At 38.6% G+C, this 141701-nt stretch overlaps 17 protein-coding genes across 19 annotated transcripts; 10 read left to right on the top strand and 7 right to left on the bottom strand.

The window, feature by feature from the left end:
- The first annotated feature begins 21389 nt into the window (after positions 1-21389).
- On the top strand, positions 21390-23010 carry LOC108360390 (probable cytochrome P450 6a14). Its single transcript, XM_017612650.1, has 2 exons — positions 21390-22560; positions 22622-23010. Exons 1-2 carry the CDS (start codon positions 21480-21482, stop codon positions 23008-23010), a joined length of 1470 nt encoding a protein of 489 aa, XP_017468139.1. The 5' UTR covers positions 21390-21479.
- An 11321-nt stretch (positions 23011-34331) lies between these two features.
- LOC108360384 (cytochrome P450 6a22-like) lies at positions 34332-36586 on the top strand. The gene is made up of 3 exons (XM_017612644.1): positions 34332-34401; positions 34537-35963; positions 36035-36586. Exons 2-3 carry the CDS (start codon positions 34889-34891, stop codon positions 36448-36450), a joined length of 1491 nt encoding a protein of 496 aa, XP_017468133.1. The 5' UTR covers positions 34332-34401; positions 34537-34888; the 3' UTR covers positions 36451-36586.
- Positions 36587-40429: 3843 nt separating this feature from the next.
- On the top strand, positions 40430-42219 carry LOC108360391 (probable cytochrome P450 6a14). Its single transcript, XM_017612651.1, has 2 exons — positions 40430-41562; positions 41625-42219. Exons 1-2 carry the CDS (start codon positions 40452-40454, stop codon positions 42050-42052), a joined length of 1539 nt encoding a protein of 512 aa, XP_017468140.1. The 5' UTR covers positions 40430-40451; the 3' UTR covers positions 42053-42219.
- Positions 42220-44034: 1815 nt separating this feature from the next.
- On the top strand, positions 44035-46016 carry LOC108360383 (probable cytochrome P450 6a13). Its single transcript, XM_017612643.1, has 2 exons — positions 44035-45325; positions 45382-46016. Exons 1-2 carry the CDS (start codon positions 44218-44220, stop codon positions 45807-45809), a joined length of 1536 nt encoding a protein of 511 aa, XP_017468132.1. The 5' UTR covers positions 44035-44217; the 3' UTR covers positions 45810-46016.
- Positions 46017-48596: 2580 nt separating this feature from the next.
- On the top strand, positions 48597-50417 carry LOC108360382 (cytochrome P450 6a22-like). The gene is made up of 2 exons (XM_017612642.1): positions 48597-49764; positions 49833-50417. The coding sequence occupies exons 1-2, from the start codon at positions 48690-48692 to the stop codon at positions 50246-50248; spliced, it is 1491 nt and encodes a 496-aa protein (XP_017468131.1). The 5' UTR covers positions 48597-48689; the 3' UTR covers positions 50249-50417.
- Positions 50418-54549: 4132 nt separating this feature from the next.
- Positions 54550-56151, top strand: LOC108360389 (probable cytochrome P450 6a23). Its single transcript, XM_017612649.1, has 2 exons — positions 54550-55639; positions 55709-56151. The coding sequence occupies exons 1-2, from the start codon at positions 54550-54552 to the stop codon at positions 56149-56151; spliced, it is 1533 nt and encodes a 510-aa protein (XP_017468138.1).
- A 1383-nt stretch (positions 56152-57534) lies between these two features.
- On the top strand, positions 57535-59202 carry LOC108360387 (cytochrome P450 6a22-like). The gene is made up of 2 exons (XM_017612647.1): positions 57535-58708; positions 58778-59202. Exons 1-2 carry the CDS (start codon positions 57622-57624, stop codon positions 59200-59202), a joined length of 1512 nt encoding a protein of 503 aa, XP_017468136.1. The 5' UTR covers positions 57535-57621.
- Positions 59203-59981: 779 nt separating this feature from the next.
- LOC108360381 (cytochrome P450 6a9-like) lies at positions 59982-61785 on the bottom strand. Its single transcript, XM_017612641.1, has 2 exons — positions 60520-61785; positions 59982-60433 (listed from the first exon to the last, which is right to left on the bottom strand). The coding sequence occupies exons 1-2, from the start codon at positions 61613-61615 to the stop codon at positions 60012-60014; spliced, it is 1518 nt and encodes a 505-aa protein (XP_017468130.1). The 5' UTR covers positions 61616-61785; the 3' UTR covers positions 59982-60011.
- Positions 61786-66641: 4856 nt separating this feature from the next.
- On the bottom strand, positions 66642-68507 carry LOC108360380 (probable cytochrome P450 6a21). The gene is made up of 2 exons (XM_017612639.1): positions 67285-68507; positions 66642-67201 (listed from the first exon to the last, which is right to left on the bottom strand). The coding sequence occupies exons 1-2, from the start codon at positions 68369-68371 to the stop codon at positions 66783-66785; spliced, it is 1506 nt and encodes a 501-aa protein (XP_017468128.1). The 5' UTR covers positions 68372-68507; the 3' UTR covers positions 66642-66782.
- A 556-nt stretch (positions 68508-69063) lies between these two features.
- Positions 69064-70947, bottom strand: LOC108360379 (probable cytochrome P450 6a21). The gene is made up of 2 exons (XM_017612638.1): positions 69665-70947; positions 69064-69600 (listed from the first exon to the last, which is right to left on the bottom strand). The coding sequence occupies exons 1-2, from the start codon at positions 70761-70763 to the stop codon at positions 69182-69184; spliced, it is 1518 nt and encodes a 505-aa protein (XP_017468127.1). The 5' UTR covers positions 70764-70947; the 3' UTR covers positions 69064-69181.
- A 5540-nt stretch (positions 70948-76487) lies between these two features.
- On the bottom strand, positions 76488-82143 carry LOC108360386 (uncharacterized). Its single transcript, XM_017612646.1, has 4 exons — positions 81002-82143; positions 80513-80928; positions 77136-78285; positions 76488-77062 (listed from the first exon to the last, which is right to left on the bottom strand). The coding sequence occupies exons 1-4, from the start codon at positions 82095-82097 to the stop codon at positions 76638-76640; spliced, it is 3087 nt and encodes a 1028-aa protein (XP_017468135.1). The 5' UTR covers positions 82098-82143; the 3' UTR covers positions 76488-76637.
- A 4121-nt stretch (positions 82144-86264) lies between these two features.
- Positions 86265-88772, bottom strand: LOC108360378 (cytochrome P450 6a2-like). Its single transcript, XM_017612637.1, has 2 exons — positions 87121-88772; positions 86265-87063 (listed from the first exon to the last, which is right to left on the bottom strand). Exons 1-2 carry the CDS (start codon positions 88217-88219, stop codon positions 86669-86671), a joined length of 1494 nt encoding a protein of 497 aa, XP_017468126.1. The 5' UTR covers positions 88220-88772; the 3' UTR covers positions 86265-86668.
- Positions 88773-91615: 2843 nt separating this feature from the next.
- Positions 91616-94034, bottom strand: LOC108360376 (cytochrome P450 6a9-like). Its single transcript, XM_017612636.1, has 2 exons — positions 92442-94034; positions 91616-92377 (listed from the first exon to the last, which is right to left on the bottom strand). Exons 1-2 carry the CDS (start codon positions 93538-93540, stop codon positions 91962-91964), a joined length of 1515 nt encoding a protein of 504 aa, XP_017468125.1. The 5' UTR covers positions 93541-94034; the 3' UTR covers positions 91616-91961.
- Positions 94035-96625: 2591 nt separating this feature from the next.
- Positions 96626-99605, top strand: Cyp317a1 (Cytochrome P450 317a1). The gene is made up of 2 exons (XM_017612635.1): positions 96626-98560; positions 98624-99605. Exons 1-2 carry the CDS (start codon positions 97408-97410, stop codon positions 99049-99051), a joined length of 1581 nt encoding a protein of 526 aa, XP_017468124.1. The 5' UTR covers positions 96626-97407; the 3' UTR covers positions 99052-99605.
- Positions 99606-103279: 3674 nt separating this feature from the next.
- On the top strand, positions 103280-105410 carry LOC108360373 (maltase A3-like). The gene is made up of 5 exons (XM_017612631.1): positions 103280-103512; positions 103569-104032; positions 104101-104553; positions 104634-105085; positions 105161-105410. Exons 1-5 carry the CDS (start codon positions 103356-103358, stop codon positions 105306-105308), a joined length of 1674 nt encoding a protein of 557 aa, XP_017468120.1. The 5' UTR covers positions 103280-103355; the 3' UTR covers positions 105309-105410.
- Positions 105411-111017: 5607 nt separating this feature from the next.
- LOC108360374 (probable cytochrome P450 6a13) lies at positions 111018-117229 on the top strand. Of its 3 annotated transcripts, none has more exons than XM_017612632.1 (3): positions 111018-111069; positions 113787-115145; positions 116605-117229. In XM_017612632.1, exons 2-3 carry the CDS (start codon positions 114083-114085, stop codon positions 117135-117137), a joined length of 1596 nt encoding a protein of 531 aa, XP_017468121.1. In that variant the 5' UTR covers positions 111018-111069; positions 113787-114082; the 3' UTR covers positions 117138-117229. The 3 variants fall into 3 exon arrangements, with proteins under 3 accessions (XP_017468121.1, XP_017468123.1, XP_017468122.1); XM_017612634.1 differs by lacking the exon at positions 111018-111069 and adding an exon at positions 113587-113681; XM_017612633.1 differs by lacking the exon at positions 111018-111069 and having other exon boundaries at positions 113587-115145.
- A 2614-nt stretch (positions 117230-119843) lies between these two features.
- LOC108360385 (uncharacterized) lies at positions 119844-138865 on the bottom strand. Its single transcript, XM_017612645.1, is given in 15 exon segments — positions 119844-120833; positions 120902-121102; positions 121304-121516; positions 121647-121663; positions 121666-121892; positions 121952-122223; positions 122225-122325; positions 122328-122384; positions 122387-122509; positions 122512-122624; positions 123712-125237; positions 125296-125771; positions 132980-133607; positions 135449-135720; positions 138763-138865. Coding segments are annotated over 15 exon segments (4491 nt in total). The 3' UTR covers positions 119844-120671.
- Positions 138866-141701: the final 2836 nt, after the last annotated feature.

Genomic DNA, 141701 nt, shown 5'->3' with positions numbered 1-141701 from the left:
GTGCGTTTCTCAAATGCTTATGGTGGGATTGCTGGTAAAAGCGCTTGCTAAAGATTTCTTCGGGACTTACAGGATAGTAGCAGTACTTTTGCAAAGAACAGTGGCAAATAAAAATGCGCATTGGACTGTTTCGATACTCATAAAAAAGGTTACGCTACTGCCTAACTTGTTTTGAGAAGAGTTTAGCGTTACAAACAAGTATGCCGTCTTCACCTTCACTACTACTGTTGTGTCTGCTGTGCTACAATCAGAGCACTGGAAAGCTCTTGTGCCTATTTCGATAAGAATACATGCATGCAGTTCACCAACCTCGCTCTTTTAGAAGTGATTTTAATTGACTTGCGTTCTTCCCGATTCAGAGTCTTATAAATTTTTGAGTGTATTTTGTATGTTGCTGATTTAATTTTACAACTTTAGTGGCCAGATTCAATGATAAGCTTCTTTTCTTTCTGAAGCCCAACAACCACTTCGATGCCTGGATTTTTTCTACTGGACTAAGTTAACCAAGAAAGACTCTTACTTTTGTTTTTCTAATTCGAAATCATTCCTTTGTAGTCAGTTTTATAGGCAAGGATATTCAAGGAATCGGCACAAATTTTGAGCAGTATTGGCCAATTGGTTGGCTTTGTTTACTACTTAACCTCCATGAGCTCCTACTCATCTTTTTTCTGGTAGCCACCCTTTGAACAATTTTCTGAGTGCTCAGAGTTTATGAGTCTAAAATGAGTCTCTCTTTCGTTATAAATATGTATGATTTTAAGGCCAGTCAACAAGACTGACTCATTTCGGACTATTTTGGTGTCATAAATTCTGAGTTGGAAAAAAGTAACAAACACGTGGAAGTAAAAGCTTTTTAGTTATCAGAATTATAAAAAAATATTTGTTTTTAAGACTAAGAAAGCGTCATATTTCAGACCTTAATATGACTCTTTAACTTGGACTCATATTGAAGTGTCCTTCTAAGAAGCGAAATATGCTCTTTTCTAACTCTTTTTTGAGCTCATAAAGAGGGTTACAACTCAGAATTCTGAGACTTTTTTGACTATAAAATGACTCCGAATGTTTATAGGGCAGGCCCGTCTAGAAGGGAGGGGGTCAGCGGTGTTTCCCCCGGGGCCGAATTTTCGAAGGGGCCCGGATATTTCCACAAATTATGTTGGAAAATAAAAATTATAATATTTTCCTAAGTTGATAAATTTTACACATACATACATACCCCCAGGTGTTCTCTCGGCGGCCCTGCTGGAGGCTATTTATATTTTATAATTACGAATCGCATCATGTCCTTGTCGGTTATGAGCTTCAGTTTTAAGACCTCGAATACGTCACTGATCACACCCTTCGAGGAAGTAAAAGAATAACTAATCCGCCTGCTTAACAGCCGGTTGCTCCTTTAGAGATGCCAATGAATCAAACTTTTCAAGGGAAATTTTGAGATATCTCGATAACCGCACTTTAACCCGCACCATCCATGAATTCCTTTCCACTTTTTATACGCTTTCCATATTTTACAAGTGCCAATCGTTTCACTTTTGCAATTTCTTTCGATTTGATGCTTGTAGTATCCAATAATATGAAAGATAAATAATTACAAAGGTAAATAAAAACACGCGCGCACAAACATGCCGATATTGCCACTTGTGCGTATATGCGTGTGGCATGCAACATGCGCACCAACATACGGTCACGATATTCAATTTATTTAACCGAAACGAATGCAAAATCTATTTTTCACAACACTGAAGGCCGATGACGAGCAACCGCAGACGAATATTTGACACAGGATAATGTGGCTTGTCATGTTCTTCGAATTCGCTCAATCCCCATTCCGCGCTAGATCAAAGTGAAAGAAAGGCGAGTGTTGAAAATATGTGATAAATTGACAGCCCAAGCAGCAGAAATCAAGCTGCGTGACTAGCCAGAAATTTTGCAGGCGTGTCATGTCAACAGCTATTACTACCGTGACGGGCGATTGAAATACTGCAAAGCAATGATTCCGACATTTTTTTCTGTAAATGGTGTGACTAGTGTCGAGTAGTGAGTGAATAAATTTTATTTAACAGTTTGGTATCAGCTGCTGGCACGCACATCCCACATCCCACATGCCACATGCCACAAGCTGGCACTTGAGCTAATGACTTACTTGCCTGACAGCCCGTAAGCGATGTGCCAGCAGCGGCACTAACAACATCGCAAGCGATTGACAATTCGAATAAAATAAATATTAGCACAGCAGAACGGCACACCCACGGCCGTTAGCAATAATTGACAGGGTTTTTGCAATTTGAATGAACAGCGTTCAAATGCCGTGACTTGCCGGAAGCTGTCGATGCAGAAAGTAAAAGTTTGACGGACAGGCGTTTTGACACGGCAAAAACGCTCATGACGAAGGAGTTTTAGTTGCTCTCGTTCCTCTGTTCGTGTGGAAAAAAACGTGCAAATTCGTTGCTAATTTTTGCGCTCGGATTGATTTGTGTTTTTTTTTTTTTGGTTACCAACCAAATTACCCCTGTTAGGTGCAGCCAATTTCTATAGATTTCCCTTTTTTCTTGGCGCAAATTATCTCGTCAACCCTAATCACAATATTATTGTAATAACAATTTGCTCATATGTGTCCAGTAATTGCCCTAGTGAAGGCAATAATATTTGTTGTTGCACACGCACAGCCGTTCGCTTGTGCCCCAGGCTGAAGCTGGATTTTTTGCTCAGCTGCCACAATCCGCATTCATTAGTGGCGCATTTCTTATTTCTTCCAACTAACTAGCGACTTTTTCCCCAAGAGTTTAAGCAGAGCATATCGTCGGCGTACTGCAAAACGTCATATGTCAATTATTTCCTCTGGTGCTTAAATGATCTGCCACTTGTATCTGATCACTTCTGTTAATCGTGCCTTTTCATCGGCCAAAGGCAGCTAGCTTTGTCTAATTTTTATGAGAGTGTAACGATTTACAGATGCATCCCGGTGCAAGTAAGTGAGCGTCTAAGTGCCAAGAGTACTAATTGACATAGACCGTTTTGCAGTTTCACCGACGATAACATAGTAGGCATAATTACTTAGCTTTGTATAGCATTTAATTTCATTCAGAATTATTTACTTTATTGTTGGCATTTCTTTGGACATTATATTCTTTTTTGCAATCCCAGATATTTGATTTTGCTTCAGATTTCATATTTTTATGAATATTTATTTTCGTGGCGTGCAAATCTACCTCAAAGATATAAATTAACCTCTTATCACCACAAAAATCTTAAATTTTTCGCCTAGTTCTTTGACTCAGACTTGAGACCATACCTTGTTTAACCCTAGGGCTCTCCGAGGCCTATTTTGACTTCGAATAGCCAACATATTGTTTCATTTGCTCTGAGCGCTGTAGCTAATATTTGCCAAACATGACGACACCAGCTTTAAGTTAAAGGTTAAAGGCAGAAAAAAAACTGTTTATGTACATATAAAGTTGGAAAGTGTATCATTGGCCCTCAAGGGGCCGCCATTAAATGCATGACAAATGTAAATAATCTGCTAAACAGTTCATAACAGAACACGATCGATCACGTTCGGCAACTGTATTCCACTTTACATGTATGTACATATGTAAATATTTCTCTCTATGATGCTCAAAAGCTCGCTTCTTACGAGCTTTTAGTTACAAGTTGTAGACGTGCAGCTTTCGCTTGGTAGTGATCCGAGTTAATATAGTTTGTCGGGCATTTTAAATTTTTTTCCTAGGGTCTTCGGTTTTCTTACTTTTTAACCTTAAAAGATTCGATAATAAATGTCCAGCAAAGGGACGGAGGTAGATAGTTCAGTTCCATCCACAGTTCGAGATTCTTTAACAGCATAAAGACAAATTGCGGGAGCAGGTTAACGTACCATTATTTGGCACTTTGCAGTCATGCCTGATCCTTCATCTTCTTTTCTCCGCTACTCTTACCATTTGTTTGTGCAGTACCTTGACTGAAATAGGAATAGTGTGCCACAACACATGGGTTATCGTCTATCCTTGCCCACATTGATTAGAGCTGCTTGCTGGGAGACTTTAACAGTATACGACTCCAGAAAGAAGAAGACCCATGGTGGTGCCAGCTTACTTAGATGACAGTTCGTCCGTCTTCCCATCCAATTATATACTTTCCCTGGTAGGGTTTTCCTTAAAATATCAGCATCTAAATGTTATACTGGCATTCCTCTACTTTCTTCTAAATACGTATAAAATAAGGACATCCACGAAAATTTCATAACTTCCCTATAAACATTTTGGCGAACGTTTGAAAATGACCTTCGATATCCAATATGCATATCGAACTAAAAACGAACTCATAACCAACCGTAGGTTTCCAATGTTCATAGTATATTGGTAATACACTTGTGATGGGTTCGAGAAAAAAAAATTAAAATCATAGAAACAAGAGAGAAAAATCACTCTCTCTCATTAAAATTTCAATTCGATAATGGGCTGGATTTCGAATTCTTAACAAAAGAAAAATACAAATACGGTTCCGTTTTTCTGGAGAAAACATTAGTTATGGAAGTGAGACTGGAAAAAAAGATTTGTTTTTCAATCATTTTCGAATTATTGTATATTGGGTTAGATTTTAAAAATTTTAATTTTAAATATATTTAAGGCGCTACAAAGGTTTGAAAACATAAAATTTTTTTTATCGACAAAATTACTACTTCAAATCTGAAAAGTTTGACATATTTTTGAAACTTATTCAAATAAATAAATTTGAATTTTTGGGAATTAAAAAAACAAAACTTTTTCAAACCCTGGTAGCGACTCCTACAATTTTTTTTTTTTAAGTTTTGAATTTTTTCGGGATCTCTTTAATCTGTAGATTGAAGAAACTAAACTCGTGCACCATGATGTTGATATTTTAAAGATCACTCTACGCCGAGGGCATTGTCAATGCGCCGTCACCATAAACCAACTCCTTTCTCAGTATATCGTCACCTGAAATGTAAAATAACGTAACAACATCGTCACTGAAATGGTAAAAGTCGAACCAAATTTTTTTTTTTTTTTTTTTTTTTTTTAAAGTGCGGTGGGGTAATTCGATGAAATCCATCATAGCAATCAAAAAGTGAAGTTTTAAGTTTTTATAAGTTGCGAATTTTGCATTTCAGTGACTATGTTGTTACGTTATTTTGCATTTCAGGTGACGATATGTAGAACGTCGGTAGAGTTCTGCCTTTATCAAAAATTTTTATTATCTCTTCACATAACCTAAAAATAATGACTGCCAAAAATATTTCTCTAAAAAAAATAAAATGTAAGTTGTAGCATATTTTCGGAGGTTATAACTAGAAACAAAAATGTTTCAATTACAATACAAAAGTTGTAATAGCAACAGCTGCTTAACAAAATAATAGCCACAACCTTTATATGCCAAGCAGAAGAAAATAACTTAAAAAATACACAGCAAAAACAGAGTTTCCATTTGCAGTAATACAAACAAGCGATGAACAACAAAAACAATTGTAAATTTTTGCATGTAAACAGGAGCGTAAGTAACAAAAATATACCACTTTTAATGTAGATATGTCTGCAAGGAAAATGCGGGACTTTTTCTCCACGCATAACAATGCCTGCGAAGTTCCCAAAGATGCGGTCAAAATCAACTGCATGTTTCTGTAGTTGCAGATGTGTAAATGCAAATTTATCCAGTAGGCCGCCAGGTAGATAGTTCAAATTATTAATAATTTCCATCTCACCTACAACAGTGCGATGGCCGCCATCGCATGAATGAATTTTTGTAGTAGGAAAAGCAATAAGAGTGAAATCGTTCGCATTCGATCGTGCGTCTATCCTAACACACATGCTTTTTTCATATGATCGTTCATCTGATCTGATACACAGCAGCTTCAACTTATTTAAGATGCTGAGTACGCAGCTGCTCACTACATAACTTTGTTATCTACTCTCTTCGTATCAATTTATTACTTCGGTTTCTCCTACTTGCAATAAATGAGGTATTCGATTATTTGAAAATAGATTTTATTTTAGATAGTACTCCGTATTTTGAAATTGTTGAAATTATCGATGGTGAAAATTTTAAAAATTAAGAGAAATATGGATCTATTTTTAATTTACCCGATAAAAAATCCCAACAAGCCTAGTTCGACAATAGATTATTATATACCATTTTAGAGGTCTGTATATCCTCTTCTCAGACCATATTCGATCTCTGAAATCGAATCAAAAATAGTCATTCAAAAACCCATAAATCTACAAAATGATATTTCTGACCTAAATCGACAGATCGCGACCTCTAAATTACCTTTAAAAAATCTATAAAAATAGGCAATAATATTTCTCATAAAAACGAATAAAATTGCGGGGTAGAGTCTTAAACTTTCCAAAAAGAATGCATTTTCTATGGGCACCCTAATGTACATTAGGACGGGCCATTTTTTTTACTATGCACGTATAGCATATGAGGACTCTGCGTGTAATTCTAAGCACATTTGCGGAATAAACCATGGACCTTTAATCAATTTGGAGTTCGCCAAATTGCGAAAATAGGTTTCAAAGAAAATGTGAAAATTCTCACTGGTGCGCAAGTTTTGAGAAAAATAGAAATGAATTTCTCATACCAAAAACTCCTTTATAGCATGTTTTTATACAAAATTTAAGAACGTCTTTATCATCAAAATGATAAGAAACTTATTTCTGCAATTTGGCAAACTCCAACTTGATTTTAGACCCAAGGTTTCTTTGCTAAATTTGCTTAGAATTATATGTAGAATCCTTCTGTGCCATACGCGCATAGTCGAAAAAATCTCCCATACAAATTGACCCGCCCTAATGTACATGCTGTATGTTCAAGTGCAGCAACTCCATACAAGCCTATCAAACGCATGTTTCTTTCTTAATTAGATTTCAATCCACTGTTGCATACAAAATTAATGCTCTGCTTTGGCTTCCAGCTTTGAAGCGCAAGTAGAAATAATAACTTCGATTTACATAAGAATGCCGGACACCGTCTTCAAAAGAGTCACAACTCAAAATTTGGCATTTTTGAGATAATGCGATCAAAATGTACATGGAGCTTTTATTTACCTTTCAGCAAAAGCTGGAGCAAATTTTTGTTACAATTTGTTTAAAAAAAAATTGCATCTGCCTAAATGGACTAGCTTTAGACTTTAACACCCACGCAGCTTATAGGTATGTATGTACCAAAATCCCCCATCATTAAATTTTTTTTTTGTAAGATTCGCTTGTAGAGTTATTTTTTTAATTTATCTACTTTTTTCTCTCACCGTACACACAATATTTTCTTCATTATAATACATATTTTTTTTTTTTTATCTGTTCATACGGATATTCATTTGGGTTTTCATTCGAATGCATAATGAGCTCAAGCAAACAGCAATAAAAAGAGCAGGAGAAGCACCACCAGCAGCCCAGCAGCACTTGCCAGTGGCACAATTATGTCATGGCCAGGTGACGTGGCGGGAATAAAATTAATGTTTCACATAGCAGACCATGACAGCTGACAACCACTTAAAAGGTTGCTGCAATAATAAGCATACAAATCAACCAACAACCGCCAACCACAAACCGTCAACCGCCATGTGTGTAGCGGTGGTAACACTTTTTCCGCTTCCATGTGTCCACGCCGTTGCTATTTATAGCCGGAAGTGGGGCCAAAAGCTCGAAAAATGCATATGCGAATTGTAAGAGCGCTCATGAATATATGTAGTGCATATCTCTTTATTCACATAAAAATCATATTTATGACAAATTAAGGCAATTAACATTTGAATGGGAGCCGAAATCGTTAAGAGTTTTTCATGCAGTGCGAATGAGGGAGTTCTTTAAGTGTTTAAAGAGCGCCTGAGTACGCTGAGTGTAGCTGGCCACATCAGGCCTACAGAGAAAGTTCAACCATTATCAGTGAGGGCAATAAAAGTTATGTATTGTTGAGCGATTTTCCGTCATCCCTTGTAAAATTTGGTTTGGAGACAATCAAAGAAAATAGAGAGGATTTTTTGTTTTTTTTTTGCTCGCGCTGGTAAAATAGTCACAATGGGCGGCAAAGTAAAAAGTCGGCGTGTTCTTCAAAATATTCGTTGCGCGAATCCTCGGTCATCGGAAGACTAGAGGTATGAAGAAATAATCGCTTACTCTTACATACTTTTAGGCAGTCGATTTGAGTTCACCGTGGAAAAGGCGACCGAAATAAATATTTGCATGCTCTTGACTTCTCAGTTATTTTTGAAATATGTGAAAAGGCAGAAACCACTGAGGATAAAGTTAATTTTGAAATGTTATTAATAAAGCTGTATTTGAAGAAAATATTTAAAAGGTGAACACACCAAAACTGCGATACTTTGGGAAGCTTATAACTTACCCAAAACGAATTCAATATTTTGAAATTCAAATACCATAAGTTGACCATGACCTTAGTTGAACGAAGAAGAAATTTCATTTGACTTTGATTCCTAGTTGAGTTAAAAATGGCACCCGAGCTAGAAACGAGACAAACCATTTTGCACGAGTTTATAAATGATCCGGCCTTAAGTACACGTAAAATTGCTAAAAAATTAAAGAGTGCACTATTCGACAGTTTGCAGGGTTTTAATCGGTACAAATAAGGCCTGACAGTCACGAGAAAACCAGGGAGCGGGGGTTAGCATGGTCAATGTGATAAAAACAGTGCTCGGAAGGTCCTCAGTGCGTTTTCGCGAGATCCGAAGATTTTGTCGCGTTATGTTGCAAAATCCGTACGGAGATCGCAGTTTTTCGTACAAAAGGTAAAGCGGAAAGCTTCATTGAGATGTTCTACAGCTCAAACAGCGCCAGACCGAGGCGCAAAGTAGAATGTTACAGCGAAATCCCGCATTCGGAAGTTGTATGAATTCTAAATTAAAAAATACAACTGCATTGTTATGGACTGCGAAACCTACTGCTATAAAAATTCAAAATATATTGCAGGTCAAGATTTTTATACTGCTGCAAGTCGTCAAGATGCCCCTGAAAGTTGTAAGCTGAAAATGAAGTCCAAATTTCCAAAAACCACATGGTTTGGCAAGCTATTTGTTCCTGCGGCCGTAAGAGCAGCCCTTTTTTCCCATCCGGGACAATGAATGATCAAATGAATGAAAGGCGTCTTCTGTCATTTATCAACAGATAAGGAGTAGGCCGTCGTTCTAGGCGGACATGGCAACCACTATGCCACTTGCCACTATGCCAAGGACACATTGCCGTGGTATAATGCAAATAACATCAATTTTGTACCTCACGACTGCAATCCACCCAATAGCCCAGAGCCACGTCCTATTGGGGAATATTGGTCAATTGTCAAAGGAATCTTGAAGAAAACAGGTGAAAGAGTGAAAATTATTGAAGAGTGCAAAACAAAGTAGTTATGCGCATCGCGTAATGTCGATGATGCAGTCGTGCAGAACATGATGGCGCGTGTGCGATGAAAATACCGATCACTTGCATATGGAGCAAATAATAACTAATATTTTAACATTTTAATAACATCTAAACTTCCAAGTTATATAATACAAAAAAAAATAATTTCAAAGCCTTCTAGTTTGTTTCTGGTAGTAATTTCTAAGTTTCGCAGTTTTGGTGTGTTCACCCTTTAGTACAGTTATGTTTTTGGCCGAAAAGTAGATAGGCTTACAGCCTGTGACAAATGCATTCTTCTCATCCGAGCCTGAATTGAACCTAATCAATAAATAAAAAGTATTGGCAGAAGAAAAACTAGAAGACACGATAAGCGATAAACATATATGTAGCTGCCCTGGAAACTGACGAATATAGTTTTCTTTATACGGAAAGTTGCTAAGTTCTGTCCACTCTTAGAAATACAAAATTAAAAAAAAGAAAATCAGAAATTTAACAACGATTCGTATGAATAAAATTATTTTCCGTCAGTTTCCGGGGAAGTTAAAAAAATGCTTATAATTTGCGTCACGAAATTGATATTGATTGTAAGCCGACTCCGAATGGTTATTGTATTTTTACACTCGGAGGTTTAAATAAAGTAATCGCGTTTTATAAATTTTTGAACAGCTCTAAATAAATATGCACAACAATGTATATTACCTTGCTTATACCGACACATAAAGCAGTGGATCCAAACATATGCATAAACCAAATTTCAATGCGGTTTAAAATTCAAAAGTGTATTGACTAGTGTGACCAGGTAAGCCTTTTTGAGCCTAGATTTAGCATTTAATTTTAAACCATAGCCTCAGAATTTTCGGTCTGGCTTCGTGGCTTTTTTCTGAGCTTTTTTAATTAAAATATTCATAGTAAAATTCGAATCGGAACTTATAAAAATAACTACTATACTAAAAATACTTAACATTTCAAAAACTACTGTTTACCGTTCAAATTTTCTAAAACAGAGCAAAGTACTAGCTCCTTAAGAACAGACTTTCTTAGCTTTTTACTTAGGTTAAAAATAAATAAAATGTACTACGAAATTTTACTTAAATATTTTTATGTATTTTTGAAACAATTGGTTTATTGGCGTATAACTAGTGCACTCTGATGTAGCAAACAATCATATTTATATTCGAAATTTTTTTTTTTTGGTTTTTCGTATCCTAAATATCATAAGATAACATCAACAGTCTATACGACGTAAAGCAGTTTTCTAAGTCATCAGAAGATGGATACTTTTTTTTGCTATTTTTTTCAGAATATAAAAATATTTTGCACTCTGTTGTTAGTGGCCATGAAACTACTTTAAATACAGGTACGTAATCCACCAAAAACTAAAAATCGAAAAAATTTTACATAGCGCACTTTGCAAGTGGACTACTCATTTCTCCCATCGGTTAGAAAACACGTATAAACGCATCGTTCATTTAACGCGAAGTCAAAATGGGTTTGTTTTCTTAATACAGCCCGTTTTTAATTTGAATTATTATTATAAAAAATTTGAATTATTGTTCGCTCCCATATCGGTCAATCGCGCAAAATAGTTCTAGTGCGCTATAAAGAAATATGTGTTGAGTCAAATTGGGTTTTTGTTAATGCGCTTCTTGCGTAGGTATACAATGAAGTAAAGCTATGTTGCACACCCGAAGGACGAGACCTTTCATGTGACACCTCATTTTTGAAAATCGAACGAATGATACGGATTTTATGACTTGGTGTTAAATATTTAACGCAACCATATCCGAACTCGTGTAAGCAGTTTCACTTGAAAAAGGTTGGGAAACACTGATTTAGAGCATCCTTAACTTTACTACGCACTTTTCTTCTTAGTTGCTTTGCTTTTTCATTCCTTAGTTTATTTCCCCTATTTACAATTGTTGCCTAACAATTAATTTTATTTCAGCACTCTCACTTACATACATACACGTGTACATATATACTACACAAACATTTAGTAGTTAGAATCCTACGACATTTCAAACGCCTACACAGTAAAAAAGTAGGCAAAAGAGAGGACACGCCAAAGTCGTTATTGTGTCAAAATATTTCAACATTAATCCATTCAACAGGCTTTCACTTGTCACAGGCTTAAAAAATTTATACAATTGTCATTCACAGCAAATCCAACTTGACACGCGTGGGTAGTAAATGGCAATATATACATACATACATATGTGTTTAGTAGTGAGTAGAAGAAGACACTTTAAAGTGACCAAAAATAAAATTACATAATTGAAAATTCAAAACACAATTGGAGCGCAACGGCTTAAAATTTGAGCTTTGACCTCTTTCTAATCTTTCTGCAATGCTTTTTTATCGGTTTTTGTAATTTGTATCCCCTTTTACATCATTATGAGAGCAAATTCTGACAGCGTTAAGCATTGATGCATTAGGCAAGTTACGAACGTGTAAAATCATTGGCAGGAATGGGGACTAACGACAGCCTTTTGTTTTCGACGCAAAGCTAATTTCACAGATAAACAAACAAACAATCAATCTTATGGGTAAACAAACAAAGCTATCACAGATTAAAGCAAAATAGAAGAGTAAAAAGTGCTGAGTGAAGATAAATGCACATGTTTGCAATTACATATGTATGTATGTTTATACCTTTTTGTATTTTCTTGAATTCACGTATGAATGTAGATTAAACGTTCTTGGTCAAAAGGAAAATGAAGTCTGGCCTACGCATACACCTACATACATATGTACATATGGGGCATTCCAAAGTGGCGGGTGGAACATTTTAACTCTTTTTTGCTCAAACTTTTACTAAATTCTCTTTAACCATTGATTTGGCAAGTGTCAAACTGTTAGCACTTGAAGTCAGATCTCAGTTTAATACGAAACTGATAAAATATAAAATTGAATTATAAAATTTACACAGAAATCTAACGTTTTTCAAGCATGACGGGCGGGACAACGATGACACCTGCTTCTCTGAGTTGTTGGATTCATTTCCCAATTTTAGACAATTTATAAATATTTCGCTCATAGCGGCTTTCTCTAATGTAAATAGTAGAATGTTAAGTACCATTTTAGGCTTTAATGGCATTATTATATTTTAAAACAAAAAAAACCTTATTTTTGCTTGTAACCCGTGGGACGAGTCACCTTTCGGGGCACATAGTTCGTGAGTAAAATGAATACTGCTGATTTTATGTGAAAATTTATTATATTTTTAAATAATAGGAAACTTAAGAATTTGTATCCCAACAAGCAAAATAAACTTAAAGAAAGTTTTTTTTAAGTTTTCAATTATAAACATTAAGCTTACAAAACGTTGATTTTTTGGTTATGAAACGCTTGAAAGTAAGCGTAATATAATCGAAAAGGAACATTGGTTATAAGCGTAGAAATATAAACTTGTAATAAATATTAAAAAGAAAGCTTTTTATAAGCGTAAAAGTGTTTACTTATTATAATAAAGCTCAAAACAAGGTTTTTATATGCGTATGAATAAAAACTTACTAAAAATTTTCAAAAGAAAGCTTTTTATAAACATTTTTATAACCCTTTATTTAAAGATATTTCATTAAAAACTCATACATAGATTGCTTAACATCTAGAAACTAAAAGAAATGCGAATTTTCGGCGGACTCATCTACAGTCGCGAAAATATAAATAGAGAATAGACGTTTTAGCATACAAATTCACGATAGCACACAAAAATTAAGCATNTATTTTAATATCTATTGCAAAATTTTATTCAGACAGGACTAAAAAGTAGAAAATAAATAATATAAAAAAAACTTTTTAATATACAACGCTTTTATAAATGGACTAAAAAGTAGAAAATAATACTTCTCAGTCCCATAGAATTTGTTTTGATAACTTTTGATTTTGAAATTTTAGCAAAAGTCATTATAAACAATCTATGAAATTGAAAATGAAAAACGTGGAGCGCATGCAATACAAAGCATTCGATTTAATTGACAGTAGTCAAACTACATAACGTAGACCTAAAATTTCTACAGCGAAAGTAGAACTTTGAAATCGATTTCAAGCGGTCGTTAGCGTTATACCCACATACATACATTCATATATTACTTTTCATATCAATTCAAGTGTATTACATGCGCCCCACGCTTTTCATTTTCAATTTCATAAATTGTTTATAATGACTTTTGCTAAAATTTCAAAATCAAAAGTTATCAAAACAAATTCTATGGGACTGAGAAGTATTATTTTCTACTTTTTAGTCCATTTATAAAAGCGTTGTATATTAAAAAGTTTTTTTTATATTATTTATTTTCTACTTTTTAGTCCTGTCTGAATAAAATTTTGCAATAGATATTAAAATAATTCAACGATATTAATAGAAAGGTGCACACACATGCATTTACATATGTATGTACATACAAACGAGCACCAATTAATTTTATTTAAAGAATGGCGTCTCGTCTATTTCCGGTGTAGCAAACGTATTACAAGGGCGACATCTAGATGTCATCTACCTCGCCCTATTCACTATGCTTTTTTAAAGGAGCTTTTCAAAGCTTTGCTTTGGTGTCGGAACACTACATTGAAAGTTTCGGGATCCACAACATTGAAAGTTTCTGGAACACAACATTGCAAGTTGATAAAAGCGTTGTAAAAAATTCTAGAGCTTCTGAGAAAAAAGATTGAAATTTAAGGGAAAGTTTGTTGCGCTTTTTTGCGGAANAGCTATATATTCCGCTTCATCGCCGCCATTCTCATTTATGAACTTTTCTGAAAAAAATTTAATACATTTTTAATTGAATGTTAAACTAAGAAAGGATAAGGAGAACTCATCATTTGAAGACTCGAATGCTCCACCGATTAGCGCAGCGGGTCCTGGATTGGATTTTTTTACCGCATCGGTTTTATTTAATTTTTTCTTTTAATAATATATTTTAAAAAACGTAAACACGTCACTTACGATTGAAAAAATGTTATATTTACTACTTCATGTCGTTGGCATTTGCATTTCATTTATAAGTTTAAGTTATTTATAAACATTCGCTCTCAAAACTTATTAAAGGTTTATTTCAAAAAACTTTTAATAAGCTTAGTATTAAAAATGCTTATTTAACGCTTATTATAGCAAACTTACTTTAAGTTATTTTTAAAAACATTTACTGAAACGCTTGTTGGGATGTTACGTAAAAAATACATATACATTTTGCTGTGACGGGTGGGACATCCAATAAGCATTGTTTTGAACGCTTATAACTTCTCGCCATAAATGTGTTTTTCTAATAACTTACAACCATTGTAAAGCTTATGAATTGTTATTTCTCTTTGGGTAATTATTTTTTGCATTGCCACCTTTAGTATAGTGAGGAATGCCTTGAAAACTTTATGCAAACATATTACAGTACATATATTATAAATGCATTTATAACAATAAAATAGAAAAAATAGTGAAAAATAAATTGATAGAAATCTAATTCTAGATATTTATTCTACCTGCTTTACTGTTTTACAGATTTAAATACAATTTATATAATTTTTTTTATTCAGAGGTGTCGTCTTCGCTGGAATGGCTCATATACACACATACATACGTACATAACCGACATTTTGTATCCGTGTATTTGCGTGCTTCTGTTTTTACAAGCAAAAGAATCCTAAATCAATTTACCAAATGCATACATAGATATGTATGGATGTACATACACATACGTTTCTGCCACCAATCCAACATACCCTGCTGGAAAAATTAGAAGTAAGAAATTATACTATATAACTGCATTGAAATTGAAATGGTCTGCAAGTAGCTAGCTTTTTATTCAAGAGCATACGTAAACATTTATATATGTACATATGTTTGTATGTACGTGTAGCAAGGAGTAAAGTGTTAAAATTGTGATTTTTTACAAACGATTAAATATTTTTAATGTTAAATTTTTTTTGTAAATTTCTGATAAAAATAACCTAAATCATTTAAATCGGAGTTTTAAACATCAAACGAAAAATAGAAAAATTCTTCAAATATCATCAAGTTTTCAAACATTTTGTTCATAATTTCTCAAACATTTCTGGGTATGCAATTATATAACACATGCAATTTTTGTATAATAAAATATTTATATTTAAATTGAAAATAAAATCGCAGAGACTAAAGGCAAAAAAAAATCTTATGCTCAGATATGTTATAGAAATTCATAGCAGAAAGTTGGAAAATTTTATGAAAATTTGTAGATATTTTTCGGTTTTGTTTTTGAAGCGGTTTATACTTTAGCACGGCCAATATTTTTTATCAAAAATCAGCAAAAAATTTTTTTAAATCAAAAACGTTTTTAAAAATAAAAAATTCACCACTTTGACATTTTTGCTCCTCACTGTATATGCATGCCCCGCAATAAGGGGGTAACCACATGCGAAGCTATTTGGAGAAGTTTAACCTTTTCGGGACCACGTGAGAGAAAAATTATTATTTATTTTTGCCTAATTTCCTACAGGTTACATACCTCATCCTACTTTCGATTTTTATACACCGATATATCCAAAATGTGTGTCTAAAATGCTTACATACAATCGTATATGTACGCCAATCAAAAGGAGGCCAACAAAGCATCCAGCTGATAATGACTGTCTGCCGACTATGACCTGAGAGAATAAATTAAATGAGCAAGACAGACGAAACCCCACAGGCAATAGGATAATTATCATTTTTATTTACGACTTCCCACACAACAATGCTAATTACCTTAAACTAAAAAAAACACCTCCTTTTATGCTATAAAATTGCAAAGCGAAGACGAATATGCGATGAGAAACTGCAATACACAAACAAAATTTTAATCACAACATATAAGGTTCGAAAATAAGTTTTAGGGAAAACCGACTTTGAAGTTAGCAAGTGAATTAGATTTGTACATTTGGGATATTCACAACGCTGTAGTATTGTTGTATGTCGTAAAATTTAAACGGCTTAAAATATATTTAGGAGATCCGCAAGATATCATAAAAGTCATATTATGAATTTTCACACTGTTAAAAAGTAGTTGGTTGTGTTTTCAAGTTTTCGAACCTTTTTAACCTTTTAAAATTCACTACATACGACAATACGACACTTACGAAAGCGTTGTGAATACCCTAATTGTTTTTTTTTTGCAATGAAACGAATTTGTGAAAAAAAAACAAATGAAGCTAGAAAGATGAAGTTATTTGCATTGAAAGGGTCTTAGCATCTGGTATAAAAATCGCCAAAATTGATTTATTCGATCATTCAACTTACCCTGTTTCATATGTTATGTATTATTTTATTACAATTTCTTTATCTAAATTTAAAGTGTGTTTTCAATACCCACAAAAACCAAGTTTATGTACAAAAATACTCAAATAATTTATGAATTTTCTTTAAAACTTTTTTTATTTCAAATGTTTTCCAAAAATGCAAAAATTACGTTTTCTTTTTATAACAATACATTTATACATATGTATGTAAAAAAAAACTTGTTCTTAATTAACAAATATATTTAAACAGTCTTTAAATTTTTTTTTATTAACTCTAGAAGGCATTTCTTATTTTTTTAAGCCCATGTTCGTTGATCTGATTTGATCTGTTGTGCTTCCGATATATAATAATTTTTTTTATACCTTTTTTAGTTGATTTTTTTTTACATATTTTGTAACATATATGTAAATGGAATAAACAAATAAACTCCTTTTTTATTCAACTTGAGTATAGTGCTATTATGGATCACTAAAAAAGTAACTAAAATCTCTTAATTAATATTAATAAAACTATAGAACGAAATTACATTATTTGCAACAAGAGGCACACGCGTCACCTCCATGTTCACAACATATGCTTACCACTGCAGTAATTTTCATAAAAACAAAATGATATTTTTCCCCCCTTTGCGCACAGTTCATATTTTTAACGTTTCTCTATACATTTCTGCTGAAGCAGACAAGTAAGACAAAGGCTTCCATTAAAATAGAATTTTCTTCGTCTACATTTGGCAAGGAGTCAAAGAAAAAAGGAAAAAAACAACAAAAACTTCAGCGAAACCGAAAACTTTAACGAAAACAAAAGTCTGTTAACTTATTTAAGGACCATCTATGTACATATGTATGTATGTATATCCGCACATTCACACGAACACACATACTTACTTCCTGCATTAAATGAGCAGCAAAAAGAGCAAGTGAAAAATTGAGCGTGGGCTTGAACAGGTGGATGTGTGATTTCCTCAAAAATTTCGACATACAGGCATTATCACAAATATCTGCAGACATACATACACAAGTATGTACATACATATTTAAGTAAGTACATACTTACTCTGCAAAAATCGTTGGACCATGTGGTCTATTAGTGCTGCATTAGACTACTTACAAAGTGCTCCTCTGTAATGCGGTAGCAGTCCGACTCGTGCCTCTATACCAGCTTATTGTTATCTGATCAATGCTCGTGATTTAACTATCGTAATGCTTACACAATGTTTATTGGGCTGTATAGCCAAGAGTTAGATATTCCATGGTCCTGCCCTAGGACATCGCAATGTAAATTGGATCACATTTTTGATATGAATTGTGATTGGTTTTGGAGTACTCCTTGATCCTTAGGGAGTACTCTTTACATGTGTCCATGGAGTTGTTGCGATATTTGCAGGGTATGACCACCTATTTGTGCTTTATAAACTGTCTAATTGCTGAAGTCTGCACAATTACGCTTTGCCATGTAGTAGATTTGTTTTTGTTATTCTACAAACTGCCGTACTCATTGTCTCATTGCCTACACGTAGCAAACAGCACTTCAATGGAAATTTAAGAGCCACTCGAGCATTAGCGCACACAAGGGGTGGGTTTTGGGGTTTAAACCCCCCCCCTAAAGCTAATAACCTCAAATACAAACTGTATCTTAAAGCTAAGAATCCAGCTCTCAAGGAAATCATAAGAAATATTTATTATAATTTCTGTTGCTTGATAAAAGCGCTTTGCTTTTGCTGTAAATTTTCATGAGAAAATAAATATACGACCATTTTTTTCTTGAGAGCTGCAAACTGGTTTAAGAAATTTTGGTAGAAGAAAATTTCCTTTCCATTTCTTGTCCGTCGTTTTATATGAATTTTTCGTTTTTCTTAAGAGTTCAGATAATTTTTTCGGTATTCGAAATATTAAAAAAAAAATGTGGCAATCGTGAAAAATCACCATCTCTATCGAAAACCAGTAGCTCGTTTCTGTAACAATTCTCTACCAAGGCGAATAGAGATATGAATTCGCCGCCCTGTTCTCTACTGCTAATGAGTAGTAGGGAATGACGTATATTCTCTACTAGTAGAGAAATAATCGGTAGAGAAGAGTTACAGAAACGAGCTACAGAAACCAGAAATCGAAAAAATTAACATAAAAGTGTAAAAATTTCTTGGAATCAATAAATGTATTTTTACTGACTCTTTTTTAAAATTTTTTATTAGGTACTTTTGAAAGTTGAGCTCATCTTGAGTTTATAGAACTTTTTATTAAACAAGTAGTTTTTAAGGAAAGAACACAACCGACTTCAATTCTCATATACAAATTTAGGTGTACCGTTAATTTCTTCATGATCCAATCATCGGATCTAAACCAAATTACGGGACGACCCTTGAGGTGTCATCTTTCCAATAAAAAAAGAATTATTGAAATCGGTTCACGTGGTCCAAAGTTATGTATTCCGACGAATTGATAACCTCCCCTTTTTTTGAATCGGTTAATCTTATGTAAATAAAGTGCAGTTTATGAATTTTAAACCGTTTATTTATTTATTACATACTGTACATAAAACTTGCATACATGTATTTCAAAGAGCGTATTATCTGAAGCGAATTTTCAGTATATTCCGGTGATATATCTTCAGAAATATAAAACCCCCCCTAAAATATATTCCTGGGTGCGCCCCTGCACTCGAGCACTAAGTACTTCCGTTGGGGGTTTTGCACAAAGGAAACGCCAACAAAAACGATACTTTTTGTGGCAACACATGTGCCACAGCCGAGTTACACATACATACATATTTGTTGTTTGTGAGTGAGTTGTACTAACTTGAAATTTAGTGGAAACTCAAAGCACTGCACATTGTAATTTGTTAATTGCCGAAAAATTTTCAGGGCGCCAGAAAATAACGCGGATGCGCTTGGAAAGTGACACTTTGCGGCAAAGGGAAAGTAAGCCGAGCATGCAGCAGCGCATTTAGTGCTCTCAAAGGGGTATTTAGCGTACAGTACAGTTGAAAAAGGCAGCATATTATCACATACTCATGAGCTTTCATTTGCACATTCACTCGAAACTTTTCACGTTTGACATTTTTTTTTTTTGCTTTTACATATCTTCGCCTTTGCTTTTTCATTTCTCAGAAAGTCTTAAGCTTTTGCTCATTACATCCGCATTGCAGCTGAGCCACATACAATCGATATTTGTTAGTGTGTGCAATTACGAAATTGTGCATTAAGCTTTTCAACGAAATACGCCATGAATTATGCAGCAATAATTGACATTTCATATACACATATGTATGTACATGTACATACATACATTTAATATGGTGGCAAGTGTGGGCGAAACGATTCAACAGTAACCGCAGGCGGCACAGATAATTGCGCCTCGAGCTTTCAATCTTTAAAATGTCATTAAGGATAAATTTTACGCGTAAGTAAGACATTATTAAAATTTTTACGCAAAAATTAAAAAATCTTCATAATGGCCTTTTTAACAGATAGGAATTCCTTAGTGATTGTTTTCAGTTTTTCAACCAAAGTCAGTGCTTAGTTATGAAAACTTTCCAAATTTTAAGTAAGTACATAAATAAATACTTAGGTACATATGTTTACAGCAGAGCTTTGCGGAATTTTCTTGCTGTTTCAGGGTTTGTCAAAACTTTTCAAGGTCTTTTGGGAGTTTTGCGTGATTTCGGGGCATATAGAAATTTTGTATCGGATTTTTGAAATGCTACAAAAATTGTTTCGCAGCTTTTCCGAGCTTATGCACTTTTCTGGTTGCTAGAGCTCTTTTGGGGTTACTGGAGACCTTTAAAAATGTTTATATTTTGTTTTGGTATTGTAACGGTTTTTTTCGAGACCTCTGAAGATTTTTCGCCCTTTTTTCGGTGCCTATGATTAACTTTTCGACGTTTTTTCGGTACTTTACTTGAGACTGATATCGGTACTTTTCGGACTTTTTGCCTTTTTTCGAATCATCAACGGTAGACTTTAATCCGTTGGTGGTTGGTTGGATGGTTGGTTAGTTGGTTGGTTGGTTGGAAGAAGTGCCGCCTGTGGTATACCTGTGGTCCTGTGGCTTTGCCTATTCCAACAAACTCTTAGCTCTTCTAAAATAGCTTCAAAGAACTAAGAGGTCCGAGTTTTCAAATACTTAAGTTTTTTCAATTCCGAATTTAGTCATAGCAGAGGCCTACAATTGGTCAACACTGATTGGTCAACTGATTGGAGGCTTGTCACCTACTTCAATCCGCCTGCGAGGCAGCCTGCTCATCGGCAGAGAGGCGCCTCCATAATAAAATCTCCTAGGAAGCAGTTTTTGAATTCATAGCGAGCAAAAAATTAATTTTCGGAAGTACATAAACCCGTCAACTGTTTAATCCCTATATTACCACTTTTATCTGTTTTATAGTTTTAGTTTAGTTAGTCAATCGAGATTTTTGTAGAAAGAACTGAATTAAACCTCACAGACAAAACAATTTACTTTCACCGTTTTGCGAATAACTTATCAAATCGGTAACCAAATGCTTGTACGTTAATACGAAAACCCATCCATCATATGTACATATGTATGTGCATGCTCTATCAATATCTCTTTCTTCTACACTCTTTACTTAGAAGAGTACATGTAACTACTCGAGCTTTTTTTAGGCTCTTAAATTTACCTTTACTCTCACAAGCACTCACTAATCCAGTCTATGAGATCAGCAAAACAGCGAAAGTCGTAAACAAATTTTAAAATAGCGAAGATTTCTTATAGAATAGCTGCATTCTTAGCAAACAAGTCAAGTTAGTTGACATTTAGTTCTTTTCGTGAAAGTGGGTTTAAACGGTCTAAAAAAAAATCGTAATTTCTTCCACCAGTAATTCATTTTTTATTAAGTTGTGCTACTAAACTAAAATGGCTTGGCACTTGGCGATAACCATTTCCGGGCTACTCATACCCATCTCACTGATCTACTCATATTACCGCTACAAATTGAGCTACTTTGAGCGTCGCGGCATACCACATTTGCCACCTGATATCCTACGCCGACAGCGTGATACAATGGAGCTACTGCGCAGCGCCTACAAGCGCTTCAAAGGAAACACGCCTATCGCGGGAATATTTCTACAAACCACACCTGCAGTTATTATACTCGACTTGGAGCTGATCAAACGCGTGTTGATCGATGATTTTTCAAGTTTCGCTGATCGTACGGACAATCAATCCAGCAACAAAGAATTGCTATATGCACTCGAGAACGCTGAATGGCAGACGATGCGACGCAAACTCACGCCTTGCTTCTGGTCAGCTAAGATGAGTGAAATATTTCCAGCAGTAATTAGAGCAGCTAAGAGCTTGGTTAGCAATTCCGAAATAGTTGACCAAAGTGATGATGGAACACTTGATATACAAGGGCTTTGCACACGCTATGCCAGCGATGCATTCGTCAGCTGTGTTTTTGGTGTTGAGCTCAGCGGCGCAAATGACTCAACACAGACGTTACGCTTGCGCATGCAGGAGCTGGTAGCGCGGGAGTGTCAAACACGATTCACAACTAATTGTATGATGACGCGAGAGCATTGTGCGCGTTGTACACACGCACAAACATCAGAAGTGCCACTTAACTTGAGTGCGCAACTTGAGTGTATGGTGCGTGAAGCAATAAAATTGCAAAGGGAGGGCGAAGTGAAGCAAACCTGCATTCTACGAATACTTTATGAGCTGCTTACGATTGAGGAAGGTGAGTGCACTGCAGCTGCTAGAAAAGATTGCGAGCAACGGGCAGTGCAATTACTCACACAATCGCTTGCCACTCTCCTCACCGGTTTTGCTAATTCGGCTAAAATATTGATTAACTGTTTGAAAGAACTCGCATGCAACTTACAGATACAACGACAATTGCGTCAGAATATAGTTAGCGTAATGCACACGTACGAGCATGAGTTCAGCTATGAAGCAATGGGTCATATGCACTATCTCGATCAGGTGGTGGCAGGTGGGTCACTTTGATAGTAAAATGGCTCTTCTTTGAAATAACCTAAATGTTTTCGTTGCAGAAACTTTGCGTAAACACCCCACCACGGAGGTGCTTATTCGTCACGCACTCAGCGACTACCGCATCGCGAACACGCCGCTAACTATTGAGCGCGGCACTTGTGTATTGGTGCCTGTGAAAGACATACACCATGATCCGGCGGTTTATCCAGCGCCAGAACGTTTCGATCCCGCGCGCTTTGATGCCGTGGCAGTGATGGCGCGTCACGCATGCGCATACTTGCCTTACGACGATGGACCACGCAATTGCCTCGGCAAACGTTTGAGCAAAATGTTGATTAAAGTGGCTGTGGTAGCGCTGCTCCGTATTTATCAAATAGAGTGCGGTGAAGGCGTCGAAGACAATGTGGTTATTCAAGATGAAATTCGCCTCCAAATTTGTAAAATTTAGTTGTCAGAAACGAATTGCTAAAACTTATACGAAGAAAGTTAGTCAGATTACAAGAATTCTAAGTATTTTAATAGAATAATTAAATTTATTTCTTCATAAAAAAAGTCGTTAGCTTTGTCCAAAAATCTTTTTGTTGTTGATATAAACTTAAGGCATTAATTAAGTTCGTATGGTTTCATTGGTTCCTCGTTTGAAATTTAAAATGCAGCAAGCGTCTCAAAATGCGTGCAACCTTTTGGTCTGATTATGCATACTTCGCGTAACTTCGCGCAACTTCGCATAAACTTCAAACTGTAATTTCGTATGTACTTTGTATGTATTTTGTATGTATTACATTACCCAGAAATTAGCAGAACTTTTAAAAACTTAGCGATCTGTTGAATTTAGATTTTGCTTCACATTTCCTTAAGTTACACTTTTAGTGCACTGGTACAAATGGTTGTGCGAAGTTATGCGAAGTATGCATAATCAGACCCTTAACTGTCTACTACTAGTACTAGTGCTCTACTTTGACATGTGTGAATGAAGGCTTTTCTCTTAAGCCTTCTCTTTAAACCAGCGCTGGGCAGAGACATCATTTACTAAGCACGTGACTATACAAAATGTATAGAAAGCTTGAAAGAGCTTTTACACAATACTGCTCTTAAATCTAAAAAATTAAAAAGGCCTCAAAACCCACCATGTGAGCTTATAATTACGATTTCACAATTGAACTATAGTCTATAGCGGCGAATTCTTGCAAAGAGTGTAAAAACTCGTTCGTAAGACAAGTGAAAGAGAGATAGTAATATAGTTTGAAAGAATATTGTTATTCTAGTACAAAAGTCTTAGAAAAATAAAAATTTATCATTCCCCGCTCATGGTGAAAAGCTATTTTGAGAGAAAGCACTTATATGTCATTTAGCTCGCGTCGCCCCAACAGTCGCAATGGCCGTGTGAGCAAAGCCCTGTGGTGCCTTTAGAATGGTGCTGGACACCGCCTTGCCCGTGGGCAAATCTCTAGTAAGCTATCTGTACTTTTTATATAGGCGCGTGCAGAGTAAATCTCTCTCTGCCCATCGCTGCTTTAAAGCTCATTCAAGTTTTCAATACTAAATTTAAACAAAGCTTGAAAAAGTTTTGCCCGCATGAGGGCCGGTTCCCACCACCACTTTAGAGAGATCCGGTTTAAAAACCTCGTGCAGCGAATTTGTTTTTACTATAGGTCTTTTCCCTTTTAATTTGGTTTTAATTTAATTATTATTTTAAAAAAACGAAAGATTTATATTTTTAGTTTTGTTTAATTTTAAAAATCTTATTTAAGTTATTTTTTATTATTATTTAAGACATTATTTTGTCAAAAAGTAAATATATAGTTTTTTACTTTCTATAAAATGAAATGTTATGCTATCAGCATACAATGTGCCACTGTTAGCTTACACCCAATGCACTCTATATATGTACATGAATATTAAGATGTGTTGGTACAAAGAAGTGCTCGACCATTGTTTAAATTACAGTTTACTTAGTGACGCTTACAGAAAACTTGTAAGTGTTAAAAAATTTTAAAAAATTTACGAGCTTCCTACGCAAAGTAATTCAAATAAATTTTACCGTGTGCAAATCTGAAAAGTTTTGGTTAAAGCAAGAAAAGGGATTACATTTTTTACTTTGTTATTTCGACGCCATTAACTTTACCTGGGAATACGAAAATATATTTGATATACATATGTACATATGTATGTATGTGTTCCGGCGAAAAGATAAATCTTTAAAAGGCTTCTATGCCTGTAACCAACAAAATTAATGTTGCCTATTTTTATTGCTTTCAAAATCCATTTTTCAATGCTTCTTATTTATATGAAAATTTCATGTAACTACCGTAGTAAATTTTAACTTCGTCCCATTGCCAGCAGCCAATGCTTCCGTATTCCAATAGAATTGAATTGCCACAGCTAGCAGTGCAAATACAAATATGTATGTATGTACTTATACATGTATATACTTGCACATAAATAAGCTCATCAGCCAATAATAAATGCGTCACAGCACCTCAATTTACCATAAATTCAAGCGAAGCACTTTTTTCATATTTTAATTTTTTTCCTTTTCAATTTTGAATACATAGTATGAAAAATTTAGTTTGATCTTATCACGAAATTTAGCAATTTTTAAGGGTTAACTTGCCACACGTAAGTGAAAAAGTGAAAAGGACTCTGAGAATTCGCCACATAATATATGTATACATATATGTATATCAACCACACACCCGCACGCTACTTTTAAGCGTTGAAGGAGAATATTTTTCGTAATTCTTGCGAAACTCAACAGCATTGCGTGAATGTAAACACCAAAAGACATTTATTTTCGCCCCAAACAGGTGTACTGAAGCGTTGATGCGTGAATTACTGCTGTCAAATTGCTACACACGATTCACTTTATATACATACATATGTATGTATATATAGAAATGCGACTACAATGAGCAGCGCATGCAAATACTCAAGTCGTATAAAATCCGATGAGACCAAGAGCTCTTTCCGACACGCTTAACTAGCGAAAATAGGTGCGTTCGTTTAAAATCTCCAACAGAAACCAACCAACTGCTAAATTCCGGCGAAATGTCATCTGTTCTCTCACAAGAGAGAAATATCCAAAATAGTACGCGAATAGAAAATTTGCAGAAACTTGCAAGTTAGACGAACAGCTGATATAATTTTTGTTTACATTCAAAAGTGTAAAATTTAAAACGTACGAAAACTCATTACAACGTGGTATCCTGACACAGTTTATTGATTAAACAAATAACTACTAACTTCTTACAAGTTTAATTAGTCGCATTTTGTAATTTTTAACTTCCAAACCATCAAATTCAATTTTGTGATTTGCGTAAATGCCCACCAGCTGTTTTTGATCAGCTGTTTTCCTGTTGGCAAATTGCTGTTGGCAAAAATTTTTCCAGCAGAAACCAGCAGCTTCCCCTCAAAATGAAATGTCACTTTGCTCTCTCAATTTCCCCTACTTTGCAAGCTTTTTGCGTACGCGAACGCAAAAACTTGTAGGTTTTGGTTAAACATGAACAATTAACAGCTACGCGAACGAACCTAATATCAGCAACGACTGTGTAGTGGTGGCAAACTATCGATGGCACTATCGATACTATCGATGGTTTTGGTCTTTTTTCTTATCGATAGTTTTTCAAAACTATCAAGTATTTTCACTATCGAAAACTTTCCAAACTTAAGACACAAAAATATTGAATGTGCATTGTATAAATCGGCAATACTTTTATATAAAAGAATATATGGCAAATGTTGGCCTAACGTTATCAGTAGAATCTGAACGAATGTACAGTAAAGCAGCTTTAATAGTAAACGAAAAGAGATCACAACTAAAACCTAACTACTTTGACATGCAATGTTTCGTAAATAAAAACAATTGGCTTTAGAAAGCAGAATATGTAAATATGTTTAATTTTTTAAATCATAATTTCATTGTTAAGGTAGGTATGGTCTTTAAAACCATATTTAAGGAAAAGTTACCGTTAGCTTTTGACATCATTTTGGATGGGTTTTTAACTGTCAATAAAGTTGCAACCAACTTTAAGTACCAACTTAATTTTTACTATAAATACGCCGCAATTAGATTTTTATCTTTTTCAAAATAGGCGACTATCGATATACTATCGATAGTTTAAAAAAAATCGATAGACGGGACTATGGATAGTTTGCCACCACTATCACCGTGTTGGCGCGCGCTGACAAATGGTTGCAGCTACGAGTAGTACACACAAATTCGTATTGATTAATGATGGCGCTGATTTCTAAGAACCCACCACGTGCACTGCCGCCACCGCTGGTAAGCTTTTTATTTAAAGTGAGAAGGTGGAGGGGCCGCGACAAAAATATCGTTGACAAGCGAAATCAAACTGTTGCGATTTAAGAAGGAACAGCAATAAAATAAATAAAGTATGCACATGATGCATGTAGCGGTAAATGTATTAAGAAACTAACTGTATCTTTTAATGTCAGAAAAATTCAGGGGCGCAATGCTTTGGTGTGAATGTATGTATGTGTTAAATAACGCTCGAAATTTCCTCCTCGTTTGTGTGTATGATATTTTCACTCAGGTTAAGGGACCGCTACATTATCCCTTTTGTAGGAAATCGATATTGCTATCGATTAGGATTTAATAGATTTATCAATAGTTTTTATCGATCTAGTTAAGTGTGGGTTTATCAAAATATTTTCGATGTACTCATATACTTTTTAGCTTTGTTCTACTTAATTTATCGATAATTTTACCTTTATATATCGATATGGTTATCAATATTCTCGACATGTCGCGAAATGTGTTTGAAGTCCTGCCACATATTTGTATAGAAATATTATGTTCTATCGTTATCGATATCATTTCAAAATCTTAGTTTATCGATATCGAAGCAGTTTGACAGTAAAAAGGGTTATTCACAGCTTACAGCCCAGATGATTCAAGTCGATTTCTATGAAGTTTATATCCACTCCAGATAGGTCCAGAAAGGTATTAGGAACTACGAATTCAAATACTAGGTTCAACAAACGAAGGCAAACCAACAGAAGAAATAAGAGGAGATTATCTCCTCATAGTTCTCCAAATAGCAGCGCTGCTCAGAAATTAAAATAGAGCTCGGCTTGATTGACTCTAGAGACTCCATACAATGTTTTCTTCTTGCTTTCAGCCAGACGAAGGTCCGTCTTAATTTCGTCCTTCATTCATTGACGTAAAATTAAAAAATAGGAGCGACTAGTGGGAGGGATATTCATTAAATGCGTTGTCCGTTAAATTCTTTGCAAGGATTCTATAGAGGAAGTCAAAGGGGCACGTATAACTACCAACTTCTTGTCAATGAACCCAACAGTAGGACGGCGAGTCAATTCTGGGCTAACTTCTACGAAATCTTGCGTTTGATTAAGTGAATAAGGTGATTTTATTTTAGGTGTACAAACGAGAGTGTAAATGATATAACAACCTACACAGCGGGTCCTAATCCGCCCAGTCCATGAACCTATTAATGAACTTAAATTCGTCTGTTTATCAGCATACATTTTAAGCTCACATATGTGCATACTATGCATATCTCAAATCAAACTCATTCAATCATAACTTAGCCCACATATGCATTCTCACAAAATAAAATCACTACCACTCATACATACATGCATTCATATCCCAGCAAGACGAGGCTGACTAAAACTACAACAATCGGTGGAAAAAATGTATTCTTTACTAACACATTCTCAAAATTGTTTGGCAAATCAAGAGAGTGAGAAGGATAGAGGGATCACATGTGTATTGATGAGAGTAACAGATGATGGTCATTTTTTGCCTGCGATCCTTATAAAAATGACTACATCGATCTACTAACGAATAAGTCCACATTCTGTTAGAAGTGTCTGTTTTAAATCCAATCAATTGTCTGGTACTTTTCTTGCTGGAATAATCCCCAGCCCTACTCTACTGAGGATATAACAAAATAATAATAAAGGGGACTAAGTATTTTCATAAATTAAATAATTCCATATCGTACATGTGCATTCCTGCGCTTCATGCCAACTCACTCGCTGACTAAGTGGTAAAAATATGCTAACATGGAATCACTGGTCAATGTTTGCGGAATAAGTAGCTGCAATATTGAAAATATTTCAACCATTTTATTGCACCAAAAACCACAGAGGTTAATAAAACTTCATTCCCGTGTGTTGAATCGCCCATAGATCCCCTCTCGACCCTTATTTTTGCAAATTACTTCATTAAAATTTACGAGGATAAGTACTTGCATATGTACGTACATATTTATGCATATACCAATGTATGTATTTACATATTTAATTTGTGTGTGATACCTGCATGCCACCCACCCACACACCCACGCCGCCGAAATACAACGAATAATAAATAAATTGAAAATTCAATCAACACCGACCAAGGGAAATGTCGATATTTTAGATTATTTTGCAATCTCAATTCCAATGAAATGTAAAACCACTATACCAATAGCAGAGAGTAATTGAATGATGTGATACTTGGTAGTTGGCCAATTGGAAAATTACACAGAGCGTGCTCTAGCCGNTCGATATTTTAGATTATTTTGCAATCTCAATTCCAATGAAATGTAAAACCGCTATACCAATAGCAGAGAGTAATTGAATGATGTGATACTTGGTAGTTGGCCAATTGGAAAATTACACAGAGCGTGCTCTAGCAGTAGATGGGAGAACTGTAAAGTGTGCACCGCCATCAATGTATCACAAACAGTGTAACTCATTGCTCATTTAAATGCTTTTATTTGGTAAATTATTAGCAAATGATTAATGGAAGAAATTATTTGGGGTTACAAATGAAATTCGGTTGCAAAATTAACAGTGAAGCGTTAAAATAAGGTCTAAATAAGTTGGTTAGTGTATGTTCAATGTTTCAAAATGGAATAACTGAGATTTGTTCAACGAAAAAATTTGATTTAGGGTAACAAAAAAAAAACACTTAGGTAACGATATTGACAAATTTATCAATAGCGATATCGATAAATTTTGTAAAATATTCATATTTAGGTATATAAAACGTCAATGATATCGAAAGCTGAATTACCGATTTCAAAGATTATATCGATAATTTGAAAATCGATAATAGTCGATTTAATGTTCAAATTGTATAGTTCAAATTTCTGATATGAAAAAATCAGTTTTATTGTAAAGATATTAATTCTTCCCTGGCTATGGTGGGTGCCAAATGAATTAGATAAATTTGTAAATAAAAACATGTATCGATAAATATTTCAAAAGGTATCGATAACAATATCGGAGCAAATGCACAAAAATATTATTAATTATATCGATAACTTACTGATATATTTACAACGGCACTAATAGATAAATATTTAAAAGGCATCGATAACAATATCAATACAGAAATATCCATAAAAATATCATTAAATTGTCGATAATTTACTGATAAATTTACAATGGTACCGTTAAAAAATATCGATAAAGGTAACGATAAATTCATCAGCAAGTATATCGATAAATTTAAAAAATTTTACCAGTAACAATATTGATAAAAATCGATAAAACGATTTAAAAATCAATTTATATTATTGCAGGTATAACTGCTCAGTAGAGTTAGCGATCGGTTTGGCAATGAATAGAAAGTCAACGATATCGAAGGCTGTAANAAGAGCGAAATACACCACACAAGCGGTTTGACAAACCAAGCGAAATTTCCCTTTGCTTCAAGCCATTTGTGCTGTGTATGGGGGTGTTTGAAGGTTTGACAAACCGCCGTCAAACCTTCAAACACCCCCATACACAGCACAAATGGCTTGAAGCAAAGGGAAATTTCGCTTGGTTTGTCAAACCGCTTGTGTGGTGTATTTCGCTCTTTAGTCGCGCCTTTCGTTATCCTGCCCTCAGGTCAGTGGCTTTCGCTTGCGCTCGCTGGTGCATTTAAGCTTTCACATATACATTTGCCTATACTCTTACATATGTATATATGTATGTTTCGATATACGATGTATATGTATGTGTATCTGTACTCAGACTGATACAGCTACAAGCGTTTGAGGGAAATAGTTTTTTTTTGTGGCTTTTTAGCTGTTGTGGCTTTTCGGCGGGAGGATAATAGTAACAGCATCATACTTTTTAATATATGTATACATATACATATGCGCATATGTATGAACAGAAAAGTACTGGTGGTATTTAGCCACCGAGTGAGGCAGCGTTCCACATCCAAGAAAGAACTTTAAATTAAAATTTGCATTTAACTAGCCCAGACCAAACAAATACATTGGAGTAAATTAAGTTTGTTTTACCTTTTGCCCTTTAGCCAATCTTTAGGTGTTTGTATTAAATTTTTCCCGTAGCAAAAATGAAATATTTTTTTTTTTTTATGTGTGTTTCTCTATGCTGGCTTCTTCATGGAAATCCGTAAACATTCATGTACATAGGTAGGTGGAACTTATTAAGGGGCAGCACGGCGTATGCGTAACATGTGAGTGAATGCAAAGGGAAGTACATATACGTATAGATGTATGTATAAACATATGCCCATACGTACACATGTTTGTTAAACAAAATTAACGGAAATTAAGATTTGTTCAGCAAATTTAATTACAAAAATAATTTTTAAAGTTTCCACGGCTGCAAAAGGCTTAGAACTGTATATGGAGCATATGATAGCAAGCATTTTAGCCAACCCCGAAAAATGGAAAAACTTGCAGGAAATGTGCAACGATAACGAATTAGGCGGCTGTGAAGCCCTTTGTCCAGTACTTAGTAGGCCTCGGCTTAGTGTCCTACGGGTGGTTTTACTACCGAATTCAGTAATAGCCACCAAAAGAAGGTAAAACAAATTAATCTAGTTATAGAGTTGGCAGATAGGTGGCGGAATATATTACCTACTTATTGCTTAAGTATCACTGCTGAAGCTAGAGAATAATTTTCGTATAATAGCACTGTCTTCTAATGCTTTTAATGCCTTTAAAATAAAATAATTCTCAGATATAAATAATTTTACAAGCTAAAGTCTTTCCTTTCTAGAATAAATAGCTTTATCGATATCTTTGTGGATATTTATGTACTCGTATGTTCACCACGCAAAGGAAAACTGTCAATCGAAGAACTTTAATCATTGCTATCTCCTTTACACAGTTTCGAGCATTCAGCACTCTCACACACAGCACAACTTCAAAGAAAAATTGCACTCACTTTGTCGTTAAGAATTCGACCGAGCTTCTTCGGCTGCGTAAAGTCTTATTGTTGTCATACAAATATAATCGCTTTACGCTACCTTCGAATTGAAAGTGATTTTTCATGAACAACTCTTTGGCATTGCTTGTCGAAGGGCGAACGCTGTTTGCAAAAAAAAAACTTTCTCCATAAATTTTATGTAACTACGCACCTTTTACCACTCGGCTATGGCGGCTATGTGCTCGTACATATTTCCATATATGTTTGTATGTAGACTAGGGTGTTCCAAAAACGCATGTGAAAAATTAAGGCCGGAATTTCAATGTTATCACCCCTACATCGAAAAAGACTTTACCCGTGTTTTTTTTTTATTTTGAAATAAAGAAATATTTAGAGGTCGCTCAAAGCGCTTAAAGTTTCTAATGTATTTTATATGGCGAAAAACATGTTTTCTTAGAAAAGGTATAGAATTCTGGAAAATTGCAGAATACTTCCAATAACCATACCCAATTATTTATTTAAGCATTATCTATTATAAACTATTTATCTAGAACCCCTAAAAACCTAAAAAATGCAACTGGGGACCCATTTGAGGTTTTAGGGGCCCTATAAAAAATAGTTAATAATAGATAATGGTTAAATAAATAATTGGTTTTGGTTATTGGAACTCTTCTGAAGAGAAACAAAGTTTTCCGATCGAAAAATATTGATTTCAAGAATTCCATACCATTTCTACGAAAACTTGTTTTTCCCCCATATAAAATGCATGGAATATTTTGAGCGCTTTGAGCGACCTCTAAATATCTTTTGATTTCAAAATAAAAAGATAGGGGTATAGTTTTTTCGGTATAGAACAATCCTAGGAGGTGAGAGCATTAAAATTCCCACTTTACTTTTTTTTGGACCACCCTAATGTACATATAATACACACTACTCCAATTTCTTGTCTAACGAAAGCTATGCTCTTTGGTGAAGCACTTGCCATAAAAATTCCCTCGTATGCAAGTTTGATAATTCTACATTGGAGGTGACCACATGTGCTTATGTACATATGTATATGTGAACGCTTTTTTATTGAGTGATTCATACACACAACTGCTTACATATGTATGTTTGTTTGTACGTAAACTCGTATGTATAATACGTAAGTCTCTTAACAGTTATAAATCGTTTTTATTTATCTCTTACTCATTACTAATTGCCAAAATAGAGACAAATACACATACATACCTAGTATTTACAAGCGTACAGATGTATGCAAACAAAATAAAGGTTCTGCGCAATAAAATCAAAATAGAAGCTACAAATCTAAACAAATATTTACCATATGGCTAGTAAACAATATGAATGTGTATTAAGGTGGTGCAAAATTTTCGCATCATAATTTCATTGTTGGAAGATTTCTGAAGGCAAAACATTTATTTTTAAAGATTTTGTAGCATTTCTACGAAGAAAAAAATGTATGTATATCATCGCCTGAGTGAAAAATCGCCCTATCTCTGCTGCCGGTTCGAAAACGACCTATCACAGCAAATAGTTGTAGAACGCCCTATCTCAGAATTTGGTTCAAAAATGACCTATATCAGCTGTCGCTTTGAAAACGCTAAAAACCCAAATTGTACATAAAAATAGAATTAAGATATATAATCATTAAAACTATTTTTTTAAGTTTAAATAAATTTATAAACTATTATTATATTTAATTACTTGCTAAATAGGAATGTTCATACAATAAACTCTGTATGAGCATTCTTTTAAAAAAGGAGGTGTAGTGTAACTGAAAGTCGACCATGCTTAGCGTTTATAATTATTTAATTTATTCATAACAACAAGGGTTTCATATTTCATTTGCACTACACTATCTCAATATAAATTCAAGCTGCTGAGTTAGGGCATTTTCAAACAGGCAGCCGAAATAGGACAGGCAGTCCTCCACTCAGCCGTCGATATGCAAAACTTGAAAGCACTTTCCTTTTTCCATTTTCTATAATTCTCGGCAAGACCACCGACCACCCTAAACTACGTTTTAGCTCATGAAAGAAGTAACACAGGTTTTGAAAAATATAACTCATACTTTAGTACTTTGACAAGGCCAAGTAGTTTGTTGCTTATCATTTTATCGTTTTATAATTTTAATTTGGGGCATGCGCATATGTATGTTATCGATACTATCTTTTTTTAAATATCTATAGATTTTTATGTAAAAAGTGTTTCGATAAATTTATCAAAGTATTTATCGATAATTTCATTGAGGTGGTCAATGATTTAAGTATAACTATAATAGTTAAGCAACCTTATCGATGAATGTATCGATTAATTAATCGACATTATTTTTTAAATTTTTATCGATACTGGTATAAACATTTGTATGTGTATTTTTGTTGTTATTTTCAAGCGATATATTTGGAACAAATTTTGGTCCTCAATTCTCAATTAAGGTTTTGGAGACAAAACATAAAAAATTGTCAAACCAATACCCAGTTGGAAGCAGCAATAACCAAAAATTTAAATTCATTAAATTTTTACTACTTTGCAAGCGGCATAACATTTCGGATGCAAAACTAATCGTTTTTTTCCCCACTGTAGTAGGTACAGCGTCAACCGGATAGCACTTCCAAAAATAAGAACTAGCTGAATGGGATTTTCTGGCCTTAAAATTATCTACTCAAATCATTCCATGCACTCGTAGGTATTTATATACTAATTTATTATAATTTTATTATTGTTTTTTTTTATTGATGATAACAATTACCACCATATTTTTGCAAAATGTTCAACAAATTGCTGAATCATTTAAATACTATGAATGTGCGTGAATATCTAGCATAGAAAACAACAGATAACGGTACAACAAAGACATTTAAAATATACAAAAACAAATCAACTAGACCAGTCCCGCCGTCAAATGGCCACATAAAAATGTTTTCAGTATTGCGGAAGAGAGCCCATGCCCATCAAACAGGTGTGTTTGTGTGTTTGGGTGTGTCTACCAACTACTCTCCATAACTTCCACTTAAAGAGCGTCTATATGAACGATAAGAAAACTGCTTCAATGAAAGCTCACAAATCGTCGAATTTAAATCTATTTAGCCCGCAAAATTTTGTTCAGTTCTTACTTAAATGTTCACTTGTTCAGTTCGCTTCGAGTCCTAGACAGTTTTACAAAATACATCGAAATGGGTGTGTTTCTCGCTTTGTTTATACTCACCGTTACACTGGGTTTTCTCGTCCTCAAGTACCGTCATGGCTACTGGGCACGCCGTCACGTGCCACACAATGAGCCTAGCTTCCCGATGGGCGATTTCAAAAACTGGCAGAAAACACAAACGTTTGTCGAAGTTTTTTTGCCAGTCTATAATAAATTCAAAGGCAGGGCTCCCTTCGCCGGCATGTTTTTGATGTTTCGCCCCATCGCACTAATTTTGGACATTGATTTAGTGAAAAATATCCTTATCAAAGACTTCAACAACTTTCACGATCGCGGTGTCTTCCACAACGAGAGGGACGATCCGCTCACCGGCCACTTATTCGCTTTGGATGGGCAAAAGTGGCGCGCACTGCGTCAAAAACTATCACCGACCTTCACATCCGGTAAAATGAAGTTTATGTATCCCACCATCACCAAGGTGGCTGAGGAGTTCGTACGAGTTATGCAAGAAAAGCAAGCGACGTCTGCTGGTGGCATCATAGAAATGGGCGATTTAGTATCCCGCTTCACCTCCGATGTGATTGGTACCTGCGCTTTTGGCATCGAATGCAATGGCCTACGCAATCCGACCGCAGAATTTGTGGTGATGGGACAGAAGGCGGTCAGCGAAAGGCGACATAATAAATTCGTAGATGCTCTGCTCGAGTCAGCGCCTAAGTTGGCGCGTGCACTACGAATGCGGCAAATATCACATCAAGTGCATGACTTCTACATGGGCATAGTCCGTGAGACTGTCTCCTTCAGGGAGAAGAACCAAGTGACCCGCAGAGATCTGATGCAAATTCTGATTGAATTGAAAACGAAAGATGGCAAGGATGGCGGTCTCACAATGGATCAAATTGCCGCACAGGCTTTTGTTTTCCTCTTGGCCGGCTTTGAGACCTCGTCCACTACAATGGGCTTCGCACTGTACGAATTGGCTAAGCATGAGGATATACAGGAGCGGCTACGCAAAGAAATTGTGGAAGTGCTTGAGCGGCATAATGGCGAATTCACCTACGAAGCAATGATGGATATGCATTATATGGAGCAGGTGTTTTCGGGTGAGTAGTGGTTTTGAAAATAAGTATATCACTGGCTTATTCCTATACGAAATTGTCGCATATAATTCCAGAGACCTTAAGGAAATACCCAGTACTGCCACATCTGACACGCGAGGCTAACGCGGATTATAAAACCGCAGACTCACGCTACACTATCGAAAAGGGCACTATGATAGTTATATCCGTAGATTCCATACACTATGACCCCAAATACTACCCCAATCCAGAACAGTTCGACCCCGAACGTTTCACGGAGGCGGAAATCAAGAAGCGGCCCGCATGCACGTGGCTACCGTTCGGCGATGGGCCACGCAATTGTATCGGCTTGCGTTTTGGCAAAATGCAAGCAGTAGTTGGACTGACATATTTGCTGCGAAATTTCAGATTCTCACTTTGTGAACAAACCAATGTCAGCAAGCACGGCATGAAGGGTAGAATCTTGCTGCATTCGGTTGATGGAATTAAATTGCGTGTGGAGCCTGTGTAGATAAATTAATTTTCGGGTATAAGCTGAAATAAATTTGACTGCTAATTTTATTTTAAAAAAAGATGTGAATATGTATATGTATGTAAGTATATAATATAGTATAAATGAGTTAATAAAACATATTGTTTCTAATTTAAAAAAAAAAAAATGTCGTATAATCGACAGTCGAGGTACTTAGCCATTCCAATTACTTAGTCATGCATTGCTTGCTAATTTATCAGTTTCTGAGTCATTTGGCGCTGAGTGGAAGTCCTATAAGATAATATTTAGTTTTCAATCATTTAAAAAAAAACAGATATAAGTACTATATCGCTGTGTTGTAGTGGCTAGCAGTGCGCGCTACCATTCCATAGCGTCTGTGTTCAACCCGACATCAAAAAATTCAAAAAAAAAAATTAAAATTCTAATAGCGGTCGCCCCTCGGCAGGCATGGACAAACCTCCGACGTGGGATCAACATGAACTGAACCGATTTGAAAGTAATTTAAAAAATCGTATTATTTTGACTACCTCGACAAATTTTTGAAACATCTTAATGAATATTTCTACGCTTAAAATTTAATTAAATTTATTTACGAAAAAGCAATGCTTGCATGTAGTTTTAAATCATTTCAATTCAGGTAAATCTTTATATTTTTAAGAAATATTTTGGCGAAGGTCTCAAAATATAATAAGTTTTAGAATACCCATGAAAAAACAGTACCGAGTTTTTTTGTTTTTTTATGGAGACTGATTCACCCTAATGTGCATACGTAAATATCCCTTTAGTTATACCAGAGTTTTGCGTTAGTAAAAACTGTTTGAACAAATTCGCATAATTTTCATATTTTCTACACTTCATTACATTCATTGCCCATATGTATGTATGTGTGGAGGTACATATATCTAAAATTTACAAAATCCCAATATCTCGCCTTTACGCCAAATGCCAGCATAAGCTCTCATTTCTTAAGGACCATTACTTGTTTTTGTTTGCTTTGATTTAAAAATTGTTCCAAGTAAAATGGCAATCTCATTTGCATGTAGAAAATTTGCTATCCATGGATAACTACAGCCTTACATATAGCAAGGTGCAAACACTGTATATGAAAGATTTCTTAAACTTCCCCTAGGACCTCTGCTGTGTACCCTTTTGGCGGATCACAAAAATGCTGTGGACCACATAAGCTCCGTTGGAGCCCACGTTATGCGAGAGCATCAGCTCTTTCGTTACCATCAAAACGACATATCCAGGTGACACTGTTATGAGTGCTTAATTGCAGTTGCTCACACACTCATATGTAGTTTTGAAAGAGTACAGTGCATTTGATAAAGAGGACACTACTGGCAGACTATTTCCGTGTAGTTTAATCCGTATTTTTCGTTTTCATAAACCTCAATAAATATCCCTTTTGCTATGCCATAGATATCCACTTAAAACAATTAGAGTGGTTTCTTATCAAAAGTGCTGATAACTTACTTTATGATCCATTACTACTGGCTCTTTTGTGATAAATTATTTGTAAACTAATTTCATTTACAATACATGCATTACATTTTAAAGTCTCTACTCGATTTTTCTTGCTAAAAAGCTGTTAATATTAATTTATTTAGCTTCAAGTGCAATATTTTTCTTATTTTAGTTGTTGATGCGTGCAAGAAAATTACCAAAGAGAGAGAAAAAAAATTACCAAAAAGGAAGAGAGAAACTAAGAATGTAAGTGCACTACAGTTTTTCTATTTTATTTTTACCTTTTTCTCATTTTTCTCAATTACCACCTTACACTCATTTGCTTAACAAAAACCGACGTAGGCGAGCTTCGCAGCAACAAGCACTGCCACCATTGCCAATGGTGGTGTATAGAAGCACATTGTTCCCGAGGTGGGTTATTTCTCAGCTTTTGTGTCTTCTCTTTTTATGCGTCCGTCTCAACGGAGCTACTAAGTAAGCAAAATAATAAAAAAAAAAACGTTTCAGTAATTCATAGTAAATGCTTTNTTTTATGCGTCCGTCTCAACGGAGCTACTAAGTAAGCAAAATAATAAAAATTCATAGTAAATGCATAGTTTATGCATCTAGCAGCTTTGGTTGTTTATTGAGTAGAGAAGAGTTAGCTGGTAGAGGACTATAATATTTGCATAAAATCACCGTATTTATATCTACACGCATATAGTACAGATTTGCATGATCGTAGTTAATGAAACACTGCTTTTCAAATTAGCAATCTTTAAAGTGATTATTTGTTTGGGATTAAACTTTCGAAGTCAGGCAATGAAACAGCCCCTGAGGCTCCACATACTCTATACCGGCGATGGGCACCACCTTGCTCGCGGGCAAAGTTCTTTTGGGCTCTATACATTTTGTATATGCGCGCGCAGAGTAAAAGCTCTCTCTGGCCATCGCTGTTCTTTACCAGCTGTGCTTTACCAGCGATGGGCAGATACGAGGTTTTACTCTGCACAGGCCTATACAAAATCTATAGAAATCTTAAAAGAGCTTTGACCGCGGGCAAGGCGGTCCCCATCACCGCGACCAAAACATATGCTAAGAAACATGCTTTTTAAAGCCTTCTATAGGTTTTATATCAGTAATGAGTACAGAGGGCTTTCACCCCATTCGTAGTCATAAAAATTCAAAAAAGGCTTGAAAGAGCTCTGCACGCAACCAAGTTGCTGCCCATGACCGTTTTATATGGACGTGCAGAGTCTAAAAGCTGTCTGTGATCATCTCAGTAATGCTCAGAGAGAGCTTTTGATCTGTGCACGTCCATATACAATCTACAGAGAGCTTTGAAGAGTTCCGCGAATGGGCGCCGGTTTGAGCATCACTGCATCATCTCGACTCTATAAATACATACAGCATCCAGAGAGAGCTTTTGCACTACGCGCTCCCATATAAAATATATGGAAAGCTTTGATAAACCTTTCCCATGTAATATAATTTATTCGCGACTGGTATATGTATGTACATGAGTGAGGCTCAGAGAGAGCTTTTACTCTGTGCGCGTTCATACAAAACCTACAGAGAGCTTTGAAGAGCATCAGTAATGTACATAAGTTATACTTCATATTTTGTTCAGCATAGGCACCAGTTGTAAACTTTTAAAAGCTCCTGTTACAATTTATATACGCCTGGCAAAAACTAAGAGCTCTATCTGGGCACTATTGCATTAAGTTGAATGCACACAATGCATACGCTCTCAATGTCCTAATCACTCTCTGCCATTGCTTGTTAGATAGCTGACATTCATGTTCGCAAGATTCATAAAAATAAAATAATATATGTATATGGCGGATGTTTTTTGTTTTAAAGAAATTATATAATTTCTTATTTACGAACCCCTAACTGTGTCACCCATTATTTCTTTATTATCATCAATTGAGAGTGAGTACTTAAGAAAAGCTCTCCCTGTTATTTCACCACTTTATGCAAGCCCAAACACACATTAGTTCTCTAAATAAACTTGTCTAAAAACCAAAACGCATTGCTTGTTTACAAGTAACAATATCATAACACGAGTTATTCAAATTTTAAATATAACAGTAGCGACATATAATACTTAAAATTGGGTGGCCCAAAACATACTAGATCTGACGAATTTAATAATTCTGCTTACTCTTGTGTATGGAATCCAAAGCAGAATTATAATAAGAAGTAGACTGAAACCAAAACTCCCCACAACGCTCAAAACTGCGAGATCTACTTAGCCATTTTCTATGCACAAAGCTATACCGGCAAATGCCACGCGCTTAAGCGCAGTGAAAAGTTTGAGCACTTGCGAGTTGTTGTACGCTGTTTGTTTTATTTATAAATGTTTATTTGCTTCTATACTTGCCCTGCTGGTCGGCATAAACAAAAAAAAATACTATTTAATATGCCCGTCTGCTGTTGTCACTTCAATCAGTAATAGTAAAGCATTGAGACGAGCGGTATTTCGCTTAAAATTTTGTTAAATAGCCAAAATTTTATTTAAATGCTAAAATTTTTACCTTAACTACTTAAATGAAATAAAAACCAAAAGAATGTTTCTACTATTAACTCTCATCATCATCGCATTGGCGCTCGTGGTGTTCGCGCTCGAGCGGCATTACACCTATTGGCAGCGACGTGGGGTGCCACAGGTTGCGCCCCGTTATGTGGTTGGCAACATCCAGCGCACACCTGGCGGTCAAGTGCAGCTACGCCACTTCAACAAGCTACTCTACGAGGAGTACAAGAAGCGTCGACCTTTTGTGGGCATGTATATCTTCTTCACGCGCGCCGCACTCATACTTGATTTGGATGTCATCAAAGACATCTGCATTAGTAAGTTTTCGAACTTCCAAGATCGCGGTGTTTTCTCGAATCCACGCGATGATCCACTCACCGGTCATCTGTTTCGCTTGGAGGGCGAGCAATGGCGCGCCATGCGCCAGAAACTCACGCCCGTCTTCTCTTCAGGCAATATGAAATACATGTTCCCCACCGTGCTGAAAGTGGGCAATGAACTGACGCAAGCATGCCACGCGGCGATCGCGGACAGCACACATAAGGGTGAGCTGGAAATGAAGGAGCTGTGCGCGCGCTACACTACCGATGTAATTGGCACTTGCGCTTTTGGCATTGAGTGCAATAGCCTACGCGATCCGCAGGCTGAGTTCAGAAGTCGCGGCCATGCCGTCTTCTCCGAACAACGGCACTCACAACTCGTGCAGACATTCATGCTGATGAATCCAGATTTGGCACGTCGTTTGCGTTTGAAGTTCTTTCCCGACCACATAATACAGTTCTATGTGGATGTAGTGCGTCAAACTGTGGAGCTGCGACAGCGCGACAGAGGCAAACGCAACGATTTTATGGATTTGATGATCGCCTTGAAGGCGGAAGACGAGCGTTTGTCGGCGAAAAGTGATGGCATCGACCTTTCGCAAGGTCTTACGCTGCTGCAAATAGTGTCGCAAGCGTTTGTCTTCTTTGTGGCCGGTTTTGATACGTCTTCGACGACCATGTCGCTGTGTCTATACGAGCTCGCATTGAATCCGGCGATACAGGAGAAGGCGCGCAATGAGATCGAACATGTGCTGAAAGCGCATAACGAACAGCTCACATACGAGGCGCTAAATGAAATGCAGTATCTTGATCAAGCAGTGGATGGTGAGTGAAAGTGCGCGATATCTTCAAACATTACAGCTTTTACCTCCTCTTCTATTTTCTAGAAACACTGCGCAAATACCCCGTTGTGCCGTATCTGGTGCGCAAAGCTAAGGAGGACTACTTGGTGCCCAACACCAATGAGGTCATCGAAAGCGGGTCTCTTGTAGTGTTGCCTGTGCACGCCATTCAACACGACTCTGAGCTATACCCGGAGCCGGATAAGTTTGATCCCGAACGTTTTAACACCGAAGAGCATAGTGATCGTCATGCTGCTGCGTACATGCCATTTGGCAAAGGACCTCGCGCCTGTATTGGCTTGCGTTTTGGCAAAATGCAGGCCAAGGTAGGGTTGGTTAATTTGCTGCGTCATTTCCAGTTCAGCAGATCCGCACGAACTCAAGTGCCACTCGATTTTATTGAACGCATTTTCCAAATCACACCAGCCAGCGGCATACATTTAAATGTGGAGCCTTTGAAAGTCGCGCGATAGGACAACAAATAGTTTTTTATGGCAATGAAATGAGTTTTGAAATAGACTTTTTAATTTATAGTTGAAATGTTGTGTCATTAAGTTATTAATAAGTCTCCACGTAAAATAAAATCTCGGGAATTTTTCCTTGAAAGGTGCGTATTCGTTATTAGAAAAACCTGCTTGATAAGACTGCTCAATCTGAAACTTTTACTTGAAATTATATGCTCAAGCAGATTTTGGCTCTAAGAAGTGAAACCCGATTCTACAGGAAATCCTAACTCGGCATTGGGGACAGCCTAGAAAGAGGGTTACCCCATCTCAGTTCCTGAAAAATAGACAGGGTAAATTAAAATAGAGCGTAGTGACCATTTGGGTACGCTTCAACAATCATAAAAATGTTATCGTATCCATTCGGCCATATGCCGATTGTTAAATAAAACCGCTATATAGCAAACCCACGTCTGGTCCTTAATGGCCCACCCACATCTGTCGTTCCTATTTAGTTGCCTCCGCTCCTTCATATCACAACGGTCTGCCCTGTCTCGTTCAGTCTCACGGTTCGCCGTAAACCTGTCACATCGCACCCAATGTGCCCGTTCGTCCATCCATCCATTCATTTGTTCATTCGGATAGCTTCTTACTGAGCTATCCAGACTAAATCACTGATTTGACAGAATTCACCGTCTAGAGCTTTACTATGAATGAACCGTGCTATAGATCGTTCTGTCCGTTCTGTACAGCAGTAGTCTTTCCATTATTTTGTTATTCTTCCTAACCGTCGACTTAACTAAATTAATCGCAGTTTTTGCTCTCTTCTCCTTTAACCAAAAATTTCTTCTTAATTTTGATAATTTTTGTACACTTTCCTTCAAAATTTATTCTCCAAAGTATGGTCTACCTACGCCTCCTGTATGCGGAAAGTGGGCGGTTTCGAATCTCTATTTGGGTTGTTATCTAAAAATTAACCATATTTTGCTTCCCAATGCACCTATAGAAAACATTCGCACCAGATGGCGGGAGTACAGAATTTCGTGTGCATATAATAAACTAGATTTGTGATCGGGAGCATTTCAACCGTTTCCATGGAGTAATCAGTGACTTCGCTGCAAATGACTTACGGTGCCAAAAAATCGCATACAGAAAGCAAGGAATTCTTCCTATCGTCAACCCCTACGGAACTTAGAGTCTTACGTGTGCCTTCCCGGTGAATTACCGCCTGCTGGTCTAGTCGAAGATGACCACTACACAGAATCTACTGCCAATGGGAATCAGCAAGAAAACTACTAGTCACTAAAGGTTTCGCTGCCAAAATTTCTACAGAAATTAAGCACCTCCTCCCTAAATATGCACGAAGTTTGCATTTATTGGACCTTTTTAGAAAGATAATAGCTTAGCTCGCATACTATCGTTAACTGACTTGTAAGCTTACCTAGAAATTTTTTAGGATCTAGGATTCATAAACTGAATGCCCAGTACGTAGCTAAGGAATGGTAGCGGCCATGTGGTTATAAATAGCAGTCGTAATCCGAATATCAGACGTTTTAGTAAAAAAAAACCGGTTAAGAATTCGCTAGCGGGGAATTATTAGAGCGAATGTGTCATTGCTCAATGTGGCTGATGCAAGTTTTGCTAAAACACAGTGGTAGCGAAAACTATTCCAACAAAAATCATATAGGTAAATATTTATTTTTTTGTTATTTTTTGAATTTGTGCTTAACCTAAAATTTTCTTGCAAAACTTTAAAAATTACCAGGCTGTTGAAATAACCAAACAATAAACGCTTTCATTTCGAGAAAGAACAATGCGTGTGTCTCACAGCAAAAGAACACATAGTTTCTTGATACGAAAACCGCGAAATTTGCATTCTTTTTCGTGATAAGCTTTTAAAACTTATACGCATATATATGTATATATATGTATGTATGTACCCCAGAAGCGTTTATAATTTACGAGAGCGCACTGCACTAAGCGAACGGCAAAGTAAACTAAGTGAACCTCTCAGCAGCGGTTGCAGTTGCAGTTGGCCAGTCGAACAGAATAGTTGGTGCCTGATATTTCATTCTTAAAGCTCGCATACCTACTAAAAAGTTATCATATATTAAAGCATTGATTATATACGCACATAGAAAAAATTTTGCTACGGAATTATCATTATTTTTAATAAGAATCACCTACCTACGAACATGTCTGCTGCGGTATTCTGCGCGCTGCTAGCCACCGTCCTAGCCATACTCTATATACAGCTGCGCCGCCACTATAGCTATTGGGCGCGCCGCGGTGTTCCACACGAGCCACCGAAATTCTTCGTCGGCAATATGAGCGGCATTGGTACACTTTATCACTGGAAGGATATCAACGCGCGCATTTATAATCGTTTCAAGGCCCAAGCGAACATTATTGGCGCGTATACATTCTTTAAGCGCGTCGTCTTCATCATCGAACCCGAACTCATCAAGCGCATCTTAATAAAAGACTTTAACTATTTCGCAGATCGCGGACTCTTTCACAATGTGCGCGATGATCCGCTCACCGGCAATCTGCTGTTCTTGGATGGCGAACAATGGCGCGTGCTGCGTCACAAGCTATCGCCCGCCTTCACCACTGGCAAGATACGCTTCATGTTCCCCACTATGGTGGCGGTAGGTGAGCGGCTTGTCGGCGCTTGTCAGCGTCTTATTAATATTGGCGGCACTGTTGAGCTGAAGGAGCTCTGTGCGCGCTACACTACCGATGTGATTGGTGAAGTCGCCTTTGGCATAGAGTGCAACAGCCTGAACGACCCGTATGCCATATTTAGACGCATGGATCGCACTATTTTTGAAAAACCACGTCATTCGCTACTCGTGCAAGCTTTCATGTTTACCGATCCAAATATGGCACGCAGACTGCGGCTGAAAAGCTTTCCCGATGATGTGAGCGACTTTTTTATGGGTGCAGTGCGTGAAACTGTGGGGTACAGAGAGAAGAACGGCGTGCAACGCAATGATTTTATGGATATGATGTTGGAGATGAAGGCGCAGCGTGATCGTTTGGAGCACACTGATATCAGGGAGGACGATTTAACGAACGGTTTGAGCATCGAACAGGTGGCCGCACAGGCGATGGTCTTCTACTTGGCGGGCTTTGAGACCTCATCAACGGTAATGTCTTTCTGCATTTACGAATTGGCATTGCAACCAGTGCTGCAGGAGCGACTGCGTGAGGAAATTTTCGGGGTTTTACAAAAAACTGAAGGAAAGGTGACCTATGAGGCAATCAAGGAGATGACTTACCTTAAGAAAGTGATACAAGGTAAGCATGCATTTTTGTTTTAATTAGCTACATTCAAACTACAATTTTTTTTACAGAAACGCTACGTAAACATCCCGTCATACCGCACCTGGTGCGCTTAACCACCGCTGACTACAGCATTCCAAACAGCAACATTACACTGGAGCGCGACATGCGCATTTTCATACCCGTCGACGCGATTCATCACGATCCAGATATCTATCCCGAACCAGAGAAGTTCGATCCTGAACGCTTCTCGCCAGAGGAAATCGAAAAGCGTCATCCTTTCACTTATTTACCCTTCGGTGAGGGACCCAGAAATTGCATTGGCATGCGTTTTGGTGAGTTGCAGACCTCCATCGGAGTCATACAACTGCTGCGTAGCTTCCGATTCAAGCCATCAGCGCGTACACAGGTGCCCATAGTCTATGCGAAGAAGAATTTTCTTATCGCCGCAGACGGTGGCATACATTTGGCTGTGGAGAAGTTGGAGGAAACTATTTGAAAATTGAGCAAAAGAAATTTTACTAAATATATGAACAAAAATTTTGTACTTCCATTTGCGGTTTTTTATTGTCTGTCGATTAACTGAGCTACCTACATAGATAAATATGTATGTATAAGTACTTATGTAAAGCGCAAGTTTAAGTACTTAGGTATATGATAATTTGTTTAACAAATGCCTTTGTGTATCTTATCGACACTTGAACGCTGTCTTAAGTTTTTTTATTCACTACACTTTTATATAAAAAATTGAGTATATTTACATACATATAATGAACACATTGTAATTCACAATCAGTAATAACAGTGCCTCATCCAAGTTTTCTATAAGGTGTTCTATGTATACAAGCAAATTATTAATTGTCCGTAAAAATAAACCACTCCTAAATAAACAAATCAAATACGTTTGTATGGGAAGAATTGCGAATATTTCATATTTAAAGTCTTTAAGTACATATATTTGTTTACAGTAGGGTGGTACAAAAATGCATGTGAAAAAGTAAAGTCGGAATTTTTATGCTCTGACCCCTTAGGATTGTTCTATACCAAAAAATACACCCTTATTTTTTTGTTTTGAAATCAGAAAATATTTAGAGGTCGCTCAAAGCGCCCAAAATTTTCCATGTATTTTATATGGGAAAAAAAACTTTTCGTAGAAATGGTATAGAATTCTTAAGAATCAATATTTTTCTACCGGAAAACTCTGTTTATCTGCAGGAGAGATTCCTAATTGATTATTTAACAATTTTTTCATTGCAACTATAGCTTATAGGTTCGCCAAAAACCCACAAAAACCCCGAAAAAAAAATTGTTAGTATTAAAAAATAGTTAAATAAACAATTGGGTTTTATTATTGAAAGCCTCCTGAAGAGAACCAGAGTTTTCCGATCGAAAAATATTGACTATCAAGAATTCTATACCACTTCTACGAAAAAATTTAAATTTTCCCATATAAAAATACATGGAAAACTTTGAGCGCTTTGAGCGACTTCTAAATATTTTTTTGATTTCAAAATAAAAAATAGGGCTATACTTTGTTTCATAACAATTGCGACTTTACTGTTTTTGGGCCACCCTAGTATACATACATATGTATACACAAAAGTATGTATGTATGAAAATAATTTGTATAAATTAAAAGCTCCAGCACTCTCTAATATCTGGCTTCATTTGCATCGCTTTTATTTTGCTCACAGTCAAGAATTTTTAATTGCATTAATCAATTTTTTATGAAAGCTTTCAAATGCTCTTGAGCGTATGTACTATGTACATATGTGCGTGTGTATGTTTGCATTCTTTGCAAAATGAATATTTTTTATACACTTGTTAGTGGCTAATGGCATGTATGCACACGCGTATACTAAGTATATGAATCTGTGTGGGTGTATGAGATACTACGAATGATGTTAGCAAAACAAAATGAGCACAAAAACACAACTTAAGTGGGGTTAGATAGAAGTTCGCTTAGTTGTTATACTTAGTGTTGTTGCGAAATTTTTTTAAGGTGGAAAAAGTCCGACGATCGGAGACGCGGGTGAATATTTTGCTGATCTTCAAGATTTCTTTAAAAATAATTACAATAAAGAGCAGTTTTTGAAATTTTAAATTTCGCGCAAATGCATGATATTGATCTAGCTAAAATCGATTGCCAACGAATTATTGAAATATTCAGATTTTTTTCACTTTTAAAACTTTTTCACACATTTTTAAGATTTTATACAATTTTCTCAAAATTTTTTCACCAATTTTCGCGATTTTTCTTAATTTTCAGTATTTCCGAGATTTCTTAGGACTTTTTGAAATGTTAAAAAACTTTTGCAAGTCTTCTGTGTGTTTTTTATTTTTGGTCAATTTCGAAATACGAGTATTCAGTTCTTTGCATAGTTTTTTGGTCTTTACGGGAGGTTTTAGGACTTCCCTTTGCTTTTTGTCGACCTTTTTAAACTTTTCGAGATTTTTTCAGTTTTTTTTTTTTTTTGAAACTCAAACGTGTTGGTGCTTTTTTGTGAGTATTAGTTATTTTTCTTCTCTTTTTGGGATTGACAGTACTTTTTTAGGACTTCTCTGGTTTTGTTTAGAATTTTGAGGCTTTCCACACTCATAAAAAAGTTATAGATTTTTTTGGTGCTTTTGGTATAAGGAGTTTTTTTACCATCATTTTTCAGGTTGCAGTGTGTCTCCTTTTTCTGTTTTTTTTTCAGGGTTTTGCCTGTAGAACTTTGAAGATTTTTAAAAATTTCAGTCTTTTTCGATAATTTTCCGGGACTTGAGTGTGCTTTTAGAAGTCTTACTAATTTTGTTTCTTTGTGAGTATCGGTAGCTGTCTTATGACTTTTTCAGAGCTTTTATTTTATTTATTATATGNCAGTCTTTTTCGATAATTTTCCGGGACTTGAGTGTGCTTTTAGAAGTCTTCCTAATTTTGTTTCTTTGTGAGTATCGGTAGCTGTCTTATGACTTTTTCAGAGCTTTTATTTTATTTATTATATGTGAATTTATTTTCCTTTCCCATTACCTTATCACATGGGTTTTTTTTTTTTGTTAATTCTAATTCTATCCATCGTCTGCCGCCAACGCCAACGCCCCAGCCATTGGCATAGAACGGCCTTCAACTTGAGCGGCTTTGGGTGTAAATAAATAAATGAAACAGAGTTTGATTTCTCGTGAAGCTTAAAGCTCTTTGCCAACACACACACCCACACACAAACACATAATGCGCGTCTTCATGCACTTGCTTGTATGGAGGAGATTATTTTCTAAAATTCCACATTCAGTGCATCAACAGCATTTGCCGCGCAAGCACATCGAAAAATAGCAAAAATAACTTTAAAATATAAAACTTTTCCTCCCTGTGTCTGTCTAATCGATACATTGGCGCAACATGAGCATCTTTATTGCATTGCTGGCGATTGTAATCGCGCTGATCTTCTACTTTCTCAAATATCAACAGTCCTACTGGCGGCGGCGTGGTGTACCCCACGATGAGCCCAGCTTTCCTATGGGCGCTCTCAAGGAGTGGCGTCATACGAAATCGTTTTACGAGGTACTCGCGCCGGTCTATGAAAAATTTAAAGGCACCGGTCCTTTTTGCGGCATTTACTTTCTGATACAACCCGTTGTCTTCGTGCTCGACTTAGAACTCATCAAAAAGATACTCATCAAGGACTTTAGCAATTTTCAAGAACGCGGTGTTTTTCACAATGAATTCGAAGATCCGCTGACCGGCAATCTCTTCCAGCTGGACGGCCCGAAATGGAATGTGCTGCGTAAAAAGCTTTCGCCCACCTTTACCTCCGGCAAAATGAAATTTATGTTCCCAACCGTCGTCGCAGTGGCTCAGGAGTTCGTCAAGGTGATGGGCGAGAAATCCAAAGACGCGCCTGATAATATCTTGGAGATCACTGATCTGCAAGCGCGCTATACCGCCGATGTTATTGGCTCCTGCGCGTTCGGCATCGAATGCAATAGTCTGCGCAACCCGAATGCTGAATTTGTGAAAATGGGTCGCAAGGCGTTGATCGAGCGCAGACACGGTAAGCTGGTCGACACGTTCATGGAGAGTTATCCACGGCTCGCGCGGAAGTTGAATTTGTGCTCGCTGACTAAGGATGTACACGACTTCTACATGGGCATTGTGCGTGAAACGGTTGAGTATCGCGAGCGAAATGAGGTGAAGCGCAATGATTTCATGAACATTCTGTTGGAGATGAAGAACAAGAATGGCGAAGGTGATGGATTGACGGTGGAGGAAATTGCAGCGCAAGCATTCATATTTTTCCTGGCTGGGTTTGAAACCTCTTCCACTACAATGGGTTTTGCTCTGTACGAACTGGCCAGACAGCCAGAGATACAGGATAGACTACGACGGGAAATAAACGAGGTGCTGGAGCGACACAATAACGCATGTACCTATGAGGCCATACACGATATGAAATATCTCGAACAAGTTGTCTCAGGTAAATTTAATGAAAAGGACATAACAGTTTTCGTTTTTTTCACCATTTTTTCTTTTTACTTCACTTAGAAACTCTTCGCAAGTATCCAGTACTGCCGTGGGTGGAACGCATCGCCAAGGCTGACTATGATACCGGCGACTCGCGTTATCTGATCGAGAAGAATATGCCTATCGTTATACTCACCTATGGCATACATCACGATCCCGAGTACTATCCCGAGCCCGATAGTTTTGATCCCGAACGATTCACTGAAGAGGAAATTAATAAACGGCCATCATGCACTTGGCTGCCATTCGGTGATGGACCTCGCAACTGTATCGGTTTGCGTTTTGGCAAAATGCAGGCATTCGTTGGGCTCGCATTGCTGTTGAAGAACTTCAAATTTTCTTTCGCCCCTCAAACGCAAACTAAGTTGACCTACAATAAGGAAAATGTATTGTTATCGGCAGAGCACGGCATTCATCTGAGGGTTGAGGCTTTATAGCGTAAGAACACAGTTGGAAAGAGAAGAAAATACGGGGCAAATTTGAAAGTAATTTTAAAATAAATTTTAAGTAAATAAAAGTGAAAACCGATTTTAAAATAAAGTTAAGAATTTTTTTTTACACGTGGAAACACTTTTTGTGCCTCAAATTTTCTAGCAACGTAAACTAAGAATTAAGAGGACAAGTAAATATGTACATCCGAATTCATTTAAGGCACGCCTTGTTTTCGCCATTATTTTTCTTGGTTATTATTATTATTACTATTATTATTTTATTTTTGTAAGTAAAAATCCCGTCCCCTATGTATGTGTGTATGTCCAGAAAAAAAGTTCGCCGTGCACCTGCGAATCTATACGGAAAGCAACCTAAGAATATTTCAAATTTAAATTATCTAAAAAAAATCACAAGCTTCAGTTGTCATGGCAACAGTAGTAGTTTTATAAAAATCCCCAATATTTTTGCCACTTTCACAGCGATCCAGTAGCGCAATTTCAACTTCATTGAGCACCCTGTATTGGTTACAGTGGAAAATAGAAAGTTGGTATGGATATTACAAATATCAAAATGAAAAACGTAAGGGTGTGTCCAGTTTGGTAGGATGAAATTTTTTCCCCCATAGAAAAATTGGACCACTCTAATGTACATATATATATTACACCGTATCCCCCTACAAGCAAACAAAAAAGATCGCTGTTTACATTCGGATCTCAAATATTTTTGCATGGCAATTTCGAAAAACAAAAATTGTTGGTATTTTTACGTCATGCCTTCGGCACTTTCATTCGGATCTTAAAGTATGATATATCGATATTCTTATCTCGAGGATAATTTTTTTTGTTCTGAAGTTCATTGAACTCAAGTACCCCTTTCTTGCCAACCAGAGCTCAGTTCTTATCACCCTAATATACCACCCTAATGTCAGTGAATTAAAAAATCATTAAACTTTTGCTAAAGACGTATTTCGATTGTTCCAGTAGAAATTTTTAAGAAAAATTCGTTTATTGCCGAATGTATGTATCGCTGAAAAATTGTTATAAGACCACCCCTATGGTTGGCCAATAAAAAAATTTCGAAATTGCTTTGCGAAAAATATTTTAGATTCGAAGGTGGACAGCGATCTTTTTTTGGTTACTTGTAAGGTGGTACGTCTAATGTACACACATATTTACTTACTTAGCTGCTTTCCGAAAATGTGCCAATGATGTCGAGAATAATTTCATGGGGTAAATATTAAACAGAACAAAATATCATTTTTGATCATTCGCTTAGACGCGCATGCAAGTAATCACGCGAGCTTTTTAAATATCTAATCAAATATGGCTATTTTTTTATTGGTGGTTATATAGCGAATTGGCTTGCATATTAAAATTGTTGATCTGCTTTTTGAACAAGTACAAGCATTTTAATCTTTGAAATTAAAGTACATATATTGTTTAATAAAATTGTAGATATACAATAAGACTTTATTTAACTACTTTTTCGAGTACAAGGAGGGTATGAAAAGTAAACATATTTGAATTCATCCCACTGAATATAGACTGAAACAAGAACGAATATATTAGTCATAAACCTCAATGAATTTTTAAATGCTTCTAGAGAAATATTGGCCAAAATGAGCTTTTACACTGTGATCGACAATACAAATGTGACTTCCTCCTTTTGATTGGAGGCAGAACCGTCTAAGAGTTTTTGGTGTAAGTCCAATAAAGCAGTCCAGTCGATCCTTGTCGCAAATGCCGACAATAAGAAAGATGAACTGAAGATAAATATATCTCTACTTAATCTGCCTTTCTCATCTTCTACCTCCTCGAATACTTTCAGAGCTGGAGTATTTGCATCCATTCGTGCGACATGGCCTAGCTAGCGTCAATGTTGCTGTAAGCATCCCGGGTAATTTTCATCACAAACACGTAGAAGGCCTTAAATAGTTCGTTCAATCTTCATCTCAAACACTCCAAGAGCCACCTCATCAGAAAATTCAGATGCGCTTGCTTTCCAGCGTCAATTTGAAGAAGTTTCACGAGATTGGGTCGCTTTTTCTAAAACCTCGTTGGGTTTCAAACGGAGCGGAGGGATCCTTTTCAATTTTGACGTCACTTTTTCGAGAGTTTTTGCAAAATGTGACGAACTGTAGAAATCTGTTCAATGGTGGGTTTGAAGCCACACTGATAAGGCTTATTCAGTTCGTTGACGGTGGGCTTCAGTCTTTCACACAATACGCTGACAACGTGGTAGTTGAAGCGAATGGCGGGGTCGTCGGGCATGCGTTTGTCTGACCATATCCTGCACAAGATTATTTAGCTCAGCTGGTAGGCTGTCAGCTCCAGCAGCTTTGTTGTTTTTCAAGCACGCTATTGCTATTCGTACCTCGTCATAGTCAGGTGGTGGCACATCGACTCCGTCATCATCGACTGGGGCCCGGGTTCGTCTTCTCCACAGCTTTCAGTGCTGCTACTTTCCATTCAATAAGGTGGAAAAGTGTTCCCTCCATAATTTAAGTACGTTCTGTACATCGGTAACTAGGTCGCCATTGTTGTTCTTACACGAGTACGACCTTGTCTTGAAACCTTCCGTAAGTCGCCTAACTCTCTGGTAAAATTTTCGGTCATTCTTCCCGTCTGCCAGTATTTGAAGCTCTTCACATTCACGTATTTCGGCCTCTCTCTTCTTAATGCGGCAAATACGTCTCGCTTCCCTCTTCAATTCTCTATAGCGGTCCCACACAGCTAGCGTTTCGCCCGATCGTAACACGGCCCTGTATGTGGCATTTTTTTTCTCAGCAGCTTCTTGACACTCCTCATCGTACCAGCTGTTCTTTCGGGCTTGCTGAAATCCAACTACTTCTTCGGCGGTGGCGTCGTAATGTGCGGTGGTTCACTTCTCGCATAGATCGTTGTGTTGAAGAGTGATTTTACTCCTAGGCGCTCATAAAAACGATCGTTGGTCTTATCGTAATTATAATCCGTTGCTACTGTTGTTGAGTTCACCTGTTACGTGGATTGTGGAAATTCGCTCACTGTTAGAACCTGGGGAACCTGTGTACAAGTTGTCGAAGTCTCGAAGCTCTGCACCCTATCCTGGCAGCTATATGCATAAGATATCGCTTTCTTCCCGTCAACCTCGTTTTCTCCACTGCTTTGATATCCACCTTGTATTTTTGAAGGGCATCCAGCCATTGGATAGAGCCGCCACCTCGTAAATCGTATTCCCTATACCAGGGATGGGCAGATTTTTGGCTCTTAAAGCAGTCAATGAGCCAGCAAGAGCTACGCAAGGGGTAAGTCAGTTCTCAGGCTAAAGGGAATGCAAAAAAATACATTAAAAGCATTATTTATATAAGAGATGAGAGTTGGAGTACAAGAAACTTTAATACATACTTCTTCCACCTTCATGCTGGCTTTTGATGTTACCCCTCATCTAGCACCTAAATGTGCCAAGCCGGCTCCTATGCGCAAAAGGCTGGGAGCCACTTCGCCCGTTTCTGCCCCATACTATCACGTGATAATTTTGCACACCAAGTCAGCTTCTTGCCACTGTGATTGTGTGGTTAGAGGTGCGTACTTCCACTCCATAGGGCCTGAGTTCGATCCCTGGTCCGAAAAATTAGAAAAATATTATTCTAACAACGGTCGCATCTCGGCAGGCATTGTCAAATCTCCGAATGTATTTCTGCCATGAAAAGCTTCTCATAAAGGCCCATCAAGGCACACCCTCAATTTGAAGGAGAAGCTCGGCCAAACACTTAGCAAAATTTTAAACGCCAAAATATTTCTTATTATTTCATTTATTGCAAAAAACATTAGTACAATAAGATCTGCGATTATCATTAAGATCAGCTTCCCTTCATCAATATATTTCTTACACACGAACTAAGGTGCATCTTTTATGGCACACTCACCAGCAACTTGTGGACCTGTTTGCTCCAAAATAAACGTAAACATATGTATGTACATATGCGCATATGTACATGCAAAGTCTGCATTGCGTGCAGCTGCACCTAAAGACATTACCGTCGTACTACAAGCCAAACCGCATTACGCCTTCACATTCTTTTTCTAACTTATGCACATCAATGACAAGCCAAATGTCCCACACGCGCTGTTACATCTGCGCACTCTGCTTTCACCGCCTGCTCCATTTATGCCGTAAAAATCCGGAAATTATAATTTTTATATTGATTCCTATTTTCGTCTTCGTTCTCAACTCAAAACTCTGGCGTAAATGTACCAACTATTTATGCTATTTAAGGCGCGCGGCACTCGCGTACCTGTTTCCACTGGCACAATTGCAAGAACCATCGATGGACGTGCAAGTCTTTATCGGCCTGCTTATTGGCCTGGCGACGATGATTGTTATTTGGTTCCTGCGTCAGCAAAGCTACTGGCGCCGTCGCGGCATACCGCACAGCAAGCCGATGATGCTGGCATCGTTGACGACAAAACATTTCACGCAGATATTGCGCGAGACGTACCAGCAATTTAAGGGCACCGGACCTTTTTTTGGATTCTTCCTACTCGCCACCAATACGGCGCTCGTAACCGACTTGGAATTGGTGAAGAAAGTGCTTGTTAAGGACTTTAACCACTTTTCTGATCGCGGGCTTTACAACAATGCTCACGATGATCCCCTCTCAGCGAATATGTTTTTCGCAGAAACTGAGCAATGGAAGCGTTTGCGCACAAAAGTGACACCGACCTTCACATCGGGTAAAATGAAGAATATGTTTCATATGGTGACTGCGGTGGGGGAGCGGCTTATGTCTACAGTGAGTGCATGGATTGGGGACGGTGATCCGCAAGGGCTGGGAAAACTGATGGATGTAACGGATTTGAGTGGACGCTACACCACCGATGCAATCGGCACTTGTGCCTTTGGACTAGAGTGCAACAGTTTGAGTGCCGAAACTCCAGAATTCGTGTTGGTCACGAACAGTTTCACCCATCACCGTCGTCACAACAAAGTGGTTGAAGGTCTAATTTTCAGTTTTCCGAAAGTCGCACGCTTTCTGCGTATGCGCATTATGCCACAGCACGTGCATGACTTCTACATAAAACTGGTGCAGGACACGCTTGAGTACCGCAAACGTACGGCCTTGCGACGAAACGACTTTCTGGACTTACTTATCGATATGATGGAGCGCGAGGATGCAGACGGCAATCGCATTGAGGGTCTGAGTGTGAACGAAATCGCGGCGCAGACTTTCGTCGTATTTCTAGCCGGTTTTGAGACCTCGGCAATTACAATGAGCTTTGCGCTATACCTGCTGGCACAGCACGTGGACGTGCAAGAGCATTTGAGACAGGAGATCAATGAGGTGCTCGCGTCAAACGACGATCGAATCACTTACGACGTCATTAACCAAATGGGCTATCTACAGCAAGTAATATTTGGTAAGCATTTCGGAGAGTTTTGCCTATTATGTTCTGTTTCACTTTCTATCATACCCTATTTGCCTTTAGAAACGCTTCGTATGTACCCCATCGTGCCAAATCTTATGCGAAAGGCACAGTCGCACTACGACACCGGCGACCCAAAATACTACATTGAGAAGGGCACAATGATCATTATACCCACAATTGCCATACACTACGACCCCGAATATTACCCAGATCCTGAACGTTTCGACCCAGCTCGCTTTACAGCCGAAGAAATACAACGAAGACCTACATGCAGTTGGCTGCCCTTCGGCGAAGGTCCACGCAATTGTATTGGCATGCGATTCGGCAGAATGCAAACCAGCATTGGACTTATTTATCTTATACGCAATTTTAGATTTAGCACTGCCGCCGAGACGGAAATACCATGCCCGATGGAGAAGTCATCTTTTGTCGTTTCACCACAGAATGGTATAAAATTGAGAGTGGACAGGGTAGAGGACGCCAAGCCGATCGAGCGGCTGTGAGGGTCGAATAACACTGAGTTGATAGTAAATATATTTTTATTTTTAGGTTTTCTTTTTTATTAAATAAATTTAAGATTTTAGTTTCTAACTCCAACCATTTTAATTAGCGCAAAGGTAATAATCATGAGGTTTGATTATATATGACATACGAACATATATGCATTCTATTTCCAGGGATGTGAACCGGATTAACCACCTTTTTTCTACTTAAATGTTTGATACGAGCCGAAAAGCGATCCAATTTCATAAACGTGTAATATTCGCTTCGAACAATTTTTAATAGACCGATTGCAGTTATTATTTTGTATTAGAAAGGTGTAGTCTCAAAGTTAGTCCGATATGAATTTGGGCCAGTTCTGATAATTTCGTCATTTTACAAAATTATGGAACTGTTTGATTTCTGACCATTTCGATGAAGCCGAAATTGTCTGTTAGTACATATATTTAATCTTCCAATCCAATCCAATTTAGATATTCTGACAAAATTATTATTATTTTATATTTTATTTTTTTCCTAACAACTATCCTCTTGCCACTATTCCTTCAACTCACTATAAGTTAGAAGCTTTCGCTTTCATTACGTAGCCAAATGTTATTATCTAATAAGCTCATAGATATGTAGATTTTATATTTTATCAAGCCACCCGACCAGTATGACCAGGTTAGCCTTTTTGAGGCTAGATTTAGCATATAATATAATAATTGTATGCCATAGCCTCAGAAATTAAAGTGGAACATCGTGGCTCTTTTCTGCGCTTTTCTTACATAAAATATTCATTATAAAATTCGGACCGAAACTATAAAATTAAGTACCTAAGCTTACTAAAAAGCTTTAGTATTTCTAAAGCAACTATTCACAGTGGAAATATTATAATAACAGTGCAAAGGTCCATTTCTTTGAGAACAGACGTTCTTAGCTTTTTAAAAAATGATACTAAGAAATTCGCTTTCAACCATATTTTTACAATTCGATTTGTTGGCGTACTAATTGTGTACTCTGATTTCGAAAATATTCAAATATTTGAATTTTTCTTATACTAAACTAAACTTTTTGCTGTGTTTTGATGAGAATGATTTAAAAAGGTTGTTTACAAAAAATCGGTTTTGCGGAACTTATTGAGTTTTTATATAATGAATATACTGACTTCTTTTTAACTTCAAATTTTCATAGCGCGTAACTTTTTCTAACCATTTTTAAAAACGAATTTAGCTTCGCTCTTGCGATCATCTGGTCACACTGCTCCCGACCACTCTCTGCCCACTCTCTGCCAACTCTTATCAACACTCCATCACAAACAATAGCAATACCCCACATCGCCGCTGAGCTATCGAAACTGGTGAGCTCTTACCTACTCCCAAATTCAGTTACTTACCGGCCTTCGTACAAGCCGGTTAAACGGTCTGTCTATTGCTCAAATCTAAAAATCATATTCTGGCACGCACACACACACACACACACACACAGCCGCTATGTTGGCTTACTATTTGATAATAGCGCTCTATGCGATCTTAACGCTATTCATGATGGTTGTTGGTATGCTACGTTCGCGTATGCTCTATTGGCGCCGGCGCGGTATACCACACGATCAGCCGGCTTTTATAATTGGAAATCTGAAAGGTTTTACGATCACGCGCCAACTCGCCGAAATATTACTTGAAACATACAATAAGTATAAAGGCGGTGAGGGTCCCTTTTGTGGCTTTTATTTGCTCGTCAAACCCATCGCACTTGTGACGGATTTGGACTTGGCACGTAATGTGCTCATACGAGATTTTCATAAGTTCGACGATCGCGGTTTATTCCACAACAAACGAGATGACGCAATTTCGGAGAATCTTTGGAACTTGGAACCAGCAGAGTGGCGCGCATTACGCAAAAAACTTTCACCCATCTTTGCAAGCGGCAAGATGCAGCTCATCTTCCCAATCGTAGCGAATGTAGGCGAGCAGCTAACGCGAACTTTTTCCGACCTGCAAAACGTTGACGCCGAACAAGATATGTACGAGTTGTTTCAGCGTTATACAACGGACGCCATTGCCAGCTGCATATTTGGAGTGGAGTGTAATAGTCTCAGTAGTCCGGATACGGAGTTCCGTGCGTTTAGGTCACACGTGTCTTCGAAATCTCGCCACAATAACTTTGTGCATGCGCTGATGCAGTGTTTTCCCAGACAAGCACAACGATGGCGAATGAGACAGACGACGGACGAAGTGCACAACTTTTACTCCCACTGGGTAGGCAAGACGATTCTGCAACGCGAGGAGCAGAACATTAAGCGCAATGACCTCATGCAGGCGCTTATAGAGTTGAAGAATGCGAAACAAGAGGAAAATCGGCTTAGCATCACGGAAATTGTTGCGAATTCCGCATTATTCTTCAGCGCCAGTTATGAGACCACTTCTGTGACAATGACCTTCGCGCTTTACGAGTTGGCCGCCAATCAGCATGTGCAAACCAAGTTGAGAAAGGAAATTGAGGAGGTGTTAACGATACATGGCAATGAGGTGAGCTATGAATCACTGGCCGAAATGAAGTACCTGGATATGGTAATCGCAGGTAGGGAATAAGCGAAACCGTGAAATTTGGACTCAATCGAGTTAACTATTTCTTTTATTATTTTTACAGAAACTCTGCGGAAATATCCAATCTATCCGTATCTCGAACGCGTTGCAAACGAGGATTATGAAACCGGAAAACCAGGATTTATAATATACAGCGGCACTAAAGTTCTCATACCGGTCGATGCTATACAACATGATCCGGCTATATACCCGCAACCGGCGAAATTCATGCCGGAGCGTTTCGATACGGAAAACCTACGTCAACAGCATCCGGTTGCTTGGCTGCCCTTCGGCGAGGGACCACGTAACTGTATTGGCATGCGTCTTGGTCAGTTGCTCATCCGTATTGGGCTCGTGGCACTGCTCAAAACGCACAAATTTTCGACATGCTCTCGTACTGCCTCAACGTTGGTCTACGAAGGAGCAAGTCTGCTACTGAAGCCCAAGGGCGATGTGTACTTACGCGCAGAGAAGCAAAGAATATTGTAGTTAAATTATTTCAGATAACGATAAAAAAAAGTTCAACTTAGGTTTTAAAAATAGTTTTAATTCAACAAAAGTTACCAGTTTGTTATTGTATATATATGTATGTATGTATATTTCCTTCTCTTAAAAAAAAGAAAGAAATCATTTTGAAAGTATTAAACCATGAAACAGTAAATTTTATACACAAGCGAATCAATGTACTCGCGAAACTAGGTACCAAATATAGTAAAACTGCGTTTTTAGTTTTTATATATGACGTCAGGATTTTTTTTTAAAGACATGGATATCAAATAAAAGAGAAAATTCTGCACAGTTTTCGTTTGAGAATATTCTTTTCGAACTTTATCCTTGAATATCCTAAAAATTTCAAGTATTTATTTATGAAAAATTTAAATATCGTACGCCGCCACATCCTCGAATTTCGTCCTTCTAACTTTAAATGGTTTAAGATAAAAACATTTACAAAAAGGCAATTTTCAAAAACTATCGTTCTTGGGAAACAAAAAATAAAATTTTTGTTATTTCTTCATAATTTTTTTAAACAATCAATCATGTTCTTAAAATTTCAAAGTCCTTAAACAACTCTGACGGCAGCGATAAAAAAATAAATTTCACTGTATTTGGCCCCTGGTTGATTTTTTCATGTATTTGAATTTATTTGGTTTTTTCGCACGGTGTAACACAAGCCGTGGAAATTACTGAAGGCTAATGTCGTTTGTATACTTATATTTACTCACCACCTAAATATACATATTTGCTTTGTAAAATAAAAAGACATCTTCAACCTCTGCCAAAGCATAATTTTGCCAATTTTATTTCACTTCCTCCACTCTCAGGTAGATACCGTTAAGCGTACTGATTAAAAACGATTTCACGTTCATCTTCAAAGGTATCTCAGTTTTGTCGCACACACTAAAGCGATATTTGCACAGCAAATGCGCTAAGCCGACGCGAATCTGCATGCCACCAAAACGCTTACCAATACAATTACGAGGTCCATCGCCGAACGGCAGCCACTCAACGCTTTCACGCTGATCCCGCTGCTCCTGCGTGAAACGTTCTGGATCCCATTGCTCAGGATTTGGATAGATATTCGGATCGTAGTGTATACCCACAGTTGGTATAATCACTGACATACCCTTTTTGATGACAAAGTTTGGATGGCCCGGCACTGCGTAGTCGGACAAAGCTTTACGGTTAAGAATTGGCACAACGCTGTATTTGCGGAGCGTTTCTAAAAGCAGCAGTTCGAAAAAAAAGTATAGAAAATAACGATGTTAAACGAAGTAAATTTGTTAGTGAATAGCTCTTCCAACTCACCCAACACCACCTGATCCATATACTTCATATCCTGCAGGCATTCGAAAGTGAATTCGTTATTGTGCTTAGCTATTGTCCCCAAAACCTCGCGTCTCAAACGCTCTTGCAGCGATGGCTTTTGTGCCAACTCGTACAAGGCGAACGCCATTGTAGTCGAAGACGTCTCAAAACCAGCTATGAAGAATACAAATGTCTGTGCTGCCATCTCCTCGATCGTTAGACACTTTTCTTCGCCGTTATCGCCACGCAGCTTTTTGTCGTTTCGCAAATCGATGAGAAGGCTCATGAAATCGTTGCATTTGATGTTGTTTTTCTCACGGTACTCGACAGTTTCTCGCACAATTCGCATAAAGAATTCAATTACATCGTCGTTTATCGCGCGCATGCGCAGCCAACGCGCCAAATCGGGAAAACTGTGCATTAAACCACCAACAACTTGTCCATGACGCGATTCGCTGAATGAACGTCGTCCCATGATGCGAAACTCCGCTTCGGAATCACGCAACGAATTGCAAACGATGCCGAAGGCCACTTTGCCGATGATATCCGTGGTGTAGCGTGCCAGAATCTCCTTCAGCTCGACAACATTGTCTTCCAGCAGCTGCTCACCCATCACTTCCACCAAATTCTGCGTCACCTCAATCATCATAGGCAACATCAGCTTCATCTTGCCCGAGGTAAACGTGGACGAGAGCTTTGTACGCAGACTGCGCCACTTGTGGCCATCCAGCAGGAATAGATGCCCCGACAGCGGATCGTCGCGTTCATTATTGAACATACCGCGATCGGCGAAATTTGCAAAGTCCCTAATGAGCACATTTTTTATCAGCTCAATATCCAGCAACACCACTGCCGGGCATTGAAAGAAATAGAAGCCGCAAAATGGTCCTGTGCCTTTATACTTCAAATAGACGTTGCGGCTAATGTCGGCAAAGCTGAGGGTGCGCTGAGCGCCCACCAAATTGCCGAGCAGCCAGCTTGGCTTGTCGTGTGCTATGCCCAGCCTGCGCCAATAATTGAAGCGACGATGGAAGAAAATATACAGCGTTGCGAGCAAGATGACAATGAGCGTCAGCAGCAGCGCGGTCATTGACATTGTGAATTGCGAAGTGGGTGCGTTTACTGGCTGGGTGTGTCTTGCGGCTAATTTTATTTTGGGTGTCACTCTTCCGTCGGTTGGTTTTGCTTTTGTTTTCCCACTCAATGCGGCATTTCATTGCTTCTTCGATTGTCACCGCCGCTTAACAACTGAGCGCTGCACATTCTGGCAGCCCAATTTATAAACTTTTGCAACCGTTTTCTGAGTTGTAATCATTGCATAATTTTGAAATTAAAAGAAAATATAAAATGCTAAAAATAAAAACAACAGTACGTCTTAATGGCGGAAAGAAAGTTGAAGAGTTGTAGGCAAGGAAGAATTGGTGTAATATTAATTCATCCAAATTGAAATGCACTGGGCAGAAAACGAAGCGTTAACTTAAATATTGGTACAACAAAGCTCTGCTGCGTTATTGAAATTATTTTTAAGGCATATCTTCTAACCGCTGTAAACTTAAAATACATAAGCAATATTATCGTAGTCATGTTAGTCGGTAAGATCGCTGATATTTTATATGCAAATAGGAAAACAAATACAATTGCGTTAACGATAACGATAAATGTATCGATAGTAGTAGCGATAGATGTGTTGGTAAGCACATATGCATGTACATATATCGAAATTAACTTACGAAATAGGAAAGCAAATACGAATACGGACTCGAATATGAGTATGAATGTGTTACCGATAAATGTAATAAATTCAATATAACCATATGTATCCGTAACGATAAAAACAAATATATGTATCGAAAACATTTCGACAAAGTATCTAAATATATCGACAAAAATATAAGAATTTATTTATCGAAAATTATATTGACCAGGAAATCGATACATGTATTTCAGTATATCGATGTTAGTAAGATAAAGTTATCGATAAATATAGTCCATGCAACACAACAAAATATAACCATTACGATAGAGGTAAATAAATCTATTGGTGAAATCTCGATAAATAGACATAAATATTAATCGATAAATTATGACACGAATACATACGTAGGTTAAAAGTTTCGATAGATATGACCATATATATGTCGGCCGATAAGTGTATTTAGAGTATATACATACACATGCGTATGTATGTAGGTCAATAAATATATCGACACAAATTTGAACAAATTGAATAATACTAAATTGACAACCAACGTCATATCGAAGCCTCCATTTTTCAAGTTTTCGTTTTTTTTCTCAAGTACTCATTTTGGCCGCAGTTTTCGGCTGTAAATGGGTATGTTTTTTCTTCATTCAATACATTTGTATAATGCATTCACTTTCCTGCTGGTTTATTTTGCTAAGTAAACGCTTGAGACACTCTTATCGTTGCTATTTATATACTGGACAATCTGAATACGCGCTCCGCTCGCGAAAATATACTACATACATACATACATATGTGCTTGCTAGGGATGTTGCGAGTGTGGAATTTTATATATCCGTGGATGCGAATGACTTAGGCAAGTGAATTAGGTAACTTAAATAAATGAAAAAATGGAAAAATTAGTAAATTAGAAATTTAAAATGTGGAGCATTATATTTTTAAAAAGTAACGTTGCTGCCTTTTCGGGTTCCAGCGCGTTTCTTAAAGGGTCGTAAATCAAACCTGCTCCACTAAACAACTGCTCGGTTGGCGAAAAAATTGTCCTCCACTGAACCCTCACCGAGGATGCCGACTGGCAATGGATACTCCAGTATGTTCTGTGCATTATCAGGACGGTATCTAGATAAGATCAGGGAGAATCGCAGGTAGGCTCGCTGCTTATCAATAGCAGTGTTCTTTGACTGTATTTCTGGGGTGCCGCACTGACACCGAGTCGCCTCAGTGAGTAACGGTCACCCTACCATGGCATGGGGCGCTTCCATGGCGGACGGTTTTTTGCCTCTTTTTACTCGCTAGGTCACTGCATCGGACCGTCTCCTTCTGGGTATAGCCCGCACTGTTTCCTGGTTTCTTGAATGTCGGACTTCCAATTATCGTCCAGAGTTTGACAATTATCTCATAAATTAAATAAATCTGTTTGTTTCCGAGCTGTAAATATACATATATACTTTTTATCCGCATTGAGTATAGAATGTTACAATGCGAATGCGAATATTCGCGATAACCCTGCTACATGCACATATGTACGTAGGTATACATAAGAAAGTGGCTTTAGATACCTTAAACCAAAAATTTATCATACTGCCGATATGAAATTGCAGTTGTACTTACATACATACACACATATTTACAAACATAAGCTGTTCCAGCAAAAAAAAGTATCAGTTGAAAAATATAACCCACTTGTAATTAGCATTTTTGCGGCATTTCGATAAAATTAACCTGGTTGAAAGGTAAAGGAGTCATGCAGCCCTAATCGGGAGTTTGTTTTCTTTAAACAAGTTTATATCCAAATATCCAGATACAAAATTTTACTTTGAATACACTTTTTTTCTGAACTTCACAAATACTTTTTTCTAATTCAGAATTATGTCTGACGAAATCCGGATATAGGACCACCTACAGCAGAATATTTAAAGAAATTAAAAAAATTAGCAAAATGTATTTATTGATATTTTATGTCCAAAATTAGTTAGTTACAAGTTAGTTTACATGTAATGCAGAGGTAACCAGGTCTGACTTTTTCCCGGCCATCGCCCCACAAGAGTAGTTAGCTTTTTTCGAACATAATATACAGTTAANGTTACAAGTTAGTTTACATGTAATGCAGAGGTAACCAGGTCTGACTTTTTTCCGGCCATCGCCCCACAAGAGTAGTTAGCTTTTTTCGAACATAATATACAGTTAATAGCACTGGTCGACGGCCANATAGTTAGCACTAGTGTTCACGGAAACATACTAAAATTTTGTATAAGCTAACGTCACTCCCTGCAGGATAGTAAATAATTAAACAAACAAACATTTTTATATATTGTTCTTCTTATAGTTAGTTACAAATAAAACTATATGTAGTCAGCTTACCTCAAAGAAAATATACAGATAATAGTGCCCTTTAGTTCCTTCCCAATCAACTTCAAGTTAACTTATTGTTAGATATATTTCCTGCAGGGGTGTAGCAAAAACACATACATATTTGGTAAATATGTTTGTGTTTATAATACACATATGTGCATATGTATACAAATATAAATAGAGATAAAACTGCGTTAAGCACCTGTAGATAAAAAGCAAATGCATGCAAAAGTGAGAACTCATTTGTATACTAGGGTGGTTCTATTTGTAGCGGCTTGCTTAGATGTCGATCGACTGGAAAGTTAATGAAATTAGTATCGCCTTCAAAGCGTAAAATTTTAACCCTCTCAGATGTTTTAATGTATCTTCAAACTGTAGTTTTGTTAAGTTTTCGATATACAGTAACTATGTCGTCCCGTTTCTGCGTTAACCCGTATATACATTTCTATTACAGTTACGAGGTTAACGTAGAAACGGGACGATATGTAGATAAGTATGTATATAAGACCGCCTCTTCGAACCCAGAGAGTTCGCTACTCTACGCATTAGAAACTGCTGAGAAAGTTACTTTTGGAAAAACTTGTTCAAGAAATCCTATTCAGCGTCCATATATTTATGCACAAAAGGTTTAGTAGGACTGGTCTGTTCGAGTGGTATCTAAAACCATTGGGAAGCGAGAAGCTAAATGATGAAACAAACCTAGAGTAAATAAATTTGTTATTCATACAAATTTTCGATTTATAAAGCTTTTAAAGTGTTCTTAATTTTTACAAATTTGGATGGGATGGGATAATCTTTTGAATATTTCAGAGATTTTTTTAAAAGCACTTAATAAAAGTGAAATTTTTTGTTAGCATTGCCTGTGTCTAAATATGTGCATACATATGTGTAGGTATAAATTAGTGTGTCTAGTTAAAAAAAGGCCTTTAGGGGCATCCGTTCCATAAAACATTCTTATGAGTCAGCGGTCTTACAAGCATGCAATCTAACTGGGGAATATGAATATCTTTGACTTCATAAAACAATAGTACTACACGCGCATATACTTATATGTATACATTTATCGCATTAAGAGCCACTTGTTGCTTCTTGAAAATATGCAGATAAGCTATGTCTGATCTTAATGATCGTCGAAAAAAAAATTTCAATTGTAATTATGTGATTTTCAAAAAAGTACAAATATTTTTATTTAACGCTCACACCTGTCCACATCATAGTCATAGCTGATAAGTGAGATAAATATTGGAAATTCCTCTAGCCTTTTTTTTTTTTGGAGGGCGTATGGAGAGCGAACTTCACCACCTGAGTCACCATTCAAAAGCAATGTGAAATGATCCCTCTGTACCTCATATTTTTTCTGGCCATCTGTCAGCTGACTTCTATTTTCATCACTGCAGGAAATAGCCCCGTTCTTGGAATCCTGTTGACTGCTGCCTAAGTATTCGCTAAGTATTTCGTAACTCATGCTGCACCCTAAAAAGATCTATTGTGCTAAGCTCTATGTAGAATCCCTCTAACCTTAGGCTACTTAAAAAATTAAGAGTCTTTTGGAGTTCCTCCTGGAAGGCGTCATGAATTTCTTTCATTGTCTCACACCCTTTGAATTTCGACAGTGTGTACCAATCTGAGATTCCTCCCAGCTCCTAAGTTGTACTGCAATGCGTTTTTGGGCTCCACGTTTTGGAAAGCAGCCAGCCTTTCGTTGCCCACAAACACTTAATGCCCACAGACGCACCGCAGCATTACTTTTTGTGGGCTCCTGGGTGGGAGTTTTACAACTGCCCGCAAGCCTTGATGCCGTTCAAAATGAGTCTAGGACATTTAGTGCCGCCTGGCTAAGCAATAAATATAAAGTTAAAGACAACGCCCAAAAATATGGGTAGACATCGTGAAGGACGTCGGTAAGACCTACAAACAATTAACACGCCGCACCAGCATACTTTTCGACCCTAGAAAAATTATTTTTTAAGAGCGTACATATTCAAATACCATTTCTATTATCATACATATATATCTGTGAAAGTAAAAAGTCCCGTAATTAATAAACCAAACTTAGTCTGCCTTTATTTAAGTGTTTAAATTTGTGTAAATATACAGTTTTATCCTAAATAAGTTTTCAATAACTGTTTTATGCCACAACGTATGTGTGTTTTGCAATACACATTGATAGCAATTTCAACAAAAAATATAACAAACTCGCCTAGCCATATCACAACTTATCCACTTGCAGGTAAATGCCATCTTGAGAGCTCACTAGGAAGCTGCTCTTATTGAGCACCATCGGTATTGGCGTCTTGTCACACACAATAAACTTGAAATTGCTCAGCAGACATGCTAAACCGACACGCGCCTGCATCTGGCCAAACCGCATCCCAATGCAATTGCGTGGCCCTTCACCGAAGGGTAAAAACTCAATGACATCGCGTTGCGCTACCTTTTCCGGCGAAAAATGTTCGGGATCGAATTTATCCGGGTTGGTATATAGATCGGGATCGCGATGCATAGCGCCAGCGGGTATCAACACGCGCATATTCCGCTTAATGACATACTTCGGAAAGCCAGGCACAGGATAGTCTTCCAGGCATTGGCGATTCAATATTGGCAGCACAGTGTATAAACGTAAAGTCTCTGCAATTTATAATACAATTAAAAGTAAAAATTATAATGGGGTTCTTGCCTTCAGCTAAACAGAATAAAAATCTAAGGCCTACCTGATATTATCTGGTTCAAATAGACCATTTCGCTCATACACTCGTAGGTCAGTTTGTCGCCGTGACGAGCCATCACCTCCAAAATTTCGTCTCGCGCCCTCTGTTGTACGTCTTCGTGCTGTGCCAGCTCGTACAGTGCGAAGCTCAGTGTCGTCGACGACGTCTCAAAACCGGCTATCAAGAACAAATACGCCTGCGCCGCCAGTTCCCCAACAGTAATACTCACCTCCTCACCATCTTCTGACTTCAGCAACTTTTTATTCTTCAGATCCAGCAACATATCGAAGAAATCATTGCGTCTAATGCCATTCTTCTCACGGTATTCGATATTTTCGCGCACGATACCCATGTAGAATTTGGAAATGTGGTCGGGTATAGTTTTTATGCCCAAAAATCTTGCCACGTTCGGGAAGGTGTTGATGAAAGCGCGCGTTCGCGGCCCTAGTCGCTGATCCGTCACTGCCTTGCGACCCATCACACGGAACTCCGAATTGGGATCCTTCAAACTATTACACTCCACGCCAAAAGCACAGGTTCCAATCACATCGGTGGTAAAGCGTGCCATCAAATCTTTCATTTCGATTACAGCGTCCTGCTTTTGCACATCAGCTAGTAAATTTGTAAGCTCTTCAGCGATTTTGACAATAGTCGGAAACATCATCTTCATTTTGCCGGAGGTGAATGCAGGCGACAGCTTATTTCGCATACTCCGCCATTTGTGGCCATCCAACATGAACAGCTGGCCCGAGAGGGGATCGTGCTTTGGGTTGTGGTAAAATCCGCGATCCGTGAATTTGTTAAAATCTTTAATCAGCACCAGTTTAGCTAAATCTGGTGTCAATACAAAAGCAGCTGGGCCTGCACCCCAATAGAAGCCACAAAAGGGGCCAGTGCCTTTGAACTTTCTATATGTATCCAGCCATATGTCAACAAAGGAGCGTTGCTTGCCCAAACCGCGCATGGAGGTGTCTAGTCCCTCGCCAGGAATACCATGTCGCTGCCAGTAGGTCCTTATTTGGCGAAAACGGTACCAGAAGTAGACCAGCAGGCACAGCACAATGCTTACCAGAACTTGTGTTAGCAACATTTCAGTAGCGTGAAGAAATTTGAAAATTCTTAGACTTTATTTTTAATTTGTTCACAAACAATAAAATTAAATGCAGCTGCAACAAGCAGCGAGTGAACTACTAAGTACGATAAGGCACAAGCAGCTATTTAAAACAGTCTGATGAAGCTTTTTAACGCTTGAGCAGATAGTAAGAGCGAGCGAACAGTTAATATTATCTAAAATACTACATAAAAGAGTGGGGATATTTCTGTTGTCGTTTTTTTTTTTAAATAAAAATAAGTGCATGTATTTCAATTTTTATAAGGATGGCAGTAAGTTCCTATAAGTATGCAAACCCTGTCGGCTATTAATATTGAGGTTTATTGGTTACCTTTTGCTTTTCTCGGTCTGGTTGACTTTTAGTAAAAACAAGTAATTTTTAAGCAAAAAACAAAGCCGACTTCAATTGTCGTATAAAAATTGACGAGTACCGTTAGTTTCTTCCAATGGTCGGACTATATACGGAAAAGGTATTCTCCAAAACCTCTGGTATAGCCAACTTATGTGGTCTGTGTACAATCCCCTGGCGTTGCAAGGTTAGTAGCGGTTCTTACTCGGCATTAGCCGGTTGGCAATCACGCCAGAAGGCTGAGTGTAGTCTACAATAAATTCTGTAGAAGCTGCAGTAATAAAAATGAACAGTAAAGAGTCCAGCTTTTATGAGGATAAGAAATGCCAAAGTAGGAGCATGACAAGAAACATATACTTTATTTAAAATCTAATTTTGGTTTCTAAAAAAAAATCATGAATCAAATAACGACGTATATTTTAAAGCTCATAAAATCCCGCTCAAATTTTCTCAACATATAAACAAATTCCATGCTCGGATTGTACTAAGAAGTTGACTTTGTCGTAGGTCATCGGAATCGGAGTTTTTCCGTCCACGGAAAATTTAAAGTTCTTCAACAACAAAGCTAACCCAATACGTGCTTGCATTTGTCCAAAACGCATGCCAATGCAATTGCGTGGCCCCTCGCCAAACGGCAACCACTCAACACCGTCGCGGTGAGCCACCTTTTCGGGAGAGAAGTTGTCCGGGTCGAAAGAATTCGGGTTGGGATACAGCTCTGGGTCACGATGATATGCAGCGGCCGGTATAACCACCTGCATGCCCTTTGCGATGACATATTTTGGGTTGCCAGGCACCGCATACTCCTCCATGCACTCACGGTTCAGCACAGGTAGCACAGTGTACAGGCGAAGCGTCTCTGCATGAGCAATTCAAGAAATTATGATTAAAAATATTTCGACTCCGGCTATTAGTCGACTTACCCGAAATCACCTGGTTTAAGTATGTCATTTCCCTCATGCAATCGTAGGTGAACTCACCATTGTGACGCTCCAAAGCCGCTGTAATCTCATCGCGCACGCGCTGTTGTATGTCCTCGTGTTGGGCCAACTCGTACAGCGCGAAGCTCATTGTTGTCGACGAGGTCTCAAAACCGGCCACCAAGAAAACGAATGCTTGCGCAGTTATCTCCTCAACGGTTATATTCGTCATCATCTGACCGTCTTCCGTTTTAAGCATCTTGTTGTTCTTCAAATCCAACAACATATCGAAGAAATCATTGCGCCTGATATTATTTTTCTCGCGGTATTCAATATTTTCGCGCACGAGGCCCATGTAGAAGTCGGTTATGTGGTCAGGGGTACTCTTGATATGCAATCTTTGGCACATTTTAGGGAAGCTTTGGATTAAAGCCAGACCAATGCGCCCGTAACGGAGATCAGTGAATACGCGTTTACCCATTACACGAAACTCATCACTGGGATTTTTTAAACTATTCACCTCAATGCCGAAGGCGCAAGTGCCTATGACGTCAGTAGTGAAACGCGCCAAGTAGTCTCGTATCTCCAGCACCGCATCCTTCTCTATGTCTGCGGCCACAACACGCACAAACTCTTCGCCCACTCGCAACACAGTTGGAAACATGTACTTCATTTTGCCAGACGTGAATGTGGGCGATAGCTTATTGCGCATAGTACGCCATCTATGGCCATCCAGTAAGAAAAGTTGGCCGGTAAGTGGATCATCCTCGGGATTTGTATAAAAACCGCGATCAACAAAATTGTTGAAGTCTTTAATTAGGATAGCTTTGGCCAACTTTGTATCGAGTATAAAGGCTGCGGGACGCTGAAACCAAAAGAAGCCGCAAAATGGGCCGGTGCCCTTAAATTTCTTATAGGTGGTCAACCAAACTTCCAGAAATGAGCGTTTCGTGTGAATGCCATCCAAATTACCCAACAAATAATGTGGCTTCTCGTAGGCAATGCCACGCACCTCCCAATACATGAAGCGTTGCCGCAACCAGTAGGCAATGTAGCTGAGCAGGGCGAGCAGGATGGCTAGCAGAATTTGAGTGACAGACATATTAATTACTTGTCTGTGTTGTGTTTGAATTATTTGTCGAAACGCAAAACTTTAAAACTGTGCGCAGACCGCGCAGCTCACTGAATCGTTAAATATCAGAGCGTTTCGCTAACTAAACTAAAGCAAAAACATTACAGCTGCCTAAGTCGAGATGTTGGCAAAAGCTTTTTATACCCGAGCGCGGTTATGCACAAGGGTATTAGAATTTGATATTGCAAGTGAGCGCGTACGGGTAGCTAATTTTTATCAATTACTAAGAGAGAACTCCACCTAATTTATGCTAACTATCTAATAAAGTAATGACTATGCATTCATACTTGATGAGTTACGATTTCAAATTGCAGTCACTAACGCATACCTATGTATGTAGATAATTATGCGGCAGCTCTGTTCAACGTATTTGATTCCCTCGTAGGAAAATTCTTCCTTTAATAAACTGAATATAAATTTATTAAAAAACAACAGCGTTTATAGGCAAGCATCAGTGCATACGAATGTAGTGACTAACAAGTAATTTTTAGCAAAAAAAAAAAACGACTTAAAAAAATATATATATTTCATGATCCAATGATCGGATCTAAACCAGATTAGTATGGGACCACCTCTGAGACACTACCTTTCCGACGCAAAAAAAAACTTATCGAAATCGTTTGACGTGGTTCAAAGTTATGCGGTAACATGCACCTGAAACAAGTTTGTCTTCTTAGAGCCTGGACTGGTTCAGGAATAATAGTCCGTTTTTGAGCTAATTTCATTTGGTCTTTTGGTACTGGGAAGATTTTCCAAGCTAAGGTACTTACTCTTCGGCAGTGCCTGGACTGGCTGGGTCCTACAAAAACCTACCTGGAGTTCACAATCATATATCGGGAAAGTTTTTTCTGACAAGAGTTTTCTTGATATCGCCATGTCATCCGATGCTAAACTTTTTGTACCAGAGGTTAGACTGGCTGGAGCATAGAAGAACTCATCAGACATTTTCATTTCAGCAACTGGAAACATTCTCTAGAAAAAAGTGATCTCTCTAAGTTCCTATACTGGCTGAAATATTCAACACCTTAACTTAGGCAACTGATCCTGTTGGTTGGCTAGATATTCCTGACAAGCTTTCCTTGTCACCTGCAGAAAATGCTCTGGCAAGCGACTGCGTGCAATAGTAAACTATCAGGGTGCTAAGTGTGTTTTACAAAAATTAAATATCTCTAGAATTACAAAAATTGGCGAAGTCTTACATTTTATATTAGGTACTGTATGGGAATTCTGATTGGTTATTCGGAAGTTGCCCAGAATCACTTGGCAGTGGCTGCTTTGAGTGAGCACCGCCGGAGAGTTAGGTCTGTTCCACAAGTGTCCTATTTATTTCCAGACTTTGTGTATAGGGCCTCAATAGTTTTCCCTTGCCGGCCGTTAGACGGAAGAAAGCAAATGGCGCATGCCCAAAATCGAGATTTATTTCCAGCCGCGTTAATGTGTATAAGTACAAGCTTTTATAGGACCTGTTCATTGCTGAAAATAATAAATGGAAACTCTAACAATAAGCTTTTTATATATTTTTTAATTAATTTTTTTCAATTGGGTCCCCTTTTTTGGCAGATTAAGCAAATTAGCTGGAAGGTTGGGTATAAAACACTATATCTACACATAAATGTATATGACGGTAAGAATCAGCTCTCCGTGTTATTATCAGAAATGTTATAAATGCATAGTTGATAAGAAAGTTTACAAAAAAAAAGCATGCAAATCTTTTGCTTCCCAATAAACATTACGGAGGGTGTTCGAAAATGATTTTCGATATGCAATATGAATATGGAACTGAAAAGAATTTATAACCAACATTAATTTTCCAACATTCTTAGTGTTATGAACAGGGAACGGATTTTTAGGACCTAAAAACCTATAAAAAAGGCAAAATAAAATACCGAAATAGACTGGAGAAGGCAAAATAAAATAGCGAAAAAGGCAGGAAAAGGCACTAGGTATTGCAAAAAAAAGCAAGCTAAGGCAATAAATAAAATTATAGTTAAAAAACTAAAAACATGCTTCTATTACAACAAGAACTAAAAAGTATATAATAATATTTAGATATAGTGATTCCTATGGGCAAAATTTTTTGTGGATTTATTTATTTTCATACAAGTAATATATGTTCTAAATATGAACCACATCAGACTATAAATGCGGGTTTTACAAATATCTCGACTCCTGCATCACCTAGCGGATTAAGTCATCTTTTATATTGCATTATTCTCGAGTTGAGCTAAGTTTGAAGTTTCAAGTCTGTAGCTTATCGGGAAGTTTGTTAAATATTAACTGCAAAGTTCCAGGTCATACAAAGATACATGCATACATACATACATACAAGTGAAGTTAAATAAAAGCTTGTAATAAAAAAGACAGAAAATACGAAGAACAATCAATAAATACATTTATTTTAGAAATGTTTATATTACAAGTAAAAAGAGAAAAACTATGAACTAGTTTCATTATATGAAAAATTTGTCCTTTGAATCTTTGACTATTTTATCCTTTCGAGTTTCTAACTCATTAAACTTTAATCTGAATAGTTGCAGTTACATTGAACCACAAGATGTATTTCGAAGTTTTCTGGCAGCATTTTCATTCGATTTTCGCGAAGAAAAGCCTTGAATGTATTAAATGTGCGCTCGACGTAAGTTGATACAAGTGGAGCCCAATTTAAATATGGAACGTTTAAAACGTTCATATTATCAGGAATAAGGGCGTTTTCCTGGCCCTTTACAATTTTATCCACACCCCTTATTATCTCCAAGCCTACGTGAGCTGAGAAAACGGCTTTGAATTTTTCCAACACCAATTTGGCAAGAGGTCTCTGCGCTTCTATAAGCCGCATGGGCATGTGTATATTTTTTAATCTTAAAAAAAAAAATTTTTAAATGCTATAATCTTTTTTTTTTAAGGCAGAAAAGGCAAAAAAAGGCAAATATCTTAAAAAAAGCAAAAAAAAGGCAAATATCTTAAAAAAGGCAAAAAAAGGCAACATCAAATGTGTATATATGGAATCAGGGAAAGCTAAATCGTGGACATTCTTAATCGAATATACTCTATCTCTTTAGCAGAAATAAATAATATAAAAAAAACTTTTTAATATACAACGCTTTTATAAATGGACTAAAAAGTAGAAAATAATACTTCTCAGTCCCATAGAATTTGTTTTGATAACTTTTGATTTTGAAATTTTAGCAAAAGTCATTATAAACAATCTATGAAATTGAAAATGAAAAACGTGGAGCGCATGCAATACAAAGCATTCGATTTAATTGACAATAGTCAAACTACATAACGTAGACCTAAAATTTCTACAGCGAAAGTAGAACTTTGAAATCGATTTTAAGCGGTCGTTATTCATATACCCACATACATACATACATATCTTACTTTTCATATCAATTCAAGTGTATTACATGCGCCCCACGTTTTTCATTTTCAATTTCATAGATTGTTTATAGAATCGGGTACAGCTGGTATCAATGTATTAACACACATTTTCTGTTTGCTGTGGATTCAAGGACAATTGCGTCATTGGTCCATAGATTTTACAAAACCATCTACGCGCAGGGCAACTGCTTTACTTTGACCCAAATTTAATTATATGGACGTAGGGATGCAAATTTTGGGGAGTAACATCGATACATCGATGTCTCGATGCATCGGACAAATGAACATCGATGCTAAAATACATCGCCAGAAAAACATCGATATATCGATGGTTTCCGATGTTTCGAAATTTGTTACGTTGTAGTCACATTGAAAGGAAAATCTAATACTTTTCAATTTATATTCTCTGTAATTCAATTAGAAAAATACTTACATATGGATGTATTTCCCTGTATTTATTTACCATTCCTTTGCCCTTCCTATAAATATAATAAAAATGCATGCCGTCGTAAGTTCGCTGAACCTAAAGTTCCAAGCCACAATTTCGTTGAAATTTTAACGGGAACCCGGTCCTTTTTTAATGATTATGTACGCATTTTTAATATCGAAAGATTAGAGTATACACGGAATTTCTGAATTTTCCCCAAAAGAATAAGTAATAAAATTCATGGCCAGTCAAAAAATTTTAGGAGGATAATGGGTAAGTTGAATTCAAGTCTGAATCACACTAAAGTCGATGTTAAAACATCGCTGAAACTGGCATCGATGTATCGTCAATTTAGCGATTTTAGGAAATTGTAAACATCGATGGCAAACATCGAATTTTGAACCGATATTATCGATGTTTCAAAAATATCGATGCATCGTTTGCATCCCTATATGGACGTGAATGACGTGCGATTCAGTTGGATGACGATTTGTGCCACCTAGCGGATGCCACGACGGACATGCAGCACAAATGAGACATACGATTTAAGCTCCCTGGAATTTCTCTTGTGGGATTTTCTGATGGCCAATCATAAACACACGGCCGCTGTGGTGTAGTGGTTAGCAGTGCGCGCTACCATTTCGCATTACCTGGCTTTGAGGCCAGTTTCCGACCAACATCAAATAAACAACAAAAATAAATTCTAATAGCGGTTGCCCCACTGTCTTGAAAAACAGCTTCTCATAAAAATGCAATCGCCGATCGGAGTCAGGGTAAAACTGTGACAAGGTCAAGGCCACAAAGCCACGCCACACATCGGAGGAGAAGCTCGGCCAAACACTAACATACTGTGTAAACGCCAGTCTATTATTATTATCATTATAACCACTTTATTTTTTTTTTAATTTAAGACATTGCAACCCACTTAAAACTTATCACCAAAGTACTCGTCGAAAAAAATTTCAGTGCAGTGATTTTTTTTTTTTTTAATTTTCCCGCAACATTTTCAAAGAGTGCAAATGAGTTTGTAAGTTCACGACCAACAACTGAGAGAACAGAGAATGAGCAAAACTGACTAGAGCTTAAATCATCAAAACAAACCACTTTTTTCATAGAACGAAAGCATCTGTAGACGCACACATACAGTCAGCGTCAAAAATATGCAATCCCTGCATTCCATTCCAAATTTTTCTTATTTTTTTTTTTTATTATTATTTATTGCACTGCAAAATCGCCATCTCAAACTCGGGAAAATTTCGATTTCAGAAAAAAAATCATCGAAATTTTCAATTTTTGAATTCAGAATTCTCGGAAACCGATGGTAATTTTAAGCGACTTGAAACTTGCACATTAATGTTTTAAATTTTAATGGACTACAAAATTACTTACTCAAAATTCTACTGCTTCCCGAATTCTGTAAGAAATTAAAAAAAAAAAAATATTCTTGAAGTCTTTTTTTTGTTCAGTGAACTATATTTTTATAAAAAAAAGATAAAAAACCTTGAGTATGGAAAATATAAATAAATAAAATAGTCGAAACCTCAGAGTATGCATATTTTTGACGCTGACTGTATGTACATGTGTACATATTTTCGTAAATACCTACAAATAATACAATATGGCGAGAGATTAAAAGCACAGCAGCCAGCACATATGGAGATGCAAGCAAAAACTTGTTTACAATCAAAACAAAATATTATTTACAATTCAAAGTAAACAAATTGCTGTTCACAAAAGTATTTGCGATGAAATATTTGTTTTTTTAAAGCCGCTGGACTAAAGCAAATTTGGAAACAAAGTCCAAAGAACGTAAATAGAATTTATGAGAAATTGTGAACACATTGAACGCTTTGGTTAGCCGATAAAATTGAGAAAGACATTTCGCAACTGAGCATAAAGGATAAGTATTCTCATTAAAAGAATTAACCATACATTTTAATTTATTTTACTTAAAAAATATACATATGTGTTTTAGATTATTTTAATTCAAATAAACATTAATCTCTTACACAATCTCAGACATTAGTCCGTCAAATTCACTCTACAACTTTTTCCACTCGCAAGTAAACGTCACTCTCTGCCATCGAAATGAATGTCTTCTTGTTGTACTGTATCGGAATTTGGGTTTTTTCACAAACATCGAATTTGAAATTCTTCAGCAAGTACGCCAAACCGATGCGCGCCTGCATCAGACCGAAACGCAAACCAATACAATTGCGTGGACCATCGCCGAACGGCAGCCACTCAATGGAGTCGCGTTGCGCCACTTTTTCCGCTGTGAAGTTGTCGGGATTGAACTCTTCCGGATTGGGGTAGTAGTCTTCGTCGAAGTGTATACCCACCGCCGGTATCACCACAAACATGCCCTTCTTGATCTGGTACTTCGGATAGCCAGCGACTTGATAGTCCTCCAAGCACTCGCGCGTAAGCATCGGCACTATTGTATGCTTCCGCAATGTTTCTGTCAAGACAAATCAAATGCTACAGTGGCACATCTCTCAATAGTAACTACATAGCATACGTTGCCCACCTACCTGATATTACTTGATTTAAGTAGCTCATTTCCTTCATGCACTCATAGGTGAACTCGCCGTTATGCTTCGTCAGCACCTCACATACTTCCTCACGTGCACGCTGTTGTATATGCTCATGCTGCGCCAACTCGTACAGGGCGAAGCCCATTGTGGTCGATGAGGTCTCAAACCCGGCCACCAAGAATACGAATGCCTGCGCGGCCAGCTCCTCCACCGTTATATTCGTCATCGCCTGACCATCCTCGGTCTTCATCATCTTATTATTCTTCAGCTCCAATAGCATGTCAAAGAAATCATTGCGTCTAATGCCATTCTTCTCCCGATATTCGATATTCTCGCGCACGATGCGCATATAAAATTCGGTGATGTGGTCGGGTGTTAATTTGATATGCAGACGTCGACACAATTTTGGAAAGAGTATAATAAATGCAATGCCTACCAGGCTATGACGCTGATCTATAAATACACGCCGACCCATCTCCCGGAATGGATCCTTAGGATTCTTTAGGCTGTTGCAGTCGATGCCAAAAGCGCACGAACCAATCACGTCGGTGGTGAAGCGCCCTAGAAAATCTCGCACCTCAAGTGTCGAACCATCACTCAATGCCGCAGCCACAACATTCACCAACTCAGCGCCCACACGCGTAACAGTTGGAAACATTTGCTTCATCTTACCCGATGTGAATGTGGGTGAGAGCTTGTTGCGCATCACACGCCATTTATGTCCGTCTAACGAAAAAAGGTGTCCAGTAAGTGGGTCATCATCTGGGTTCGTATAGAAGCCGCGATCAGTGAACTTGTTAAAATCTTTGATGAGTATAGCTTTGGCCAAGCTTGTGTCGAGCACAAAAGCCGTTGGGCGCTGTAGCCAATAGAAGCCGCAGAACGGGCCAGTGCCCTTGAATTTTCTGTAAGTGGATAGCGCAATTTCCGCAAACGAGCGCGTCTTTTGCACGCCAACCAAATTGCCTAACAAGTAGTGGGGCTGGTTGCAGGGTATGCCCAAATCCTGCCAATAGTTCAAACGTTTTCGTAGCCAGTAGGCGAAGTAACCCACGAGGCCTAAGAGAATGATGAGTAACATTTGTGTGAGCAACATGATGGCGAGAAAGCGGCAAGTCGATCGTTTTGTTTGAATGCAACTTTGGAACTAATATTATAAAAGTTCTATGAGTATATCAAACTGGATATATTCGAAAGCTTTGGCCGGAATGCAAGTATACTTCACACCGATGCACATAGCCAAATCAAAACAAAGCGGAGAAGCTTCATTAATTTGCGCATTGCACTGGCAATTATTGAGAGCTTCTACTTAAACTTTAAGACGATAGTGTTGGGGTAGAATTCGATATGACTCACAAATTACTACAGTTTTAGCAATTGATCAATTCTTTATATGTATGTACATATATAAATATAAGTATGCATAAACAGTCGAGTGCATTCGCTTGGGTATTAAAGCTTTTAATGCCAGTCAGCGGTTGCTTCCAAAGTGCTCGCTTCCGTCAGTTGGTAGGTGAAGTGTTTTTGCGATCAGAAAGGTAGAAAAACTAGCCACTGTCGTTTACTCACCGTTTGCATGTGCCGAACTTGGAATCTTCAAACTGCAGAGGCTTTTTAATTGACGCGAACAATTTCTCTTCGAACGGGATTAATGTTGAGCATATGAAAAGAAGTTGTAGGAACTTCTTTAATATTCAGATCATGTCCCACTACGCTCCTCGAGCTATTCGTATATTAAAGGTAGTGGTTGGTCTCCGCTACCGGCATTCACGAGACGGGAGTTGTCAAAACTGTTGATTAACTATCGAAGAATATTGTCTCAGTTTGACTGAATCTGGAAATTGAGATCCATAAGATGTCAGCAATCTGAGCTTCAAGGAAGAGCATGCAGAGGGAGCTGCTTGTTAAAATGTTGCTAAATGCTACTTGACGGGAAGTATTTAGGACTAGCTAATACAGCTGGGTACGGGCCTTTAAAATATATGAGCAAAAAAAGAAAAGGTAAAAACAAAAGGGATGTTAAAATTGAGACCTAATGGATTTGTGTTTTGACGGGCCATTCCGACCCTGGCAGGGCCGGTCTGGATGAAGGATAGGTTTTACAATTAAAGTGGTCGAGTTATTTATTGTCGATGGTGTAGTATCCTTGATCAGTATGCCTAAGTTCAGCTTTAACCTCCTTAGTTCAGGTGCTAGCGAGTCGGATTGAGTTCGTAGGGTAAACTTAATTATGTGCATTGAATTACTTGGACTATTCTGAGATATAACCATTCACTTTCGAATACAATTCATCGGTGTATGCGATCAAGTAAACCCTCTCTGATTTGACTATGCGTTCCGTAGAACTCCGTCTGTAAAAGCTTTTCAACTTAGCAACCTTGGACTTCAAAATCTTAAACTTTTAACTAAAAAACGCACTATTACTTTTTATTGCGATTACCAATTTACCAAGCTTGGTAATATAAGCCTAAATACGACTATATTCAAACAACTGCTTCCGTTAATTTTTAGGCGGTTTTTTAAAAAAAATTATATTTTTTCGGTCGTGACTATACTGGTTTCTGAGTTGGCTCTATGCAGCACAAGGACGTCCTGACCAAGGAATGTTGTTTCAGTGATCTAAATCACGATGAAAGAAAATTTGGGGCCAGATTTGTATGTTTTAAAAATAAAATATCATAAGCTTTTATTAAGTTTCACCTGTGTGTAATGCAATCTTGGAATCAACTTTTAACCAACTTTCTTATGAGCTAGAGACTTATAAATTTAAAATTAGCTCAAAACCCGATGACAGTGCAATATGAAAGGTGAATTAATCCACTAGGTGTCGAGATCTTTGAAACTTCCATGTTTATGCTCCGACATGGTTCGTATTTAAGAGTTACATTACTTAAAAGGAAAGAAATACCCCCACGAAACTTTAGAAAAGCTTGTCTTAAAAAATTGTTTAATTACTTGTTTTTTTTTATTTTATTTAATTTAACTTTTTTTATATTTTATTTAATGCAGCTTAAGGCCATCGAAGTAGCACACTGTGTTCAAAGCGCTCATATTGCGAGTAAGCAGCTTGCAAGTTTAACAAATTACAAGGTTGGGATATACAACTACACACACTTATTATATGTACTTGTTTTTGTCGGATCGAAACAATTAAATTAATTATACAAACATTTTCAGCATATAATATAATTTTAACACATACATATATTTCTATGTAAACCCTCACAAATTACTTAATTATAGGGTTTTGTGAATAATATTTATCAGTTGATTCTGAGTGGCAATTTAAAACAAACTTGGCTCCTTTTCATGTACATATTTGGCTTTTCGCAGTTTTTAATAACAATAAAAAAAAAAAAACTTTAATTGACTCAAACACGCTTCAGTTGCAAGTATATTCCATTTGTGCTGGATGTCAAAAACTGCTTTGGATTCATTTGCAAGGGGATTTCTGTTAACTCGCAAGTAGAAAACTCGAAATTACGCAGCAGGTAAATTAAGGCGACGCGCATCTGCATTTGTGCAAATCGCATACCAATACAATTGCGTGAACCATCGCCGAATGGCAGCCAATTGATGGCGTCCCGGGACTCCTTCACTTCTGGAGAAAAACGATCCGGGTTGAACTTCTCTGGCTCGGGATAAATTTCAGGATTGTGGTGTATACCCATGACTGGTATATATACGGTCATGCCCTTTTCGATCACGTAATTCGGCTGGTCAGGCACAACGTAATCCTTCAGAGCCACACGTTGGAGATGCGGTAAAATTGGATAGATGCGTAGCGTCTCTGCAATAAGCAATACATACATACACACCAATTGACTTACTGTTAAAGGTTCCAAAATTTTTATTAATCCTACCTGCAATGACTTGCTTCATGTACGGCATTGAATTGATGCATTCGTATGTTACCTCGTTGTCGTATTGCGCTAGCGTCTCCGTGATTTCTTCGCGCATGCGCCGCTGAATCGCCAAATTCTGCGCGAGCTCATACAACATGAATGACAGTGTCGACGACGATGTCTCAAAGCCACCTACAAAGAATACAAACGACTGTGCCGCCATTTCCTCGACGGTTAGACCCTTCTCATCCATTTTATCAGCGAATTTCAACTTTCCTTTATTCAATTCCATCAGTATGTTCAAAAAGTCCTTCCGATGCACATTGTTCTTCTCCCTGTATTCCACAGCCTCGCGTACAATATTTATAAAGAAATTGGTAATTTCATCTGGAAATATACGCACGTGCAGCTTACGAGCCAATTTCGGCGCCGCGTGAATTAAGCTATTAACGAAGTTCGAATGCCGACGATTAGTGAGAACGCTACGTCCCATTCTACGAAATATGGCATCCGGATCCTTCAGACTGTTGCATTCAATGCCAAAAGCGCACGATCCAATCACATCGGTGGTGAAACGCGCCATGATGTCTTTAATCTCGATAACGTTGCTCTTTGCGAGCTCACCGTCTAAGGTTTCCACGAATCGCTCAGCTACCGCAGTCACCGTGGGAAACATGTATTTCATTTGGCCGGAGGTAAAAGTGGGCGATAGTTTGTTGCGCATAACACGCCACTTTTGGCTATCAAGCGCAAACAAATGTCCAGAGAGTGGATCATCTTTTGGATTGCTGAAATTACCGCGATCAACGAAATTACTAAAGTCCTTAATCAGCACTTGTTTTGTCAAATCGGGGGACAAAACCATAACGGCTGGCCTTTGAAAGAAGTAAAAACCACAAAAAGGACCCGTACCCAGATGATGCTTATAGATTCTTGTGAAAGCTTCGGCAAAGCTGACTGTTTTCATCAAACCCTTAAGATTACCAAATAGCCAATCTGGCGGATCACAAGGGATGCCTTTCCTTTGCCAGTAAGTCAAATTGCGACGTGTAATATAAAAGACGCCAGCGACAAGCGCGAGAAAAATACTTAATAAAATTTCCGTCACTGCCATTGTGGCAAAAATTATTAGATGGTGTTTAGTTGCGCGCCTAACATGAACTAGCAGGTTAGACAAAACAACACTTGTAACGGGTGATTTTTTTGAGGTTAGGATTTTCATGCATTAGTATTTGACAGATCACGTGGGATTTCAGACATGGTGTCAAAGAGAAAGATGCTCAGTATGCTTTGACATTTCATCATGAATAGACTTACTAACGAGCAACGCTTGCAAATCATTGAATTTTATTACCAAAATCAGTGTTCGGTTCGAAATGTGTTTCGCAAACCCAATTGCTGCGAACGGCGACGAATCGACATTTCACGGTCTTCAGCAACACTCTCAGAAACAGACGCAATATTCTCTTCTGTACGCACTGTACGCATTCGTGTGGTTGGTTTAATGTCCAATAAAGTAAACTGAGTGCGAAACTTGGTCACAATCGCATTAATTGTTTGCTCACTTGGTCGATTATGTAGACCATAAATCGGACGTAAAGCGAACCGAACACTGATTTTGGTAATAAAATTCAATGATTTGCAAGCGTTGCTCGTTAGTAAGTCTATTCATGATGAAATGTCAAAGCATACTGAGCATCTTTCTCTTTGACACCATGTCTGAAATCCCACGTGATCTGTCAAATACTAATGCATGAAAATCCTAACCTCAAAAAAATCACCCGTTATATGTACATATGTATGCATTTAGTATCTAAAGCATTTTTCAGCTGGTAGACGTAGCGTGCTTGTAGCAATATCAATTCCAGTGACTTGACAACTTTTGCATTGTACTTTAGCGGAGAATTGCAAGTAACTGCGATAAGATAAATATGGGTTACCCCCCCTCTATATATATACACACCCGTGTATGCATGTTTAGTATGTGTCATCACTGCAAGTGCGAATAACATAAAAACGGTAAAAAATTATGAATGAAAGAAATATCGATTTTTACATCTATTTATTAATGAAGAGCAGGAACGCTTAAATGAAAAGGTCACATTTCTGTAGGCAGCGTTCGGTTTAACTAGTTAGAGCCAACAAAAATGAGCAGAGCTTTAAACTTTCAACAGTTACATTTCTTTGCATGCCCATTAGATCGTATTACCCTTGATTTTCTCTAATAGAATGCATAGGAGACCGCTACTACAGATATTTTACTTACATACTTCTTTTATAGATATGCCTCTGGCGTATGGATTTTTTTTTTTTTGTTTATTTTTTACTATCCTACAACAATTTTAATTAGTCATCGGGCTTCCTAAAGAAGTCTATTAACTTTATCGTTATCAGCGACTTTTTGTTATGTTTCGTCTGATGCAATATGTAGACCTGGTAAATAATATTTTAATAGTGAGACTGTTATTTTAATTTTCTTGCTCAAGTTGAGTGGCCAAGATATGTACACCTTTGCCATTAACAAACCAAAAAAAAAGCTTTAGTGGATAAATAGTGAATCGGTTAGTCACCAGCAAGCTAATGGTCGAGGATACTCTGCAGTCTGTTGTCTTTAGTTCCTTTATTATTACCAAGAATTCCTACAACCAGGTGAACCATGCTGAAGAATATCGAAAAAGCTTTTTTATTTTCAAAGCACCTAATATTTACGTTGTCGCCGGACATTGAAGTTTTCCATACATTTTACATGGGAAAATGCTATTTTTTCGTGCGGACTTTTTCAAGCATTCTACACTGAGGAAAAAATATTAAAATCCATCAGAAACGTAGTTGATCTTCTTACTATAAACGTCGACCAAAGTACTGTATTGCCGTAAATATTCAGTTCGACTACGCGCGTATTAAAATGATCGCGTTCGTTCTGAAAAAGCATCCGTGAAGTAAATAATCAAGATAAAATCCAAAAAAAATAATAATTTAATTTGCATATTGCCTGCAATGGAATTCGAACCCTGACCCTCTCTGGATTGAAACAAGTTGTGGAAAGCATCTTTGCGCACTCAGTTACATGCAGACATATATGTAAATGTGTTTTCAATTGTTGAATTTCCATAAAAAACCCACAGTACGCGAATAAACACCCTGCAAAAATTTGAGGATCAGGTGGTCTACTGGGACGTAGTTTTAAAGTAGGTCTAAAAGGACCAGGTTGCATACTTGTAACTTGTTATGCTGTCCTGGGCTACTTCAATTTGACGTAGATGAAGTGCAAACGAGCCCTGAACGTGAACTAAAGTTCTGAACGGATTGAAAACGACGAGCTACGAGCCACAGCTTCCAATTTGTTATCTTCATTATCTAAATGCTTTCTCGATGGCGACATGATTTTTTTGAACGCGCCAGCGACATCATGAATTTGTATGAGTTTGACTTAAAAGAAGAGGAAGAACCTTATATGTCGTCGCGTAGGCCTGTCGTAGCCAAAATAATTACCTAGTAAGAGAACGTGTTAAAATAATTTGACAGCTGCGGTCCGTAGCTCCTCGTCGTTTTCATTGTGTTCTGGCTATAACACCTACGAAACGTAGTTATATATTTATAAAAGAACTTGCTTCTTTTTGTTAGAATGAGACTAATTCAGTTCTCAATTAATCTCCATGACAGTGGCGATAGCAATACTAAGCATATTTGATGAAAGCTCTCTCTATTTTGCGTAAGTTAGAGAGCTTGTCGTGCAGTATAAGTAAAGTAGTCGTCTTCCATACCATATACGTTGCCTCTCCTCGCCTCTCCTCCCACAACTAAGACAAGACTACCCATTCGGAAAAATGGTGAGTGGCAATGGAGAGGGTATTTGCGTAATCTACCTTTTATGCTGGAAAGTATTAAGCAACCTTAGTACGAAAATTCTGATGAGTCACAACTCAAAATAGTGCGTTCGTCAGAAAATACGAAAAACTATTTCGTAGCACATGCAAATCATATGGGCAAGGGCGACTTTACATTAGGGTTTTTTAACAAAATTATAACAAAAATTTGTTCCAGCTTTTGCTGAAAGGTAAATAAAAGCTCTGTGTACATTTTAACTTCATAATTTCAAAAAGGTCAAATTTTGAGTGGCGACTCTTTTGAAGATGGTGTGCGATATGTAAGGAAAACTTTGTTCGCGTGCTACCTCTTGGACACAGACAGTTTCAAGATGGACGAAGGAGTAGCGTCTGCAGTATATTGCACTAAACCGGTTATTCATAGGTTCTTTAGGCTACCAGACCACAGCAGTATCTATCAAGCCGAGGTCTTTGCTGTTAAGGACGAGGAAGAGATACTACCTGAAATTAACCCGACAAGCGAGCAAATAAACATTTACTTAGACAGTCAGGCAGCCATTAAGACTCTTCTTTCATATGCAATAAATTCGATCATCGTCGCGGACTAGTAAGGAGGCTATAAGAAGGCTAGCTATGGCTAAAACCGTCCACCAATGTATATTGGGTGCCAGAACACAAGAGTGTGGAAGGTTATGAGAGAGCTGATGATCTAGCCAAGGAGGGCGTCCTCTTAGACGCCTCACTAATGACGTGTATACGAATTCCTCTTGGAGAAATCAAAAGATCACAAGATCTGCTCGTGTACCAAAAAGCGGATAGGCTACGATAGCAAACTTACTGATTTACTAATATCAACAAGAAAAAAAGACTCGAGGCTCCTGATAGTGTTGCTAACAGAGCGCTGTTTGCTAAGAGCGCATGCATTTGAATTAGGTCGAATAGAGGACAAAAAATATAGGAAATGTAACTATCACGTGGAAACCGTGAAGCATATAATTTGCGAGTGTGCAAGTTCAGACTCGCGTTACTCGGGAAGGTATAGCTGCAGAGCCTACGAGCAGTAACCGACAAATGGTCAAAGTGTCTATTGAAATTCGCTAAAATGACGGCAGTGTTCCTTAACATTGCGTGAAAGCATTGATTCATAGGTCGTAAACGCATCTGACAACGCCGTTGACATTATATTCGTCTATGTAAGACTACTCACTGCAGCCCTTGCTTTGAGTTCCATGGCGCCTTCTCTCAAACGTCCGTTCCATGCAAAATATATGCATACATATGTACATCATTTTCCTACCTTGTCTGTAAAATCCACCAATACCAACGAAACAAAAACACTCATTCTTAATATGTATAATCTCACTTTTATTAAAATATTTCCATACAATTTATTTTAAAATACGAAATAGGTGTACAATAGAAATTGTGCTTTCAAGCTCACTTAACAAATAAAATTGTTAATCAACCAAAAAATTTATATTTAACAAAAAACTTTGCAAAAATCCACTTCCAAATACGAATTTGCGTCTAAGAAATTTTAAACTACAAAAATTCTCACAACTTATCTCAAAATCTCAAGATTTCGCAAATAATTCGGCAGTCGGCGATTCAACAAAGCCAAAAATGCTTTAACACTCTTGTAGATCACAGTTACAGTTACTATTTGTACTTTTGTCGATACATGGGCTCCCTAAAATATAAATTTACACAGTAAAGGCATTAGGAAAATCGCATAAGCCCATGATAAATAAATTAATTTTGGTCAAAAAACGTTTTTGAAGAAAAATATAAAACTACTTTTCCAAAGACGTCTCCAAACTTACAAACCTAAATTTCACTAAAAAATTAATTTCGTGCGCTAAACTCGTTCAACCTTCAAGAAAATGCCATTTTTTGGTAGCCTCTTACCGGACTTGGTCATCGCGCTCACAGAGAAGCGAAAGTGCTGCATCAGATATACTAATGCCACGCTCATTTCCATGTGACCAAATCGGAAGCCGATGCACTTGCGCGGTCCATCGCCAAATGGAAGCCACTCGATCTTTTCACGCAGCTTCATCCTCTCCGGCGTGAAGCGTTCCGGATCGAAGAGCTCAGGATTCGGGTAAATTTCAGCATCGTAATGTATGCCAACTACGGGTATTGTCACTAACATTCCTGCCGGTATGACATACTTCGGATGGCCGGGTACCACGTAGTCGTGAAGCGCCTGACGCGCTAGGTGCGGTAACACCGGATACTTACGCAACGTTTCTGTAGATTGCACGTATTCTAATAGTTGTCATTCATTTTTTAATTGCACACACTCACCTGCCAATACCTGCTTCATATATTGCATCTCATTCAGACACTCATAGGTGAGCTCATTGTCGTGCTGTTCCAGCGTCTCATTGACCTCACAGCGTAGCCGTTCCTGCAGCTCGGGTTGCAGTGCCAACTCATACAGAGTATATGAAAGCGTCGCTGATGATTTTTCGGAACCTGCAGCAAAGAAGAAAAACGCTTGCGCTGTCATCTCCTCCACAGTCAGACCCTTAAATTCATCATTTTCATCATACCTTAAATTTTTACTCTTACTCAGCTCCATCAGCAGATTCATCAAGTCGTTGCCGCGTACATTGTTCTTCTGCCGATATTCCACATTCTCCCTCACCAGGCGCATAAAGAACTTCTCGATATCCGGATGAGTTACCGCCATGCGTAGCAAGCGCGCCAGCTTCGGAAATCCCTCAATCAGAGCAGACACCAGCAGTCCATGGCGACGATCGGTCGAGATACGACGTCCAATTGTGCGACACTCTGCGTTCGGATTCTTGAGACTGTTGCACTCAATACCCAAAGCACACTTTCCAATGACATCTGTGGTGTAGCGGCCCATCAGCTCCTTCACTTCGATGCTACTGCCGCGCTTTACCAGTTCATTAAGCACATCCACCATTTGCAGTGCCACATTACGAACGTACGGAAACATGCCACGCACTTTATATTCGGAGAATATTGGCGACAGTTTGCCATGCAGTATACGCCACTTTGAACCATCCACGAAGAACAAGTGACCCGTTAGCGGATCATCCCTCTTATTGTGGAACAAACCACGATCGCTGAAGTTCGCAAAGTCCTTAATCAGTATATTCTTGACAAGTTCCATATCCAAGACCATCACCGCGGGACGTTGGAAGAAATAATAGCCGCAGAATGGACCGCTGTACTTGAAGCGCTCGTACATGGAACGCAAGATCTCGGAGTAACCAAACGCCTTGGTCAGACGATGAAAACTGCCATATAGGTAGCTAGGCTCGTCGTGTGGTATGCCGCGTTGCCGCCAATAGTTCATACGGCGCCAAAATAAATATGCGACAGTCGAAATGAAAGCCGATACACAAGCAACTAACACCAGCGTCAATGGCATTGTGAAATTCAGTAAAAACAGCAGATAAATAAACTAAACTTAGATGTACACATCACAAGCTGAGCGTAAGAAATAATAGCGCTACGACCGGCTCGTCGCCTTTATATAGCCGATGGAAATTGCGCGCTACGAAGTAAGCAGCCACGCGAACCGCCACTTGTGGCCTGAGCGCTTGTCTGGCATTTTAATGAGATCGCTTTGAAGCAAGCGAACCGATTTGCAGACAGGTTGGGCATCTGAGCACACCGACCAGAACGTATTGCAAGCAAAACGACGTCATTATGTCGCACAACTATGTATAAAAACAAGTATTGCAAATACCAAACATACATACATAATTAGTAAAGTAAAATATTTCAGTAGTTTGCCTTTCCGTTGTTTGCTAAAAGAGTGCATATGTATACAAAAATTTGTTTGATGCTGTATTAGTTTTTCGAAAAGGTAATTGGTTCAATGTTTATGGTCTGATTATGGCAACTTAACGTTACTTGTCGGCTCTCACTTAAGCATTCTCTTAAATGGATGTTGCTTATAATTGAACAGCCGAAATTTAACGTAATCTGTTTCATTTAAATTTTTGAAGTTCTACGTTCCGTTAAGTTAAGTTAAGTTGCCATAATCAGGCTTATAGTTGCTAATCATATGCCAGCTAGTGATGATATTCTCGCCGTGGTGAAAGCCTCGCTATCAGCTTGTGAGTTGAAAAGCCAAGCGTCAATACATAAGGTTGAACTAGCATACAAATTTGTATGGAAATAAATGAATCAAAATTAACCAACTGGAACGTTTTCTCTGAGTCTTGAATTATGTTTGATGCTAATGTGGTTTTCTGCTCTAATTACTAAACTATGACAAAAATCGCTACTTGACAAGAAGTTTATAAGTGACAGTCCCAGAAGTCAGGACTACTGATCTGCTGTGTTAGTCTTACTTCATGAATTCTTATAGCCCTTGGGTGTCTAAGAAGCTAGCTTTACCGTCCGCGCTCCACCATTTGCAGAAAAAAATCTTACGATTCCACATGTTCCCGTTTTCGCCCATCATCTGCCTAGCTGGTGTGGGCCCTATCTGTGCAAGAGTAGTCGGCAAACAGTACAAACCGTCCCACCTTCTCTTTAATCGCTAACACCAGCTCGAGGGTGCCTTCCCTAACCGGATTTTTCACTAGGCAGTTTCCTGCAACATCACTGGAACCTGTTAGCCATATGCTAAGCCTAAGTAGACATACATATGCCAAAAAAATTTTGCGCGCCGGGAGCGAGTGATTGGCACTGAGCTATCGACGTTACACAGCTAAGAGCCAGTAGCCAACTTTCTTCATGGCAACTACGTCTGCCTGAAATATTTTACCCATGATAAAAACATAACAAGGTAAAACCATTGAGAGGCAGTCTGACGTTTGCCAACAATATAATTTTAAAATCAAAACTCAAACTCACACACACATTTCTCATTTTCAATCTCAATCAACAACAATTGTGAACAATTTAATTTTTTTATTTTCAATTTTATATGATTTTAAAATGTTGGCAAACGTCAGAAAAAAATCATGGCCGACGAAATGAGAGAATGCATTTACCTTGTAATGTTTTTATCATGATTTTAGCTATATGGCCTTTGTGTTCATGGGAGATTTAATGAGCAGAGACACCGCCAGCAACGCTTCCATCAAGCTTGGACTTTGCCCTGTAAAATTACAGCGCTCCTTCCTTGAAGCTGCCGCCTTTCATTCACAGTTTTCCTGAAAAGGTTAAAATCGAGCGGGCCTGTCTGTAGCAAGCCTAAATGCACAGCGTTAACGGGGTGAAGCTAAAACAGTGTTCACATGAGGTAATTTTCCAGGTAATTTTAGAGGCGATAAGATCAATCAAAAGTTGGCTGCACCCCAACTTCATTGGAAGCGATTAGTTGAAAGGCCGTTCCCACCAGGCAATTTTTGTTTCCAAATAAAAGTTGCCTGTATAATCGCCTCATGTAAACACCATATACGGTGGTGGGCCGGAGACAGCTTGGTGCACAGAATCTACAACCATTTATCGACATCAAAATATATATTCTTATTGGATGGGGTTTTTTCGCTTCAAACGGCGATAATGTTATCGATAACAATATCGATTACTATTATGGTAAAAATAATAATGAGAAAAACCTTAACAAAATTAATGCGAATACGAAGTAAATAGGCCGAATCGATAACTGTTAAAAAACGATAATGATAATGGCATCGATAAATTCTTTTTTTGTGTCCATAAAAAAATAAATGTGCTATTACTTAAACTAAATATTAAAAAACAAAAATAAATTACGTTGTTAATTAAACGGCTTGAAAATGTAACATATTTTGTTTATATTATTGAAAAAACCCCTTAAATTTACTAAGAAATAACAAAAGGTATCGCTTAAATAAGAGCATCTCTATTGAAGGTGCTACAAAAGATTTTTAGTAAAATAATTTCAATTAAGCAAAATTAATAATATAAGAACTTATTATAAAAATTCAAAAATTCTATAGCTTGCCCTGGTCATATAAAATTTACAAGAACACCACAGTTCTTACATTTAAAATTTGTTTTTTTTTTACGAAAATTCTCACAACCAGAAACAGACACCCATTATAATTGCATTCAAATTTTAATTTCAAATCGTACACTTAACTCAACGTGCGTAGCTCGCAACAATCGAAAGGCAAGGAATGCAAGTATATTTAAATTTTTCATTTAAGCATTTTTTTTACTTCAAAGAAAATAAATTGTATTTATTTATTTTTCGCAAAACAAACGAGTATGTTACATATAGGTGTATATATGTAGTATTGACACAATTTAAGTCCACTCCAACAAAACACGCAAGCCTTGTATGTGTGTGAGTTATCGTTTCCGAGAATAATCCAATGCAGTCCATGCAAGTATTTATAAATTTATGTATGCATTATGTATGTATGTATGTACATTTGAACAAGTTTTAAGTCAGTAACGGCTCGAATAATATTTTGACTAGAACAAATGTGAGAATTGCAGTTTCGTTATTTCCCCATGATTACTATTTCTAAGTAATAATATAGAAAAAGCATACATACATATGTGCATTAGGGCGGTCCAAAAAAAAGTGGAGTCCGAATTTTAATGCTCACACCCCTTACGATGCCTCTATACCGAAAAAAATTCATTTTTTTATTTTGATTGCAAAAACTATTTAGAAGTCGCTCAAAGCACTCAAAGTCTTCCATGTATTTTATAAGGAAAAAACCTGTTCTTCGAAATCGTATAGAATTCTGAAAATCAATATTTTTTTATGGGAAAGCTTTGTTTCTCTACAAAAGTCTTCCAATAATAATACCCAATTGTTTATCAGCCATTTTTTAATATTAACTATTTTTATGAGTCTCTAAAACCCCCAAAAATGCAAGGGGGTAATCCATAAAAAATCGCTAGTATTAAAAAAGGGTAAAATAAACGATTGGGTTTGATTAATGGAAGTCTCCTGAAGAGAAGCAGAGTTTTCCGATGAAAAAATATTTATTTTCAAGAATTCTGTACCATTTCTACGAAAACTTGTTTTTTTTTAATTAAAAAGCAGGGGTATATCTTTTCGATATAGAGGGATGAGAATTACTTTTTTCACCTGCATTTTTGGACCATCCTCATGCACATACTTTTGTGTATATTCCGGCTGAAACCCCCTTTCAAATAAGTACATATGTATGAGTGTGTATATCTTTCTATGTATGTATCAGTACGGTACGTCAAACCTTTTCCACTCTCAAAAATATGCCGCCTTGTGGAAATAGTGGAAAAGATTTCTGGTAAACAATTGGGATTGGTGTCCTCTCACAGGGAGAGAACTTAAGCTGGCGCAGCAGGTAGGTCAGACCGATGCGCATCTGCATCTGTCCGAAGCGCATGCCGATGCAATTACGCGGACCGTCGCCGAAGGGCAACCAGTCGACGCTGTCGCGCAGCTTCACCGCATCGGGCGCAAAACGCGATGGATCGAATTTATCTGGATCCGGATATATTTCAGGGTCGTAGTGTATGCCAATCGTCGGTATGGTGACCATCATGCCTTTCTTGATAACATATTTCGGATGGCCTGCCACCACATAGTCCTTGGCTGCTTGGCGCATTAAATTCGGCGCGATCGGATATTTCCGCTGTGTTTCTGTTGCGGCAGAAAAAATACAATGTCGCACATCACATTTTTAATCAACGCTCACTTTACTCACCCGCTAGCACCTGTTTCATGTATTGCATATCCTCCACGCACTCGTAGGTGAACTCGTTATTATGTTTTCGAATGGTCTCTTCGATCTCCGTACGCAGCTGCGTCTGTATGTCCGGATGCAGCGCCAGCTCGTACAGCGCGAATGCCAAAGTTGTCGCTGAAGTCTCGAAGCCAGCCACGAAGAAAACAAACGCCTGTGCGGTCATCTCGCTCACGCTAAGTGCGCATGCTACATCACTTTCGCTTTTCAAATGCTTGCCCTTATTCAAATCCATAAGAATGCTCATAAAGTCATTGGCATGCACACGATTTCGCTCACGAAACTCAACATTTTCGTGCACGATGCGCAGAAAGAAATCGGTTATATCCTGTGGCATGATGGCCATGCGCAGGCGACGCGCCACATTCGGAAAGCTGTTGATGAAAGCGTTGACAAGCGCGCCATGACGACGCGCCCCAATTATCTTGCGGCCCATAACACGAAATTCAGCATGGGGATCCTGCAGACTGTTACACTCAATGCCGAAGGCACAGTTGCCAATCACGTCGGTGGTAAAGCACGCCATCATCTCCTTCCAGTCCCAAACATGCTCATCCTCAGCGAAACGTTTCGCCACCGCAGCCATCAGCTGATCGCCCACTTTCAATACGGTGGGAAACATGAATTTCATCTTGCCGGAAGTGAAAGTGGGCGTAAGCTTACTACGCAATCCTCGCCACTGATTGCCATCCAAGCGAAATAGATGGCCAGTGAGTGGATCATCCTTTTCGTTGTGAAAAAGGCCACGATCGGCAAAATTATTAAAATCCTTGATGAGTATACTCTTCACGAGCGCCCGGTCCAGCACCAGCACGGCGGGACGTTGAAACAGGTAGTAACCGCAGAAGGGACCCGTTCCCTTATGACGCGTGTATAATTCCAGTAAAATTTCGGCAAAGTTGCGCGTCTTCAACAAACCCTTCAGATTGCCAGCGAAAAAGTGTGGTCGATCGTGCGGTATGCCTTGGTAGCGCCAATAGTTCATGCGGCGACGCAGCAAGTAGAACAGAAACGAGAGTAGCGCCAATAGCGCGGCTAAAAGAACTGCAAACACAGACATTTTTATAGTTTACCGGCTCTTGAACAACTGATCTTCGGCAAGGCGATGCAAGTGCAAATGTACTAATAACAATGACTAAATAAGAGAGCTTAGTGTAATCGAAGCCGCACAATGGGAATTTCTTGGGAATCGCGTGCTGCGCTTACTGCAAAACGTTGAGAGCGCTGCAAGGTTGTGTGCCTATTTTGTTACTGACCACAAAAACTTGAAACTTGATTTACAATCATAAATGCACAATTAAATGTTAAGCCGAGTTGTTGGCATGCATGCAATTATATGAGAAATATATATGTATGTATATTTCTTCAGATAAGAGCCTTGAACAGTGCCAAGTATGTTTACAAAAGAATTTATCGATGAGATAGCACGCATAGTCATTGTGGATGGGTGTGTTCATGAAGTGACGCGAAATGAAGTGAAATGAAATAAAGGGAAATGAAGTCATAGGAAGTGAAATGAAATGAAACGAAGTAAAATAGAACGACGAAGAGATGAGATGAGATGACATGAAACGAAATAGAAGTGAAAAAAAATGTAATGGAATGGAATGCCATGAAATGAAATGAAATTAAATGAAGACACAAGAAACGAAATTAAACCAATAGAATAGAAAATATTAAAAATTAATAATGAAATTTGTATAACTATTTAACTCTCCACAAAATGTAGAATTTCAGTTACTCGCTCTCGCTTGTTTTGCGCTGCTCTATGAATGCCCCCATCGCTTTAACAAGACGATTAAAAGCATTCCATTTAAGTTCAATTCATTATTCCGCTTCATTAAATTTTGCAATGACGCTCTCATTGACACTTACGTAAATACATACATACAAATGAAAATACAAAATATGTAAATATGTAAACATACACACGAAAACGGTCTTTGTTTTTTTTCTTTATTTTACTCTCTGTTTTAATACGAATGCCTCAAAGCCACACAAGCTTTCGTATTTTATGAGCAGCAATCAGCGAATTCCTTATTAAAAAAAAAAACAATAAAAAACTATGTGTCGACTGATAAGTTGACTGGCGTTATTGATTGCATTAAAAAGTTAACACAAATAATGCCAAGCCCCGGTACATTATTATTATTTATCATATTTAATATATTTATTCGCTATCACGTACCTAATAGTATGTACATATGTATGTAATATAAATAATAAATAATAATGTGTGGTGTTGAATAAAATTTGCGGAAAGCAAAGTGATGGCAAGCGAAATAATTGCTAAAAAAGGAATCAAATCGAAAATCATTGAAGGAAATGTTATCTAGGAAGATTTTCTCTTAAACAACACCCTTATAGCGGGTTCTCACTTCACGAATGATTGAAACTCTGTCGTAAATTCTAGTTCAGAGCACTTTTTTAGGGGAATTATAAATTTGTGAATTAAAAAGTAAGCATTGGCGCTTATTATGGTACTCGTGAAAACATAGCATTATCCAAGAGATATTTCCCCCTTACCAGATAAGCCATAGTAAATGTAATTGAAAAATTCTCTAAACATGTATAATCTGAGCTTTTTTAAAAAGCTCTAAAACCATTCAAAAATACCTGTCGAAACAAACTAATTATTTTCGTTATAAAAACTATACGTAATTTTTACTTTCAGTATTATCTTTAAATTCACAATTTTCAGGCTTATCGCTATCATCTTTGATAAGGTGAGAGATATGCTTTTTAAAAATAGATTAACGTTGCACGTGCGTGGAAATCGGCAGAGATGGAACTTTCAGTAATAAGAACAGTAAATTTAGGGAATAACAATATGGCTTAATAAAACCTTTAAAAACGCAAGTCTGAATAGTTGATTGTAGTTGGATTGAAAGAATGAAAAATGGAAAAAGCAATAACAATTTACATGGCCCAGTTATGCATACTTAGCGTTGCATGAGCGAATCTGTTAAATGGGCTTTGCGTGTAAGCGGTCACCCAACGCATAGCACTTAACATGTAGAATTCTCTTTGGTTTTGATTTTTACGTAAAAATGGTATATCAATGTAAGTATGCATAACTGGGCTATAAGAAGGCAGGCTTTGAACGCTGGAGTTGCTGGTTCAAGTCCCAGTGAACTCGGTGAAGAAGTCTAATGAGGAGATGTGACGATCTCCCAAATAGCAGCTATAATTTCGACCATTTATAAATTATTGTTGTTTTTCCTCAACATTTTTCACCAAAAACTGCCTCAAGCTTAATAAAATTGTTTAATTGAAAAGATATGAATCAAAAATATAACTGCAAACTTAAAAAGTAAGAACAAATTAATTGTTATGGTTTATGAAAACTTTTCAATAAATATAAATTGCGTTTAAGCACTGCCTTTCGGGATTACATTCCGATTCTAGGTCAATGGTGATCACAGTGAGATTTTGCTACTTGCGCGTTCATATAAGTAAAAGCTATAGAAACCTTTATAAAGCTTCTAACGCGGAATAGTTTTTGGTCGTGAATGTTCTAGATAAAGATTATAGAAAGCTAAAAAAGCTCTGTATGCGAGAAAGACAATGTACATCACCGATTTACACCAGTGAAAGTACTCTAAGCGCGCAGAGCTTTTTTAAGCTTTCCATAGACTTTCTGTCAGTGACGATCTGAGTGGGCTTTTACTCTGTGCGCTTCCATATAAAATCTATAATATTAATAATGATATTTTTTACGCTTACAAGTTTTCTAAGTACATATTTGGACGAGCTTCTCCTCCAATCTTGAAATTTTTACAAAACTAAAGGAAGCTACAGTTTTACGCCGCCTCCGAGCCTCAAATAGAGCTTTTTCATGGTAGGAGTACATACACGTGGAGGTTTTCCGTTTCCTGCCGTCTAACGACCGCTGTTAGAAAAAAACCTTTTCTAATTCAAATCTAGCTTGTACCAGGAGTCGAACTCAGGGCCAACGGAGTGTAAGCACCTCTAACCACTCAGCCACAACGTCAGTCTATAGCAAGCCTTAAAAATCGTCTATTGTTGAGCATGTGTTGGTTGCAGCAGTTTATATCGATCTTGCTGAGCTTTTCGTCTTTTTAAGTTAGACAATTACCGGTAGCTACTAATAATATCGCCTCACTAGGAATAGTGGCTAAGCGAAAATGCATTGTACTTTTTCGATACTTTCAGAATAGAAGCGGCACTTCATAGCTGACAAAAGTAAATATTTACGTAGGCAAACGCCTGAATTAGTCACTGTCTATATGTTAACGCTCAGCTAGTTGAAGTCAATGCATTTTTGGTTAGCTGAGTTTCGCATTGTTGTTTGAAATGCTACGAAAACAAAACGCTGTTCAAATTTATTCTCCAGCACTTTTGGGAGTTACAGTCTTTTTCCGACGTGCCGCTCTTCAACTGAACTCGTTGTGTAAGTGCAATAAACTACCACACAGCGCACACAGCCACATTTCAACCGCACCGAATTCTCGGCGTACCCTAATACAACAATTAAAAAATATGAGCTTATTTAAAAATGCTCACCTGTAATTACGCTGATAAAAAAATGTATTAGAACGAGTACGTAAGGCGTCCGCTAAACGAAAAAAAGCTCTACAACTGACTCCGCTGGAAAAGCGTGAGCGCACAGTGGAGTACGAGTAAAATACTTGGGTATAGGAAACGCTTAGTAAGCGGTTGAAACGCGCGCCGAGTGGCAGCGCTAAAAACTTATTGAAAGTGAAGTTTACCGCACGATTTTAATAAGCGCAAAAAGTGTTGAGCGGCGGAGGTGCGGTGTGCGCGCACTCACATGAGTACATAAATACGAGATAACAGAAAGTACTTTAACTAAATTATTTTGGTGTTTTTTTATGAGTGCGTGCCCTTGAACGGACATTAAGTCATTCGAAATTCCACAAAGGTTGGCAAGAAATATTTTAAAATGTGGTGGGTATGGCTAATTGTGGCCATTGTGATTACCGTCCTCATAATCTTCGTCATCACGCCGCTTATTTACATCTTCTACAAGCGTAACTACTGGCGTATGCACCATGTGCCATTCGAACCTCCTGCGCCGGAGTTTGAAATTCTACAGCATCTATTTGGCCTGCGCACAACACTGGAATGGCAGGAACTGGAGCACTACGATCAGCTGTACCGCAATTTCAAAGGTCAGGGTCCCTTTTGCGGTTTCTATCGCCTCATGCAGCCGCGCGCTCTCATACTCGATCGCGAGTTGATTATGCAGATACTGATCAAGAACTTCTCGAATTTCAATGATCGCGGCATCTATCACAACAGCAAACACGATCCGCTCTCTGCCGACTTGTATAGCAGACGTGGTAGCGAGTGGAAAGAGATGCGACTGCGACTGGAGCCGATTTTTGCCAAAGATGAATTGCGCCACCTGTACGATGGGCTGCGGGCAACGTGCGCGGAATGGCTGGAGAGCTTCGATCAGCTGGTGAGAGAAGAGCGCGCGCATAGCGGTTACATAGAGATACGCACACAAATGCGCCGTTTTGTGTTAACCAGCTTGGCAGTTTGTGTTTTCGATTTGAACGCACAACGGCAGCAAAAGTATCCGCTGAACGTTTTCGATGATATGACTCATCTAGAGAATACAACATCACGTCACAGCGAATTTGCTAATGCGTTCTTGCGGCGATATCCCAGGCTGGGTAAGAGGCTTAAGTTGCGTACCACTTGCAGGGATGTGGAAAACTATTTCATTGGCCTAATCACTGAGGTGGTGAGCGAGCGTGAGCAGAGCGCTACTGAGAAACACGACTACCTACAACTTTTGGTGAACTTAATGCAACAGGAGCTGAGTACACACGAGGTTGAGGATCAGACCATGAAGGAGCTGAAGGAGCACTTAATGGGAGAGTTAGCCTCGCATGCTATTTCCTTCCTCAAGGCAGGACTGCGTCCCACCACACACACACTCACATATGTGCTATACGAATTGGCATTGAACGATCCAATACAACAACAGCTGCGTGATGAGGTGGCGGAAGCGCTGCAGCGGCACAACAATGAGCTCACTTACGATTGTGTACGCGAACTTAAGTTTATGGGTCAAGTCATATCAGGTTAGTGTCGTTTATTTGCGCTGAGACATAACGGTAACTTAATAAAATTGTTTTATTTTTCAGAGACCATACGCCTGCATCCGGTGGTGCCTTACCTGATACGGCGCACGCTCACCGATTTCCCGGTGCCAAACAACGACAAGTATGCGCTACCCAAAAATATGTTCATCATCGTGCCCACGCATGCCATACACAACGACGCCGAATATTATCCGGAGCCGTTTATGTTCAAGCCTGAACGATTCGGCCGCACCGACAATAAGCGACGTGACCTCTGCATATGGCTAGGCTTCGGCGAAGGACCACGCAGCTGCATTGGTCTGCAATTCGCTCAGCTGCTGATGCGACTACTCTTGGCACAGCTGATTACGCGGTATCATTTTAGTGTAGACCGCACGCGGCTGATGACGAAGCCGCAGAATGTGATCAGACTGCGGGTGGAGCCGCTGAACGACGAGCCAGAGGGCAGAGAGGCTGATGTGGTGATTTAGTCGAACGGTGGAAGTTTTAGAACAATATTTAGTTTAAGGTTATACAGGGTTGTATTGTAGCAAGGAAATATGTAAATTTTGGAAGCAATTGTTGTAAATATTTTTATAAATTTGTGATGAACTTTAACAAGATATTTAGTAGAATACCGATGTAAATAAAGAACAAGCGATGTCAAGAAATCTCTGTTAGTCAAAAACAAAAAACATTCGTTTTCTTTAGACGACATTGCGCATTCCATAATGGAATAGTTTTCATTAATGTTAAATAAGTAAGAAAAAGCATTGCGATTTTTGGGCCTCTATTTAGAAACGATCACAAATAATGCACATACATAAATTAAAGATCAGTACCTAGATGAAAAATATTAAAAGTTGAAATTTGTATTAACCGTTAGATCGTATAGGGAGTACATTTGTGTAGAAATCTCAATTTAAAGATGTCCCAAGTTACATATCAAGCGCAACCTGAACCAGAACATTCCAACCTTGGCGGACAGCCAAGCGACAATTAAGGGCCTCAGATCCCATCAGGTAACATCAAAATCGGAGATGGGGTGCCTAAGTAAGCTGAAATCCCTTGGCTTGACTAATCGAGTTTATATTATCTGACGTACTGCTTTTGGGAGTAAACGTGCTCCTTTTTATTGCAATGTACTCCCTTGTACTCCAAAAAAAATATCTGGAAATGTACTCCTTTATTCGCTTTGTACTTCTTTTGTACTCCTTTTTCCAGCTATTAATATTTTATCATATACAGTGTGTAAAATAATATCTGTTGCAGTTTTTTTTTTGAAAAATAAATTATCCACAGATTTTAAATTTTGTTAATTTGTTTTTAAATTTCAACCTTCATTTGGGTTTACCAGGGGGTTTGGGAGAAAAGCGCAAGTCTTCGTCGGTTACTTTATTACATACCTTCTGTAACCATAGGCTAATTTCCTCCATTTGGGTCCTTTATACTCCGTCGTTTGTCCAACATAAGGCCTCATACTCAGCAATCGAAAAGACTCGAAGCTGGTGACTAGGAGGGCATTCATTCGACCAACCCTATACAGGTTTTTTTTTTCTTTTTTTTTATACAAAATCTAAGAAAAAATACACCTGAAAAAGAGCTTCGTGCAGCATGTACTCATCTCCCAAAGCTGGCAAATGCAAATCCGGATTAAAATTTTAAAACCAATTAATAAAATTGAAGTAAAATATTTACAAAGTTAACAAAAAAAAAAACACAAAATCTATAAAGAACCCTTTTATTTTTCAAAAAACCTGTGCGACGGTTATTATTTTACGCGCTGGACGTTGCCATTCATATTGTGGCAAACACTACTTAGTAAGAAAAGTTAAGGGTGATAGTGAAAAGGTGTAAGCATGCCCTTAGGGGCAGGGCGCTCGGGTATAAAAATCAGAAAAATATTAAATTAATTATAAGGCTTAAATTAATAAAATGGCCATACATTCAGGAAGAGTCTGGAATTCTTTTGTAGTTTTTAGTTTTGTAGTTGTGGAAACTTTCCTATAAGGGCGGTCATTGAGAACCGAATTCTACGCAAAAATACTGTGGACGCAAGTGGAAATTGTGACTTTTGGCAATATTTCTAAGGGGTCCCGTAGGGACCCTAGGTGGTCGGGAGTAACATTTTTGTCAATGGCGGTTCATGCCCTCTCCAAAAAGGTCGGAAAAGGTGCCACGTTCACCGTCCCTATTGGAAAGCCAACCCATATAGTTATTTATTTTACACATTTATTGTTGCTTTGAAAACGATTTTTTTATGTCATGTACTGCTTTTTTTCTATCGAAAATATAAATGTACTCCTTTCTCCGTTTCAAGATCTGGCAACCCTAGTTCCAGGTGACATTGTTCATAAAGGAAACGAGATTGCCGATAAACTCGCAAAGTAAGGACCACCAACCTCTTTCATAGGTCCGCACGTCTTCTGGCAACCAGGAAATAAGGCACTTTCTATCTTATCGAAACAAGGAGAAAAGCTCACCGAAATCACTACTACGATAATCTATGCAACATGTCTAATACACATTTTGGAATGATGCCCAAAACGTAAGATATACTACAATTTCCCTCTAAAACTGGATTAACAAACACACTACAAATCCAGATATGTAACACTGAGATCCAATGCAGGACTCTATCCCCATAAAAAAGTATACGAACTTTTGTGGGGTTTCGGAGGATATTTTCATGCCGTTTTATCAGTTCAAAGAAAAGATCCGATGGATAGAGAGCTGCAGCCGGATTCCTACATTCGATATCGCTAGCTTTATCGCCAAAATCTCCAAAAGAATAGCAGTTGCAGCATCTACTTCTCACATAGCACTTAGAATACCGCCCTAGTGCCAACCAGCCACGATTGAGTAAATAGGGGAGGAATGGACTGCTTTTGCTGCCTTGGTGCCGCACTAACCGATCAGCTTTCGTAGGTGACCATTTGGACCGCCGACACTCTTGCCGCCCCTAGGCCGAAACCGTTGCCGAGAACTGCCACCTACCAGGACTTCTAGCATTACCATCGTCATCCAGGGCCGCTGACGCCATCACCGCCATTAGGCGGGCCGCCGGGTCCACGAAAACCACGACAGGGGGACTGTTGCTGCCGTCACGATCATCGTAGCCGCTCTCATTGTCTCTCTCACCAGTACGTTGGGTGCATGTCGCCTTCACGGCCGTCGCCGCTCTCACCGTCGCCACAAGAGCGACCGCCGACCAGCTAGACTCTCTCTCAATACGTCTCTCTTTTCTCCCTGTACGTCAACCCGCCGGTACTAAATTATTGTGTTTTATTTGGTGGGGGTTAGTGGGACCTTCACTCGACTCTAGATCGGCTGAGCTCGCCTCATCCTTTGACGAAACCTACCACATAAGTATCGTTTAGATTTTGTATGCCTTTAGGTCACACTGTTTTTTGTTAAAAGAATTTTCGACGAACATTTGGTGTAGCTATTATCAAAATTCCACTAATGAGCAGGAAGAAATAGTTTCCGACCACCGAAAGTTATCATCCATCGATCCTATTTCAATGTTCCGAATTCTACGTTCGATTCCCAACCGAAATACATCGAAGTGATGGAAATTGTTGTTCTTAATAGACATCGTTTCTTGAAAGAATATATTTCTAAGGAATAACTGACCATTACTGTGGAGCAAAGTTTTTGATAATTTCCCTAAAATACTCATGAAAGGATTAAAAGGAAAAACATGTTTGGAAATCGCGCAGTTTCCAATAAGAAAGTAGGGAAATTGTATGTCAATGAATGCCAGCGAAAGGCCATTATAGATAAGGACGTAGGAGGTGAAGGAATATCCGAAAGCTCTTCAAATCGAAAGGAACTCTAGTTACTTTTCGCAAAGGGCTTTAACGACGCCCTTTTAGTACTTAGTTATGTATCTTTCCAGACGTTCAAGCGCCCATCAGGTCCCTATCCAATGTGGCAATCAACTACAAGCTCCTCAAAAAATATTTCCATTCTCTTCAGCTATTGGCAGCAAGAAAAACGGTAAGGCCCTGCTGGGTACCAGGTCACTGTGAGATCGAAAGAACCGAGGCTGTCGATATTCTGATCAGGTAAGGCTTCCTTGTTGGCCTGAAACCATTACGCAGACATAGTTGGGCTACTTCGAGACTTACAATTACCGTAAGGGTAAGCTCAGAACATAGTAAGTACTTGGGAGCGTTGGGAGAGGCCTTAGATGGGCCAGACTCTTCACCTATATTTAAACTAGAAAGGATATAGGTAATAAATTTTCAAAAGAATTTATTATATACAATCATTTAACTTATCTAACCACTAGAGAATGTTGTTATTTCTTGTTTACCTTAAACCGTTTACCACACACGTAGCGTCTAATAAAGATTTCTACAGGCGAACTTCGTAAACATTCCACTCCAGTTCGCTAAAAACTGTACCGCGCCGACTTGCAAATTTTTTGTTATCAAACGATCAATCTAAGTGATTGGAAAACAAGCTAAGCACAAGCTAGGTAATAAATTTCAAGATAATTTATTATATACAATCATTTAACTTATCTACCCACTTGAGAATGTTGTTATTTCTTGTTTACCTAAAACCATTTACCACACGCATAGCGTCTATTAAAGATTTCTACAGGCGAACTTCGTAAATTTTCGACTCAAGTTCGCCAAAAACTGTACCGTATCAACTTGTATATAGTTTTTACGGCCCCTTATCGACCGCCGATAACATCATGCGGATCCGATGGCATGTATAAAAGCGCCAATGCAGCAGTTAACGCCACAGTATTACGTCCAGAAGACAATTGAATCAAACGATGCTAAACTTTCTAAAATTTCTAGCACTCTTTGCGCTGCTCTCCGCGGCTGCAAGTACAGCAACAAACACAGCTTGGTGGAAAAGCGCCTCATTCTACCAAATATACCCACGCTCCTTCAAGGACAGCGATGGCGATGGCATTGGAGACTTGAGAGGTAAGTACGTACGCAAAGCACCTTACTGCAACTGGCAAATCGAATTTTCACCGTAGGCATTACCCAACATCTGGTCTACCTCAGGGAAATCGGCATTGATGCTACTTGGCTGTCGCCCATTTTTACATCACCCAACGCGGACTTTGGTTATGATGTGTCCAATTTCACCGAAATCGACAAAATGTATGGCACATTGGAAGACTTCAAGGTTCTTCTCGCAAACGCAAAACAATTGGGCGTGCGAATCATTTTGGACTTTGTACCGAACCACTCCAGTGATGAATGCGAATGGTTTATTAAGTCTGCCAAGAATGATCCGGAATATAAGGACTTCTACATTTGGCATCCGGGCAAAATATCCGAAAATGGCACTCGAGTGCCGCCAAACAATTGGATAAGTAATTTTCGCGGTTCGGCGTGGACGTGGAATGAAGATCGTCAAGAATACTACCTACATCAGTTCCACGCCAAGCAGCCAGATCTCAACTACAATAATCCAAAAGTGCGCGAATTCATGAAGGTTTGTAAAAAAAGTTAAATTAAAAGTTATAAGTCTCTACTTTAAAGTAATTGCAATGGCTCGCATAGGATGTGCTGCGTTACTGGTTGCGCTTGGGTGTTGCCGGCTTCCGTGTCGACGCTGTGCGATATATCTACGAAATAGCTGCCGATGCGGACGGCAATTATCCTGATGAGCCCCGTAACACTGAAGTTAATGACCCCGAAGACTACCTGTCCCTACAGCACATCTACACTACAGATCAACCTCAGTCGCTTGAAGTGATTTATGAGTTTCGTCAGGTCTTGAAGGAATTCGATGAGGAGCTGGGTGGCGACGAACACATCCTCATGACCGAGGCATATTCGCCAATTGATGTGGTAATGCAATACTACGGAAATAGCTCCACAGATGGCGCTCAAATACCTTTCAATTTCCAACTAATCGACTATTTGGACAAACATTCTAATGCTTACCACTACTCTGAACTCATAAACAAATGGCTGGAAAGCATGCCAGCCGGGCGCGTAGCCAATTGGGTAGTAAGTTGAAATGAGTATTTAAGCTCGTAGCTGGGCATGTAATCCTGTTTCAATCATATACATCTTTGGGTCTATTTTAGTTAGGCAATCATGACCAGAGTCGCATTGGTACTCGTTTAGGCGCCGATCGCATTGACTTGATCAACGTAATGCTGAAGACCTTGCCTGGCGTAAGTGTCACCTATCAAGGCGAGGAGATTGGCATGACGGATGTTTGGATTTCTTGGGAAGAGACCGTCGATCCACAAGGTTGTCAATCGAATCCAGAAGTATATGAACGTCTAAGTCGTGATCCGGTGCGTACGCCCTTCCAGTGGAATGACGGACACAAAGCCGGCTTTACCGAGGGCAATGCATCATGGTTACCTCTGGCTGAGGATTATAAACTGGTGAATGTGAAGCGTGAACGAGGCATTGCTTATAGTCATCTAAATGTGTACAAGCGGCTCCAGGAATTGCGTGCACAAAATACAATCCGCGAGGGAGAAACTGAAGTGAAGGCTGTCAACGCAAATGTATTGGGCATTAAGCGGTAAGTGGAGAGCAGGGGTGTTGGATCTCATTTGGGAGCATTTTTCATAATTCAATGCATGCGTCTGTATCTTAGATACCTCACTGGTGAACGAACATTCGTTGTACTCTTGAATCTAAACGACGTATTTCAAACGATCGACTTGAATGCCACTTTTAATGATCTACCCACTGTATTGGAGTATGTATTGGTGATGGATAGAGGTTTGAGACGAAAGGGGTAAGATATTCTTAAGCTCCTCTTTGCCCACTTAACTTAACTTTAATTCTTAAATTTAACTTTTTAGTGACAAGGCTAAAAGCAACTTCATTGTACTGCTTCCTAAGGAAGCTGTTGTATTGGCCACACTCACCTGAGACGGAAACCTCGAAGTAATTTTGAGGAAATCTTTGGTTGTAATATGCAAATTTATGACTGAAAAACAATGTATGATTTTTTGGAGTTACTTCTGCATATTCGGTAATGAATCATAATGAATGTGAAGTTCTCTGAATAGATACTAAAACAAAACAAGTTGATTGACTGTTTTGCACAAAGAGAAATTATAAATTATATCAAGAAGATTATGTAAAATCAGAAAAAGTATCCAACATTTTTATAAAAAATCTGATTAAAAATTTGAAAATTTATATGCAAATTGTTTTTATTTATATTTTTTTTGAAGTGAAACTTCTTTAAAAAGTAAAGTAAAGATACAGGAATAATGGTTAAAATAAATTAATTATAAAGAAAGGGATATATGTATATACATATGAGTCTATACATATCAAACCTGCCTTAGTCGAGTAGATTTTGCAAAGCTGAAAAAATGCTTACAAAATAGATCTTGGAAGCATTTTTCGAAGAAAAAAAATTTAAAGTTAGGCCATATTCAAAATACAGAAGTCTTTATGTTGGACTTAACCACGTTTGAAGAAATGCCATATGGATTTAGGCAAGTTTGATATGTATCGACTCAAATGTCACAATCTGTTTGATATGTATCGCCGAGCATAATGGATGGAATGGACTTAAAAAAATGTTGATTTACACTTCTGAAGTAGGGCGTTCTGGAAAAGTTTTCTGAGATAGGGCATTTTCGAACTGACTACCGAGATAGGTCGATCTTCCACTCAGGTATCGATATGTAGATAGACACAAATATAGGAGAATTCACCACTCATACGCTCACCACACACCACACACCAAAGTTACTACACCTTAATTTACCACTCCTTAACTCATCACATCTGAACTCCCTAAACACACCTAAACTCACCAGACTTAATTTCACTACATCACATGACCTCACATTACATTACATCACATGATAAGACATCATATGAAATGACACCATATCACATTAAATCACATGATATGACATGACATCCTATCACATTACACTGCACAAAATCGCACGCACATCACATAGCATCGTATCACGTCAACGCACCTCACATCACTTAGGTGAACATGTAGATAAAGAAAAACATAAAAGCAAAGACATGAAGAATAGGAAGAAAAATGAAAATCTAGGTACAGTGTCGCCCAGCTGCACTTACTTTTTTGCTGTACGATATTACGAAAAGAAAGTAAAAACTAAACAAATTTGCATACTTGGTGAAAAATTCTCTGTACGTAAATTTCGTGGCTCACTGTATATACTTTTTATTTAATTGTAATAAGTCTCTCTCGAAGTATATTTCACACGAAAGGATCTTGAATGCTCACGTATGTATGTGCATTAGGGTGGTCCAAAATTGCATGTGAAAAAGTCAAAGTGGGGATTTTTATGCTCTCACCTCCTAGAATTGTTCTATAACGAAAAAAATTTACCCCCATTTTTTTATTTTGAAATCAAAAAATATTTAGAGGTCGCTCAAAGCGCCCAACATTTTCCATGTATTTTATATGGGGAAAACACAACTTTTGGTAGAAGTGGTATAGAATTCCTAAAAATCTATATTTTTCTATCGGAGGACTCTGCTTATTTGCAGAAGATTCCCAATAATAATACCCAATTGTTTATTTAACCATTATTTCATCGCAACTACAATTTATAGGTTAGCCAAAAACCCACAAAACGCCGGAAAATGCAAAGGGGGACCAATAAAAAATTATTGGTATTAAAAAATGGTTAAATAAACAATTGGGTATTATTATTGAAAGTCTCCTGAAGAGAACAAGAGCTTTCGCGATCGAAAAATATTGACTTTCAAGAATTCTACGAAAAAATTTATTTTCCCCATATAAAAATACATGGAAAACTTTGAACGCTTTGAGCGACCTCTTAAATATTTATTGATTTCAAAATAAAATAATAGGGGTATACTTTTTTTCGATATAGAATAAGCCTAGGGGTGAGAGCATTACAATTCCGACTTTACTGTTTTGGACCACCCTAATGACATATGTTTGTATGCATGCATGTATTTTTTTTTTTGTATGCAGTGATATCAATGCGCACGCACTGCTTATCTTGTTCGACAAACAATACATACAACATGTTTTTCACACGAAATGCCGTTTTGTTACTACATAAATACATACATACATACTTAACTTTTGTGCAAAAAAACAAAAAAGATAGATTTTTCACAGATGACTGACAGCTGTAACAAAGCATATATCAAATGTTTTAACATAAAACGAACAAAGTAAAATAGAAATGTTCAATAAATGTATGCAGTTTCAGCTAAGCGAATTTATTTCAATTTTTTTGACAATTGTGGGAACAAAAACTACTTTCTTTGCAACGCGAATGCCGCATTCAAATATCCAACGCAGTAGTAGTAAATATTTAAATTTCAAGTTCAAATATTACTAAGACCGTTGGTTTGAAAAAAAATAAAACTTTTCAATTAAGTGGTTCAAGTGTGGTCAAGGTGACTCGCTGCATTACAAACTTATAAAAGAAACTAAAAGCGGTTGCTTCAAAGCACAAACTCACCGTACGGGCCTCGTCGCCCCAAGCATAAAGCCACCAACTACATACATAATACAAATAGCAAGGCAGGTAAAGATGCACAAACAAACATACATACATACATACACTTGCTTACATATGTACATATTCACTCACAGAAAAATAGACAAATCAACTGCATAACAGCAACTTTCTTCGTACAGTTGATGGATTATGCTGCCTGACTGCGAGTGAGCCACTACTCTTGACTTGAACGCCCTCCTCTCCACCTGCCATGCTTTTCGAGTCAATCAAATTGCTTGGCGTAGTTCGACTGTTGGCGGGAGGGGTGGAATGAGAGTCATAACGCTTGTATACCGTGTAATAAGAGTCCGCAATTAATCTGCAGGTGTACGAGTATTCGAGGCAAAATCTAAATGGCCAGGTCAGCAGCAGCAATGATTGTAACAGCGCAGCCACAACAGCTATTGAAATAATTGTTGGTGTTTTTTTTTTTTGTTTTATTGTTAGCAATTGCTACTTACGGGTCTATTCTGCGTTGGTAACAGTAATTTTGTAACCGCTAAAAGCAGTGTCTGTCAATTTTTAACCCCTTTTCGCATTCTGTGCACTCTTCTAACCAGTAAATTTTGTTGCCATCTTAAAGCTGTAACAAAATATTTTGCGCCATGAAATATGCAATATAAGAATTGCTGAATTGCTGAATACTTTGACTGCATTACCTACGTATCTAGAATCGCGGGGACAAGAAGTACATAGTAAAATTTTTTGGTAATGAAAATTTCCTGTTACAAAATTGTCGGTAACGTGCAGAATAGACCTGTTAGTTGAATAAATGCTTTATGGCCAACTTTAATTACTTGACTTGTACTTGTTCGCATGTATGCATGTATGAGTGTCTGTATGTATGTATGTACTCGTAAACTACTGCATCGACAACAATATAAGATACTAGAAAAAACAACTACTCACACAAATTGCAATTTTTACCCAGCCAGCAAAGCAACGTAAATTTTGCCGACAGTGCAGTCTAGTACAATTTTCCGTATCCGGAAACGAATAGAAAACGACTACAGTATCATTCGTTTTCGTATACGGAAAACGTTCGAAACGTTCGAAAAAGATGATGTTATTTGAAAGGAATGATTGTATTTTATTTGTTCAAGCTAAACATTTGAAAGCATGCATGCGTAGTCGGCAGTGGCTCAGCGTGCAGAGAGCATTGTTAGCTTCCAGGAGGGTCCGGCTTCGAATTCCGTCAGGCACTTCCTATTTGGATTTCACTTTTTTTAACCATAAAAAAGTATCTGTGAAGTGCAGAAGGAAAGCGTATTGAACGAAAAATTCAATCAAACAAATTTCAAAAAAAAAACGTCGAAAAAGTATCCATTTCACACACAATTTTCGGAGGTTGTCTGTACATACATTTCTGCCGCACACTTTAGTTCGTTATAGTATCCGAAAATGGAATCGGTAAACGGACAAAAATCCGCACTTCATCCACTATTTTTTTCTTTTTCGGATCGGTTTTCGGATTTTTCGCTGGCTGGGTAGTGACGTCATTGAAGCATCACAGCCGCTGGTAAGCGCTGCTCTCATTACGCGACCAATTCTTTACGGCTTAAGGTAGACCACTTGTAGCTAACTTTGCGGTTGCAGCGAAGCGTGGCCGAAAAAACAAGCCAATCAGCTCTACAAGCCAAAGTAGTGAAACCGTTTTGATATGCAGTGTAAAGCACAGTGAGTCATTTCAGCTTATTCGGTAAAAATTTTTCTAAAGCATTTATTAAAAGAAAACCATACCTAGCAGGCTTCTCATAATGTAAAAAATTTAAAAAAAAAAATCTATTTTATAGCAAATTTTTTCTGAAATTTTTTTTTAGCAAAAATACGCAAAGCAAAGTTAAGACAAACCAATTCCAAGAACTAAAATTTTTAAAACCCCTCCAGGAATAGGCACAAAATGTAAAAAAAAACTTCTAAAAAGAACCAACATTTTTGAGTATCTTAATTTTTTATCAAAACAAAAAAATGACAAGAAAAAGTCGGTGTTTCTTCTGCAAAATGGAAATACTCATCTTCAACAACGGGAGGGTATGAACGATTCCATTTTTTGTCGTAGTCATCCATACATAAAGCATAAAGTAAAAATACCTTTAAGATGTAAGTATATATATATTATATAGGTATAAGTATAAGACACCTATACCACATAAAGCTCAAAACGATATCCAAATACTTATATGTAAGTGTTCCTCTCGTTCTGAAACATTTCGTATTAAGATTCGAAAAGCTATACGTTAGTGCTATTAAAAAGCAAAAATTTTTCCTTAAAATCAAAGCTCCTCTCCTGACAGGCAAGCGTGCAGAGCTTTAATAATTTTTCACTTTATATCAATGGTAAAAGCTCTCTCTATCCAGCATTGCTCCAAATCAGTGATGGCAGAGAGAGCTTTTGCACTGCATATAAAATGTATAGAAAGCTTAGAAAGAGCTTTACCCGCGGGCAAGAAGGTGCCCATCACCGCTCTAAATCATCAGTGGATAGAGCCTTTAACCTATACATAAAAAAGTATATAGAAAGCTTAAAAAAGCTCTGCACGGCACTATCATCACCTCTCTAGACCATATCTCTCTATATAACTTTTTATATATTATATGTGGGAGCGCCCTGATCGCCAATGCTCTCAATTAGTAATGGCCAGATAGAACTCTTACTTTGTGCTCATCTACATATATTAGTTATAGGCAGCATGAGATTTTACTCTAAGCAGGTCCATCTAATTGTAGATTTTATAAGTGCACGAATAAGCTTTGTGAAGTTTTCAAGGGACTTCATTAGAACGCTCACAGATTAAACATCTCAGATCTCTATGATCGCAATTGATAAAAAACAACTTTGATGATTTTTTGAATCATCAGCATGTTCCACAGTGCACTAGCGACTTACTACAAACTGGCATACCCCGGTAGATCAGCGCTTTTCTGCAGCTCCTACATTTCAGCGCCAATCAGTCTCGTATTGAATTTCAAAGCGTTCGCAGACGGCAGACCACAGCCATCCGAGCAATTAATACATGTGAGTGATCAACTCGTTAAATACAAATCAATGACCGCTGCGCCTCACACACACGCGCCCACACAGGCTACCTGAAGTGCGCGTATTGTAAGCGTTAGTTCAATATGCAAATCATTCCGATATCGTGACTTGTATCTTTTTCTTCTCTGTCTTGAAGTGAGCTACTGAAAATTTTGTAATTAGTCGAAGTTTCCTACTATTTAATCCACTTCCTCCCCAGTCACGCACCGAATTCACCCGGTATCATCCACATAACATCCTTTGCTATGCACTCAAGAATCCTTTTCCAGCACCCCTTTGCTCAACCTCATACTCTGGGCCGGTAACTGAGCGCTTTGCAACACATTGCCGAGCAAAACAAAAAGGCGTGGCCGAGCGCTTGGTTAAAAACTCGCAAATACTTATGTACAAAGTACTTTGTACATACACACATACATATGTATATGGTGCTACGCAGTCACACGGCCATCCGATGTCATAAGATCTTACTGCCATATGCTGTTTACCTGCTGAACGTTCGCAGGCTATTGCGTCACACCACCACATTTGCGGCTGGACAATACCAATTCGCAAATCTGCAAGGTAAAGGGCGCGCGTCCAATATGACTACTCGCAGTGAAAGTTCAACAACGGCCACTCCCGTGTCGATGCGTTTGGCATAGTGTATCGCAGGCCCTTTGATGTGTGACGGCAATCAAATCGTTGAATCTCATAAGTCACCAACGAACCGCGTATCTGCGCCGAGTTTAGACGAAAAAATTTTAAATTAAAATTGCACAAGCAAAAGTGAAATATTTCGAATAAAGCGCTTCGGGCATGAAGTATCGTAAGTGCGGAAACCTGTTTTGGGTTAGAGTTTTAAATGTAAATTCTACTTCGTGCTGTCGATTTAACGTCCATACGCAAATTAATTAGTTGAACGGCGTAAATGAATGGCGTAATGCATTTGGAAACTATAATAGTAATATTGCAATTGCCAATTTGTGCTAACAAGGACCGGTAATTAGAAGGGAAAACCTAAATTTACGTACTCAATTTAAGTTGCTAATTAACTGCAAATATCTTCGTCTTCTTCTTCTTCTAAGCTGGCGCTATAACCGCCTAACCGATTTTGGCCGAGTTAAAAAAATCACGCCAGTCGTTTCTCGTCTGTGCCAACTGACGCCAATTGGAAATGCCAAGTGAAGCCAAGTCCTTTTCCACCTGGTTTTCCATAGCAGTGGGGGCCTCCCTCTTCCTCTGCTACCACCAGCGCGTTCCGAGTTGAATACTTTCAGAGCTAGAGCGTCGGAGTACATTCAAATGGCATCTCAATTGCCTACTCATTCCAAAGTAGTCCGTTTGGATTCTGACGGAGCTTGCGGTATTGCTCAATGTCTTTTTACCGTGGACCGCGGATAATGGTAGGGTTAAGAGATGGCTCTTCAAATCAAATTTCAGTTCTACAAACCGATGTCCAGCGTTATTAAGCCTCTCGTCTGGCATTGGCCTTTTTGGAAACCTCGATTAAGGCTCTCTCCGCCTGACATAAATAGAGAAAGAGACTCGGTTTATAAAAGCAACTCACACAACTTTTGGTTCCTTTTTACTACAAGTAGATGTGGTTGTTGTAACAGCATACAATTCCCCAAGGAGTTTTTGGGGAGTGTTGCTGAAATGACAGTCCTTGGCCAGATATAAATCTGCGACGTTCCGGTTCCGTAGACCCGGCTTTCGAGGCAGCGACCACAAGTAGTTCGAAGGCGATACTGATAAAGATCTTAGTTCTGCACTGTTTGGTTGGAGTTCATTTATATTTCCTCATCAAATTTTTGTAAAAAGCGAACTTTTAAACTGACTATACCAGCGAACTGTTCAGTAAGGAAAGTGAAGACTTAATTAAAGCACCAGGTTTTGCTGTATAATTTCCTTAAACTGACGGTCTAATTTAGTTTTAAAAGCGACGAATATAATGGCAAGTTCAAATGTTGAAAGCCCATTCACGACACCTGTCTATCTTAGACAATGAGTAAGCAGAAATTTTGCATAATTTTAGTTTATATCTGGTCCATAAACCTCCACGTTTCATTTTATTGGTGTTCAAAAGCACAGTTATACCCGCACATACAAGTGCATATGTATGTAAATAGTTATGCATACTTTACGTCTGCATCGCAGCCGACGCTGACGATGCTGTCAACTTTGTTGAGTTACCTGCCGTTTTATAGAGCTGTTAATTGAATTTGAAAACAATGCAGCGCGGTCAGCGCGTGGTTCCAGCCTAGTCGAATACGAACGCCGAAGAGCTGAAAATGCGAAGATGAGGATTGGGAAGTATTTAGATTACTTTGCGTGTGTTTGGTAATTTAACTTGCAAATGAGCGCCAAATTCCAAGCGAAGCAGCAGCAGCATCAAGAGCAAACAACAAAAAGATCTAAAAACAGTAAAACAATAAAAAAACTAAATTTCGTATAAAAGCCGCGGATGCGATAACGACGCGATGCGCAACACCGCCAAAAAAATGATTAGCGGCCACACCAACTTTACTTTCACTTTCAGGGGAAGATCGCCGTCGCCGCTTAAACTTGGCTCAATATTTTTTAAATGCCCTCAGCGGCTGTCATGTTTTTTGGTACGGTCGTGACTGCAATTGCGCATGCGTATTGTTCGTGCAACTTCTACAATTTTCCGTGTTTGTTGATAATAAATTTCCATTTGTTTCTGCACTTCTTCACAGATCAGCGGCTCCGTATTTGTTGTGTTAATTGCTGTTGTCATTGCGCGTCTACCCATTCTTCCATAGTTATATTTTCTCAGCGGCAATCCATAATAACTGCCAGCTACGGAAAAAGCGCACGCCTCTGCCGAACAATCAACCTGCTAGCCAGCTAGTTAACAGGCCAGCTCGGTTAAACGGCCACAGTTGACGCAAAGTCAGTTAGTCGAGCAGTTCGCAGTGAAGCAGTCCAATAGCACGCTGGCTCGACTTTAAAAACAGTGATCAGTTTTTGTAATACAAAACCTCATTCCAGCATGGATCCACTAACAGTGTTGCTGCTTCTGTTTACCGCCTTAACGCTGATTTGCATCCACTTGCATCGCAAGCAGCAGTACTGGGAGGCACAAGGCATACCGCTGCTCAAACCGTTCCTGTTCTTCTACTATGGACGCGGTCGCATTGGCAGCGATTGTCACGCAATCGATATACCCAACGAAGTGTACAGCCGCTTTCGTGAGTCGGGCCTGCCTTTGGCGGGCATGTTTATGATCGGCGATCCCCTCATCATTCTACTCGATCTGGAGGTCATCAAACACGTACTGATCAAGGACTTTGCTAACTTCAGCTATCGCGGCCTTTACCACAATCTGCGCGACGATCCGCTAATGGGTAATCTGGCCGCCATCGACGGTCCTTACTGGAAGCGACTGCGCGCCAAGCTTACACCCTCTTTCACAACGGGGAAAATGAAATTTATGTATCCCACGCTCATCAAGGTGGCCGAACAGCTGTCAAGTGTAGTGGAAAAGCGGCTCACTACCGAGGGTATAATCGATGTTAAGGACTTATCTGCTTGCTACACCACCGATGTCATCGCGTGCTCTACGCTCGGCATCGAGTGTGACAGCCTGCACAATCCGAACGAGGACTTTCGCCTAATCACAGTGAAGTTCTTCGAGGAGTATAGCGTGACGCGTGATCTGATTAGTCAGCGTTTTCCGCAGCTCGCAAAAATGCTGCGTTGGACAAACACACCGAAATCGGTAACCGATTTCTACATCAAAGTTGTGCGCGACAACATTGCCTATCGCGAGGAGCATGGCATTGTGCGACAGGACTTCTTACAAATCATGATGGATCTGATCAAAACGGAAGCTCTTACGATGGAAGAGATTGCTGCGCAAGTGTTTGTATTCATCATTGCAGGCTACGAGACCACTTCGACGACCATGACGAACTGTCTGTGGGAGCTGGCAGTGAATGAGGATATACAAGATATGGTGCGTGAGGAAATCGTGCGGGTTATGCACGATCACGGTGACCAGCTAACATATGGTTGCCTCAAGCAGATGACCTACTTGGATCAGACGCTGAAAGGTGAGTGGTTGGAGAATTGGAGGGAATTATTTTTTAGATTTCGTTATTTGAAACAAATTCATAAGTAGTGAATGAAACTTCAGAGTTTTAGCATGTTCTTAAGTTTAATTTATTTTGCACGTACACATACGCGTACATATGTATGCAATACGTTATCCGTGCAAGAAATCAAATAGTTGTTTTTTGTCCATTGCAAAACCGGTTTGTACTCCGCAAACACTTAAGCGACATTGTTTGCAGCTATATTTGATGCACAAAGGCAATTAGAACCCTGGTTTCGCTTTTGCTGAGACCTTGAGCGCAATTTAGCTAAGTGCTTGGTCAGGCATAAAATTGTGCAAACAAACGAATTGAAAGCCAAACAAAATGGTTAACGATACTTATCAAAGTGGATAGTTACTTACTTGCTAAATGGAGTACAAATAAATGAATTGAAAAAAAAAATGTACAAGTGCAGCTGAGATACATATGTACACTAGGGTAGTCTAAAACAAGTAAAGTCGGAATTTTAATGCTCGCACCCCTCTAGGATTATTCTATATCGAAAAAATATACCCCTGTTTTTTTTTTTAAATCAAAATATATTTAGAGGTCGCTCAAAGCGTTCAAAGTTCTCCACGTATTTTATATGGGGAAAGAACAACTTTTCGTAGAAATGATACGGAATTCTTGAAAATTAGTATTTTTCGATCAGAAACCTCTCTTCAGGAGACTCCCAATAACAATGCCCAACTGTTTTTTTAACCATTTTTTAATACCAACGATTTTTTATTTTTTCCCCCATTGCATTTTCTGGGGGTTTTGACGGACCTATAAAATATAGTTGCTATAAAAAAATGGTTAAATAAATAATTGGGTAATATTATTGGGAATCCTCTGAAGAGGAACAGAGTTTTGCCGATCGAAAAATATTGGTCTTCAAGAATTCTATACCATTTCTACGAAAAGTGGTTTTTTCCCCATATAAAATACATGGAGAACTTTAAGCGCTTTGAGCGAACTTTAAATATATTTTGGGTATATGTTTTTCGGTACAGAAAAATCCATAAAAGCATAGAAATTCCCACTTTACTTTTTCCACATGCATTTTTGGACCACCCTAATCTACATACATACTACATATGTATGTAAATAACTATCCAGGTTACTAATTTATAGTGTTGGGCGGCTTTTCCACTTATGTTAAATTTTTTCTCAAGTATAACAAAAACCATGCTTTAAATTTTGGCATTGACACGTGAGAATAGAATCTAAGCTTTACCTCTACACAGTTTTTATAGGAATCTCGGTCAATCCGAATTTGTAAGAAATATCTCTAATAGTAAAATACTTATTATTATTTTTTACTATTTATTATTATTATTTTATTTTCTTTTTGTAAGTCTAAGGAATTAAAATTAAAACATAGCATTAAAATATTACACCATTTGGAAAACCACTTTCTACTTTTTCCCTACAGAAACTCTCCGCAAGCATCCCATCGCACCCGCATTGAAGCGTGTGGCCTACGAAGACTACAAAGTACCCGGCACCAATTTCATAATCAAAGCCAACACTACAGTCCTCATACCATCCGAAGCGATACAACACGATCCCCGCTACTATCCCGAACCTAATAAATTCGATCCAATGCGTTTCACACCCGAAGCTATGGAAGAACGCCACCCGATGACATTTTTGCCATTCGGCGATGGACCACGCAATTGTATCGGTTTGCGGTTCGGTCGCATGCAAGTACTCATCGGCTTGGTAATGTTGCTTCGTAAATATCGTTTTAGTGTGGCGAAAACGACGCCCATACCGTTAGTTTACGATAAAGCTATTTTATTGCGCGCGCCAAAGGGAATGGTGGAGTTAAAGTGTGAACGAATTGTGGAGGAAAGGTGCTTGAGTAATGTGGCTAAGGCGTCGGCTGAGGAACAGCAAAATTTTGTGCAGAGAATTAGCGAGCAACGTGAGCATGAAATTACAAAGGAAGAGAGAAATAAATAGCGGAGCAATAAAGTGGAGTTTGGGAGCGAAAGAAATGAAGATTGACTTTGAATTTTGATACTTCATAGATAGAAGTTTCGAAGGGTACATAAATTTACAAAAAATATATGAACTACATATGTACTTGTCGAAATATTCGTTGGAAANTAGAAGTTTCGAAGGGTACATAAATTTACAAAAAATATATGAACTACATACTTGTCGAAATATTCGTTGGAATATCATATGTATGCATAAGGCCACATTTAGAGCAACGAATATGGATATTTATTTTTATTATGCTTTTTTAATAAATGAAATCGTTCGAAAAACTTTTTAAAACTTATTTTATGTAAAAGTTGATTTTTTTTTATTTAAGGGTTTATTTATAGAAAAAAAATTAGATTTAGGAAAAATATTATTGTTATGTACATATAACTATTAAAAACGAACTTCGAAATTGAAAAAAAGTTAAGCGTACTTTTTTATTTACAATTTATGACACTGCAGCAAACGGAAGCCGAATAACTCCTTATGTACATATAATTATTTTGTATTGAATGTACTACTGATTGCTGAAACGGTAAATAAAATTTTACACGAATACCAACCCAATGTATGGAAAATACTTATAAACCAAGAGCTATTCTAATTGCATACCACAAAATTGAATTTCAACCATCGGTTGGATTTACTACAGTCAGATATTTCTTCCAGATCACCAATTTTCGGGCACATTTTGTAAAAAATATGTAATACAAATTTTGTAGGAAAAAATGTGAAAAATCGCGCCTCAAGTCTTTCTTTCAGCCCAAAAAATTTATATAAAGATGTGCTGTAGAAACATTTTTAGGTCTCCAAAAGATAGCTCCAGACATGCTCTATAGACCCACAAGTTTTTGTGAAAATTGTACAAAAACTTTATGAGAAATTCGCGCTTGAAGCTTTTTAGACAAAAATACACCGGTCGTACGACATTTTTGCAGTTGAAGTACCGCCCAACTGCCAGCAGCCAGGACTCAGTTTTAACATTTTTCTGAATTTTTGTGAGCAACTTTCAACCATCGGTTGGATATTCTACAGTCAGAAATTTCTTGCAGATCCACAATTTTCGGGCACATTTTGTAAAAATTATTTAATACAGATTTTTTAGAAAAAATGTGAAAAATCGCGCCTCAAGTCTTTCTTTCAGCCCAAAAAATTTATATAAAGATGTGCTGTAGAAACATTTTTAGGTCTCCAAAAGATAGCTCTAGGCATGGTCTATAGACCCACAATTTTTTGTAAAAATTGTCCAAAAACTTTATGAGAAATTCGCGCTTGAAGCTTTTTAGACAAAAATACACCGGTCGTACGACATTTTTGCAGTTGAAGTACCGCCCAACTGCCAGCAGCCAGGACTCAGTTTTAACATTTTTCTGAATTTTTGTGAGCAACTTTCAACCATCGGTTGGATATTCTACAGTCAGAAATTTCTTGCAGATCCACAATTTTCGGGCACATTTTGTAAAAATTATTTAATACAGATTTTGTAGAAAAAAATGTGAAAAATTCCGCCTCAAGTCTTTCTTTCAGCCAAAAAAATTTATATAAAGATGTGCTGTAGAAACATTTTTAGGTCTCCAAAAGATAGCTCTAGGCATGGTCTATAGACCCACAATTTTTTGTAAAAATTGTCCAAAAACTTTATGAGAAATTCGCGCTTGAAGCTTTTTAGACAAAAATACACCGGTCGTACGACATTTTTGCAGTCGAAGTATCGCCCAACTGCTAGCAGCCAGGACCCACTTTTAACATTTTTCTAAATTTTTGTGAGCAACTTTCAACCATCGGTTTGATATTCCACAGTCATAAATTTCTTGCACATCAACAATTTTCGGGCACATTTTGTAAAAAATTTAATACAGATTTTGTAGAAAAAAATTTTAAAAATCGTGCTTCAAGCCTTTCTTTCAGCCCTTATTTAATATAGAGAAATCGAGGAAAAACATGATGCACATATAATTCTCTTACTAAGGTATGTGAATATTTAACATTTATGTAGAATACGACTAAAATTGTTTATTTTTAATTCTCAAATAAAATTTTTTATTTTTTATTTTAAAAACTTCGATTTTCATATGCTGAAAATTTCTATACGCATATTTTTTCACTACATTAAATAAAGTATGCTTGTATGTATAAGTAACTTGTGCTTATTTTAAGAACTGCAAGTAAGTATGTATATAGTATAAATAGATTTAGATTACATTGTATAAGTAGTACAATCGTGTAAGTGTGCATACAAACACATACATATGTATGTATACTTAAACGTTCAATTATGTGTCTCACTTCCATCAATATTGCTAATTTCGTATTTTTCTTTGATTAAGTGCTATTTACTTTTGAAATTTGAAATTGTCTCGAGTGCTTTAAGAATTATGTATATATGTATGCATTTTTAAATACATACATAATTTTTTTATGTATATATTTGCGATCATTAACATCGGTTGATATGCTTTCTGGCAACGGAATATTTTATGATTAAAAAGAGTTTTTCCTTTTTTCTGTGTTTTATTTTTATTCTGTTGCTTTATTTGAAATAACCATTAAATAATCGTAAATACTAATTCTAAAAGCAACTAATTGTGTACAGCTTGCTCGAAACTAAGATTCTTAAAATTTTAAAAATTATACAGTAAATACATACATAAAGCAAAATTAGTTTATCCAATTTTTTTATTTTGATATACCAATAAATTTTGAAGTTAAGTTTTAATATCAATTTTATATCTGATCGCAAAAGGTCAAGAATTTTAGATTAATTTTTTTAGGCAGTAGCAATATTATCACTTGCCCTTTTATTAACAATTGGATGGACTTTGTTTCAATTTAATTTTTATAGCAACTATATTTTGAGCAAAGTGCAAATTTCGTCGTAGAATTCGTTTATTGCATTATTTGAGTTTTTAATTGATTGTTCACCTGTGTTTTCTACGAACGCAATATGTATTACATACTTTAAAATTTGATATTATTATTTTTTTTGTTTACTTTTAGTATTCGTTTATTCAATTTTCGTTTTCTTCAGATTTTTTAAAATTGTCTCCCTTTTCTCCAAATGTTCTATGTAAACATATGTGGAATGTTAGTTTGTGTGTGTTTTTTCGAAATTGGCATTAATAATTGATATGGCTGCTGTCTTTTCAAAAGCTTTTAAAAAATCTTTACTAAGTACCCGCAAATTTCTTCGAGTATTAGAACCTAACCTTAAAAAGTATATATTACTACATTACATAATTTCTGTTGTCACCAGCACGCTAAACTGCGTGACTAAGTAATATATTTAAAGATATTTAATGCCATTCTACTGGCTACTACTAATTTTAAGGAAAAACTCACTACTTTGTTCGTATTTTTTTTTTGGCTGGCATCGTTTTACATATTTTCCAGTTATTCAGTGATTTTTGTTTTATTTGTGTTAATGAAATCATCATGCGCTCCGCTAGCCATTTACCTTTTTAACGAATGCGGCTCACTTTCTATAAACACTTGCGCCAGCGTTCTCCCTCACTTAGCAGGCTTCGTGCGTCGCGGCAGCTCTAATGAAACACGCGTTGCATCACCACGATTGGGCTGTTTGCTGCGCAGCATCTGCTCGTGCACATACAACAACAAACCGAGATCGCGATGTCCAGCCTGCCAGGCTATCTTGAAAGCCGTAGCGCCATCCTGCAAAAAAAATAGTAAAAGAAAATTAAACTCAAAAACTTGTTTGCATTAATCTCTCTTCCACTCACCACATCCACTATTAGCGAATCACAATCAGGCTGTGACAATAAATGCTTGACAATATCCGTGCGTCCATGCTCCGCCGCGCACATCAGCGCCGTGCTACCGTCCTCGTCCTGTATGTTAATGTCAGCGCCAGCGGCCAACAGCAGCTCCACCATGTCGTAGTTACCATGGGAAACAGCCAGCATCAATGCGGTTTGGCAGTGCTGTTGTGAGGGGACACACGTTTTGTTGTTTTTGTTTTTTTGGTTTTCGGAAGCGGGGAAAAGTTATTGAAATTTTAGATTTTAGGCCAATTTTTTGTTAAAATAATTTTTTTGGGGAAAAAGAAAAAGCACGCACATTGCAACACATATGAGTTCCACTTTGTGTCCCATTTGTTAAGCAGTTGCTCGGTCATTACCTACCTTCTTGGCTCGTATATTGACATCGGCCATCTGGAACAGTCGTTGTACGACTGTGCGATGCGCAGCGTTTTTCAGCTTTGCCAATGAGACGAGCATCACACAAGTGTATCCAGCGTTATTCATTTGATTTACATTGCAAACCTTTGAATCGAGTAAAATGGATACGACGTCAAAGTTGCCATGCGAGACCGCATAGTGCATTGCTGTATTGCCCTGGAGGTGGGTAAGAACGATAAGAGAGAGAGAGAGAGAGAGGGAGAAGGAGTCTTAATAAACCGACTGAAAAATAGTATTTGAATGGACCTCTTTACGAGGCGTTGCATGCACAAAAGTTCCCACTCACATTAGCATCCACCATTTGACACAGTACTCCAGCAGCGCCACCGACATTTCCTCAAAGCAGTCCAAGTAATCCTCTACCTCATGCGGATTTGCCTTTTCGGTGCTCGAAGCGCGGAACCATTCCTGTTGTATGATCAATTTAGATGACTTCAAGCTGGTCGCCGATAAAGACTTTGCGTCAACTTTCTTCAATAGTGAGTTATTGATGGTTCTCAGAGCGTTTAGCATCTCAACAGGCGGAACGAATCTATAATTTTTATTAATCAAATTTAATATGTAACCATTCAACGAATTAGCGGTGCTTACTTTTGTCGTGGCTCCGCCTCAACCATTGCCAATTTCTGCAGCAGCGCCTTGGATGGTAGGCGCTCCTGCACCTCGCGCTTCTCTTGATTCAACTGCTCCCCTTTCACCTCCTCCTTTTTTGCCGCTGTTGAGGTTTCAATTTTTTCCTCTTGCTTGCTTGAATTTTGACTAGATTTCAGCGTTGTAGTCTTGCGACGCGCACCCTTCGAAACATCCACATCGACCAAAGTATCCTCCTTTTCTTCGCTTTCCTCAGCCAGACACTTTTGTTGTTTCCAGTGTGGACTCCTCCTTCAACTTCTCATTGAAAGAGCTCTCCAGCGAGCGGTACGGTGAAGGGCCTTCTTTGTGCGGTGCTGGTGAGGCATCGCGGACCAGCTGACGCTGACGCGCTTCTCCTCACGCACAATTAGTCCATCGAGGCTTGGTTGAGCGGCGTAGTCTCATCAACTTGGCTAGTATCTAGCGCCTCAGCGCGTTGTTGACTGGCGTCAGATGCGCGGCGCGAACTTGCGGCAGATGATGGGGCAGGATAAGTGATTGCTTTGGGCGCGCAATCTTAGCGCCGGCCGCGCCAGCTCCGTTGGTGGGCTCAGTGATGAAGCTTTGTGTTTCGCTAGCCGATTCGGGTGGCAAAAAGTGACCGATGGATGGCGGCTTCTCATGCAGCGAACTGAAATTAGAAGGCGAAATATTTATTTAAAAAATAATTTTAATTTAACAGATTCTTCACTACTCTTTACATACGTCAGCAGTAGCGCAGAGCAGCCACTCACTATCAGCGGATAGCAAGTGAAACTGCTTAGACCAGAAAACATTTATGGACTTCTGCGTTGCCTGGCAGAGTTTATTTTCCCAGAACAAATGTTCGTCCACTAATTATAAGACGATTTTAAATTGCCTTAATAATAACAGCAAAAACAAATTGGCCGCACAACAATCATAAACAATTTTCGCACATAAAATTTGAATAACTAAGAAGCACTGCAGCAAAAGAAAAATAATTCAAAAAAGCCAAGTACACGCGTGTGCGTGAGTGTAGTGCCGTTGAAGCTTTGCTGCCGCGAACTGCGTGACCAGCACTTGAATCGAGCTGCTTGAGCTGGAGCTGCTGGGACACTTTTGCGGGAGAGAAAATTACCTTGAAGGTCATTGCAGCGTATGCGAGCGTAACCATGGTACAGTGGAGCATAATGAGAGAAATTTGAAGACGATAGATGGCGGACGAAAAAAAAAAATCAAAACAGTGCTGCGACTATATTTGATAATCCGCCGTTAATCATAGATGAGGTGATGGCTTAAATCTACCGAGGTTATAAGTGCTGTACAGTTATCTCTTGTCACTTATCAGCTTCAATGACAATAACGAGGAAAATATTTGTCTAAAAGACGGAACGACCCACTGCCTGACTTCCATTTTTCATGCATACCGAGCATACCTTTGCACGGCGCATGCGCCATACAGTTGTTGAAAATAAATATTTGGCCGCTAAAATGCCACCGCACGTACACAAATAGCTGCTTGAACTGGAGTGGAACAAAAGGTTAGTGGAGCAGGTCAGGGTAATGAAGTGGGGCAGCGTACATCGCCACACAGCCACCGCAGCATCGCAACAAACGTGTGTGTGTATATGCGCTGAAGGGTGTGTTGTATATAGACAAATAGCAGCGTAGTCACCAAGTCATTTGCCTAGCGAAGGCACAAACCAGCCGCACACTACTCACCACACGTAGCGATACTTGCGCCACACACTACTCACCTCTGTGTTGTCTTCGCTGCTTGTTTCTCCGGCGTTGTTGTTATGGTGTACGTATTCTGTCGCTGGAAGGGCCGCCGCACCGGACTGGGACTAGGTGGTATGTTTTTGCGACGCGGTATGCGTGAGTCCATGGAGGCGCTGCGTACTGGTGGTGGTGGACGCGGCTTAGGCGATGGTGGCGACTGTGGTGACAGAACTTTCGAGAAATCTTTGGCCAAATTCTTTATTGCGTCCTTGCAGGAATCACAGTAATTATCCGCGCAGGCGATGGAGATATGCGGCTTGACGACATCACCACAACCAATGTCGCGTTTACGCACCGATTCAGTGTTTGCCGCCGTGTGGCGTATAGGCGCAGGCGGTAGGGTATTTATACCGTAGTCAACAGTACGCGGCGCGTCAGTATTGCTGGCAGTTGTGCGCGTTACCGCTTTCGGCGGCGCAGGCTTTTCCTCCCTCTGAGGCGGCGGTTCAACAATGACCACAGGCGGCGGCACATATTCCTCGGTGCTGGTTTGTGTCGCGCAGAGTCGTATCAGATCGCGCGTGTCCGTTTGTCGCGTCTGCCGCTCTACTTCGCTCTGCGCACTGACATGACGCTGGTCCGGTGAGCATTGCACGCCGACAGCGTGCACATAAGTGGTCGCGGTTTGGCTGCCAGTGTTATGTACTGGCACAGGTGTGTACTGTGTGCCCGTGGATTTGGATATCCGACCGAGTCGTTCGTGCTCGCCCAACGAAAAGGTTTTGCTACGCAGAAATCCGGGTGAGTCGAGTAATTTCAGTGAGACTGACTTGACTTTAATAAAGCCGGGGTCTTCGGTACTGCAGCCTATGCTGCGCTTCACAATGCGGCACTTGTCACACAGCGGATCCAATATGTTGTCCTCCGAACAGCCCATAGAACGAACTTCCGGACGACAGCTGACTATAGCTTCCCGTGTTTGGGGGCTGGCCATGACACTCACCGAATTCTTAAGCACCTTCGGCGCCGTTGTGGTCTGCACTCCACTGTCCACACAACGCGGCACGTGCATTTGTGTGCCCACGTTCACTGTCTGCTTGAGCTGCTGTAGCGCCCGTAGCTCCTCATAGCGCCTTATGGCAATTTGTGTATGTTCTTCCATTTCCCATTGCGAGTGAAGCGTTTCGGTGATGCTGCGTAGCTGCTGTGCGGGGCTTGTGCCCACACTACGCACCATTTGTATCGGACTGCCGACTGCGATGTCACGCGTCGCATGCAGCCCGCACATGGTGCCCACATCGCGCTTGAGTGTGGCAGACGCGCGCAGCTGACGCTCGGAGCTGCTCGAATTGGCGCGCAGGCGAGAGCCTAAACTCTCCAACGAGACCGGGCTGATGCGTTGCGGCGTGAACTGCACTGGAGAGCCATTTTTTAAACTTGCCGCTGGGCTGGGTGAGGGGGACGGACGCGGCGCTTCACGTGCACGCTGCAGTTCGTCCTCCTTGCGCTGCAGTGATTGCTGCAGTCGCTGCTTTTCGTCACGCAATTGCGTCAGCTCGTGCTGAAAGTAGAACAAGTAAGAGAGAAAGCACACTTTTGAAGCTTAAAATGCAACTCACCTGCAGTTCGGGTATAGATTTCACTTGCTCCTCCAAATCTTTCATGCGCTTCAAGCTCAGCGCCATCTGCTGGCGTATGCTAAACAGTGTTTGTGCGTCAGTAGCAGCGCTTGTTTCCGCGCCATTCGTTGCTGGCGGTGATGCAAAATGCGGTGCGGCGTTTTCATCAAACACTGGCGCCTCACCCTCCGACTGCGATGGTTTTCGGTCGACATCGTCTGTGTCTATCAACTCCGTTTCACCATTTGGTGGACTCAGTAGCAGCCTTCTTGGTTGCGGTGGGTGACGACGTGGCGGCGGTGGTGGTGGCACTAGCTGTTCCACTGGCGACTTGGCGTTCGCCGCCACAGTGGCCTGAACATATGACTCATACTGCTGCTCGGCGGGCGAGAGCTTCTGATGAACGGGTAACGCGGCCGCGGCCTTGGCTAGGTAGCGCGCCGTGCGTGGGGACTTGTTGCCAGCGACGCACGAATCTGCATTGAGAGGAGAAAAAGAAAAAGTGTCAAATGAAATTGCATTTGCAATTGAAAGTAGATTGCACACACATTTTTTCTTATCATTCGGCTTAACTAAAATAATTTTGATGCGCAAACGTTCCATTACCGCGAACAGCGGACAACTGACGAGCGCGCTACCATTGCACGCCGTCGAGAGCTCAGCTAAATTATGTATTTTTCGGCTAATTGCAGTAACCGCTTCTGGTACGTTCGCGGTTGTTATTGCTTTGTGACTTCTTGACTGATATTACCTTTGTTATTGGCATTGCTATATGTTTGTCGTCTTTGTGTTCAGCTAGATCTCGAACTTATGCAATAATTTATAAATAAAACAAAGTCAGCAGCAAGTCGTCAGCGGCAACGTAAGCTCTAACAACGAACCTCTGAAGCCAGTTTGGCTTGTTAACATTGAAGTTTCATTTACTGTTGTCGTTTGTTTTTTCGATTTGTTTATTAATGCGGTAGGAGGAAGAAGAAATAATGTAGAGCTAAAGCAAATTCATGCAAATGGCATTCAAAAATTCGCATAACGGTTAACATGAATTCAAAGGTGAAACTGAAATCAGAGTAAAATTATGGTAGTGTATTCAAAACTACCTCACCAATTTAATTTGACAGACTACCAGTAATTTGTGGTTAATACACCGATTGAGAAGTACCAATACGAGCTAAGTCACCTGAAAATCAAAAAGACTAACAAACATCGCCGCTGAAATGCAAACAGCCGCAACTAATAAAAAATTCCAAATTCAGTTTTTGATTGATATGATGAATTTCATCGAATTAAAACTCCCACATCATTTATGAAAATAAAAAAATTATTGGTCAGGCCTTTTCCATTTCAATTACGATGCTGTTACGTCTTTTTGCACTTCGGGTGACGATATGTTGCATACTTCAAGGGGTACTACGCGAACTCAAGCGTCTACGATAACTTATTTTATTCAAAAGCCATAGCATTTCGCCACGGTAGCTTAAAGGGAGCAGGCTAGTGAATAAAATAGAGAATTTATGCATTGCTAAATAGTAGCAGTTTTCCTTCTCAACAAACTATTTCAAATGTCAATAAAAAGGGAATTCTGAGCACTTAAAAAATGTTGCATAAGCATAAACGTTGCATACTTTTAGGCAGCCGTGATTACAGGGCAAGATACCTACATATGTAAGGCATAGTGGCGTACCATATCTGCAAAAGGGCAATCTTGAAACGATGACTTAGATGTCGGTGCTGACCGCGATTCGTCTTTATGGGACTCTCGCTTCAGGATTCCTATACGATTTCTAACTAAGTAAGCTTTACAAAGAGGATCAAAACTTATCTCAGTAATAAGAAGAGCTGGACAGGCATATCCGACACATATCGGATAAACCAAAACATGGTAACCTGATACGTTAATGGCTCATTGATTGCAGAGGGTACCGCCGAGGTAGGTGTAGTTGGACCGAGGTTAAGATACTCAGAACCCATGAGAAAAGATAATTATGTCCATTTTCAGGCTGAAACATACGCCATAGAAAGGTGCGCCCACTTTAATATCAGGCGAAACTACCTAAATCAGAACATCGCTATCTTGGCTAACAGCAAAGCGGCTATCAAGGCCCTCAGAACTCATCAGTTAGCATCTCAACTGGTGATTGAGTGCCTCGGATAAGCTGAATACTCTTCGTCGGACCAATCGAGTTTGGGCTCGCTGATTTCTGAAACATATTGGTATAAAGGGATAAACTACCATGTCTACAGGAGTACAAAGCACTTTTAGGAACATATAACCTAAAAAGCTTTATGAAATGTTTGAGCTTATCAAAAAATATAAATAAAATATTGAAAATTATTACTAAAAAATTTAAATTTCAAATTTTAACAGTCTGATAAGTTTCAAAATTGTTTGGTGAAACCCGGAATTAATACAAGAAATATAAACTAAAAATATAAATGTATTCCAGTCCACCTACAATTACTCCACCAGCTTCTCACATCCTTCAGCCGCGATTTCGAAATTGTGTTCTCGTTATTGTTAAGCGACGATTTACGCTCCTTACGTCGATTTGTTTTACTTGTTGTGGTGAACATTATTTGAACAACTGTTTTTATTGTATTTTCACTCTCGGCATAAAAATTAATCTAGTATGTTAAGCAAACAAAGTACGTAATTGCCTGCACAGCGAGGTCGCAGTTCAACTCGCAATAATCACAGCTAACGACTATCCGCAGCCAATTGCTGATAATTTATTTAGAGAGCACAGAGTTGATTGCTTTTATGTTTACATAAATGTAGAAGAATAAAAACAATGTTATAAAGTTTATAAAATTACTTGCTCGAGTAATTATTGGCATTGTTAAGACATTAATTGCAGTAACAAGGCGAAGAACAAGAGCGCGGACGATTGCTGCGGTCACACACGGCGTATGAGCTGCGTACAGTGGTGGGCAATGCTTTACTCTTTTCTTAAAGCAGAAAAGTTTTAAAAATATTTTTTTTCTTCACGGCGCAAATTTTCGTTTTTTTGCGATTTATTCCTTTTTTATAAAAACTTCACTTGCAAGCGAAATTTTCACAATTTCTCTACATAAAAAACTTTCTGAATTAAAATTTGTTGCCTTCTTTTTGGCCTTTTTTTATTTTTTCACAAACAATTTATTCTATATGTTTTCAAATTCACTTTCAAGTGCATTTTTTTTAACTTTCTTTCCCATTTATTTTCCCATTCCCGCCCTCGTTGTTCTCGCTTTCTACTGTTCGCGCGCTGTGGCTGTGGCTTTCGTTTGAAAATTTAATTACTACTGTTGCCGGCATTTACTACACCGCTTCGTGCACGCACACACACACTCGCAGCTAGACAAATACATTTATTGCCAGCATTTTCATGATTGCATTTACAACAAAAGCCTCAATTTCAATTTTTGCTAATTTTTTTGTACACTTTTCTACTACGTTTGCTTCTCCTTTGCAATTCTTTTGCTAGCAAACGCTTTCATTTTTAGATTTAATTGCTTTTATGATAGCGTAAAATGTTTGCGTAAAACATACAAAAAAAAAAACACAGCTGCACAAAATTGCAATTATTTCAATTACTTTATTTGTTAGCTATTAGCCTTGATTAGTGATTTGATTGCTGATTTTTCGCATTTGTTGGAACGATTTTTGCCTAAAGCTTTGGCAGCAAATTTTCTTCAAAATTCGTTCGATTCACTTCTTTCCTTGCTTTCACGCTCGCCTTACACGCCCGAGACTTAGACAGCTTGAGCGTTGCACATAGACTGATAGGTGCTAATTAAGCCGTGATTTTCTTGCTTTCTTCGCAGCCGATCGCTGATTATGTAGCGATCTTCAATGTTTCCGCAGCTTCGACGGTGGCTTTGAAAAATTTCGTTACGACTGCTCACAGCGGTTGCGAAGAGATCTAAGAAAAGTAAGTTGCGCTCGAATGGAGGAAAAGTACTAAATATTTATTTTCACAAACAAATACTTTCAAATAATATTTATTCAATTCTTTCATTAAATAAACAGATATAAATATTTATTTATTATTGATTTTTCGTTAAAGTGATAACGCAAACAATTACCAAAGATGTTGAAATCAATTGGAGGCCACTGACGCGCGGTAGAGTGCGCTCTTTGATCTCCCACCTCATAAGGCATAAAATGATAAGTAGCGCTCTATGAGCAGTTCACGTAGCTCTCAGCGAGATAGCGGCGATCACGAAGCTAAAAACATGACGTTTTTTTCTTTAATGAAATAGAACAATCTTTGTAATAAAGAATGCTCAGAAGTGAGCTTTCGGGCAACGTGTGGTAAACTATTCTTACCAATCGCATTAAACACTCAGCAGCCTCTAGCTTGGTATGGCATCAATTCGAAGATTGCTATCGTCTCTGGGGTTTCTATTCTAATCTACTAAAAAAAATATAAAAAAAAGTTAATACAAAAGTTAACGTCGAAATTGCCTAAGCGAAAATGAGCAAGCTAAAAGTGTGTTCAGAGAGGCCGCTAATCGAGCAATTAGCCAAGCTCTATCGATTTACCATAGAAAGTTTCAATTCCTAATAACTTAATTAGTCTTTAATTTAGTGTTAATTGAAACTGTGCTAATTTTGAGTTTGAGGTACGTTTATTGAACAAATAGCAATGGTTGCTTCTGGTCCTGTTTTACAGCTAAGATTCCATCAGGGACGGAAAAATTTATTTTAATATTGTACCTAATTTGCAAAAAAACTTTACCTGTAGGTAAATGCACCTCAACATTAAATACATATGTTTTTATGTGCGTATATATTAAAGAAACTTAGAGCATAACTTTTCTCTTCGATTCGATATCAACTTGTGGAATCACATTAAACAAGTTTGGCTATAAAAAGAATTTCTTCGAGCTGTTCGAGACAAAACCATGTTTTCGAAAATGTGAATCACTTTCCTCCGAGTTCTTCTATATGACGTTTTAAAAATCAATATTTTCTATCTTTGATTACGCCAGACAGACAGTTACGTTACTTTCACCACCCTTTTCCATCACTTGTATGCGCCTTCACAAATGAGGGGGGTATATGACAAGTTACCCACACCAGAAAATGCGTTGAAATGTGAATAAAAATATAAATAAATTTCTTCAGAAACTATCTGACTACGTTCCAAATGTACCTAAAATGGTGTGTAAAGCTACGATTGTGCCAACTTTTCCATCACTGAAGGCAATGGAGCAGCTAACTGCGTGTCGCTAATCGAGCAGCTGACTGTGTGTGAACACCAAAAAGCGGTAGATCAATTAAGAGGTTAATTTACTCAATAAATTTACCAAATTTTTCGATGGTTTTTGACAGGCCGTATTTGGGTCGTATTGGCACTTCAAAAAAAACCTTTGAAATTCTATGATTCTAATTTTTCTTGGCTAAATTGTTTTAGGAGCTACGGGTTTCAAGTAATTGTGATGGGTAGAACACAAGACAGCATTTTATTTTTATATTTGCCACTCCGAATTCAAGTTTGGAACTCACCCGCGATGCAAATTTACATCGTTAGATCTAATATTCGCACTTTTTGGCGACCTTTGAAATTATGTTAGAAATGTAGCCGAATGTCCACCGAAACCAGTAAAATTTTGAAGGGGGTCTACGAGAAGAGAAGAAATTTGGGAACCTCTGGTTTAGACCCTACAACGATAAATAAAATAAAACAATTTCAAGCATGTGTTCTTTGCTTCTATAGCTGAATAGAGAGGTGAAAGCCTGAAAAGCGCTGAACGCCCGAAAAACGCAGAACGCCTGCAAAGCTTGTTATGGAGTTGCACACTTAGTTATAGCCAGGCTTGGGTGACGTCGACTACGCGGTAGCGTCGCGTCTTCGTACGCGCGACGTTGACGGCGAAAATTAAGCTTAATTAAGCGTACTGGATTTCAAGCGAATCAGAGTTAATTTTCACTTCATTTTCGTCATCAACTTCGTGTATACGAACACGCGATGCTACCTCGAGGGTACGGTGCTTCGTCGCCCAGGCCTAGTTGTAACGAATAGCGCTGCTGAGTGCCGAAACCGAGTTCCGAAAGCGGCAAATGTTGGTGCCGGAGAGCTCCGCCGGGCTAGTTAAAAATGCAGATGTTTAAACTGGAGTATAGCAGAAGCTGGGCGCCTGAAAAGGAAGTGTTGAGCTGCGACAAAGAGAAACCGTTGTAATATTTAATCCTAATTGGATTGTGTCCTGTCAATGCACCTACCGGATTTGAGAGCTTTAGGTTTGTGAGCTCAAAGAGATCTCTAAACTGCCGCACGGGTTCCGCATCTGTTCAAGAGTAGTGTACATGTAGTCTCTGGTCGGAGGGTGAAATCTATATGCCAGACATAATAACTACTCAAGTTTTGACCTCTATCGCATCACACCATTTTCTCTGCAATTTAAGTAATCACTAAACGAAAAACTATACCACTCAGTTCTACGTTTTCATGTCTTTACTATTTCCATATCATCCCCTTACTAAGAATACGTATGCAAGTACCTACTTATGCTTACCAAAAGTACTTAAGTATCTACCTATTCGCATCTAGACTACCTCGGTCGGCAGTTGTTTGTATGAATCACGCACAGCTGCGGAGATGCCCATAAAGATATGTACGTACACCGATTGGCTTCGCTCATTTTGCCGACGCCGACATTAGCCGCCAAGGTAGCTGCATTGTAGATTGTCTGTTTATTTCACAGAAGATAATTGCGTTAACTAACTCTATGCGTAATTTTCAGATGTCTGTATGGTACTTCAGACTTCTTTTTGATATCGTCAAAGTAGTTGTTTTTTTTTGGTAGCTATTTTCTTTATTTGAAGACACGAATATTCGTCATGTTTATGTACTTATGACTGTGGTGAGGAGTCTTATATCGTGATTGAGAGCTAGGGAGTGTTTGTGTAGAAGCCGAAGTCTTTTTCCACATTTCCAAAGCATATTTTGTAAAATAAATTTGAAAGCTATTGTCAGAATTGTTCAAAAAATCAAAAATAGCAGACTGGCATCAAGCTTTTACTCCTTTTTTTTTATTTAAAGACCTTAGCGGCATATTTTTCCCACAATTTCTATTTTATTTCTTATTCAATTGTACTCAAAGACCGATTCTATTAGAGAAATGAGTCAGCCACAAAATCTGTGCGAAAATAGAGGAATAAATGTAAGACAATCTAATTTAAATACAATACACGCCCGAGGTCTAACATGGTCCAACCTCAGGCGACCTACATTTTAGTAGACATTTTGCATTTACAACAAGCGAAAAATTTGCATAAGGCGCAAACGCTCGCTTATAAGTAAGCACTCGTATGCACAAAAAAATATATAAGTGTATATGTATAAACAATCTAATAGAATAAATACTGCAAATCGAATGTGCTTTAGGGCAAATATTTGCATGTAGACACGGCCCATTGGTGGCGACAAGCCTCAAGCCGAACAGCGCAGGTAATACATCAGAAACGATCGAGGCGTGTCTGTCACCATTAATTCGCTAGGCTAGTTTAGTGTAAACGACACCACATTTGAAGGCATTTAAATATTTGCGAAAAATCGAGCGAATGTTAAAAAAAAAAATAGAAGCAGTCGCGGGGCAAATGAACTAAGGCGCACTAGCAGTCAAATGCATTTGCATATAATAAGGCATACAATTTAAAAAGAATCAAATTGAAATAACAATTTTACATCTTACTCACCAATCGATTGTTCGCCGGGACGCTCCCAAGCATAGCGCTTGCCATTACAGCTGTAACCGTTGCGCGCATAAGCTTCGCGCATCCAACTCGTCGTATGGCCAAACTTCGCCGCTGGTAGATCCGTCTTCATGGCGAATGTCGGCTGATGATTGTTATTGCGATCGCTGGCCACGCCATAGCCGCATAATTGGCCATTCAGCCTGCCACCTCCACCGCCACTAAAACCACCATCGCGCTCATTACAGCTCACCGCCTTCTTGCGTCGCAACGATGTGCGCTCCAGCGTGCGCTCAAAATCACTGCACACTTCGTCGAGCGCTTCGCGCAGAAACGCGCGCGTCTCGGGCGCATCACGGCGTGATTGATGCTCTTGTTGGCGCTGACGTAGCATGCTATATGGCGCATCACTCTCTGCGCCACGCACTGACGAGCAGGTGGATGAGGCTGTGCCGAAGGGTGAATCAGCGCGGGGCACACTGCTGCTGTTGCTGCCGTAGGTGTAACGCGGCACCGACGAGGAGCGTGGACGCGGCGTGGATGTGCAAAAGGCGGTGGTGGTGTGGGAGGCGGGCGGTATGGGTGGCGGTGGCAAGCGTGGTGAATCGGGTGAGTCATTTTCGTGTGGCACCTGCGAATGGATGAAATGGTTGCGGATATAAATGTGTGAAGTTTTATGGGTTGAGAGATAATTGTGAAAAATTGTGTTTTTGCAAGGATTTTGTTTTCATTACATCGATTTTTTCGATTAGCAATGGTTGAGGAGATTGTACCGCTTTGGCATTTTTCAATTAACTTTTAGGCGGACGACGCAGCGCGCGCTTTTCAATTTCACTTTTAATTTCATTTGCGGTATACTTTTACTTTTTTGTTTATATTCGCATTGCGAATTGTCATATAATTTTGCGAAACACTCTTTGATGTCGCCCACATGGTGAAACCGCGAGAAATCCAAGAAAATCGACGCTCCGCTTTAACAAACAGCCTTTCGATGCGCTTGTTTTTGCTGTTGTTGGCAAAAATCCCCTTTATTGCTGTGAAATTTTGTATTCGAGAGATCAAAGAGAAGTTTTTATGACTCATAAGCGCATAAAATAACTGTATTAACTGCTTGACAGCGGCTAAGTGGGGGAGCCACAACGCGAGGCAATTTTTTTATTGCACTTTTACGACTTAAAGTGTCACTGATGTCACAATTAGCAATGTTTTAAAGAAATAATGGCCTCAGTAATGGCGTGGAAATTTTTAATTAAACACAGGATGTCAGGCTCTTTTTTAAATATAGTGTTTTCAAACAATAGGGTAGGAGAATGGTGTTGAAGGGCCGCGACAGCGTAGTCAAACGCGCGAATGGCAGCCTTCATTAACAGTTTCTTTGACGAAAATTATGCGCAAGTGATATTCTTTTCATTCCAAACTACATGAACTTATTGAGAATTCCATGGAGTACAGAGAAATATGTAAACACGAAAACTCACCCGCCAACAGGGGATAAGTGATGCACTTACACAGATGGCGCTGGGGGTGGTATGCAACACCTGCACACAGGTGGCGCTGAGGCAGCCTCAACATAAATATAGCGCTTTCTTCAATCAACTGTTCATTTAGGNGAATGGTGTTGAAGGGCCGCGACAGCGTAGTCAAACGCGCGAATGGCAGCTTTCAATTACAGTTTCTTTGACGAAAAGTATGCGCAAGTGATTTTTATTGTAAACTACATGAACTTATTGAGAATTCCATGGAGTACAGAGAAATATGTAAAAACGAAAACTCACCCGCCAACAGGGGATAAGTGATGCACTTACACAGATGGCGCAGGTGGTGGTGTGCAACACCTGCACACAGGTGGCTCTGAGGCAGCCTCAACATAAATATAGCGCTTTCTTCAATCACCTATTCATTTAGCGGTCAATAAGTGCCATTTATTTTACTTGCAACTCTCGAGCAGCCGCAACACTTGGTCATCATACCTGGTGGACATTTCAAAGATTCTCTCTCATGCCCCACGAAACAGCCGCGCGCGACCGTCATTACGGTAAAGCAAGACCAACCAAATTCATTTATTGAAAAATCACTGTGTTGCCCTCTAACCCGACATTGAAATAAATTTCAATGCCAGCCTCTAACCCGCCATAAGCCATTAATCAAAACAGCGTTGCCGCTAGCAAATGGGCAAATAAACAAATAAACGCAAAGCGCCGGCAATAAAAACACAGGCATATTAAAATATATACATAGCTCCATTTAAAACCGATCGCAAATGCCAATAATAAAATAAATTGCAAAACGATCCGCGGCTGCCGCGCGTACGCTCCAACAAACGCGCAAAACTCAATTAAGTGTTTCGACTTTGCAATTTGACTTTGGAGTCGCCGCCATTCATTTCGTTTGCACGCCGTTGCGCTTATCGTTTGTGGCATGCCACAAAGCCTACCAGTAGAAGGCAGACAAACATACAGATAGACAACTCACCTCTGGCACTGCCTGCACCCGTGCGGCGGCGTCCCACTGCTCGAACATAGCGTCCAGACCCAGCATGAATTCCATTGATTTGCGCGAGCGCCGGCGACTGCGACGCTGCAGCTCCTCCTCCGATGGCTTAGCATTCGCTAGCGATTCGCAGTAGCGTACAAAATCCAAATCGATGTGGTAACCGTAGGGGCAGCAATTGCAATTGCGCACATTGGCAGCCGCAGCAGCTGTGGCGATAGCCGGATTGCCGGCATACAATTGTGGCAAACGACCTACAGCAAAGCGGGAGATAAGCAAAATAAAAAAAGAATGGTTAGAAAGCAATAAGAAAATATTGAATTTGCGCACAACAATATCGTAAATGTGTACGTTACGTACATACATACAAGGTTTATGGGCAGTCGAGGTAGATAGTAAGTTATAATAATGGTGCTGCCAAGTAAGGGGCAACACTTTGCAAATAAAATACAAAGTACGTGGTGCAGCCTCTCAAATATTTTATGACTTTTCGTAATAAAAATGCAATCGACAAGAAGGTTTATTGTGTACATACATACAAATATTAGGGGATAGAAGCACAAGCGCATGCGCATCATTGTGTAGGGGATAATGGCGCTGGTGTGTACCGGAAGACGTGGAGTGAAGTTTGGATGCATAAATTAATAAATAGCTGCTTGACATGACAGCTTGAATTATACAGATGTCTGGGCATGCGCGCCTTTTTGGGGGGCAATCTTTAAAGCCACGCAGAATGGTTGCCAGAAGCATACACACGAATTTCTCAAAAAATAGACAGGCAAACATAGCAGGGGTTAGGCAATAATTAGTTTAACTTTTCGTATTCTAAAAAGTTTAAGGCAAAGAGTGTGTATTCTTTTCTGAATATCAAGGCGTCTTCTTACTCAAAGTTTATATTTTGAAGAAAGCTCATCTAATGTCCGTACAGGTACCAAACTATCTATCGTGACTCTTTGGCTTAAACTGCAAGTACGAAAAACTCGCTGAGACTCTCAAAGTCAACAGCTACCCACAAAAATAGTTGTATTCCTAACAAAGCGGAGATTTTCTTTTCACAAGGGTGGTTTTTTGCTAATTCTCTCTGAAAGAGTGAGGTATAGGGGAAAGGATTAAGAACGCATCGGTAGAATTATATTTTTACAGGGTTTTCATCCATTGACAAACACCCATACTCTAGCTAGGCTAAAGGACCTGGGCTTTAAGTGCACTCACGAAGCTCATTTCGGACCACACCGATCACAGCACACCGATTTTGGGTGGGAGTGAATTTCTCGCCACCTACTTCCCATCTTCCCACTAGGCGAAGATAGCTTCCGCGAGGAAACCTGCATCAACTTCTAATTCAGTGTTTTCCCATGGAAGGTAGCCGCAATGAAGGAATGCGGATGCTTGCAAAGGAGATTAACATATTTTCTGATAGCCAGGTTTGCAATCACGACCCTAACTCTTTGATGATACGTTCGAAAACCGTCAGGTAACATTTAAATTCTATCACGATGGCATCAGATCACTTCTCTATCAAGCTTATTTGGGTTCCAGACCACAGCGTTATCGCAGGTAACTGAATAGCTGATGAGTTAAAATACAATNTCTATCAAGCTTATTTGGGTTCCAGACCACAGCGTTATCGCAGGTAACTGCATAGCTGATGAGTTAAAATACAATTCAGGAATTCTCAGGAATTGTCGCCGAGTAAGGAAAGGGTTGGGGCTCTACTGGATAGTCAGCTCAACGAACGCTTAGCGAAAAGTTTTGAAATTAATGGTGGCTGAGACCTTCCGACTACGGTAAACTGGCGGCGGAGTAGGTAGCTCTTAATTTAAACAAATGAAATCTCTCTTTACTGGTGCAAGCTCTAACTGATCATTGCCTGATTGAAATCCATGCGCTACGGCTGAACACCACGCCCAGCCCTTACTGCAGCTGTGGTACGTTTCCCCAAACTTAAGGTTTAAACCCCTTGGGTCTCACTACTTTAGTACACTGGCGGTGGAATATAAAGCTCTTAAGGCCGAACAAATCTAATCTATCTTTATTGGTGGAAGCTCTAACTGATCATTGGTCTGATCGAAATTCATGCGCTAAGGCTTAACGTCATATCCAACCCTTACTACAGCTGAGGTATGGTTTCCCCGAGCTTAAGTTTTAAACCCCGTGGGGTCTCACTTCTTTCTCACCATCCCGCACTTCGCTTGCGGAGCTTTGGTGTGAGCAAAAAGCGTTTTTCTACCACGACCTTCTAGGCGGCACCGTTAAACCATTGCCTTACCGTATTTCCCTGCAGCTTTTCTTTACTGTTTGTATTCCTTACCTCTCGTTAATGTTCACACAAAGGGGAGCTAACCCACTAATACAAGTACATCTCCATTCTAACCTAATCGAAATTGCGGTTGTTGATCGTAAAAATAAGCCATAACAGCAAAGCAAGAAGGAGTTGTAAAAAAGATGCAGGACCTGCATTTACAATTGGCAAACAAATTCTAACGAAGAAAAACAACCGTAGTCTCCTACAAATTAGATGTATTGTCTGTTTGCCAGCGATACACAGCGGATCGCCGCACACCCACAGCAAAAGCAAAGACGATCGTCAAACAAAAACACAGCGCAAAAATGCAAGATAAACAAACAGTAAAAAAAAAATACATAGAAAAAAGTTAATACAATAAAGAGTTTATTGTTAAAGCTTGCTCTTTTCTCATTCACATATAGAAGTTAGTTTCAAGGTCACGTTTGAAATTCAATACCATTTACCAGCAACACATCAAGTTTTCTCTCGGCATGAGCGCTCAAGTTCAGCAACATCGACAGGCATAGAATACACAAATCACAGAGGTAAATATGTATTTCTTGGAATACTTTGAAGGTGATTTGGCGCTGGCGAAACGGTAATCGAAGACAGACAAACATTCGTGCGCGCGCACAAGCAACGAAATCGTTGTCGAATCGTGCAATCGGGCATAACTAACCAACAAGCGAAAAGAATTGGTCACATTCGCCATGGGTCGTAAATCTTGCGCATGACAAAAAGCGCTAATAGAAACGAGCAGGTAAAGCCAAGCAAAGTAAAGTAAACAAATGTAGCAACCAAGCCCAGAAAAACATGAGTGCGCAGAGTTAAGGAATGCCACACCTGCCATTTGCTTGCCCTTTTTTGGTACAAGCGGCAAACGATTGTTAGCTGGTGCTTTTTTCGCGGCGCTTCAGAGGAATATTTGCACTCCACCACATAAAAGCGCACACATGTATCAATTTTGATCGTAAAATATATTTTTGCAAAACACTTAAGTCAGCCTTACTCGTCAATTCTTTTAAGCTCTGCAACTGTCTGAATCGTTCACGCTGTACTTCACTTAAAGTTCTTGCAGTCGCTGCGTCCCGCCGTTTGCTAAAATGCCACATGCCGATCCACAACAAAAGCACTGCATTCAAAAACATAGCGCGCACATTGATTTTTACTTTTTCGAAAAAAAACAGGAACAAAAATAAATTCCTATACTTAATTTACTTTTCAAGCATTAACAACCGCAACACTGCCGCACACGCAAACATGGCGCTCGAATCGAAAATCAAACTAACTACCTGACTTCTTGAAAATATTAAAGCTGATATCAATGTTGCTTCCCCCTCGCAACGCGCCCTGCCGCTTAACAGCATTCCGCATCAATTTTTGGGTGTTATTCAGCAGGCATACCTTCATTACGCTGTAATCGTTGTTTATAACTAGAATGAGTTAATGGACGAAGAGTTGTGGCCCTATCTAGCAGGCGAGCAGGGTATGTACGGCGCAAAGCACAACACCGCAAAGGCCGATAAGCGGCTTTTTATCTAAATTATGAAAGCAGTTTAAAGCGTTGAGTTTATCAGTAAAATTATCTCGGCAGTATTTGGGAGAGGGCGATAAGAAAGAAAAGCAGTATGAGCGCTGAATGATAAAAGCTCAATGGCGCTGAATTAAACAATTTTTTTTTTAACAAACTGTGAGCTTTTCAACTAAAACATATACATATTTTCACTAGATTTCTGGAATATACCTGGCGTGAGTATTTGTAGCCATTTTCTAAGAGTAGAACTGCACAAAAGGGGTTTAAGGCATACACAACTTTTCAGCTATTCAGCACTTTATTCAGCTAAAAGTTTATATGTCGGCATGAGCGCTGAAAGCTAAAACGCCTTAAAAGCTTGGTGTGGAAGTCTACTACTACAAGTAATCAAAGAAAAAATATAGCCTTTTGGGTGATTTGAGCATGCTCATGAGTTACAAAAGTTCTGAACCCATTACTCGTGAGCATTAAGCATACAATTCTCAAACCAGCTTTTCGTTATCGATATTAATCTGAAGTTTAAATGCAGAGGATTTTGATAGACTGGATTGAGCATTAAAAAGATAGTATCACTGCTATTTGAAAGAGAAAGATCTGTTTATATTAATTCGGATTTAAGAAAAGACTTCGACGTCTACTTTCCCAATGGAAACTACGGACTATCTCTAATCGTTCTAGACGATGACAAGACTTCTTTAGATCAATCTTCTAAGAACATTTTGAACCATTTTGTAATGAGTTCAAAGAAGTAACGTTTTAGGAACGAGTACCGGATGTATCAAGTTGTAGCATAAAATCCACTCTAGAATTCCTGAACTCACAATCTAAAAAAAGTTAAGAGTACGCACGAGGAATACGGAACTTTCTGAGGTTTTCAAATGCACACATGTGACCTCTAACTAGGCACAAGGCTGGATCGTAAAAAAATCCTCTCATTTCTTCGTATGGAGTCCGACCGAGATATGGTCTTGTTGGGAAGGCTGACTGACTTCTTACCAAGCTGAAACTCATAAATTAAGGATTGAGAGACTTCACTGACGTCACCTTTTCTTCCATTTATTTTTTTTCAAGGACGGGGTCCATCATTGTAATATGTTTACTGGGAATGGAATCCATTGCAGTTATCGGATACGACATACAACTACAGCTTTCTACCAATAACTATCTCGCAAGAGGAGAGATGACACCAGGAAAAAAATGGCTGAGGCCTTGCGACGTCCACTACAGCTGCCATTTAAAGGAACGCAAATTTGGTGTTGGATTTGTGGTAGCAGAGAGATTCCGTCGCCGAGTACCGTCGTTCACCCCGCTGGACAAGCTTTTAGCCACAATCCGCACCAAAGCGAAATTCTTCAACATCTCGCTCATCTGCATCCATGCCCCAACGGAATAGAAGGACTAGGCGTCCAAGGATCTCTTGTATGAGCACTTGTAACGCACATGCGAGCGTTGCTTCCGTCACGATATCAAAATCGTACTTGGCGATTTCAAGATGGTCAAGGAATGGATCTTTGGCGCCACTGTCCGAAAATTCAGCCTCCACGACAAGTCGTCCGATAACGGACTGTGGCTGATCGACTTCGCCGTACTTATCCTTGGCCATTACCCTCACTATCCTTCTGCCAAGGCAGTCAAATGTGTACCAGACTTTGTATTGCATATTTGCAAGTCGAAAGCTTTAAGGGCTGCCTGGCTTCTTCTCTGTAGATCTTTCAGTGAGGCTACGTACAGTCAGGTGAAGAAACTTGTACCCATCCTAGCGCGTATTCTTACCTTGTCAATAGTCGGTACTCATGGAATGACTGAGATAGTCGCCGACACCTCTAGGATAGCCGAATGCCCTGAGATTCCCTCGATTCGCCCTTGTTCTTTAAGTGAATAGTTTTGATAACCTCTGTGAAATTATTATTTTCACTGCTCATTGAATCAACAAATTGCAAATAAATTGCAAGTCTTTTAAGGAAGCAAACTGCAATAAATTTGCAGTAAAAAGAATAAGTGAGCTGACGTCTCCACAAGGCGGCGCGAAATTGAACGCCAACGACAGCACGAATATGTAACCTCAACACTTCCATTTAGCCTGTCAATGCCCAATGGCCAAAAGCAAAAGCGGGTACATATTTTTGTAGCTCGGCAAGCAAAAAAAGAAAGAAGTGAAAAAATCCGAAACAAAATAATTGCAAGTGAAGGTGGCAACGTGTTTTGCATTTTTAATCCGCGAATTTCAGCTTCATTAAAGCGCAGAAAGTGACGGCTGTCCGTCCGATGATAGCAGCTGACACGCTACAATGCCTGTTGCTACCACCAAATAGGTTTTTATCTTTCCGCTTTTACGCTGCCGACCAACAGCGACTACATCAAACTTCATTCATTGCGAGCCTACACATCGAACCATCACAGTCTTTGGTGATGCT

Source organism: Rhagoletis zephyria, unplaced genomic scaffold (genome assembly GCF_001687245.7).
Source record: "Rhagoletis zephyria isolate East Lansing unplaced genomic scaffold, Rhagoletis_zephyria_1.1 Rzeph_scaffold_00563, whole genome shotgun sequence".
NCBI lineage: Eukaryota > Metazoa > Arthropoda > Insecta > Diptera > Tephritidae > Rhagoletis > Rhagoletis zephyria.
Note: the sequence above shows the minus strand (reverse complement) of the source record. Positions and strands in the feature narration are given on the sequence as shown.

Coding starts and splice junctions, on each gene's coding strand:
- LOC108360380 (XM_017612639.1), bottom strand. CDS start 68,371: ATGTTGCTAACACAAGTTCTGGTAAGCATTGTGCTGTGCCTGCTGGTC. Junction 67,202..67,284: donor TTTGAACCAGATAATATCAG/GTAGGCCTTAGA, acceptor TATAAATTGCAG/AGACTTTACGTTTATACACT.
- LOC108360382 (XM_017612642.1), top strand. CDS start 48,690: ATGAGCATCTTTATTGCATTGCTGGCGATTGTAATCGCGCTGATCTTC. Junction 49,765..49,832: donor TCTCGAACAAGTTGTCTCAG/GTAAATTTAATG, acceptor TACTTCACTTAG/AAACTCTTCGCAAGTATCCA.
- LOC108360386 (XM_017612646.1), bottom strand. CDS start 82,097: ATGGCAGTGACGGAAATTTTATTAAGTATTTTTCTCGCGCTTGTCGCT. Junction 78,286..80,512: donor ACTTGCAACTGAAGCGTGTT/TGAGTCAATTAA, acceptor TTATAATATTAG/TTCCAAAGTTGCATTCAAAC. Junction 77,063..77,135: donor CTTAAATCAAGTAATATCAG/GTAGGTGGGCAA, acceptor TTGTCTTGACAG/AAACATTGCGGAAGCATACA.
- LOC108360383 (XM_017612643.1), top strand. CDS start 44,218: ATGTCTGCTGCGGTATTCTGCGCGCTGCTAGCCACCGTCCTAGCCATA. Junction 45,326..45,381: donor CCTTAAGAAAGTGATACAAG/GTAAGCATGCAT, acceptor TTTTTTTTACAG/AAACGCTACGTAAACATCCC.
- LOC108360390 (XM_017612650.1), top strand. CDS start 21,480: ATGGCTTGGCACTTGGCGATAACCATTTCCGGGCTACTCATACCCATC. Junction 22,561..22,621: donor TCTCGATCAGGTGGTGGCAG/GTGGGTCACTTT, acceptor TTTTCGTTGCAG/AAACTTTGCGTAAACACCCC.
- LOC108360384 (XM_017612644.1), top strand. CDS start 34,889: ATGGGTGTGTTTCTCGCTTTGTTTATACTCACCGTTACACTGGGTTTT. Junction 35,964..36,034: donor TATGGAGCAGGTGTTTTCGG/GTGAGTAGTGGT, acceptor ATATAATTCCAG/AGACCTTAAGGAAATACCCA.
- LOC108360389 (XM_017612649.1), top strand. CDS start 54,550: ATGGACGTGCAAGTCTTTATCGGCCTGCTTATTGGCCTGGCGACGATG. Junction 55,640..55,708: donor TCTACAGCAAGTAATATTTG/GTAAGCATTTCG, acceptor ATTTGCCTTTAG/AAACGCTTCGTATGTACCCC.
- Cyp317a1 (XM_017612635.1), top strand. CDS start 97,408: ATGTGGTGGGTATGGCTAATTGTGGCCATTGTGATTACCGTCCTCATA. Junction 98,561..98,623: donor TATGGGTCAAGTCATATCAG/GTTAGTGTCGTT, acceptor TTTATTTTTCAG/AGACCATACGCCTGCATCCG.
- LOC108360378 (XM_017612637.1), bottom strand. CDS start 88,219: ATGCCATTGACGCTGGTGTTAGTTGCTTGTGTATCGGCTTTCATTTCG. Junction 87,064..87,120: donor TATGAAGCAGGTATTGGCAG/GTGAGTGTGTGC, acceptor TGCAATCTACAG/AAACGTTGCGTAAGTATCCG.
- LOC108360373 (XM_017612631.1), top strand. CDS start 103,356: ATGCTAAACTTTCTAAAATTTCTAGCACTCTTTGCGCTGCTCTCCGCG. Junction 104,554..104,633: donor GGCGCGTAGCCAATTGGGTA/GTAAGTTGAAAT, acceptor GGTCTATTTTAG/TTAGGCAATCATGACCAGAG. Junction 105,086..105,160: donor AATGTATTGGGCATTAAGCG/GTAAGTGGAGAG, acceptor TCTGTATCTTAG/ATACCTCACTGGTGAACGAA.
- LOC108360374 (XM_017612632.1), top strand. CDS start 114,083: ATGGATCCACTAACAGTGTTGCTGCTTCTGTTTACCGCCTTAACGCTG. Junction 115,146..116,604: donor CTTGGATCAGACGCTGAAAG/GTGAGTGGTTGG, acceptor TTTTCCCTACAG/AAACTCTCCGCAAGCATCCC.
- LOC108360391 (XM_017612651.1), top strand. CDS start 40,452: ATGTTTCTACTATTAACTCTCATCATCATCGCATTGGCGCTCGTGGTG. Junction 41,563..41,624: donor TCTTGATCAAGCAGTGGATG/GTGAGTGAAAGT, acceptor TCTATTTTCTAG/AAACACTGCGCAAATACCCC.
- LOC108360379 (XM_017612638.1), bottom strand. CDS start 70,763: ATGTCTGTCACTCAAATTCTGCTAGCCATCCTGCTCGCCCTGCTCAGC. Junction 69,601..69,664: donor CTTAAACCAGGTGATTTCGG/GTAAGTCGACTA, acceptor TTGCTCATGCAG/AGACGCTTCGCCTGTACACT.
- LOC108360387 (XM_017612647.1), top strand. CDS start 57,622: ATGTTGGCTTACTATTTGATAATAGCGCTCTATGCGATCTTAACGCTA. Junction 58,709..58,777: donor CCTGGATATGGTAATCGCAG/GTAGGGAATAAG, acceptor TTATTTTTACAG/AAACTCTGCGGAAATATCCA.
- LOC108360376 (XM_017612636.1), bottom strand. CDS start 93,540: ATGTCTGTGTTTGCAGTTCTTTTAGCCGCGCTATTGGCGCTACTCTCG. Junction 92,378..92,441: donor CATGAAACAGGTGCTAGCGG/GTGAGTAAAGTG, acceptor CTGCCGCAACAG/AAACACAGCGGAAATATCCG.
- LOC108360381 (XM_017612641.1), bottom strand. CDS start 61,615: ATGTCAATGACCGCGCTGCTGCTGACGCTCATTGTCATCTTGCTCGCA. Junction 60,434..60,519: donor TATGGATCAGGTGGTGTTGG/GTGAGTTGGAAG, acceptor TGCTGCTTTTAG/AAACGCTCCGCAAATACAGC.